This window comes from Verruconis gallopava (genome assembly GCF_000836295.1).
Source record: "Verruconis gallopava strain CBS 43764 unplaced genomic scaffold supercont1.9, whole genome shotgun sequence".
NCBI lineage: Eukaryota > Fungi > Ascomycota > Dothideomycetes > Venturiales > Sympoventuriaceae > Verruconis > Verruconis gallopava.
In genome coordinates, this window is record NW_015622145.1 from 781,232 (window position 1) to 905,162 (window position 123,931).

The 123,931-nt window shown below is 50.6% G+C and overlaps 38 protein-coding genes and 1 non-coding gene across 41 annotated transcripts in view; 21 read left to right on the top strand and 18 right to left on the bottom strand.

Annotated features, from left to right (window-relative positions):
- Nucleotides 1-1,114, top strand: part of PV09_03605 (uncharacterized protein) — a 4,491-nt gene extending 3,377 nt beyond the window's left edge. Inside the window, exon 1 of the mRNA XM_016356825.1 lies at nt 1-1,114. This exon is cut by the window's left edge and continues 3,377 nt beyond it. Coding sequence (XP_016215618.1) covers nt 1-1,087 — 1,087 coding nt within the window. The 3' untranslated portion in view covers nt 1,088-1,114.
- A 515-nt stretch (nt 1,115-1,629) lies between these two features.
- Nucleotides 1,630-4,040, bottom strand: PV09_03606 (uncharacterized protein). Its single transcript, XM_016356826.1, has 9 exons — nt 4,017-4,040; nt 2,952-3,956; nt 2,814-2,896; nt 2,638-2,761; nt 2,573-2,590; nt 2,480-2,521; nt 2,363-2,429; nt 1,822-2,307; nt 1,630-1,760 (listed from the first exon to the last, which is right to left on the bottom strand). Exons 2-9 carry the CDS (start codon nt 3,054-3,056, stop codon nt 1,720-1,722), a joined length of 966 nt encoding a protein of 321 aa, XP_016215619.1. The 5' UTR covers nt 3,057-3,956; nt 4,017-4,040; the 3' UTR covers nt 1,630-1,719.
- Nucleotides 4,041-4,172: 132 nt separating this feature from the next.
- On the top strand, nt 4,173-7,716 carry PV09_03607 (uncharacterized protein). Its single transcript, XM_016356827.1, has one exon. The coding sequence runs from the start codon at nt 4,230-4,232 to the stop codon at nt 7,572-7,574; it is 3,345 nt and encodes a 1,114-aa protein (XP_016215620.1). The 5' UTR covers nt 4,173-4,229; the 3' UTR covers nt 7,575-7,716.
- A 2,794-nt stretch (nt 7,717-10,510) lies between these two features.
- Nucleotides 10,511-12,561, bottom strand: PV09_03608 (uncharacterized protein). Its single transcript, XM_016356828.1, has one exon. It carries the CDS (start codon nt 12,520-12,522, stop codon nt 10,642-10,644), a length of 1,881 nt encoding a protein of 626 aa, XP_016215621.1. The 5' UTR covers nt 12,523-12,561; the 3' UTR covers nt 10,511-10,641.
- Nucleotides 12,562-13,240: 679 nt separating this feature from the next.
- PV09_03609 (uncharacterized protein) lies at nt 13,241-14,040 on the top strand (the record flags this gene model as incomplete). The annotated part of the gene is made up of 1 exon (XM_016356829.1): nt 13,241-14,040. Exon 1 carries the CDS (start codon nt 13,573-13,575, stop codon nt 14,038-14,040), a length of 468 nt encoding a protein of 155 aa, XP_016215622.1. The 5' UTR covers nt 13,241-13,572.
- A 408-nt stretch (nt 14,041-14,448) lies between these two features.
- Nucleotides 14,449-18,280, bottom strand: PV09_03610 (uncharacterized protein; the record flags this gene model as incomplete). The annotated part of the gene is made up of 7 exons (XM_016356830.1): nt 14,449-14,704; nt 14,759-15,542; nt 15,610-15,839; nt 16,310-16,560; nt 16,611-17,405; nt 17,459-18,143; nt 18,201-18,280. 7 exons carry the CDS (start codon nt 18,278-18,280, stop codon nt 14,449-14,451), a joined length of 3,081 nt encoding a protein of 1,026 aa, XP_016215623.1.
- Nucleotides 18,281-18,484: 204 nt separating this feature from the next.
- PV09_03611 (uncharacterized protein) lies at nt 18,485-20,703 on the top strand (the record flags this gene model as incomplete). Its single annotated transcript, XM_016356831.1, has 1 exon — nt 18,485-20,703. Exon 1 carries the CDS (start codon nt 18,709-18,711, stop codon nt 20,701-20,703), a length of 1,995 nt encoding a protein of 664 aa, XP_016215624.1. The 5' UTR covers nt 18,485-18,708.
- A 222-nt stretch (nt 20,704-20,925) lies between these two features.
- On the bottom strand, nt 20,926-21,718 carry PV09_03612 (uncharacterized protein). The gene has a single exon (XM_016356832.1). It carries the CDS (start codon nt 21,530-21,532, stop codon nt 21,203-21,205), a length of 330 nt encoding a protein of 109 aa, XP_016215625.1. The 5' UTR covers nt 21,533-21,718; the 3' UTR covers nt 20,926-21,202.
- Nucleotides 21,719-23,011: 1,293 nt separating this feature from the next.
- Nucleotides 23,012-31,552, top strand: PV09_03613. 2 transcript variants are annotated; one of them, XM_016356833.1, is made up of 4 exons: nt 23,012-23,782; nt 24,073-24,865; nt 25,328-30,694; nt 30,822-31,552. In XM_016356833.1, exons 1-4 carry the CDS (start codon nt 23,622-23,624, stop codon nt 30,984-30,986), a joined length of 6,486 nt encoding a protein of 2,161 aa, XP_016215626.1. In that variant the 5' UTR covers nt 23,012-23,621; the 3' UTR covers nt 30,987-31,552. The 2 variants fall into 2 exon arrangements, with proteins under 2 accessions (XP_016215626.1, XP_016215627.1); XM_016356834.1 differs by lacking the exons at nt 23,012-23,782; nt 24,073-24,865 and having other exon boundaries at nt 24,871-30,694.
- A 2,005-nt stretch (nt 31,553-33,557) lies between these two features.
- On the top strand, nt 33,558-35,204 carry PV09_03614 (uncharacterized protein; the record flags this gene model as incomplete). The annotated part of the gene is made up of 1 exon (XM_016356835.1): nt 33,558-35,204. The coding sequence occupies one exon, from the start codon at nt 33,558-33,560 to the stop codon at nt 35,202-35,204; it is 1,647 nt and encodes a 548-aa protein (XP_016215628.1).
- Nucleotides 35,205-35,981: 777 nt separating this feature from the next.
- On the bottom strand, nt 35,982-38,030 carry PV09_03615 (uncharacterized protein). Its single transcript, XM_016356836.1, has 4 exons — nt 37,677-38,030; nt 37,236-37,614; nt 37,105-37,182; nt 35,982-37,052 (listed from the first exon to the last, which is right to left on the bottom strand). The coding sequence occupies exons 1-4, from the start codon at nt 37,895-37,897 to the stop codon at nt 36,237-36,239; spliced, it is 1,494 nt and encodes a 497-aa protein (XP_016215629.1). The 5' UTR covers nt 37,898-38,030; the 3' UTR covers nt 35,982-36,236.
- PV09_03616 (uncharacterized protein) lies at nt 37,744-41,051 on the top strand. The gene is made up of 5 exons (XM_016356837.1): nt 37,744-38,394; nt 38,444-39,003; nt 39,059-39,090; nt 39,141-40,464; nt 40,516-41,051. The coding sequence occupies exons 1-5, from the start codon at nt 38,306-38,308 to the stop codon at nt 40,620-40,622; spliced, it is 2,112 nt and encodes a 703-aa protein (XP_016215630.1). The 5' UTR covers nt 37,744-38,305; the 3' UTR covers nt 40,623-41,051.
- Nucleotides 41,052-44,517: 3,466 nt separating this feature from the next.
- PV09_03617 (uncharacterized protein) lies at nt 44,518-46,000 on the bottom strand. Its single transcript, XM_016356838.1, has one exon. The coding sequence runs from the start codon at nt 45,938-45,940 to the stop codon at nt 44,552-44,554; it is 1,389 nt and encodes a 462-aa protein (XP_016215631.1). The 5' UTR covers nt 45,941-46,000; the 3' UTR covers nt 44,518-44,551.
- A 155-nt stretch (nt 46,001-46,155) lies between these two features.
- On the top strand, nt 46,156-47,935 carry PV09_03618 (uncharacterized protein). Its single transcript, XM_016356839.1, has 2 exons — nt 46,156-46,416; nt 46,473-47,935. Exons 1-2 carry the CDS (start codon nt 46,253-46,255, stop codon nt 47,359-47,361), a joined length of 1,053 nt encoding a protein of 350 aa, XP_016215632.1. The 5' UTR covers nt 46,156-46,252; the 3' UTR covers nt 47,362-47,935.
- A 186-nt stretch (nt 47,936-48,121) lies between these two features.
- On the top strand, nt 48,122-48,245 carry PV09_03619. Its single transcript has one exon. It is a non-coding gene; the product is annotated as a tRNA-Arg (tRNA).
- A 346-nt stretch (nt 48,246-48,591) lies between these two features.
- Nucleotides 48,592-50,386, bottom strand: PV09_03620 (uncharacterized protein). Its single transcript, XM_016356840.1, has 2 exons — nt 49,575-50,386; nt 48,592-49,518 (listed from the first exon to the last, which is right to left on the bottom strand). The coding sequence occupies exons 1-2, from the start codon at nt 50,348-50,350 to the stop codon at nt 48,843-48,845; spliced, it is 1,452 nt and encodes a 483-aa protein (XP_016215633.1). The 5' UTR covers nt 50,351-50,386; the 3' UTR covers nt 48,592-48,842.
- Nucleotides 50,387-50,907: 521 nt separating this feature from the next.
- On the top strand, nt 50,908-52,190 carry PV09_03621 (uncharacterized protein). The gene is made up of 2 exons (XM_016356841.1): nt 50,908-51,015; nt 51,078-52,190. The coding sequence occupies exons 1-2, from the start codon at nt 50,976-50,978 to the stop codon at nt 51,989-51,991; spliced, it is 954 nt and encodes a 317-aa protein (XP_016215634.1). The 5' UTR covers nt 50,908-50,975; the 3' UTR covers nt 51,992-52,190.
- Nucleotides 52,191-52,203: 13 nt separating this feature from the next.
- Nucleotides 52,204-53,871, top strand: PV09_03622 (uncharacterized protein). The gene is made up of 2 exons (XM_016356842.1): nt 52,204-52,689; nt 52,747-53,871. Exons 1-2 carry the CDS (start codon nt 52,532-52,534, stop codon nt 53,756-53,758), a joined length of 1,170 nt encoding a protein of 389 aa, XP_016215635.1. The 5' UTR covers nt 52,204-52,531; the 3' UTR covers nt 53,759-53,871.
- A 3,768-nt stretch (nt 53,872-57,639) lies between these two features.
- Nucleotides 57,640-59,529, bottom strand: PV09_03623 (uncharacterized protein). Its single transcript, XM_016356843.1, has 2 exons — nt 59,475-59,529; nt 57,640-59,416 (listed from the first exon to the last, which is right to left on the bottom strand). The coding sequence occupies exons 1-2, from the start codon at nt 59,475-59,477 to the stop codon at nt 58,082-58,084; spliced, it is 1,338 nt and encodes a 445-aa protein (XP_016215636.1). The 5' UTR covers nt 59,478-59,529; the 3' UTR covers nt 57,640-58,081.
- Nucleotides 59,530-60,407: 878 nt separating this feature from the next.
- Nucleotides 60,408-61,862, top strand: PV09_03624 (uncharacterized protein; the record flags this gene model as incomplete). Its single annotated transcript, XM_016356844.1, has 2 exons — nt 60,408-60,493; nt 60,553-61,862. The coding sequence occupies 2 exons, from the start codon at nt 60,408-60,410 to the stop codon at nt 61,757-61,759; spliced, it is 1,293 nt and encodes a 430-aa protein (XP_016215637.1). The 3' UTR covers nt 61,760-61,862.
- Nucleotides 61,863-62,198: 336 nt separating this feature from the next.
- PV09_03625 (uncharacterized protein) lies at nt 62,199-64,396 on the top strand. The gene has a single exon (XM_016356845.1). The coding sequence runs from the start codon at nt 62,358-62,360 to the stop codon at nt 64,176-64,178; it is 1,821 nt and encodes a 606-aa protein (XP_016215638.1). The 5' UTR covers nt 62,199-62,357; the 3' UTR covers nt 64,179-64,396.
- PV09_03626 (uncharacterized protein) lies at nt 64,121-66,918 on the bottom strand. The gene is made up of 2 exons (XM_016356846.1): nt 64,561-66,918; nt 64,121-64,501 (listed from the first exon to the last, which is right to left on the bottom strand). Exons 1-2 carry the CDS (start codon nt 66,828-66,830, stop codon nt 64,357-64,359), a joined length of 2,415 nt encoding a protein of 804 aa, XP_016215639.1. The 5' UTR covers nt 66,831-66,918; the 3' UTR covers nt 64,121-64,356.
- A 340-nt stretch (nt 66,919-67,258) lies between these two features.
- On the bottom strand, nt 67,259-68,433 carry PV09_03627 (uncharacterized protein; the record flags this gene model as incomplete). The annotated part of the gene is made up of 2 exons (XM_016356847.1): nt 67,259-68,010; nt 68,061-68,433. 2 exons carry the CDS (start codon nt 68,431-68,433, stop codon nt 67,259-67,261), a joined length of 1,125 nt encoding a protein of 374 aa, XP_016215640.1.
- A 4,406-nt stretch (nt 68,434-72,839) lies between these two features.
- On the bottom strand, nt 72,840-74,682 carry PV09_03628 (uncharacterized protein; the record flags this gene model as incomplete). The annotated part of the gene is made up of 3 exons (XM_016356848.1): nt 74,028-74,682; nt 73,423-73,976; nt 72,840-73,373 (listed from the first exon to the last, which is right to left on the bottom strand). The coding sequence occupies exons 1-3, from the start codon at nt 74,572-74,574 to the stop codon at nt 72,840-72,842; spliced, it is 1,635 nt and encodes a 544-aa protein (XP_016215641.1). The 5' UTR covers nt 74,575-74,682.
- Nucleotides 74,683-79,559: 4,877 nt separating this feature from the next.
- PV09_03629 (uncharacterized protein) lies at nt 79,560-80,845 on the bottom strand (the record flags this gene model as incomplete). The annotated part of the gene is made up of 1 exon (XM_016356849.1): nt 79,560-80,845. The coding sequence occupies one exon, from the start codon at nt 80,843-80,845 to the stop codon at nt 79,805-79,807; it is 1,041 nt and encodes a 346-aa protein (XP_016215642.1). The 3' UTR covers nt 79,560-79,804.
- Nucleotides 80,846-81,362: 517 nt separating this feature from the next.
- On the bottom strand, nt 81,363-83,122 carry PV09_03630 (uncharacterized protein). Its single transcript, XM_016356850.1, has one exon. The coding sequence runs from the start codon at nt 82,923-82,925 to the stop codon at nt 81,567-81,569; it is 1,359 nt and encodes a 452-aa protein (XP_016215643.1). The 5' UTR covers nt 82,926-83,122; the 3' UTR covers nt 81,363-81,566.
- A 167-nt stretch (nt 83,123-83,289) lies between these two features.
- On the bottom strand, nt 83,290-85,056 carry PV09_03631 (uncharacterized protein). The gene is made up of 2 exons (XM_016356851.1): nt 84,591-85,056; nt 83,290-84,506 (listed from the first exon to the last, which is right to left on the bottom strand). The coding sequence occupies exons 1-2, from the start codon at nt 84,862-84,864 to the stop codon at nt 83,500-83,502; spliced, it is 1,281 nt and encodes a 426-aa protein (XP_016215644.1). The 5' UTR covers nt 84,865-85,056; the 3' UTR covers nt 83,290-83,499.
- PV09_03632 (60S ribosomal protein L27-A) lies at nt 85,003-86,423 on the top strand (the record flags this gene model as incomplete). The annotated part of the gene is made up of 5 exons (XM_016356852.1): nt 85,003-85,102; nt 85,150-85,275; nt 85,331-85,369; nt 85,429-85,445; nt 85,754-86,423. 5 exons carry the CDS (start codon nt 85,003-85,005, stop codon nt 86,096-86,098), a joined length of 627 nt encoding a protein of 208 aa, XP_016215645.1. The 3' UTR covers nt 86,099-86,423.
- Nucleotides 86,424-86,908: 485 nt separating this feature from the next.
- On the bottom strand, nt 86,909-90,044 carry PV09_03633. 2 transcript variants are annotated; one of them, XM_016356854.1, is made up of 6 exons: nt 89,609-90,044; nt 89,234-89,425; nt 89,065-89,134; nt 88,758-88,838; nt 88,345-88,695; nt 86,909-88,263 (listed from the first exon to the last, which is right to left on the bottom strand). In XM_016356854.1, the coding sequence occupies exons 2-6, from the start codon at nt 89,317-89,319 to the stop codon at nt 87,226-87,228; spliced, it is 1,626 nt and encodes a 541-aa protein (XP_016215647.1). In that variant the 5' UTR covers nt 89,320-89,425; nt 89,609-90,044; the 3' UTR covers nt 86,909-87,225. The 2 variants fall into 2 exon arrangements, with proteins under 2 accessions (XP_016215647.1, XP_016215646.1); XM_016356853.1 differs by having other exon boundaries at nt 89,234-90,044.
- A 2,829-nt stretch (nt 90,045-92,873) lies between these two features.
- Nucleotides 92,874-95,644, top strand: PV09_03634 (uncharacterized protein). The gene is made up of 5 exons (XM_016356855.1): nt 92,874-93,635; nt 93,742-93,809; nt 93,878-93,883; nt 93,984-94,609; nt 94,674-95,644. Exons 1-5 carry the CDS (start codon nt 93,496-93,498, stop codon nt 95,043-95,045), a joined length of 1,212 nt encoding a protein of 403 aa, XP_016215648.1. The 5' UTR covers nt 92,874-93,495; the 3' UTR covers nt 95,046-95,644.
- A 371-nt stretch (nt 95,645-96,015) lies between these two features.
- PV09_03635 (uncharacterized protein) lies at nt 96,016-97,348 on the bottom strand. Its single transcript, XM_016356856.1, has 2 exons — nt 96,929-97,348; nt 96,016-96,866 (listed from the first exon to the last, which is right to left on the bottom strand). Exons 1-2 carry the CDS (start codon nt 97,045-97,047, stop codon nt 96,410-96,412), a joined length of 576 nt encoding a protein of 191 aa, XP_016215649.1. The 5' UTR covers nt 97,048-97,348; the 3' UTR covers nt 96,016-96,409.
- Nucleotides 97,349-97,698: 350 nt separating this feature from the next.
- PV09_03636 (uncharacterized protein) lies at nt 97,699-98,685 on the top strand (the record flags this gene model as incomplete). Its single annotated transcript, XM_016356857.1, has 1 exon — nt 97,699-98,685. The coding sequence occupies one exon, from the start codon at nt 97,699-97,701 to the stop codon at nt 98,683-98,685; it is 987 nt and encodes a 328-aa protein (XP_016215650.1).
- A 439-nt stretch (nt 98,686-99,124) lies between these two features.
- Nucleotides 99,125-100,636, top strand: PV09_03637 (uncharacterized protein; the record flags this gene model as incomplete). Its single annotated transcript, XM_016356858.1, has 2 exons — nt 99,125-100,150; nt 100,208-100,636. 2 exons carry the CDS (start codon nt 99,125-99,127, stop codon nt 100,634-100,636), a joined length of 1,455 nt encoding a protein of 484 aa, XP_016215651.1.
- Nucleotides 100,637-101,853: 1,217 nt separating this feature from the next.
- Nucleotides 101,854-105,393, top strand: PV09_03638 (uncharacterized protein). The gene is made up of 2 exons (XM_016356859.1): nt 101,854-104,666; nt 104,725-105,393. Exons 1-2 carry the CDS (start codon nt 102,824-102,826, stop codon nt 105,042-105,044), a joined length of 2,163 nt encoding a protein of 720 aa, XP_016215652.1. The 5' UTR covers nt 101,854-102,823; the 3' UTR covers nt 105,045-105,393.
- A 1,118-nt stretch (nt 105,394-106,511) lies between these two features.
- Nucleotides 106,512-107,738, top strand: PV09_03639 (uncharacterized protein; the record flags this gene model as incomplete). The annotated part of the gene is made up of 2 exons (XM_016356860.1): nt 106,512-107,188; nt 107,242-107,738. 2 exons carry the CDS (start codon nt 106,512-106,514, stop codon nt 107,465-107,467), a joined length of 903 nt encoding a protein of 300 aa, XP_016215653.1. The 3' UTR covers nt 107,468-107,738.
- A 91-nt stretch (nt 107,739-107,829) lies between these two features.
- On the bottom strand, nt 107,830-110,882 carry PV09_03640 (uncharacterized protein). The gene is made up of 2 exons (XM_016356861.1): nt 109,650-110,882; nt 107,830-109,601 (listed from the first exon to the last, which is right to left on the bottom strand). The coding sequence occupies exons 1-2, from the start codon at nt 110,728-110,730 to the stop codon at nt 107,995-107,997; spliced, it is 2,688 nt and encodes an 895-aa protein (XP_016215654.1). The 5' UTR covers nt 110,731-110,882; the 3' UTR covers nt 107,830-107,994.
- Nucleotides 110,883-112,315: 1,433 nt separating this feature from the next.
- PV09_03641 (uncharacterized protein) lies at nt 112,316-113,531 on the top strand. Its single transcript, XM_016356862.1, has 3 exons — nt 112,316-112,973; nt 113,026-113,301; nt 113,351-113,531. The coding sequence occupies exons 1-3, from the start codon at nt 112,357-112,359 to the stop codon at nt 113,457-113,459; spliced, it is 1,002 nt and encodes a 333-aa protein (XP_016215655.1). The 5' UTR covers nt 112,316-112,356; the 3' UTR covers nt 113,460-113,531.
- On the bottom strand, nt 113,472-117,146 carry PV09_03642 (uncharacterized protein). The gene is made up of 3 exons (XM_016356863.1): nt 115,174-117,146; nt 113,940-115,120; nt 113,472-113,857 (listed from the first exon to the last, which is right to left on the bottom strand). The coding sequence occupies exons 1-3, from the start codon at nt 116,951-116,953 to the stop codon at nt 113,783-113,785; spliced, it is 3,036 nt and encodes a 1,011-aa protein (XP_016215656.1). The 5' UTR covers nt 116,954-117,146; the 3' UTR covers nt 113,472-113,782.
- Nucleotides 117,147-118,785: 1,639 nt separating this feature from the next.
- On the top strand, nt 118,786-120,939 carry PV09_03643 (uncharacterized protein; the record flags this gene model as incomplete). The annotated part of the gene is made up of 2 exons (XM_016356864.1): nt 118,786-119,344; nt 119,933-120,939. 2 exons carry the CDS (start codon nt 118,786-118,788, stop codon nt 120,937-120,939), a joined length of 1,566 nt encoding a protein of 521 aa, XP_016215657.1.
- Nucleotides 120,940-123,931: the final 2,992 nt, after the last annotated feature.

Consider the following 123,931-nt stretch of genomic DNA (forward strand, 5'->3'; position numbering starts at 1 on the left):
TGTCATGCGCGTCAAAATCTGTGGACTTGGACAAATTGAGGAGACTCTTGCGCAAGCTCTTGACCCTCCCATGGCCAGAAATGTCCGGCGGGCCATTGATGCGCTTATTGAAGTTGGTGCTTTGACCTCAAATGAAAACCTGACAACATTGGGTTCCCAACTGGCCAAACTGCCACTGGATGCGAATCTCGGGAAACTGTGCTTGTTTTCGGCAATTTTTGGCTGTCTTGATGTTGGTCTCACCATATCGTCAATATTGTCATCAAAATCACCATTTGTTACACCTTTTGGCGATCGACAGCGAGCAGATAATGCGCGCTTAGGTTTTGCGAAAGGCGATTCGGATCTATTGACGGCTTACAATGCCTATTCAACATGGAGACGTATCTGCCAAACACCCAACCAGTCTGTGCATGCATTCTGCCGTAAAATGTACCTCAGCCACCAAAACCTCAGCAATATCGAAGAGTTAAAGGGTCAGCTTTTGACCTCGCTTGCGGATACAGGCCTTGTCAGTCTATCCAGATCGCAGCTGCCGCGCTTATCTCGCGGTCGCCAAGCTTTTGTTCAAGTACCTATAGAACTTGATATCAACAGCAACAACGAAACGATCGTATCTTCAGTCATTGCGTGGTCGTTCTACCCGAAGCTGTTGATTCGTGACGGTAGAGGGTACCGTAACATAGCAAACTCACAGCAGGTCTCTCTTCATCCTGCAAGTGTCAACAAAGGCAAAAATGATCTAAAATTTCTGAGCTACTATTCAATGATGGCCTCGTCCTCAGGTAATAAGAATTACAACGCACTCAGCACATCTGCGGTGGCAGATGTACCCGTCATGCTGCTCGCAGGTGATGCAGAATGGAGGCTTCACGCAGGATTTGTAGTAATAGATGGGAATAGATTAAGGTTCAAAGTAGATCAGTGGAAGGAAGCCATCACGATGAAATATCTGCGAATAAAAATTGAGGAGCTCGTTGAGAGCCGATTAAAGGAGCCACTGAAGGAAATATCGGGGAGGGCGAAGAAGTGGTTCGAACTGTGGGACGCCATGTGCAAGAGTTACAATGAAAGAACAAAACAGTGAACTAGAGACATGATTTTAATTAACGACGAACACAGTTCTCAAAGTATATTCGAATAGAACACGCTCCTAGTACTGTGTTCTAGCTTAGCAGCTCATTGACCGGATTTTTTGCTCTTCAAGAAGTACCTACACTGTTTACGTTTGAATTTGTCACATAATTTGGGACCCAACAAAATTGCTTAAGTGAAGAGCACTACCAAGCAGATGTTATTGCATTATGTGAAGCAGCCTTTATACTCGCTTCACTGTATCACTGAGAAAAATAACCGCCAAAAAAGTGATCCACAACCGCCTCCGTACGCGTCTACTGTAAAATGTGCCCAAACTCCAGCCTTTGCTGAATGCGTATGTTGTTCAGCCTAACAGTGTTTGCACAAATTTGAATCGCTTTGAAGTCCTCTGGGAAAGAATTTGCATAAGCGAGGACTTGAAAGGGCAGAGTAAGTAAACGAAGTCTCATCAGATATGATATATGGACTCTGGAAATCAGCGGAAGTGTTAAGAAATTCGACGGTACGGATTAAATGAAAAGGGCAACGCAGTGCAAAAGACCCGGGTATCACTGTTTCACTACAGCTGAGATATAGAAAGGAAAGACGCATTGCCTGACTATATCGAATTCATTGATCAGACTAGAAGATAGCCATTGCATTGGGCCAGCTGCCCACACCGCCTAGATTACCGCGGACATTAGTATAATGTGCATGGTGTATATCATGCCAAAGACGACATACCAGGAACGTTTGCAGGACTGCTGACGAAGAAGAACTCATAACGTCCATATTTCTTGCATGCTTCAGCCAAAGCCTCGACGTCGAACATTTCTCCAATGGGCGAACCCCACCGAGGAAGGAGATAGGAATGGAGGGTCAAAGCTGGGAAGGGCCATGTCTCGAAGGACGGTTGATCTCCAGCAACGGCCGCAAAATAGTTATCGTGTAGAAAATCGAGCATCTCTTCGCTTTGTTCAACACCGACATACTTGTGCTCGCTCCACTCGCCGGCAACGAGCGCTTCTCGACCAGCCCTGTCAAGGCTCATGTACCTGTCTATGAAACCTGTCCGAGTTATGAAAATGTCACCGTACTTGAATTCCACGCCTTGTTCCTTGGCGCAGGCCAGGATTTCGGAGACCGAGATCTGATGAGACGACATAGGATCGTACGACTTTCCATGCTTCTGGGCGTAGCTCCAATAATCGATGAGAACGCCTCTACCCACTATGTAACATTTCAATTTCGTCTCGATAGGTTAAAAAAAGAAGACGTGGTTTACCTATTCCGGCTTTGGCCCAGGCGCCGACGCCACAACGTGTAGAAGTCGTGACCTCCTCCTTGGTAAGCTATGAACTTGTTAGAGAGAGGATAACACCATGTCGTTGTAGGCACTTGCGTTGTTATAGAATAAGGGTTTATCGTTGTGGATAAGTCCGACCTACTTGTCCATGAGCATATGCGCGGTAGTATGACCTTATTCTTGTCATACATGTCTAAATCCGTCCCACTATTTTTCGTTAGAAACTATGTTTAAATTAAAATTTCAAACCTTGCCTGAGATCCTGATTGCGTATTTAATTCGTACAAGTCATCGTGTCCTGCCACCCCCAGAGGCTTGATCGTGTGTTTGAATGGCTCACGCTTGAAGGTTGGCGGATCCGGGAGTCCATACTGCCAACTGACTATGTATTAGGGACAATCTCATTCATAGTAGAGTTTAATCAGTGTACTCGAGATTGATAGTCTCGCCAGTGGTAATGAGCTTAGCAGCGGCCAGTCTTCGTTCGTTGGTAAGCAAGTTCAATCTCCCGAGCTAGAAATCCAATGTCAGAAGATTAAACGCTTACGTCCCTAAGAAATTAACATACCTCGTCATCATCACCCCAAAACCACGCTACTCCTTTCGGAGCGCCCGGTATGTCGGGTAGCTCCGATCGTTTTGGCAAGCTGTTAGAATTAGGATCGAACTTCATTTGTGCTTAAATCTCAGAAAGTTCGATTATTTTCTCTTCTTTGATTCCTGAAGTAAAAATACTCGACTTTGTTCGTTCTCAATTCACCACCGCATCATCTGTGACCTCGGTCGATGCTCCTTGGTCACTTTTAGTAGGTCTCGAGTGGGGTATTCCCGGTACTGCTCGGCACTTCACAGACACAACTCCGATTAATTGTTTGGAATAGAAGCCGGACAGAGGATGGTCCTTGACCACAGTGCGCTTTACGTGCGCATATCTAACAAGGAATTGCATCCTTGGTCTCTGAGCAGCGACTAGTTTGATCCCAATCTGCCTTGCGATCCCTGCTTTCTCTATAGATAGGCGCTCTAATGTCACAGCCAAGGTGCTAGAATTACACTCTCACGTTCCATGGACTGTCAAACAAGAGCTACAAAATACTTTTAGTAACATTCTGATTCCAGATATGCGGACTTTGGGTACTTCGAGATCCAAGCAGGAGTCGGAGAGCAATGGTGGCTATGCTCATCTCGCCGGTCTCGGACTAGAACTAAAGATCATCTCCCGTCGAGGACAAACTCGTTTGACATCTCCAGGAAAGCTGATGCCTGAAACCCCTTCTAATCTAGCAATGCATTTGATCGAGGGGGAAATGCGCTGTGCGTATTTCAATTAGCAATAATGAGATTTTGGTTTCGTGAACAGACTAGCCACCGGTCTGCGTTTAAAGACATCACAGTTCCTGCGTTCGTCTGTACTGCCAGCGAGTAAATAGGGAGAACGATTGTAAAGAGATTTAGTTCAGAACATGTGCTTGAGCTGTATTGCCAATTGATAAACGTCTCTCGACAAGCGTTAAGGGTTGGAAAGAGCGGATTTAGTCTCAAGACAGATTATGTGCCGAGTGTATGAGTGACTCTTCTCAACTGTTAGTTTCCGAAAACTTTACTTTAGGTCAACATTTTGTTGCATGCTTACTGTGCATGCTGCGCCGGAGTTTTCTAGGAATATGTTCTTCGAATTAACTCGCATGATCAGCCTACTTATCAGCCTTGCTTGCGGGGCCGAGCCGAGATCGGACACCGCAGTGACAATGACGCACTTTTCCAGACATACTGGCGGCTACAAATTTCACAGCCTTTGACTGCCTGCAGCACTACCTCGACAAGAGATTATAAACGGGAACTTGAAATGAAGCAAAGATTCTCTTCGTTAGATGTGAAAGTCATATCTCACGAGCTTAACGTCGCTCTATCGACCCTTCGTGTGTCTAACATCTATGATCTCTCCAGCCGTATTTTCCTCTTCAAATTTGCAAAGCCCGGCCGCAAGGAGCAGCTTGTAGTCGACTCCGGTTTCCGATGTCACCTCACGGACTTCAATCGTAGTACCGCTTCTGCTCCCTCGCACTTCGTGCAGCGACTTCGGAAGTACCTCAAGACGAGACGAGTCACGAAAGTGGCACAAATCGGAACTGATAGGATCATAGAGCTCGAGTTCTCAGATGGATTGTACCGGCTATACCTGGAATTCTATGCGGGTGGCAATATAGTGCTAACTGATGGCGAGGGCACTGTCCTCTCATTGTTGCGTACTGTCACGGAGGGTGCGGAGGATGAAAAGCTAAGAGTAGGGGCAAAATATAACCTCGCCGGCCGGCAGAATATCAATGGCGTTCCAGAACTTACGAAAGAGAGAATCAAGGATGGACTGGAAAGAGCTATTCACAGACAGCAGGCTTTTGCTGAAGAGGATAACGTTGCGCCAAAGAAGGACAAGAAGAAATCGACGAAGGATGTGCTGCGCAAAAGTCTTGCCGTGTCCATTAATGAGTTTCCGCCAATGCTTGTGGATCACGCCATGAAAATTCGCGGATTTGATTCGACCATAAAGCCTGAAGAAGTTCTATCTAGTGAAGAGCAGCTAGACAAACTGCTAGGGGTGCTGCAAGAGGCGCAAAAATTGGTTGCCGAGATTACACGTTCAGATGTGGTGAAGGGGTACATCGTTGCAAAGAAAAATCCGAAGGCAGGAACAGCGGAAGATGAGAAAAGCCCGGCACAGGAGAAAGTTCTATATGAAGACTTTCACCCATTCAAGCCCGCGCAGTTTGAGGATGATCCCCAAGTGTCCTTCCTTGAATTCGAAGGATTCAACAAGACCGTTGATGAATTCTTTTCCTCTATAGAAGGCCAAAAGCTAGAATCGCGACTTCATGAGAGGGAAGAGGCAGCGAGGAAAAGGCTGCAACAAGCGAGATTAGAGCACGAGAAGAGAATAAGCGGGCTTCAACAGGCACAAGAGCTCAATGTACGCAAGGCAGAGGCAATACTTGCAAACATTGAGAGGGTGGAGGAAGCCCAGGCCGCTGTCAATGGACTGATTGCACAGGGCATGGACTGGGTTGACATTTCGCGTCTCATCGAAGCAGAACAACGACGAGGAAATCCAGTTGCAGCTATGATAAAGCTACCACTGAAGCTATACGAGAATACGGTCACCCTGTTACTGGGCGAAGCTGAGGCAGAGATGGAAAACGACTCAGATTATGCCGAGTCGGACACGAACAGCGAGATCTCAATGAGCGACGACGAATCTGACAGTGAGCAGGCTCAAGAGAGGAAGCAAAAACATAAAGAGGGCAAGTACGAACGTCTAGCTATTGATATTGATCTTGCTCTTACTCCTTGGGCAAATGCTTCGCAATACTACGATCAGAAGAAAACGGCTGCTGTAAAAGAAAGCAAGACTGTTCAAGCATCTGCGCAAGCACTGAAGTCAACAGAGCGCAAAATTGCCGCTGATCTGAAGAAAGGATTGGATCAAGAGAAAGAAGTGCTCAGACCCGTACGGAAACAATTCTGGTTTGAGAAGTTCTACTATTTCATCTCGAGTGATGGGTATCTCGTTCTTGGTGGGAGAGATGCTCAGCAGAATGAACTGTTGTACAAACGACATCTGAGAAAGGGCGATGTGTATGTGCATGCGGACTTGCATGGCGCCGCATCAGTCGTAATCAAGAACAATGCCGCAACACCTGATGCACCGATTCCTCCATCTACTCTGTCGCAAGCCGGAACATTTTCCGTAGCTGCGAGTAGTGCCTGGGATTCTAAAGCAGTGATGAGCGCCTACTGGGTCAATGCGGATCAAGTTAGCAAAACTGCACCAACAGGCGAGTACCTAAGTACTGGTGGATTTATGATCCGAGGGAAGAAGAATTACCTCCCCCCAGCACAACTACTTCTTGGCTTTGCTGTGATTTGGCAGATCAGCGAGGAGAGTAAAGCCAATCACCAGAAGCACAGGTTCAGTGAGCAAGAGGTAAAAAGCATGGAGGATAGTATGGCCTCGACAACTATTGGGGATACTGAGATGGTTTCGACAAAAAGGAATGCAGAGAACGCTGATCATGAGACGGATAGCGATGAAGGATTTCCAGACGCAACCATTACTGCAAAAATTGAGAGCGACGACGAGGACTTCCCGGACGCAAAGTTAGAGGGACCTACACATTCTGATTCTGATGATCAGTATAACGAAGAAAATGTGGCACATCATGCAAATCCTCTCCAGCCTAAGGCGTCTTTGAATGTTCAGAGCGATGACGACGACGATGATGAGTCCAGTGAAGTTGATTCGAATCAAGAGGGTCGTTCAGCTCCTCAGCCAAAGGATCACGCTGCGCAAAGACATCTCACAGCTCAAGAACGACAACAGCTAAGAACCGGAAAGACGCTAACAGCTGTTGAGAATGATGCCGCTTCCAACACGTCAAAGTCGACTTCTCAAACGAAGCCGAAAAATTTACCTTTACCCCGAGGAAAACGAGGCAAAATGAAGAAAGCAGCAATGAAATATGCCGATCAAGACGAAGAAGACCGTGAACTTGCTATGCGCATCTTAGGCTCGCGGACGGGACAAGATGCTGCCGCAGAGGCGGCAGCTGCGCGGAGTGCAAAGAAGGAGGAGGAGGAGAGACAAAAGCAGAGGAGAAGAGAGCAACACCTACGTGCACAGGAGGAGGGGAAAGCGGCGGAAGCGAGGAGACTGGCAAAACTCGAAGGTGCAACTTCAGGAGAAGATGACGTAGAGAGAATCGTGGAAGAGTTTGGCATTGACTGCTTTACGGGTCGACCATTGCCAGGCGATGAGATTCTCGCTGCAATACCTGTCTGCGCGCCATGGAGTGCACTTGCGACATATAAGTACAAAGTCAAACTTCAACCAGGTAATATCAAGAAGGGAAAAGCGGTGACGCAGATTTTGGACACCTGGAACAGAGATGGCAAAGACGTCAAGAAGGTTGATCGGGCAAGTCAAGACACTGAGAAGCTGTGGCCAAGAGAGGTAGAACTTATCAAAGGCATGAAGCAAGTTGAAGTTGTGGGTACATTGCCTGTGAAAGGCGTTAGGCTCGTCATCGCAGGAGGGGGTGACAGCAAGGGTGGCGGCAGCGGGTCAAAGAACTCTGGCGGGAAGGGCGGAGCGAAAGCCGGAGGCAAAGGTGGGGGGAAGGGGAAAAATAAAAAATAGCAATTTTGAGTCTTAATCAAGAAGCTCGCGGCAAAGCATTATGCGACAAAGATTTTTGTCCATGTGCAAGTCTCGATCATGCTCATCTCAAGCGGCTGTTGTTCTCTGCTGTGCTCAATAAAGCTAACGCGCATCGACAGATGGAGCTTAGGGTGTTGATGCCAGAGTTTAACTTTTTGTACTGTGGTAATTCAAGCATTGAAAGATTTAGCAGGGGTGCTTGAATAGACCGCTGAACATTGCTCAGATAGAGCACGAATTGATCTGAGGAATGCTTAAAAGATCCATCACTTTTTTCGCCAGATGCTTGGCACAACAGAAAATTTGTTCAACTCCACTGCTGACCTGTCTTGCACGACCATAAATGGGGGAGTATGTCGGCTAACCATAAACTAGTGGTGAGCACACCACACTAAGCGGGGGTTAGTAGCGCCACAAATCTACTATAAAAAGCTGAGGATCTTGGTCAGGTCATCTTAACTCTTGCATCTACAAAAAACTAAGCTATTAAGAAGTTAATAAATACCACTAGTTTAAGGTCAGCCGACCTACACCCTCTAAATGGGTCCTTCTTGTTCTGCTGAGCATAGGCTCCGAGCTAAGAGGACATCCACCATCCCAGAAATGGTATGGAGATGTTGTCTGATCATAGCACAATGATCTGTTGTCCAGATGCGGTGGAGCGAATCGTCGGGGCTGTTGCAAGAGAGACTTTTTACATGTTTGATTCATCTCCAGAAAACTCAGCGTTGAGATTTTTTTTTTTTTTTTGGGATACTGAGCTGATATTGAAAGAACTAATTACATCTGTACATCGAGAGAATCTCATATTTTAGGGCACGGTTTCTAAGACTGGTAATTAGCGCCTTGCTCAGGAACGATGCCTCTGATCAGGTAGTCGTCCATCGCCCTCGCAGTGTCGCCACCGAGCTGATAGCTCGAATGTCCAACACCGTCCCTAATGATCAAGGTAGAACTAGGAAGCTGTAACCTGATGTTATTGGCCCATTCGATCGAGGTGGCGGGATCTTGAAGCGAGTGAACTAATAGCACGGGCGGAAGCTTCGAAACTTTGCTCTGATCCAGAAGGTGATTTGGGTTCGTGACTTTCGCGGGCCAGCGAACGCAAGCAGCCATGAGCATTGAAATGGGTGTAAAGCCAAGGGAGTGCGGCGCCAGCGTAGCAGACATCTGCTCCCTGAGAACAAGATCGACGCTGCTGTTTCCTGTGTTCGTCCAGTCCTGACACGAGATCGCAACGGTGGAAAAGATGCTGTCTGTTTCGCTCGTGGCTATCGGCATGGAAAGCAATGTTGCGTTGCCCTCCGCAGCGAGAGCAATCGCCGCTGAGACGGCCGGCCAGCCGGGGCCGAACAAGGGATTCGCATCAAGCGAATGCATCGATGACTTTGTCATGAATATGATCTCTTCTGCGGTTGCATTCGATCTGCAGGCGCCAGACTGAACGCACCCGGGCGCGGGAATAGGCGTTCTCTCCGCTTCACAAATCAAATCGTCCCATATACCCGCGATATCTTTCCCGTAAAGAGCGCAGTCCTCGGTCGTGTTACACCACTGAAAGAATGTCTCGAGTGTGATCTCAAATGTGTCGGCTGCCTCGGTAATGAATCCAAGTTCGCTAGTCGTGTGGTCCGTAATGCCATCGAGTGCCATGCGACCAACGTTCTCCGGATAGAGTTCGGCATATGTTGTACCAAGGTGACTTCCGTATGATTGGCCAAGATAATTCATCTTGTTCTCACCGATTGCTTGTCGGACAAGCTCAAAGTCTTTTGCAACATGCACGGTGTCTAGATGGTCGAGCAGGGCTCCAGTCTTCTCTTTGCAGCTTGCCCCAAGGGCCTTGTTGTGTGCGATCATGGCTTCGAACTCGGACTCGTTTTGAGGTCTGTATGAAACACGTTGATTCCAAAAAGCTGGATCGCACTGAACTGGCTGGCTCGACCCCGTCCCTCGTGGGTCAATGCCGACGATGTCATAATGTTCAAGAAGGTCTCTACTGAAAAGATATTCGCCCTGTGCAACAGCTAAGATGTCGGCGCTTCCAGGTTGCCCAGGGCCTCCAGGATTATAAAATAAGGTACCTAGTCGAGAAGTGCCATTGGTTTTCAGTCTAGCCATGGCCAATGTCAGTGTATCACCGCTGGGTTTGCTGTAATCGATGGGGACGGTGATCTGGCCGCAGTCCAAATTCGGAGCCGTTATATTGGGACAGTTGGACCATAGAATCTCTTGAAAGGCCCTACGCTCTATTGAAGGTAGTGCATTGGCGCTTGAAGCCAGCAGGTAGGAACATCCCAGAACCCGAAAGGAACGCATCGTTATGGATAAGGTTGTGGTAGAGACGAAGATCGAAAAAGATTGTGCTTGTATGTGTATTCCACATTCCCACAGCTCCGAGGCCAATATATATACCATTCAAAAGACCACTCGTTGAATATCGTACAACGTATTTTAATCTGTGCAGCAACGCTGGACTGTCGGCCTTATACTATCCTTTCCTGTTCAGTATGTTCTGTCGAGCAGACCAATCACCATTAAGGGAAAAAACTCGAGCCAGCCAATCACGGTCTTGCGCACTGGGTAGGCAGTGCAAACTTGTCTGCCTGCCAAGAAGGTATGATAATGGATGATACTCTGCAACGATAGTGCTTACTGCTTGCAAATTTGAGTCAATGCAGAATAACTACCAATCTCACTGCCCATGATGTGATTTTGCGTAGACTGTGGCAGTCCAGTTAACCCCCCCCACTTGCCACATTTTGCCAGGAGAGTCAGGTTGCCTCCCCAGGTCATCCGCTACCTGTGCAAAGCACTCTGGCATCATGCCAAATGAAAAAAGGTCTGGGCCACTCGGGATTAAAGGACATACCTTTGCACACACACAAAAAGCATTTTCAAAGTTGGACTCGATAATGACTTATTAGGCATTCGATCAATGGCAGTGGGAAGAGTCTCTAGCTCATGTCAAAAATGGACTTAGAGATCCGCAAAGTGTTTCCAGAAATCAGATCCATAGCTCAAGTTAAGATGGCCACGCAAATCGTCAATAAATTTTGATCCAACCTTTGAACTTGGTTGCATCCTTACCAACCAACTCTTCCTGCACGTCATAGTCTCTGAACTTTGACAACTTTGTCAAACCGATGCGCATATACGTTTTGCTACTGGGCTCACACTCAATCTTCATGAGAAGCAAGCAAATCAGGTATCTTGATGACCTTTCGACTGTTCTTTCACCGTATGCTACCGGCATGCAAAAAAGCTCTGCATTCGGTTTAAAAACATCAAGATCCGTGACAGGAGCATCCAAATACATGTTGGACAGCTTTCGTTTCTTGTTTCCTTTCAGATTCCAACAGTAAGGTACGCGATGCGGAGGTTGCAATTTCTCCACCTCGATCGAATGTAGATATGTGGGTGTAATCATGAGGAACCCGTATCCGTCCTGAAGCATTCCAAATTGGTTTTTTGGATCGTAAAGGTCGCGGTTGTATTCATCTACCCTAATGAAAAGCTCGTCGTCCTTGTAATCCGTCGCCTCTCCGTATGTAATGCCGCATGGTGCATCAATAGACGCCCAAGAAAACGACGGTGCTCTTCGTGGGACCCGTTTGGCAGAGACTTCAAAATTGCCGTCTCGAAAGACTTCATTGACATGCCAAAGAAGCTGACTTTCCAAAAATGTTCTCCACATTCCCGCAACATATTCGCAATTTGTCCATTGCTGGAAGTGTTTAGCAAGACCCGCGAGAGCTAGGAGTTTGTCGTCAGAGATCGTTAGCAAAGTTTTGGAGTACATTTCTACTACGCGCTTCCATAACTCATACGCGCCTAGATTCTCAATGTGCTTATCGGGATCGTTGAAGCCGTTCAATCTCAATTCACGCAATTTTAGCCCTGTCTCAGGTACTAAGCATTTGATTCTTATGTCTTCAAAGATGTCTCCATGTCGCAAAGTTAAAGGAGGCAATGATTTGGGATAGGCCTCAGCATCTTGAAAAGTAGAGCATTCCCAAGCGATCTGATTACGGCAAAAATGCAATACCCTAGGTGCCATCAGTCGTTCTTGAAGAACCCATGCTCTTCTGTTCACAGGCGCGTCTTCAATGAGACACGCCCAGAAGGTGACGTCAATGATAACACATCTCAATATACAGTCATCTGCAGAATTTGTTTTGCCCCTGGGAAAGCTGAAAATGCTTTCCGTAGCTGACCATTGAATCTCTTTGGACGTGATGAGGTCTGTGACATTGAGGCTGACTTCATCCTCCCATAGTTCTTCAGGGTTTCGTTGATAAAATAGACCTTGGTCTGAATCAATCGCAATGGTAGCAGAAATGTTCAGATATGCATAACGATATATTCGATCCATTTCTCGAGACTGCTCCAGCCAGTCTCTCTCCGATGCTTTATTGTCGGATGTACCATCAGTCGGGCGTTGCTTAATGCATAGAGAATCGATCCATAGGTATTCAACTCCTTCTAAGCGACTTGCGACCAATACCGCATCACGAAATGTCTTTGGCAGTTCCCGGAGTTCGATTCCTGCATCCTTGAATCTCGCTTCATTCTCTTCAGTAAGCTTGAGCTGACCCTTCACGCTATGTGGTTTGCCCCAACAGTGACTCAGCGTTGCATAGCGAACATCATTCTTATTAACGGTAGCATTAGTTCTCGGTTCAATTAACTTAATCCTCTCACGCGCAACATTTGAAATTTGAGATTGGAAAGTCAGAGATCCAATCCGCTGTACTCCATTTATGTTCCGAAGCCGTCGTAGATCAAGTAGCCGCTTCGGTAGCCACCATCCTTCTGCTTGAAACTGGTTCCTTTTTGGTGACATGGACAGGTTTGCACACTGGCATTTCTCGTTGCATTCATTTATCCATCGATTAGCGAGTTCGAAAATTTCGTCTGATAACATATCATTCGATTTTGGAGTCCGCAGCCAACGGTAGCCTTGTAGCACCGCTTTAAGACCAGAGCGATCCATCACTCCCTTTGCATTTTCTGCAGTGCATGAGTTAGCATAAACCTAGATAACACAATCATGACTGATAAAATGCACAGTTGCATTCGTATATCATTGAGTGTTCGGATGAGAATCTTCGAAGCTAGAGTTCGAGACTCACCGGTACTAATCAAAACAAAAGTGCGGATCAAGTTGTGAGGTAACAAGAACTCGAGCCGAAATGCATCATGAGCCGACTTGAGTGTGTCTATTTTTGAAAGACGGGCGTCGATAGATATGTTTTGATCCTGGAGCAAATTCATCTCATTTTGGAGGTCATTGGCGATAGCGGTGCAAATGGAGCATCCAACTTGCTTGGACATTCGCAACGTCTCAGTACGTGAGTGGTGTTGGAAGGTCAAGTCATGAGTACCAGTCCATTTTTGACCTATTCCCCCTCGCAAGAGGCGCGTGCAAATCATACATATCATAATACGAGGCTGGGGTTGAAGGGTGTCTAACGGAGTTGGATCTATGCATTGCTGTGTTCATAGATTTGGCTAGAACTATGCACTCTGCCCCGCAGTATTCAGTTACAGTAACGTGATTCACAAGCTAGTGCGACACCCAAGCTAGTGCGACACATTAGTCGCTGTCGTTGGTGGGATTAACGTCAGCAAAAGGTTCCAGTGTTTAAAGCGTTTGCAAATTGATACAGAACATCGGTGGAGAATCTTGATGTTCAGAATGTATCGGATCACCCGCTCAATTCAGATCCGTGGATGCTCCTGGAGATCAGAGTCCACACGGTCACCAGATTTCGTCCAGCACACATACGCTTCATGAACGTCGAGGCGATCTTGCAATGGGACCCTTGGTCCCTAGAGCGAAAGGATATGCCAACTCAAATCGACCGTTTTGTCTTCCTGCGCGAAGGTAGCGTAGCTGTGCTGATAATCTTGCGGCCCAAAGAAGCAAGGCACGAGCTCTACGTCCTGATGACCGAACAGCCGAGAATGCGGGATGAGGTTTCTCGAAATTCCGGCAGGCATGATGGACGACAACGACGACGTCGTGCTAGCCGCAATGAAAGAGATCAAAGAGGAGACCAAGTTCGAGATCCACCGCGAGGAGCTCATTGACATGACTGCGCTCGCCCTCGGCCAGCGCAAGAGCCGGGACGTGCTGCAGCCGGTGATGTACCCCAGCCCAGCAAACCTGGACGAGCACATATCGCTCCTATTGTGGGAGAAAGAACTCGATCGGAAAGAGATTGAAGACCTGAAGGGCCAATTGACGGGCGTGAAGTCGCAAGATGAGACGATCACGCTTCGACTCTTCCCGTACGAGGTGCTGTGGAAGGAGGGTGCCAGGGACGCGAAGACGTTGGGCGCCTGGGCTCTCTACGAGGGCTTGAACCGCACTGGTCAGATCCAGCGGAAGCTGGATGAGATTCGCATGGGGGAATTCCAAAAGGAACGTGCCAGATGATTGGCGCTTCGTGCTCTGCCTTGTGCGGCCTCTGATGCGGATGATACGTGCTTTTCTTGGTCGGAAGGTGAGGAGGCTGGATAAAGGGTATGTTAACCATCTTTCGCTTCTTACAGGCTCTGACAAGAGCGAGATGTCTTTTTTCGGAGACGCAAGAAGCAATTACGAGTCGACCCTTTTTTGGGGTATTTTCTTAACACTTCACATACATCAACGCGATTCCTGGATTCTTGTTGATACCTGAACACAATTATCCATAGCTGGACTTTGAGTTGGCATGCGCTGCCTGAGTAATGTAAAGGTCACTTGCTTATCACGATAATTTTCATAGTCTATGTTCGATTGAGAAATTCTTATGAGTTTCTTGCGGGCGCTGTCAACCTCGTTCTATTTGGCAAGTACACGTGATCAATATGGATATTGATGATATTCATCCTCCTTGTCTGGCTCGAGACCATTCGCCAACTGCTCCTCGTGCTTCTTGTCAAGATACTCCAGAAGCACTTCTTGGAATTGTTCCTTCCCGCGATATCTTGAAACGTCATCGGCCCAGCTCCTCACTGCAGATGCTAGTCGACCGGGCACGTACGGCTCCTCGCAAATCTCTGTGATAGGATGGAAATACGTTCGGATCGTGAACACAACGCCACCTGTGCGCGGCAGCCTAGTCGCGTGTTAGGAGTGGAATGTAACCTGACAGTGAATGAATACAACAAACCTTCTCAGACTCTGCCTCTCACTCCTAAAGTGATGATGTTCCACAGCTCGATTCTTCTCCGCCGTGTTCCAATTCACGCCAGCTCCGTCCTCGTCACCAATGCTGTAGCTCCACGCGAGGTCATCATCAACTTGGATGAAGTAGTTGTTCCTCAGCATCGGAGACTCGGGTTTGATCCGGCGGAAGAAATTCATCATGCCCTTCTCCAGCTTCTCTTTGAACTGCGGCACGTCTCCCGAAGTATGAATCTCGGAAAGCGGCATTCCGAATTTGTCTTCGAGACGCCAGAAGCCAGCGAGCAGGATGGCACCGGCGAGCAGGTAGTATTGACCATCTTCTTTCTCAATCATGATGGCTAGATCGTCCTGCAGAAACCGCGACGCCATCTGCATCGGATCTTCCTTCAAGGGACGCTCGACTATATTGAAGCTCTCGCCCGTGAAGAGATTATCCATTCCGACCTCGGTTTTTTTGAACATGCTGGGGTATCGTTCAGGGAGGTACTCGCACAACTCCTCGAGCAACTCGATAGCGGCGTCAAAAGCTTCCGGAGCTGTCTTGCAACATCTCTCACCCCGCGCTGCTATCCGCTTCTCCTTGATCTCGTGGAATTTGGGCCATTGGTTGTCAATCTCGATCCACTCGTCCCACTTCATATTGCGCAGGCCCAGAGTGACAAAATACTTTGGCCTGAATGGTCTGTATGGGAGCGGCTTGGTGTCTTGCAGCGACCAGTTAGGGTACGGAGATGCTTTAGGGCGCCTAAAAGATGAAGGGATCCAAACTTGCGTTCCGCATGTCAGTACTATTTTTTTGAGACAAGGAGAATACGTTTCCGTGGTTGCACAAACCTCCAGGCGTTTTCATTGCATATTGGCTAGGGCGGGAAATCTCATGCGAAGCATATTGCGGCTTCTTCTCTGGATCGGGAGTCGGAGGACGGGACTTGGAGGGCAAAGCTTTTCTTCTTAGCGAGCGTACCGCGGCCACAAAGGCCCATACGGACGCGAACACAAAAATACTGCCATAAATGAAAGACTTGGGATTCGACCTTGCATTTTGCGAAAGCTCAGCAGCATAGCTCTGGACATTTTGGACGTGGCCCGCGTGGCAGGCTCTTCGAAAGAACAAATTCAACTGATCCATTTTCTTTCGACAGATCTGGTCTTGACATGGCAAAGATATGAAATGTATTGCGAAGATGAAGGTGAATTAAAGAACAACGCCGAGCCAGCCCTCGCGCCTATCAAGAGGCGTGACATGCGGTCCTTTTGACCAGATTCGTGATTTTGGATGCAGGAATGACGCGCGATAAGGCCTCTCGGATTATGCAGCGCGGGATTCCAGCCACTGAGGTGGGGTGTTGGGGGGATCTTTGGTGATCGGGGTAGGAAACAGTTACCGCTTTAGGCAAGCTAGTTCAACCCTGAGCGATCCGACTTCGAACACCGTACGGACGCACCGTTCGTTGTTCCTCGCCAGCGAACCAAACATGATCCTGAAGCCAATAACTTGGTGGGCATCTGGGGCTGGAGACAGGGTACCATGGACTACCTGTGCAGAGCTTTGCGCTTCAGAAGGCAGTATTCCCCCCAATGCCTGCGCAAACCAGCTGGAATTATGGGGTGATCGGAAACCCAGAGCGTGCGTCCCACGACGCCTGTCCGGCCTGCGTCTAGGAATGGCACACATTTGATCGCTTCCCAGGTTTCAGTATCGAGGATAAAGTCTGGTTCCTGTGCAGATGAGGCGGAGTGCGGAAAGTACGAGTCGACCAAGAACGAGCACTGTCCGATGTCCGTCTAAGAATCTTAGCATTCGAGCTGATTGTGCATCGACGATTGTAACTTACGTATTTGCCCGGGTCTTCCAGATTCTCGTCGTTCATCCCCGATGGCTCAAGATACGCTCCTGGGAAAGATCCAAAGCTTGTTTTTGTCTCGTTGAACTCACCAGGAAGCAGTCCTTTGAAATCGCTGCGAATGAATTTCGCCCTCACCCCTTCTGGCAAGAAGTATGACGATGGAAATCGATACCACTCCTTCCCCAGACAGACTGTATCGCCAGGCTGCGTAACATTGGGTGCGTGCAAAGGTGCATACACCTTAAGTGGAGCTGAGTACGCCGTCAACATGCCGACAATTCTCAAAAGGCCCAAATTAATCGCTAGAACGACTGCGAAGACTACGACGCCGAGTCGTAAAACCAGCGGGATCTTGGAGATCAGATCGTTGGGCCCTGTGCTGCCAAGATAATTAAGTATGACATGCATTGAGACGGCAGCATTCAGGGCGAGAAGAGGATATGCAGGATACATAAACCGCTCTTCCTTGTGCGGCTGAATCGTGAAAATGGCAAGCCAGAGATACAAAGGCGCCGTGACCGTCACTGTTCGCAGTATGCTCTGTCTTGTGGGAGCATGACCTCTTACTAGGTACTGCAGTACCGAGAGCGGCATGGCCATCAGGGCTAAGATGAACCAGATGTTGAAGTTCAACATGAGATTACGAATGTAGAAATGCCATGGCTCAGTGCCGTAGATGTTGGGACCTTTCCCAGAACCACCAAAAACATTGTACAAAACAATGTTCAAAGGTACAATAGCGAGCTTCCTGTAGAACAAGATGTCAGTGGCAGTTTGGAAAGCCTGTTATTCCGTTAGAATCACATGCTTTTACATGAGACGATGGCCAGACCAACCAGAACAAGGATCGACCGAGCTGTTCCATCAACAAATCGCACCAATGTTGACCCGAATTCGCCTGAAATTGCAGCAAAGAAAACATCCTCAGCAACGAATGGGAGAACAAGAGCGGCAGAGAAGGGCCAGCCGAGGGTGGCTCCAATCCCGAACCACATGATGCCTTGTGCTGTGTGCTTGCCTCCTTTCCAATTTAGAAAGGCGGCAGTCCCAAGCATGGTCGTATACATGGCAAAAGTTGATGGCAGATATGCCGTGGACGCATGGAACATGCCTGGAGTAGTGACAGAGATGACCAAGAATATGATGGCGATCCTTGGATTCATGGAGCGAGAGACTACAGAGAAGAGTTTGGTCTGGCACGAAGCGCATACGAGCGCAAATATGGCACGCAAAAAATAGAACTCAAATGGCTTAGTCGAAGAGTCGGGCAAGAGAGTACCGACTGCGATGATGACGGAATGGATGGCAGCGTAGGCCCAGCTACGGATAGCGTAGACAGGCGAGTACTCCCATGTTTGCAAGCCGTACCCATGGTTGAGATAGTGCGACGGTTCCCAGTAGTTGAAGACTTCATCACAGTCCTGGATTGGGGACAGCAGTGCAGCAAAGACGTTCGACACGAGAAAGACGTAGAATGCTAAGCTCGGCCGCAAGTTTCCGGCCTTGTGGGCGGACACGCTCCTGAAACCTGTCAGCTTCCGCGTAGTGCTTTGCGTCATCGTAGCCACTGCAGCCTACTCTCGTTTTGTATCTGACCTTCTCTGATGCGACCGAGAGCCGTAGAACTCGCCCGCCGTCTTCGTTTTCTTAGAAGCCATCTCGCTGTGGGCAGATGGAACGTGTCTGAATCCAACATGCACTATAAAAATGCCAGGCCAGATCCGCGTGCAGGAGGGAAATACGCTAAAACGAATTAGGCTAGTTTCCGCAGCGACCATTGCGTTTAAGGCAGAGATCGTCATCATCAACTTTTTTCGAGCCGCCATGTGTCGCTTCTGTTGGACTTTGTTCTGATCAAAATTGACTATTCGAAAGCGCGTATAGTGGCAATCGAGAAGTAGTGCTGCATCTATAGTCATCGCTAACTCACAAATATCGTCGAACACAAGAGCTTGGAAACAGAGTGAAACTGCCGCTGCCGACTTCTTTGTCTCAATTGTCACGCTGCCTGGTACGTCTACGCTGAGGAGGTTTTTAGATAAACGCTCCACAGTGGTTGGGCTGCCACGACGTCAGATTGCAAAGTATGGAGAGCCACGACTTGAAGCTGGAGGTCGACGACGACCCAGAATTTGACGACAGTGACCTCTACGACACCAACGAGACTGTTAGTGGAGGTGAACCTCAATCTCAACAAAGCACCAAAAATGAAAAGTTATCCAGTCACCCCGAGGCCCTGGATCGGTCTGACATGATGTCACAGTCAGAGCCAATGAACGGTATCCAAGGGGCATCGGAAGCAACGACGAGCAGCATCCGGAACGAGTTAAACATTGCTAAGGTTGAGGAGTCCTCAACTCACCAGTCGGCAATCGACTTCAGCCAAGGAAAGGAGCGCGGCGGGGAATCAAATAATTCAACAGAAGAAGTGGTCATGAGCGATACACACGATTCAGAGCGACCATCGACTGCACTAGGAGATGGCGCCGCGGGTTCCTCAAACACCAATGGACATACCTTGACATTCGACCGAGACTTCATCGAAGCAGCACGTGCGAATCGCGGAGATCCCGAGGCGGAATTTGAAGAGGACTCAGATCCCGAAATCTCAGATGACTCAACAGACAGCGACTCGGATGATTCCAGCAGCGACGACGACAGCAGCGATGACGACGATGACAGCTTGATCCTTGATCCTGCGGAGGCGGCGCGCATGCTCATGCGCGCCTCGTCGCCGGACGAAGGCGGCGCGGGTGGCGGTCCTCCTCGGACGGCGAACGAACAGCAAGAGAAACCGCTTGACATTCCCGTCATCGCGAATATCAACGAGATCGGGCTCGTGGAGCTCGGCCACATCAGCCACAGGATCAACGACGAGAACTGTGCCGTCATCAAGGCGACAGTGCATGCAAATCACAACGTCCTGCAACCAGGCTCTGCACTGTGCCTAGCTGACCGCACACTCATACGGCCCATATCGGACACGATTGCGCAGGTGCAGGAGCCATACTACGTGGTGTACTTTGAGTCGGCGGAGGAGATGGACAGGCTAGGCGTGCAGGACAGCGTCAAGGTCTTCTATTTGGATCACCCGGACCACCGCGCGTTCGTGTTCTACGAGGAGCTTCGCAAGCAGAAGTTCACGGACGCGTCCAACATCAACGACGAAGAGGTCGACGAACGCGAGATCGAATTCTCGGACGACGAGCAGGAGGCTGCTTACAGGAATCGGAAGAAGGAGGAGAAGAAGAAGCAGCAGAAGCAGCAACAGCGGAAGAACGCGGAGGACGGTGGCCAGAGCGTACCTTCGGACCAGGCCTCGCAGCACTCGGCGCACAGAGGTCGTGGCGGCGGCGGCCCTAAAAGTGGCCGCGGACGTGGTCCACGCGGTCGAGGCCGTGGCGGAAGGGGAGGCTGGCAGGACTACGACTCCAGCGGCGCCCCCCAGCAAGGGTATGCTCCTCTACCGGCAACGCAGCCAAGCGGAGCTCTCGACTACGGCGACGACGGAAGCGACGGGTACTACCGCAAGCTGCGCCGACCGAACGACTACGGCACGTGGCAGAACACCCCGCAGCCGCAGCCGCAGCCTCAGTCAGAGCCTCAGGCGCCGGTCTCGTACGGCGGCGCGTACAACGCCCCCCCCCAGCAAGGCGGCTTCCCCAGCTACGGGCCCCAGACCCCGAGCCAGCCGTATCAGCCTGCCGTCGGCAGCTGGGCGACGGGCGGAGCGGCCCCGCTCCCTCCGCACCTGCAGTCCTTCCTGTCGAGCATAGTGTCCACGCAGAGCAACCACGGACCCGGAGTGGGCGGCCAAGCCAACGCCGCCAGCTTCACCGCGCCACCACCACCACCACCGCCGCCGCCACAGAGCGGCCTCGCCACTCAGCCCGGAGCGTACCAGGGCCTGCCGTACGCCGGATATCCGGCGGGACCCGGCAGCAGCGGCGCGGGAGCCGGCGCCCCGCCCGCGCAGCCCTTCGGCTTCGGCAACCCCTACTTCAGCTTCCCGGGCGCGCAGCCGGCCCCGTTCGGCGGCCACGGGTCTCAGGGCGGGCGCGGAAACGGCAACGGCGCGTAGGCGCGTGGGCGCGCGCTGGCTTGATTGTACGCACATTTATACGTATACACGTACACGTTCACTCACATACCATGTACACACTGGCACGGTCAAACCCGTGCATTCGTAGCAAGGAGACTACGTTTCGCGGCGAACGCGGCATGGCCGGAAGGAAGGCCGTCCAGACGGCCATCCTGAATTCAAACATAGACATGGTCGTACTTTGTTGGCCCTTTTGGTATACTTGCGTACGGTTCATTTTTGTTTTCTAATTTTTATGCTTGTTGTATTTCTACCTTCTTACGTCGGCGTCGGCGAGGCGCCGGATGTGCTTTGCAGAACGCGAGAGCACGATGGCGGCCTTTGTACCACGGATGCGCAAGCTAGGCGTGCTTCAGACCCTCGCTGCGCATGCAGCAATGCGCCGCTTGGATCGTGGGCACCGCGCTGAGCGTACCGCGAGGCCGCATCGAAGGCTTTTCCACCGCCTCGAAAGGACTGTAGATGGCCGTGGCACTCTTCACACGCGTGCACTCGTGCGCCGTGGGGTTTCTATGTAGCCGGGGCGGTGGGCTAGGGCAGCAGCGATCTGTACCAGGGAAGGGGTCACATCCGCCGATCTTCCAGCACGGCGGGAGCGCACGCGAGCGAGACGTGCGCCGCCTGCAATGGCTCTACTGCTGGATAGTTGTAGGGAGAGCGGGCAGTAGTACTGGCGGACGTGTCGAGGACGGTCGGTGCAAAACGTGACGATCGCGATCCAGAGCGAAGCTTGCTGCAACTGAAACTCGTACGTCTTCCACGACTGGAGCAAAACGCGCTCGTCACTCTTGTTGCTCGTCGTCATCATCCGTCAGCATCAACGTCTGCTCCATCCGCCGTTCGCCCAGCTGTAGTCGCCGCCATCCTCATCCGTTCCGTCGCACAATCGATGACGAGCAGTTTACGAACACACTTGGGCACGATCTGCACGAGTAGTCAGCAAGACGTCACGGGCGACAGGCTATTGGTTCTATCTTCTCTCTTTGACGTGGAGTGTGGGGGGGGGGGGGGTGGCCTCCCCACCGCGAGCTAAGGGCAATTGGCGGTCCTCCCTCCGTCCCAAGGTGCGGCAGTTTGCATCGAGTGTGCTTCGCCACGCCTTCGCTCCGTCTCGGGCATCGTCTGGAGCCGAACCGGACATAAGGAAGATGGGAGGAATTCCCAGCGCGGAAAACGGCCTTTTGGTCAAAGAGGGTGGCACAAGAGATCGAATTCCACTACTGGCGGGTTAACTTTGCGGTTGCGTGCAGGCTTTGCGGCATCGGCAGGCAAGGCACGGTAGGACAGCAGACGCAAAGATGCCACCGCGGGTCTTGGACGTCTGGCCAAAGGGGAGTTTCGCCTCGAATCCAATATGGGTGTTTCCATCCTTTTTTCTGTTTCGGTTCTGGTTTTTTTTTCTCCTCATTTCTATTGTTGTCGTTTTCCCTCATTTTGTGTGCCCCTTCCGGCGGCCAGCGCGGTCGAGCGCGTCTCCCGCGCAGCGTGATATTGAAGGGGCAGTGCATGCAGAGCATGTTGTCGCAGACGGCTGCTAGGTGGGCGACGCAGAATGGGTTTCTAAGCAGCGTCGCTTGAACGCGGCAAGAGAGGAGAAGAGGGAGGGGGGTTGGTGGTGGGGGGGGGGGGCACCTGGTAGAGGAGGACGGCCCAAAGGATGCAAGACTCTTTGATCAGCGCAAAACAAGGTCGAGGGCGCGAGGGCGGGCAGAAACGCCCTGGGCGAGCTTGCGTGCGTTTTGCGTTTTGCGTTTTGCGTGGACGCGTGTGCGTGGATGCTGTTGTTCAGGTGAAGCGTGGGTGCTGGGGCGGGCGAGTGCGTGTCACGACTGAGCGTGTTATGTGAGCGAGTATGTGAATATTCTCCTACAGCCGACCTCTGCCATGGGCGGTGGGCCGAAGAGCTCGAAGCACGCAGACTGTGTGCGCGCGCGTGTGTGTACGTGCTGGACGTGTGTGTATCGTACGCGGGGCGTGTGTTGCGAGTGTGGTGAGTGTGTGGTGAGTGTGTGGTGAGTGTGTGTGTGTGTGTGTGTGTGTGTGGTGCGACGGCGAGTACGCGGTCACTGTCGCCGCCGTGCGTCCCCGGCGGCATGTAGAGGGCGACGTGCCCGTCGTCGTGCCGCCATCTTACACGTATATACACATACATTCATGCATGCATGAGTGCTCCGTCCATGCGGATGCCCACGAACAACGGCTGCGTCTGTGCAGTCCGTGTGCGCCGCAAGGTGAAGCTGCATGTGAATGCGCGCTCTGGGCCTTGGGCCGTCGCTGCGGTCGACGCCGTAGCACAGGCAGCGCCGGCGTTGCTCTGCGCAGGACGCCGCGCGTGGATGCGAGGGCGCCCGTCTGCGTCTGAACGCACAAGGACGTGGACGCGGGAGCATGTGCGACAGCGCCGGCAAGGTGTTTGTCCCCAGGCCAGCGCCGCTGCTCGCATTCCGCCCGCCCTGGCCGCTCCCGCGCTGCTCGCAAACCTCCACCGCACACGCTCCCGCTCGCAAAACACTCGCCCAACCCCAAGCGCTACACGTCAACGCAGCCTCCTCCAACCTCATCCGCCTTCGCATCAGCCCGCTGCTTCCGCCTCCTCCCTCTCCAACTCGTCCGTGTGGATCGTCTGTCCATCGCCTGCTTTCCCGCCGTCAACCATGTCCTGACCGCCGTCGTGTCCACACTCGCCTCGTACACCCTCCACTCCCCCTCCCCGCCCACGGCCAGAGACGGACATCCATCACAGCCACCCACACGCACCCAACGCCCACCTCCTCGATCACCGCCCACCGCCGCCCGTCCGTTCGACGTCCTGATCGCGACGCCCGTCCACTCCGGAGACGCGCGCCCGACACATGGCTTAGCCAGCGAATCTCACCCCGACTCCGACCCTGACCAGCATGACCAGACGAGACCTCGTCGCGGAGCGCCATGGATCCACGGCGAGCTCGGGCGCCGACAGCTTCAAGAGCACCGACACCGTCAGGAACATCTTTCACTCCGGAGCCTCGCAGCGGCGAAGAGGCACCCCCGTCAACGTCGACACCGCTCCCAACGAGAGGTACGTCCATGTGTGCGCCGCCAGCTCGACCTCGTCCACCACCACCACCCTCCTCGTGCGCCTCGGCCATTGTATCTTGCGGATCTGATGCCTCCGTGAATCAGCGGACGGATGCTTCCGGGTTGGCCAACTGTCCCCCGTTTTGCCTGACGTCTTCTTCTGCCGTGACGCGGAGCCGTTGAGGGCCGAGAAGCAAGATACGTGGTAGCCATCGGCTCGACGAGTAGCTGATTTCGTCCTTCATATGTTTGTTCTCGCCTTTAGTCCGCTCGCTGACCGTCACTTCGCAGAGCCGCGTCCGACAAGGACGCTGACCTGTCGCCCAGCTCCGCTGCTCCTCACGGCGCTGGTGCGATCGCCGGCTCGCACCGCGCCAACTCGCTTGCACGCATCCCTTCGGCTATTGCACCGTGGGAGAGCGATGCACCGGCCGGAAACCGTGGCGGCGTGGGCAACCACCGCAAGGAACTGGGGGTGCTCGACACGCCGGGCAGCAGCCGCGCCGGCAGCAGCCAGCGCATCCCGACCATCAGTCGCCAGCCTCCGACCGCCTCGACGCCCGTCAGCAACCCCTGGAGCCAGCCGAATAACGGCTCCAGCGGCGTCTCCATGCCGTCGAGCATCTTCGGCAGCTTCTACAACGATTCGAGCGAGGACCTCAACCAGCTCAGCCCGGGCTTGCGGCCGGGCAGCTCGCAGGAGGACATGAGCGCGTTCCCGGGCGACGACCGCCGGCCGTCCATCGCCAGCGCAACCACCGTCAGCAGCAGCAACTCCAAGTCGAGTGTCGGCCGTCAGTTCCAGAAGAAGCTTCATGGCTTCTTCGGCGACGATTTTCCCGGCCTCGAGAACGTCAACAAAGGCGCAGAGTCAAGCCCGTCCGGCGCCGCCACGCCGGGCATCACCGGCGCCGCCTCCCTCTTCGCCCAGAAAGCGCGCAACCGCAAGAACTCGGCCCAAAACAGCAACGCTCTAGACGTCAGCAGGCCCATCTCGCCCACGGGCTTCTCGAGGCCGCAGACGCCTTCGCACACAAGCGAGGTCACGCCTTGGGAGTTCCAAGATGTGAGAGGAGGCAAAAAGGTACTTTTTTTTTTTTTTTAAATCTGGTTTTCTTCTGTGTGCTTTTCACGTTCTTCCTTGGGGATTTTTCTCACTCTTGCCGCCTTTTTATTTCACAAGCGGTTATCCCCCACTCTTCCACTCGATTTGCTTTCGTGTATCATTTAGCCCTTTTTTTTTCCCCCTTACCCAGACCCCACCTTTTCATGTCCGGTTCGCAACGAAGAACTAAGGGCCTTGGGCTACCACGCAACCCGTGCAGACATCTGGGAGCGTGGCTCTTGCACGTCACACAAGAGTGGGAAGGGACCTCAGGTCCCCTTCCTACACCCTTCCGTCGCTCTTTACATGGCATTGTGCCTTGACGCTTGCCCAGTCGCTGCTCGTGTTGCGTGTTGGCGAGATGACACATTTCAGCCCTCCCACTTTCTCGTACGTCTCATAGTCAAGTCGCTTTGCTAATCGGCAATTCTCTGTCGACAGGAGCTCCCCGGCCCTTCGAACGAATCGTCATCATCGACGCCACGATCGCGAGGCAATCATCACCACCATCACCGTCTGCACCTTCCGGGCCACCGACACACGCGAAGCAAGGAGGAGCCCAAGACGCAGGACTTCTCCACTGACGTCCCGCTTCGCCCCGTCGTCAGCCGCGAGGAGAGTGGCTCCTCGGCCCGCCGAAATGACTTCACCTCTGCCTTCCCCTCCGCGATGAGCTCCATCTCCAACCTGTCCATCTCCAACCGACCGACGAGCCCGAGTCCTAGTACGACGAGCGCTATGAGCCAAAAGTCGCCGCAGTTTCCCCAGAGCGCTGGCGCCGGGGCCGGTGGCGGCAAGAGAAGCCTGCTCGACAAATTTCGAAGCCGGCACAAATCCGAAAAGGGCACCGGCGGCACGACGACGCCCACCTCGGACGCGCAGTCAGGCGTGGGCGTTGGAGCAAGCCTGAGGGACCAGCTAGGCTCGAACGTCAGCCTGCAGCAGCCCAAGTACAAGCCCGGCAAGCTTGAGCTGCCCGTTCAAAACGGCAAGAGAAAAGGCAGCGAGAGTGCCGGCACAACAAAGAAGGGCAGCATCATTCCGGGAGACCGGCTGACGGGTGGCAAGCATGCCAGGCTGCCGTTTATCAGCGCCAAGAAGGAGAGCGTTTCGCAGCCGTCGGGACCGCCGGGCAGGGACCCCAACGAGGTCGGCGGCAGCAGCGAGGAGAGCGGCGCCCTGTGGAACCTGGACACGGACCTCACATCGATGGAGGGCATCATCTCGACGCAGCGGCCGCCAATGACGCCTCCGGGAGGTGGCGTCATTGGCGACATCTACACCGGATGGGGCCAGGCCAAGGACAAGCAGCAAGATGACGGGAAGAATGACCACGACGCTGACACGGGCACCTGGGACGCCCCAGACTCGTGGGCGGTGAAAAAGGTAGCCGATGAGAATCTGAGCCGCATGAAGGAGCTCGACGAAAACGGCCAGCCTGTCAGCGAGGAGAACGTGGGCCCGCCGTATTGCGTGCGCATCTTCCGCGCCGACTCCACGTTCGCCGTCCTCTCCGTCGGCCTGAACACGACGGTGCAGGAGATCATCGGCCTGATCGGCAAGAAGACCTTTCTCCAGGACGATCTGGAGAACTACCAGATCGTCATGCGCAAGCACGACACGTCACGTCAACTCGGCCCCAACGAGCGCCCGCTCGTCCTGCAGAAGCGTCTGCTCGAGCAGGCCGGCTACCAGGAAAGCGATCGCATCGAGGACGTCGGACGTGAGGACAACAGTTACCTGTGCCGCTTTACGTTCCTGCCCTCTAAGATGACGGGCTACTCGTCGCTCGACCGCGACCCTGGTTTCAGCAAGCTGCAGAAGTTTTCCCACATCGATTTGCAGGGTCGCAACCTCATCACCATTCCCATCACGCTGTACCAGAAGGCGACAGAGATCATCTCGCTCAACCTGTCGCGCAACCTGTCTCTGGACGTGCCAAAGGACTTCATCCAGGCATGCACGAACTTGCGCGAGATCAAGTACACCAGCAACGAGGCGTGGCGCCTGCCGCCCAGCCTGAGCCTGGCCAGCCGACTCACCATGCTTGACGTGTCCAACAACCGGCTCGAGCAGCTCGAGCACGCGGAACTGCACAAGCTGCAGAGCCTGATCAGCCTGCGCCTAGCGAACAACAAGATCCAGTCGCTGCCGCGCAACTTCGGCCAGTACAAGGCTCTGCGGAGTCTGAATCTGTCCTCGAACATGCTCAGCAGCTTCCCGGACTACATGTGCGAGCTCGAGACTCTGGTCGACCTTGACATCAGCTTCAACGCCATTTCCGAGCTGCCGCAGATCGGGAAGCTGAAGAGCCTGGAGCGCCTGTGGGCCACCAACAACAAGCTGTCCGGCCCCTTCCCGTCGTCGGCCGCCAGCCTGTCGAACCTGAGGGAACTGGACGTGCGTTTCAACGCAATCGACAACATCGACATTCTCTCGCAGCTCCCCAAGCTCGAGTACCTCATGGTGGGCAACAACAACATCACCAGTTTCGAAGGCACGTTCAGCAAGATTCGCGTCTTTCACCTGAACAACAACCCCGTCACGCGCTTTGGGTTTGCGACGCCGGTGCCGACCCTTTCAAATCTTAACATTGAGCGCGCAAAGCTGGCCGCCCTGCCCGACGACCTGTTCGTCAAGATGCCAAACCTCACGAGGCTCACGCTGGACAAGAACCACTTCGTCAGCCTGAGCCCACAGATCGGCAAGCTGACAAAGCTGGAGTACTTCAGCATGGCGCAAAACATGCTGTCGAGCCTGCCTCCAGAGATTGGGCGGCTGACGGAGCTGCGCTACTTGGACCTGAGGGAAAACAATTTGAGCAGCATGCCCAGCCAGATCTGGTTCGCGAGGAAGCTCGAGACGCTCAACCTCTCGTCCAACGTGCTGAGCACGTTCCCTAAGCCAGGCGCGCCGATGCCCGCACTGCCGGAGAGCCAGCAGGGCACCCCAACGAGCACCCCGGGTCCGGCAGGGCCCCCTTTTGAAGGAGACGAGCTCGGCAGGCTCGAGGACTTCAACGCGAGGAGACCTAGCCATGCGAGCGCCACGAGCGGCGGCTACCTGAGCGCCAGTCCGAGCAACGGCTCGCGGAAGGGCTCCGTCAGCTCTTCGTACTCGCCGGCGACGAGCATCGTCGCAAACGGACGGCGACCAAGTGCGGCGACGACGGCCAAGGGCTCCGACGGCACCATCACACCCGTCTCGCGCAAGGATTCCAGCCTGAGCAGCCGCATGCTAACGACCTTTGCCGGATCGCTCACAAAACTGTATCTTGCGGACAACCGGCTGCAGGACGAAGTGTTCGACGAACTCGCACTGCTACCGGAGCTGAGGATCTTGAACCTTAGCTACAACCTGCTGTACGACATCCCGCCGCGCACGCTGCGGAGGTGGACCCAGCTCACCGAGCTGTATCTGTCCGGGAACGACTTCACAGCGTTGCCTGCCGAGGATCTCGAGGATGTGAGCGGCCTGCGGGTGCTCATGATCAACAACAACAAGTTCCAGGTGCTTCCCGCCGAACTAGCCAAGGTTCAGAAGCTGTCCGTCATGGACGTGGGCAGCAACATGCTCAAGTACAACGTTTCCAACTGGCCCTACGACTGGAACTGGAACTGGAACCACAATCTCAAATTCCTCAACATGTCCGGCAACAAGAGGCTCGAGATCAAACCGAGTGGTAACTACCAGCGTGGCCAAAAAGACCTCACCGATTTTACAAGCCTTCAAAAGCTCAGGGTTCTCGGTCTCATGGACGTGACGCTCATGGTGCAGAGCTGGCCAGACCAGACCGAAGACAGACGCGTGCGCACATCAGGCTCGACGGTTGGCCCGATGGCGTACGGCATGGCAGACTATCTCGGCCGCAACGACCATCTGTCCACGATCGACATGGTCGTCGATCGTTTTCGCAGCCACGACGACGAAGTCATCCTCGGCATGTTCGACGGTCAGCCGATCCCCACGGGAGGGTCGAAGATTGCCAAGTATCTGTACGAGAACTTCAAGAACAAGTTCCTTGGCGAGCTCGAGAAATTGAGGCCCGAGGAGACGCCGAGCGACGCCATGAGGCGAACCTATCTCGCGCTCAACAAGGACATTGCCGTCGCGGTCCAGGCCGCCGACGAGGCGCGCAACACGGGCCACAGAGGCTCGATTGCCGGTCTCGAGCTGGGCGTGGACGACCTACATTCGGGATGCGTGGCCACGGTCCTGTACCTCAAGGAGATGGAGCTGTACGTCTCCAACGTCGGCGACGCGACGGCGCTCCTGATCCAGTCCGAGGGCGGCCACCGGGTCATCACGCGCAAGCACGACCCGGCCGATCCGGCCGAGCGGCAGCGCATACGCGACGCCGGCGCATTCGTGTCGAGGCACGGCAAACTCAACGACGTGCTCGAAGTTTCGAGAGCGTTTGGCTACATTCACATGGCACCTGCCGTCATCGCCGCCCCACACGTGAGCCAGATCACGATTCGGGAATCGGACGAGATGGTCTTGATCGCGTCGAGGGAGCTGTGGAAGTTTCTCTCGCGCGACTTCGTCGTCGACATGGCTCGCTCGGAGCGGGGCGACCTCATGCGTGCCGCCCAAAAGATCCGTGACTTGGCCATTGCGTTTGGCGCGTCCGACAAGCTGATGGTCATGATCCTCGGCGTCAGCGATCTGAGAAGGAGGGAGCGTGCCAGATACAGGACGCACAGCATGAGCATGGGACCTTCTGGCGAGGTCAACGACTTCTTCACCACGAATCGCAAGCGTAGAGGCAGGGAGCAGGTCGGAGATTCGAAATTGGCGCGGCTCGATCAAGAGGTCGAGGCACCGACGGGCGAAGTCACCCTCGTGTTTACCGACATCAAGAGCTCCACCCTGCTGTGGGAGACTTATCCCATCGCCATGCGCTCGGCCATCAAGATGCACAACGACCTCATGAGACGGCACCTTCGAATCATTGGTGGCTACGAGGTCAAGACGGAAGGCGACGCCTTCATGGTCGCGTTCCCGACGGTGACGAGCGCGCTTCTGTGGTGCTTCACCATCCAGATGCAGCTACTAGAAGTGGCCTGGCCGCAGGAGATCCTCAACAGCGTCACCGGTCAGGAGGTCTGCGACGCCGACGGCAACGTCATCTTCAAGGGCTTGTCTGTACGGATGGGCATCCATTGGGGCACCCCCGTGTCGGAAGTCGACCCGGTCACCAAGCGCATGGATTACTTCGGCCCGATGGTCAATCGCGCCAGCAGAATCTCGTCCGTGGCCGACGGTGGGCAGATCACCGTCTCGTCGGACTTTATTGCTGAAGTTCAGCGCCTGCTCGAGACACACATGGAGTCCGACCGCACCCCAAGTACAGGTTCGGACGATGCCATGGAGCAAGACGTCATTTCTCAGGCAATCCGACGCGAGCTGCGAGCACTCATGTCGCAGGGGTTTGAGGTCAAAGATTTGGGCGAGCGTCGCCTCAAGGGCCTGGAAAATCCAGAATACATCTACCTCATGTATCCCCACGCTCTGGCATCGCGTATGACGGTGCAGCAACAACACGCTGAAGCGCAGGCGGCCCTCCAGCAGACTGGTGTCACGCAAGTGCGAGAATCACAACTCACCATCGATCTGGACAACGTGTGGGACCTTTGGAACGTGAGCCTGAGGCTTGAAATGCTTTGTTCGACACTGGAGTGCCCTGGCAGCACAAGTTTGAAACCGCCAGAGACGGCTCTCTTGGAGCGTATGAAAGAAAGGGGTGGGGAGGTGACGGACCGGTTCCTGATAAACTTTGTCGAGCATCAAGTTTCGAGAATCGAGGTAAGCTTGCTCACACAAGGATTTTTCCTTTTAACTTCTTTTCTTTTCCCCCAACTCGAACCAATCTACAAGACTGAGACTGTTGACCTCGACGAAAATTGACGACAAGGCTAACTTGCGAGTGCAGTCATGTATCACCACCCTTGCTCTGCGAAACATGGTGCGTCCCTTCAAGTACGGCATGTTGAGCCAGGCGTGCCCTATGGACGAGGTGCTTGGTGCTCTCGCCGATCAACTGAACGAGCTAAAGATTCTCAAGGAGAGTGTGGGCTTTGAAATGTCTCCTTCGTGATACATCAACCTTGTTTTTGGGACGGGAAGGACCTGTTTGGTTTTTTTTTTTTTAAAAAAAAAAAAAAAAATATGGTACCGCTTCAAGGCGGCCCCCGAAGCGGGCGCACGTGGCATATGATATTCCACCTGCCCAGCAGTCGCTTACCGTGCGATTACATCGACACCCTGCCTATCTAAGATACTTTGACGCCTTTTTGTATACATCTGTTGAAAGAGCCCGGGCATGACATGCAGAGAACTCCTGTGGGACCTGGGAAAAAAGTCCCTACGTGCTGATGATTGCGATCACGACCTCCTTTCTATTGTGGCGTTCCTGTTACGAAACCCCTCCCCATTTGTCAAGCGCGTGTGAGCGCGTGCATCTTGGTACCTTCACTTGGCAGAGAAGGAATTGGAAAGATACCTATTGTTTTATTAAAGGTAGCCACGGCATTGTATCGTGCTGCATGTGTATGTGTGTGTGCATAACACCTTTGGATGGCTCGGTCTTAGCTACACGTATAAACCTACACGTCGCTTTTGACGCCAGCAGAATCAAGATCACGTATATATATCTTTTTTCGACGCATGCGTTCCATTTCTTCTCCTACCTGTCCTTTGCATCCTTTGATATGCCTCTCAAGGGCGACGTCAGGCTCGAATCGTTCTGTGGCCTTCTTCCATGATAGCAGCTGCGAGGGCTTTGGAGTCTAACGAATTTGCCGTATGTGCTTAAGGCCTTGCTTTTTTTTGGCTTGCATCTTAGAAGGAAGGGAAGGGGGGGGGGGGGGGGGGAAGGACAGAAAGAAGTAAATTATCCGAGACGACAAAGACCTCGGAAAAGAAGGTTGGCTTGGTCTGCTGGAAACGGGGAGTAAGGGGAGAAAGGGGCTTTATGGCACTTTTTTTTGGGGGCACAAAATAGGTTTTTCTTGCCCTTATCGCGTTTATTCTATTTCTAGGGGCTAGGTGTATCTAGAGGACGTTCTTCTTCTTCTTCTTCTTCTTCTTCTTCTTCTTCTTCCTTTTGCCTTCGTCTGAACTTTCTTTCCTTCTTTGTCCGCTTCCCTGAAGGAGCACAAGAGATCTGGCAAAGTCGCATCCCGTTCCTCTCTCGACGGCACATTTTATCAGGTATATACCTGAACGCTTGGACTCTGGAAGGTCGAGCGCGGAAATAAGCTCGTCTGACGAGTTTTGTTTGGGCGGCGGCGCGGAAAGAAAGAGAAGGGACAAGGAGAAAAGTCGAGTTGAAATAAGAAGATTTAACAAGGGAAAAAGGAAAAAGGAAAAAAAAAAAAAAAAAAAAAAAAATAAAGATTAGACCAATGCCTTTCCTGCGGCCCGTCAACCTGCCGACGCCGCTCATCGTTCAGTCGGTCGTCCTGACGAGCGCGGCCGTGTACACGGCGTTCGCCCGGAGGCCGCTGGTGCGGGACCGCAAGCGCGGGTACACGCTGCTGGTGCCAGACGGCGCGGCGCCGCGCACGGCGGACACCATCTCCGCCTTCGGGGTGGCGTCGGCGGGCCTGCAGGCCTTCTACCTCGTCGCGTCGTACATGCCGCTGGAGCAGAACCAGTTCGTGCACGCCAGCGTGCCGGTGCGGCTCGCGCTGGCGGCGCTGATGCTGGCCATCTGCGCCGCGCGCTGGGACCGCATGAGCGCCGCCGGCCGCGTCGACTTCGTCTGCCTCGCCCTCTTCGACGCCGCCGCCGCCACCGCGCTCGGCCTCCACCTCGGCAGGTTCGACGGCATGGTCTCCGGCGCCGAGAGCTGGCTTTGAGTAACGTCCGTCTATCGGCCGGTTCGCGGCCTTTTTTTTTTTTTTTGAGTCCTTTGCCGGAAAAGGGGAGACCTGTGAGGAAAGAGAGAGTGAAGAATATACATATATATGTATATGTATATTTGTATATCATCCCGGTGCGCGGTCGGCGCAGAGACGTTGGATCTTTTTGGTACTTCGCGGTCCACGTGCGGTTTTGAGCAACGTCGAGAATGGATGGGGATGTTGAATGCTATTCATATTCTTTAGGGTTTTTTTTTTCTTGCTTCCCACGGGTGTGTTCTTTGGAGATAACATCAGGACCTGCTTCATCCCTTTCTGCCCCCCCTTTTTGGGTCATTTCCATTCTGCTCCTCGACTCCAAGACGCAAAGGTTTGGGGCAGTGCGAATAGCTTTATTTAGGCACCTATGTCGATCGGTGACGAACGGCGACTTCCATCTCTTTTTTCTTCCTTTTAAACTCGAGCCTGATTCTGCGTCCAAGACAAACCCCGCCACCTGGAGAGCCTGCTCGACTTCGACTTGCTGGAGGCGGTGCAACATCGAATCGACTGGCTCGCGAAGAGTCAGCCAAGCTGCGGATACGATCAACCAAGAATGATCACGACCCAGGAAAAACACCTTTTTTGGGGGCGACCATGGTTGTTTCTTGGGGAGAAGAGGGCATGTCAGCGGACGCGCACTCTACTCTTCGTTGCCTTCGGCTGGTCTCAACTCATCCTCGACGTATATTTCTCACCATGATCGCTATTTCGCCATCAGTCTGCCCTCCCATCCCGCTCTCCCTGACATGTGGAAGATAACCATGTCGAATATACGCTACTTCAGCATTCATCGTGCACCGACACCGTTTTCGCGCCTGCGGATTCCGTGGCTCTCCGTCGCTCTGCTCGGGCTATCGCTAAGTTGCATTGTCGCGGCGGCTTTGACTATTCGCTTGCTTCACAATAGGTCGACGTCTCACTGGTACTCTTCTCCCGCCGTCGTGCTCGCCGTGATAGCCTCCGTGTTCAACGTTGCCACCGGCACCCTCGTCTCGATTGGGGTCGCAACGCTGTGGTGGCGAGCAGCCTCCCGCGGGACGACGTTTCGAAGCCTGCATCTCATCTGGGACCGTGGATTAGGCCTCGGCTTCTTCTCTGCCCTGGCGAGCGACGGAAATACACGGCGAACCACGATCGCGGCCGCGATCGTGGCCATCGCGCGCTTCGCTGCCGGCCCACTTCTGCAGCAAGCCGTGGGACAAGCTTTTGTGCAAATCGTCCAGCCGTTGCCAATGAAGGTCTTCTTCAGCGAGAACTTTGTGCCCGACCGCGATCCCGTTGGGGTAGTCAGAATCGGCGACGTGCTCAGGCCTGTCATTAACTACAATGCCGCCGCTTACTTACGGCTCTTTGAACAGAACGATCTCGAAGTCTTCTTCAACGGCGTTGGTGCTGAGTCTGGCTTCCTCGAGGACTGCCCGGAGACGAGCACGGATACGTGTGGAGGTTACGCCTGCCCAAGGAATAGCACGTGCATCGTCAAAGCCAAAGGGCTGTCCATCTCGGCCAACTGCTCAAGCACCACGGAGACGTTCAAGTTGGACGATCCGCAGAGCCAAGGCAAAGTCGTATTCGGTCTAGACATGGCGTTGCTTACCTCGCCTATCGACATTGATGACACCTATCTCCGCCTCTCCACCGCCTATAACAACTACACGTCTAGAGATTGCGTTGGACATATGGTCTACGAGGACTGTGACATTCGAGGCGCGTGGGCACAGTACGAGATGGAGATGACGTGGTCAAACATATCTTTAGTGCAGGTCTCGAACACGGGCGCCTTGGATTATCCACTCGACAGCTTGCGGATCGAGAACAAGACCGAGGGCGAGGTATACCCTGCGGGTCCGCTGATGACGTTGATTGCCGTCTTCAGCGAGTATTATTCCGGCCAAGCTACGTTGCTCGAGCCCAAGGTGGTCAACGGCACGATGCAGGCAATGCGCTTCTGGGACATATCAAAAGCCGAGGACTCCAGCATCTGCGCAAACACGTATCGCCGACCTGCGCCGACCGTCATCACGAAAATGAGACAGTACCTGTTCATCAGCCTTCAAGTAGGCGGTCAGCAAGCCCAGATATCTCAAGACGTGGTCGCAGAGGAGCATCGCCCGGTCATCGTCCACCGTCTCGAGCGCGACTTCTTCATCGCCGCCTTGTGCACCATGGCTGCCGGGATCCTCGCCATCGTCGGTCTTCATTGGAAATTCTGGGAGCTGGATCGAGCGGTGTCTCTCAGCCCTGTGGAAACGGCAAAAGCGTTGGATGCCCCTTTGCTGAGGGGATCCAGCCTGTCGTGCGAGGCGGACGACATTCTCGACGAAGTTGGGTCGACAAAAGTCAGGTACGACGGGACGTCGTTTTCTCGATGCCAGAGCGACAGTGACGTCTTTCTGGACAATTGGTGATGCGCACGGATGTCGCGAAGCGCTTGAGTCATGCCTGTAAGATCGAAGAAATTTCTACACAGTACCTGAATTTAGATAGCTTTTCTCTCAAGATGGGATTCCCACGCGCGGCCCGCCGTCCAGTCGTATTTCGCGACCTTGTCTTCCGCTTGGGGTCATTACTAGATCATTTCTAAGCTTGAGATTTACCTTTGAAGCTGGGGGATGGCCTCGTGCAAAAGTGCATATTGCGGATCAGCAATTGCTAAAGTTCGCCAGTGGTGGCTCTCTCGTGTCCTGCTTGGATCGGATAAGTCTTGCTCAGGATTACAAGACGCCGCGACTCAGGCTGCTCATCTTAGTCTTGTCCTTTGTTGGGTCGTAATTTGGATCCTCGCCGTCCAACGAAAATGACCTCCCTTTCACAACTCTGTACTCTCGTCGTGTTTCGAAGCTGCCTCTTGGCAGATGGAGAAGGTCTGGAAGAAATTGGTTTCTGCATTCCCCTTAAGATTGAATGAAGCACGCGGCTTCTCGGATGATGATCCCCTTTAGATGATCGACACCGCGTGGGGATGTTGCGTCGTATCTCGAGAGGACGGTTGTGAAAAATGTTGACCATGACGCAGAGTTTGAAAGGTCGCCAGTCCAAGACATGGCTAAAGTTAGACTGCCTGCGGTGCGTGCGTATGCATGGATTATGGTTCCTACTTTAGTCGCAAAACAGACCTCGCTGATCGTCATGAAAGGGATGCGAAGGAAGCTACATTTGAAGGGTTCGTTCAATATCCGCGCTCCCGGCAAGCAAAGAAAGCGACAGTAGGCGAGAAAGACCGCGTTGGATGGTAGGATCTTCTTGGACGAGTTAGGGGCCACAGTATGCCGCTCGTGGTTAAAGGCTATGCGTCCCAAAGCAGACATTAAACGTACCGTTTATTCGTGGTTATGCATGAACATATTGAAATGGTAGAAAATTGTGGTAGACGTCCTGTCAAAATCCTCGCAATAAGTAAACCAAATTCAAGACACCTCCTCTACCTCAACATGAACATGCTACAGCTTGACATCGAAACGCTCCCTAAGCCACCCTCCGTAGCGAGAGAACAACATCGGCACTGGGAGAAACGCAACCCCTATAAACCCTAGGACGCTGTTTCCCCACCCAAGTCCTAGGTTTGCGTACAAAGACGGGCCTGCCAGTGGAATAAAGGCCGCAAATAGAAGTCTGAGAATCACATTTGCAGCTAACGCAGAGGCAGCTGCCTCTGGCCCAAATGCATCCACAATATAGAGTTGAGTTGGCATTATGACCCACAGAAAGCCGAATCCGAAAATGGAGGTGCCGATGATAGGGACGATCCAGTGGGTTTGCTTCTCAGCTGCCCATCCATACCAGAAGATGCCGATAGGCACGGCGGGCATCACCCACGCGATTGGCTTCAGACGTCCTTCGGGTTTGGGCGAGTCTTCGAGAGCATTTTGCAACTTGTCGCTTACCGTGGCGAAGGCTCCGAGCGACGCGACCATGCCAATTCCAACGCCGAGATATGATAAGCCGGAAACGCCGGCGGAGAAGCGGTATTGCCCTTCAAAGACCGCCGGGAACGTGGTAAACAGGATGAAGAGAAGGCCAAAGACAAATGCGCACATGAGTGAAAGGAGGAGCACGATTGGCGAAAGGATGAGAAGTTTTGTCGGCCGAGTAATGGCGCGAAAGAACAGCTGACGGGGATTCAGGCCTCGATCCATCTTCGAAACCAGATCAGCATTACCAGTTTCTTTCCGGAGGCGAGCCGTTTTCCATCCTAACAACACAGCGGCGTTGGTCTCACGGAGGAAGAAGATGGATACCGTAAACGATCCAGCTGCCTGGGTCCCAACATAAGCGACTTGAGAACAGTACTCGCAGTGTTCTACTAACTAGAATGATGATGATCCAAAAAGTCCACCGCCAGCCAGTCGATTCGGACACAAAGCCGCCAATTACCGGGCCCAAGACCTTGAAGGATTATCAGCGTCAAAGAGTTATATTCGTTGCGTGGCTCGACGTACTGGTCCCAGCAATGGCCCTACGAAGAACAGAGACATTACGCTCCCACGCTGAGCTGGCGGAACGACGTCCGCGACGGTTCCTCCGCCGACCGTCAAAGGGCCAGAAGAAGCACATCCGGCAAGGAATCGAAAAACGAGAAACATGCCGGTGTTTTTGCTCAGCGCACACCCGATGATGAACCCAATGTACATTACATTGCAGGTGTGGTATATCACAAGGCGTCCGTACAGTTCAGACAGCGGTGCAATCAACATTGGCCCCACGGCGAAACCGCAGAGATAAATGGACACGGTGAGACTAGTCACGGTTGGACTAGTGATGTGGAACTCCCGAGCAAGCGAGGCAGCTCCCGGTGCAAACATCGTCGCAGCCAGGTTGCTGTACATCTATCAGTCAGCACAGCATTTGCTTCGCCAAGTGAATGCCAGGAATTCTCTTACGCGGTGAGCAGGAACGCGCTGGCGAGGACAACTTGGGTCATTCGTTTCCATGCAGGCCAGTTCCGCGGGTTTTCAGGATCGTCCGGCCCATCCCAGTCGACGAAATTGCACTTTGTCTCTCGTTCAGTAGCTGTTTGCTCAGGCTCGCAAGATTCATGGTCATGGTGATCGTCTTCCGTCACGTTTGGCTTCTCGTTGGCGGTTATCAAGTCGGCCATCATCGTATGCTGTCCTGAGTGGTGGACCTTGCAATTGATACATCTTTGTTCACTGGAGCCGTGCTTCACTTGTTATTATATTTGAAGATAAGTCCGTTAAACACCGAGCAGAATTGGAGATTTGCTGAAAATATGTGCAGCTTGACCGAGCGGACGCGGAGGATCGGACGAGGACAAACATCATGGGCTGCGCACGGACTGTTGGTGCAAAGGATGGACACGGAGGATCGGACGGTCGGACGGTCGTTTCTCTCTTCGTTGCCACTCGGTCTTCCTCTCCGGATGTCTTCGATCTCTTCTCGAGCAGACAGTAAAACTGTTCTCGTCTGGATCACGAGACAGTTCCTCTCTGAGCCTCCCTAAGTTGTTGCCCTCTAGGTTAGGCTCTGCGAAGACGACAATCCACTCACCATGGCCGAGAATGCACAACGTCCACGTCCGCCGCCAAGTCGACGCAGAGACAAGATTCAACTTTCTTGTGACTTATGTAGACGTCGAAAGTACGTGCTCAAAGCCCACCGCAAGGTCGCTCTCGTTTAACTTTGTCAGGCTGAGGTGCGACCGACAACACCCATGTGGAACTTGCTCACGGCGGGGCCTCATCAACTCCTGTAACTATGTGACGCCATTTTCTTCTACTTCGAATTCCCAGCATTTTACTGCTACCCGACAGCCCATCAGCCTCCATGACAGAATCTCTGAACTGGAGAGCCTTGTTGTGACGCTAATGGAGAGCCAATCACTCCCATCTCCACTCGCACCCATATCTCGCAGAAAAAGCTCCTTTCCGTCTACAGACACGCTATCTGACATCCAGGGCCCCAAAAAATCTCAGAATGAAGGTGTATCCCCGGCGGATCCTGGCACCCTAAAGTTGCGCCAATGTGGAGCCAGCTATGTCCAAAGTGCCCACTGGGAGGCCATTCTTACTAAAATCAGAGGACTGAAAGAGGACTTTGTCACAAATAGTAAATCTCCATCAGGTTCACATCTATTCTATGGCCCGCACCGTCATGCAAGTCAAGATGAAATACTGGCTGCTGTTCCTCCTCGTCCGGTGGTTGACCGCCTAATGGCTCTTCATTTTGATTCCTACATTATCACTCCTTGTCTGTACATCCGAGCTTATTTTTTGCTCTTAGAAGAATTGACTGTATGTTGTAGATCTCATCCATGGGAAGAAATTTCTACGCGAGGTGGGTTCCCTCTAACTTGGCCAAATTGTGAGCGGTCTGACTTTGGCCAGTACGAAACCTTTTGGAAAGATCCGTACGCAACATCTATAGCTTGGGTCGGGCTCATGTTCTCCATGTTATACATTGCCGCCCAGTTGCAGACTTTCACTATGGACTTCATCAACGGCCGTACCGAATCGCTCAAGATGGATTATCTTAGCATGAAGGATGCCTTTCGAGAGAGGGCCGTCCAGTGTCTAATCCTGGCCAGGTACACGACGGGAGGACCATTTATCCTAGAGACCCTTATTACTGTGTTTACCGGAGAGTTTATACTCTCAAAAGATAGCGCTACCGACGGCTGGCTTTTCATTAGCATGATACTGCAAATTGCGATGCGCATGGGCTATCACCGTGACCCAGATCACTTTCCCGGCCTATCTGCATTTGAAAGTGAGATGCGTAGACGTGTATGGGCTACAATCCTTCAATTAGACCTCGCGCTCTCCTTGGAGACCGGTCTCCCGAGGCATGCGACAGACACGCATATCGATACGAAACAGCCTTATAATCTGCAAGATTGTGATTTCGAGGAAGACACCAAAGAGATGCCTCCACCGCGACCAGAATCAGAATGGACACCTGTGCTCCCTCTCATTGCAAAAGGGCGACTCATATTTGCTCTCGGCATGATTTGCGACCTCAACGCAAACGTTTCTCCCCCTTCCCATGACGAGATTGTCAAAGTCGACGCACTTCTTGAAGACTTACATAATCGTGCCATTCCACCTGTGCTGCGCTGGGAAACCACATCACACCCAATCACGGATAGTCCGAACCTTGTGATAGCACGGATAAGTGCAGAAACTACCTACTGTAAATCTCGCATTCTTCTCCACCGGAGAGCTTTGATCGGCTACTCGGTCCAACATTCTCAAGAGCGGGACAGGGAGTCGGCGCGAATTTGTTTAAAGTCAGCACTCAAGATATTATCCTTTCAACAGATGCTTCACGAAGAGGCTCAGCCACTTGGGCGATTGTATCGACTTAGATGGAAGGTCACCCATATTTTCAACCAGGATGTTCTCCTTGCAACGAGCGTGCTCTGTCTCTACCTTCAAGACGTCGATAAATTTCAATTGCCTCATACGGTGGAACAGACATCGTTGTTGCCCAAAGCTGAGGAGATTCGACAAAAATTAGCTACCTCGTACAAGATTTGGTCTCAATTGAGTACGGAATCTGCTGAAGCTGGAAAAGTAGCGAAAGCTCTGAGCATTGTCCTTGGAAACACAGATGCGTCTGTCGAGCACGGTAACAGTCCCGCTTCTTCCAACTTCCTGACGCACTTTGATGGCATACCAAATGAATTCGGCACAACGCCCAACAATCATTGTAAGCTACGTATCCAATCATTCTACCGCAACTAACGGAAAGGGTTGTTAGATTTTCCTTCTGGCTTCTATTCTCCTCTCACCTTCTTTGACAACGTATTGGAAACCCAGGGGGGAACTGAGGCATTTCTAGACGGCGTATTGCACCCTGTCCCCTGATCATGGACTTTGATTTGCTGTCGAATCATTACGCCTTAACGCATTTGTCGACATTGTATTGGCAGCAGGCTGTTGTTGTTTGGCATGACTTCCCAATTGAAATTGTGTAGATTTGTGGCCGCTCATCACGAGAGTAAAACCTCGAAGTGTCGGAGTTGTATCGTCTGTCTGGATAGACATAAGTGATGACATACATGCGCATGGTTGAGATCAGATATAGAGAAGCACCATTACACCACCTGTTGCGAGTGGCGGTGGGGACCAGATTATGGCACCTGAAACAAGATTCCACCGCAGTCGAGTATGGATATTTCCCCGTGGAAATTTACAGATGCTCTCGCCTCATTCTTTCGTAGTCAGGAATTTCGCTCATAAGCTAATACTTCAACGTAATACCTTGGAAAAATGAAGACGTCGATTGAGTTTGTTCACATTCTCGTCTTCATGTATCATGGCGAAAACTGTACTTGACTTGAACTTTCAAAGGCTTCGTAAGTGAGCTCGTTCGATTTTGTTGCCCCCTAATTGCCAGGTTATCCCATTAGGACATGAAAATGGTGCACTGTAGTTTTTTGCTTATTTTCTCACCCTTGAGCAAGAATTGTTTGAACGTAGGTGGGCACTTTTTCTGGTATTATTATCTTGAATGTTGCTAGAATTCAGAGTTCAGGAAATCGGATTCTGGCTTTGCGAGAGTGTTTGGATCCTTTCCACCAAAAAGAAAAAAAAATACACCGGAGAATGGTGTAGCTAGATCGATCTTGCCAGTGGCATATGTAGATTAAGCACGTTTGCGTTTGTCTTAAATCGGCGCTAGAACACTTGTATTCTCTTTTGCTCCCAGACGGGAGGGGACTCAAATTCGGACTGGCGCTTGCCATCGAGGGCGTTCCAGAATACACCTACGCGCTGGAACTCAGGCAATGCAGAAGAATCATCCGCGGGACGAGCGCGGAGGACGAGACCGTAATTTCTAAAAGCATCAGGGCCGCGAGGACAAGTTAGGACGAGCAACGCGACAAGGTCCTCAGAGCTATCCGTGCGAGCGTCATTGGTTGGCCTAGTACTTCGCGAGACTCGGAGTGACTGATGTGTCTGAGAAAACGAGTCGGGACAAAAGGTGAGCTCGTGGTCTTTTTCGTCCGAAAGTCGAAGTCTGTCCGGCTGGAGATCGCTCCAGGTTACGTTTGCAACGAGCCCAACTATCTCCAGGTATCCGCCGTCAATTTGGCTCGTTGCATCTGTGACTCGATATCCTTTATGTTCCACCATCACCTGCTCAGTTTTTGCACGAAACACGAACGGAATACTCGCATCTTCTACGAGATCGTTGATATTCTCCTGTGGGAGAAGATCTACTGGCCCATTCACGGTCGCCCACGACCAGGACGGGGCACAGTACAACTGCTCCGGTGATCTCGGCCGCTTTGTATACCATAGAAGACCGTACTCGAATGCAATTGAATCCCAGAGGCCGGCGACGTATGGCACTTTTACGCTGTTTTGGACAAGTCTAGCTATCCCTGCGAGTGCAATGAGGCGGTCGGTTGGGACGGTGATCTGTCGATTACAGTACGCACTGACAAGATCGTACCAACGGTTGTTAAATTCGATCCTTTCCCGAAGACTGAGTTTCCGCCCTTCACTCAGAGACTGAAGGATATCGAGAGCTCCTCGGATGCCTCGAGACGGGCGATGATCTCTGTAATTGTCCCTATTCAGAGCTTCGCGGACATTAAGAGGAAGCAGCGGAGATGACTCAGACTGGCGTGCAATGTGTTGCTGGACGGCAGTCTGTTCGTATATCTGACCGTCGAAAAGGATGTAAGGCTCCTTTTCATACCGTAAACCCTGGTCTTGGTCTTCCGATGCTTGCATGGTGTTGCATTCAAAGAGGATCATGTCAGAGCAGAAATGCAGCATTCTGGGCGACAGAAGTCTTTCCTGGAATGCCCAGGCTCTGTCTGTAAGAGGCGCGGCTTCAACTCTCGTTTCGAAAAGATTCTTTATTGGGGGAACTCTTGTCGGTATGAAGAGCCTCCTCTTCCTGGAAACAAGCAAATCGCATGTTCCCTTAGGTTGAAATCGTTCTCGAGCACAACCGCCGCTTGAAGATTCCGAAGCCGTCGCAGAAAATGTGCATAGTGCATTTGCATACACGTCTCCCATCGTCATGGACTCCTTCTGCCAGTCCTCAGTTGAGTCCTGGATAATGCAGAGCGAGTCGATCCAGACATAAGATATGCTCAACTGTCTCGCTATCGTGATTGCGTCTCGAAAATTGGCAGGAAATGTTGAGTCTTCAACAGCAATAGATTCTTTCATCAACGAGTAATTGGAAGAAAGCAACTTGAACTTGATATCGCCACCCCAACAATGACTTAAAGCGGCATACCTCAAATCTCTACCGGCAGACATGTCGTCAACTTCTACCAATCGAGGACTTTCGTCTGGAAATATAGGGACGTGAATGAGTCTAGTTGGCAAGAAGCCTGGATCTCTTGAAAGAGCCTGACAGGCCTTGTGATGCCTGCATTCTTTGATCCAATTCCGAGCTGTTGACAATGACTTCTCGGAAAGAGTAGAGTCTTTCTGCTCGCTGATTTCTCCATCTGGATGGCCATTAGATAAGCCGAAGCATAATGCCGAGGAGTTCTTACCTTCCCATACGCGCAATTCTACCGACCGAGTTCCATCTGAAGTGTAAAGCTGTAGACTCAAACCTATACCAAACTCATCATGGGGCAAGTATCCCTCAGAGAGCCATATTTTGATCATAGTCATGTTCAATTTAGGCATTGCAGGAACTGGGGTCGTGCTCTTTGGGTCTATGGTGCCGTAATTCGGATAGTCATGAGTGGTCGTAGAGATTCCGATCGGCTTCAGCTCATGGACTAGCAGTGCATCACACAAATGGCACGGAGTCCGATTGTTCTTCATCGCGTTTGTTGTAACATAAAACGGATGCCATTCCTCGGCACTAACGATGAGAGCCCACGACCCTGTCAGGAGTCTGGACTTTCGAAGAACACTGCGGCATGTTTCACAAAGCGTGCAATGTGAGAACGCATTCTTGTGACGAAATCGTGGCGGTTGAAGCGAGTAACCTGTTGCTATAGCTTGAAGCTGCAGCCTTTTCCAGACTACAATAATTATCCGTATAAACGCGCTAAAGGAAACGAGGCCGAATACGGTAGTGAGAAAGATAAAAACGAGCCACACCGGTGATGCCAGAATGATCAGAATGACTGTAATGCTTTTTGATCGCGAGGTCAAGGCATATATTACCGCAATTATGCTTGCGAACAAAACTTGGCTGCTGACGTTTCTACTGTTCTCGTAGACGTATTTGAGTGTTTGACTGAGAGGGAAGGGGATCAAAGATACCAGTGCGACGCGTCCAGCAACGCCGCAAACAGAGGGGAATATCGTTATGATGAGAGAAGTACAATAAATGACATTTAGGAGAAGCAAAAGCATGTAAGACATCTTTTCCCGGTTACACTGTCGTAGGAGGTTCTCGCCACGAAGGCGAAACATCATATGCAGTGATTATTTTTTCGACGGGGATTCTGACATAGAAACAGGGAATTTGCTATTGATTGAAAGGATTGTGTCCTCAAGAAGTAATCTTCTGTTGGGTCCCAGAAGTCTAGACTGCTTCTAATCAAAGGACTATGCGCCAAGTTCGCCGTGAGCGAATGGCAAACAGGTTACAACGTCTGGCTTACTTGGCCGATTCTCGAGATATCAGCCACGCCATGAATAGCTCACGCCACAAGGTGAAGCAGAGATGAGTATGGTTCAAAGGCCATTTTTAACGCTATTTAGTTACTTCAGAGGTTGAATACGTTTGCGACTGGATGTATCTTCAATGAAAACTCACTCGATACACAGCGGCTAGCACGTAGTACGTCACAGATTTATCTTTATGTAGAATTAGTTACGGTTGTGGTACCACTTCGTTCAACATTGGCATTCCCCTTGTAGTTTTTATCCCACGGAGGTCTCCCATCTTCATCAAACTCCGCCCACTGGAAGAAACTACAACCCTGCTGTCCTTCCGTGTAGCCGGCGTAACACATCCACATGTAGCGACCGCGGTTTTCTTTTTTGCGCTGGACGCATCGCAAAACGCATGGTATGTTACACTTGCAGCGCGGTGTGAATCTAGGATGCAGGTTCGCTTTGTAGCACCGATATGTAATGTTAAGGCGCTTATTTTTGGCTAAGGGGTGGGGATCTATGACCTGTGCGGGTGCTATGGAGTGCTTCCATTCTTCTTGCATGTTGGCATGCATGACGAGAAGGCTGTTGTGGGGAAGGTGGATGGAGATCTGTCCCTCGGCATCGGCGCGACTTTCACTCTTGTCTTTTATCCAGGACTTCGGGGGAAGGCCGTTAGGATCTTTCAGGCTATCTTCATCCCGCGCAACAATTTTCCGGACCCGAAACTCGCGTGCTACTCCTAGACTCAGGCTTCCAATGATAGCCCGAGGTCCAAGATATGTAAGATGATCTGAATGATAGCCAACACTCTCCTGGCCGCCGTCATAGCAGTTCACAAAGGCGGCGTTTGGCTCCCAAGGTTCTGGATCTTGAAACAGTAATTTCTTGCCACCAGGATTGAGTTTCATGCGCTTCTGGATCTCATCGTTTACCGCACTCTGGACCTTTGAACGCACCTTTAGCATCTCTGGAAGCGACGGCCGTATATCTGACACGCGGCCACCATTGTAGTAGTACTCAGTCCTTCGCTTCTCCGCTTCATTCCACGAGTCGGCATAGAAGCAAAAAGTGTGCGGGCTCTCCACTACGCGATCAAAAAGTTTGAACTTATCTCGTGAGTACGTTGGTGCTTCCTTAAGCAGTTCCAACAGCAAGGCATCGGCCTCGTCCGACGGTAGAAAGTTGTGGATGATAGAGCATGGTGTGTGTTTGGAAATGTCTTCCGGCGAGAATAGATGCAATGTTTTGCCCTTCTTAGTAAGCGACTTTGTAGCTACAGATGCTCCAGTCGACGTGATATTGAAGGCCGTAAGAGAACTCTGATAACCCATAACTCCGCTTGGATTGAATTTCTTTCGTGGGGCCGGCGACTCCACACCTGAGCCCAAAATATCTGATGCGAGCTCGACGGATCCTTCAGAGGCCAGCAATGCCTCAAAAATAACGGTCTGATCTAAGTCCGGATGCAAAGATGCTAATGTGGCAAGCTTAGTTTCTGTGTCGTCTTCATCCATCAACGTAGATGGAGGGCGACGCTCTTCGGGTTCTTGTGACAAGCGCCGCCTCTTCCTGGATACAAAGCCGTCCATGTTGGAGGATTCGATGCCTGAGAGACATGATTTCAATGTCCACTGCAAGTAGAATCCTACTACGAGTCGAAATCATTGCTTTGGATATTGACTGCCTGCAGCGGGCGCTAATCCTAGCGAGGTTGGTGCTTAGGCAGTCAGTGAGGGTGCAGCCAAGATGGGCAGAGCCTTAACACGGACCTCGGCAGACAAGGTTAATCGATACGATGTGAGCAGCCGGACCTCACGCTGCTTGCGTCGTTAGAACTTATTACACATGTGCACCTGAGAGTGAGCAACACTTTCGACAGTCGTGTGTTATATGCCTTCAACATGCTTGAGTTTCGGACACAAGGCTACCAAGGCTATAGTGTCAAGTACTCGCCCTTCTTCGACTCGAGAATTGCCGTGGCTGGAGCTGCGAACTTCGGCTTGGTGGGAAATGGCAGACTGTACATACTTGGATTGACGGCCAACGGAATTGTTACAGAGAAGTGGTCAGTCAAGGGCGTCGGAACAGATGGCGACGTTGAGAAATACTAAGCGCTACTAGGTTCGACACCCAAGATTCCCTATTCGATACCACATGGTCCGAGGCGCATGAGAATCAGATCCTAACTGCTTGTGGCGACGGAAGCGTAAAGCTATTTGACATATCGCTTGACCGGTTCCCCATACAATCGTGGCAGGAGCACGGGCGGGAGGTTTTCGCCGTGCATTGGAACTTGGTCACCAAGGAAACGTTTCTCTCGAGCTCGTGGGATGGAACCATCCGGATATGGAATCCGAACATGCCAGCGAGCATTCTGACATTGCCGACGCACTCATGTACATATAGCGCACAGTTCTCGCCTCATTCGCCAAGTATATTGTCCGGCGTCAGCGCCGACAGCCACCTTCGAATATTCGATCTTCGAACGCCGGCCTCGGCAGCAAATCACCTTATCCAATCGATACCGATACACACTCCTCCAAAAGCACGGCCCGGAATGGCCCCTGCCATGGCCATTCCGCCATCCGAGTGTCTAACGCACGACTGGAACAAATACAGGGACACAGTTATAGCGACCGCAGGGGTTGACAGAATGATACGGACATTCGACATGCGTATGCCTGGCCAGGGTCCTCTTGCAGTGCTTCCGGGACACGACTACGCCATCAGACGCATCGCGTGGAGTCCCCATCTGTCCGACGTTTTGCTTAGCGCCAGCTATGATATGACTTGCAGGGTGTGGACGGACGGCACTGCGCTCGGTGCCAAGGCGGAGTTGGGCAATCCCATGGCGTTCGGAGGTGGTCGAGAGATTGGACGGATGGGGCGACATACTGAGTTCGCGACTGGCGTTGATTGGTGCCTCTTCGGTGCCGAGGGCTGGTGCGCAAGCTGTGGGTGGGATGAAAGAGTGCTCATCTGGGACGTGAGAGCGGTTATGGGATCATGAAAATTTAAAACACATAATCGACAAAAAATAGACGGTGGGATCGCGAGGTACATTTCCATGCGTGACCTGCGTCGCCCCGGAAAAAAGCACTTGAATGCTCGAAATAGTAATTAAAGGGACAGGCTGAGCACTGGTGGGGATCACAGGCACTCTGCTGACCATATTTCAGCGTAAGCTGGAATCTAAATGCAGGCCACATTGGCTCTAGGCGACATGTCGACCTACGTGATATCTTCTCAGGCTCAGGAGCTGGGATGGCTCACTGTTCGATAGGAAGGCTCTCCATCTTGCTCTTTGATAAGGTAGACAAGAGCTACGTCTAAAATGTGCAGCCAGGCGCGGTACGACGGAGAATAATTCCCGCCCAACCATGCCGAAACCTTTGATGGCAAAAGGCCCGGCTTTTTGGTGTCCTTCGACTCGATTCGGGACGTATGTAATATCAAGTCTTTAATTCGACGACAAACCGGGGCTCTTCAAATGCTTGCAATCGGCTTCTACTGGAGCGTGTGATTCCTGATTGAAATATGTTGTCTACGTCTAGGCTAGCGTGCTAGGAACTTTTGTACTGAGCTTAAAGTGTTCTGTTCTTATCGTTCAAAGATGCCACAATGCATGTTTAAAATGCTCAGAAAGCCTACGAAAGGGCAGAGGAACTTGAATTGGAATCTAGTCTAACGCCATGACTCCAAACTTGTTCTCTAAATAGTGTTGATAATTGATCTGCAACAATCGTTGGACCTTCAAGAACCTCTCTTCAGCACTGGTGGTTTAGTGGTAAAATCCATCGTTGCGTAAGTGAACTTTCGCTCTAAGCAAGTCTAATAGGCATACTGACATTACCTAGCATCGATGGGCCCCGCGTTCGATTCGCGGTCAGTGCAAGTTTTTTTTGACAATTTATCACACTTCTTTTTTTTTTCTTTGATTTTTTATTTTCTCAAGTTAAGCCTTTGGACACCAGCGCGTCCAATGTTGTTGTCCACAAACTGGCGTTGATTCTTTCGTCACCGCTCAGGCATGGTAGAAGTGCCCTATTGCAGGATACCCAAGGTAGTGTCCATTTACTCTTTTACATCTATCCTATTTCAACAGCTTGAACACGATCTCAAGGAGTCCCATGTCCGCAGCTCTGGCTGGAGACTAAGAATTGTATCAACGGCTTGGCACGAAAGTTTTGTTGCGCCACGGGATTTCCCAGCACGTGGAACACACAAGACGTGATTTCGGACTGTTCAATTTGCCGTATTTATAGAAAGCCATGATGAACTGAAAAAAGATTTGCCACTGAGGAATGATATTTCATCGGCACCATGTCCTGATAATAGGTCGGAAGTTGACTGGTGTGCTGCTACAGGCCAGCTGGAAAAGTATACTTCGGAAGAACGAAGGTGATTAACGTGAACAGTACATAATGTTTCTCACCCACAATAAACTGAGTGGTATCGCGTTGCACTTGCAGTCATTAAACTCTCGTATCATTAATACTCCATGGGCTCCGCATCCTCTCTTTCCCTCTTTACGCTCTTCATCTCGTCGTTGAGTAGATTGTTCACAAAGCGTCTAAAGTATTCCACGTACGGCTTTAGCCTCGTCTTCTCCCAGTCTTGCACCTTCTTTGCAGAAGAACTAGCGTCAGAGGCGTCTGTCGAGGCCATCTGACTGTCTCCTTCTGCATCAACATTTGAATTCTTTGCGTCCCACTCATCAATCTCGCTAAGTAGCTCTGTCACGGTAGGGACATCGAATGGATCAAAATTCTCCACGTTATTGTCGCGTGTGTCGATCGGCACGCAAACTCGGCCTGTACCTGGGTGCACGCAGAATGGAGACTTCAACAAATGGTTCAATTTTTTAGAGACCTCTGCGTCAAGTCGCGGATATGTGTATTCTAAAATAATATCCTGTCTCGCGTCATTGAGCGCGTCTTGATCGAGTTTCGCCGAGACGCCGGACTCGGCCTCAGTCTTGATGTCGTTCCATTTTTGAGTTGAGGAGCGGCCGGGCGAGGATTCCCATTTGGAGGCGAGGGCTGCGTTTAGAGTCGAGTCAGGAAGAAGAGCGAGAAGATCGGGATATTTCTCGGCAGACTCCCATGGATCTTGGGATTGCAAAATATCAGTCTTAAAGTGTTCGCGAAGAAGGTCGAGGCTTCGTCTGCAGTACCGAGTTAGCTTGTCTGCATGATCGAGCAGGTCGGAACTTTGGCATACTCGACATGCGGGTGGAGCGGCCGTCTCAAGTTAACCTTCTTTCCACCCTTGTCGCCGCCCTTCAGCAGCTCGAGGTATCCCGCAATGGCTTTCCTCCGATCATCGCTCATCTCCCTGGCTTTCTTGTCGCAAACCCAAGCGTGTGCACCTCTTCGACCGGAGTACACCCATAGAATGTGCTTGAAGCCAAAGTCGTCTCGCAATGCAGCTTCGACAACCTTGATAGCCATTGGTATCCACTGCCAACACCTGCTGCAGATTTTCGCACCCGTACAGCATGTTCGAATACCGTCGTAGTCCGTAAGATCGATATCGAAGACGAGCTCCTTGCTTAGAGGACGAAACATGGATGCTTTTCGCAAGGTCTTTCGCTCTCGTGGGTTGGTTGAATAGACGGGACCAATTTCAAAGCGCGAAGGGATCATTTGCATGCACTGTTTGCGTAGCTCATCTGCATTTCTGAAGGACTGGTATCGCAGATATGCATCGTTCGGGAGAGTAAATGCGAATTCGCGATGCATGAAGTCATTCGTCGGCGCCGCCGAATGGTTCAGCCATTGAAAAAGGTACCTGAATGGTAGCAATCGCTGATAGAAGGCACGCATCACTTCGCTGTCTGTGAACGCGGCCTGGACAGGTCCCGCAGACGGTGCCGTCGCCGCCGGCGCAGAAGATGTGAATTCGTCCGAGGAGTCGTCATCGTCAAATATGGCCTCGAGATTCTGCTGAGAAGTCGAATCGGCCTCCATGGCCTCTGGAGACTCTGCATGAGGCATCGTCAGCACAACTTGCAGGTAATTGACTATGTGAAGGTCTGGAGTGAACGGCGCTGCAAGCGGAACCGTAATGGAGACGGATAGACGCGTGCGCGAAGTCGCGAAACGCGTCGGTGCAGGGATCAGGACCCAGCCTTAGATCAGTGGGGGCAGATCTCTCTCAACTTCTTACGCCACCATTTGCTATGAGATCGAATTTCGAACAATTCTCCAGGTCTATTTGGTTCCAAGAAAACCGAAAAGCTTGGTTCCAAATTCTGACTTCAACGTCGCCTAACGTTGAAGGTCAGCGTTCAATCATCCCGTAGAAGAGACGCCGTGTTGGGTTCCACATAGAGCAAATCGCAAAGGCAGATATCTACATGGCTATACTTAGCACAATCACAGCGTCAATTGCAACGAGGAAACACCAGATTCGCGGTCAAAAAACATCGAATATGCATGTATTTCGATAGACAATCACAAGCGCTGGTCTTCAGCTCCGCTCGAGTTTAGGCTGAAGTGGGTCCAAGCTTCAAGCCCATGCATCGTAGAGCTACTTCTACACTCAACGGCGGCAAATCCTCCGCTTGCTTGAGCATGTCTAACTGATCTAGCCGTTGTAGCTTCTCGAGAGAACCAGACAATGAGTGACGCTTACTTCTCTGACGATTCGAGCTTCTACGGTGCGAATGGATGCTGTCTCACCGGGGCAAGCCGTGCATACGATATTAACTAGTATTACAAGGAGACGCAAGCTATGTCGAGGCACTCGAGGAAAAAGTCGAAAACTTGGATATAGAACAGTATTGGGACAGCCATGGCCGCGATCTCAACGTTATTTTTGGCCCCGCCTCTCAGGAGGACCAGCCGGATATCCCGGATGGCAGCCTGCACAACCGTTACGAAGGCGAAGAATGTGCATGGCAGCTCCACGAAACGGTAGATGACTTTGTCACACGGCTCCCCGTTCTAGGAAGTACTCGAGTTGGTCCGTGGATCTGGGTTGCCAATCCATACGCAGAGCGGGAAGCTTCTGAACCTGAACATCGCCATGCGCTGTTCATGCAACGAGCTCCGCGTTTGCTCTCAGCCTATCTAGACGAGAAGCAACATCTCTTCAATGCAAACCCAGCCGCTGCTCCAGCAACTATCACAAGAAGATTGAAACCAGCCCGTGACAAGCTCAAAGACGATATTTTGACTATGGCCAAGGAAACTGGTATGACTTCAGGGAAGTGGATGCTCTTCCCAGCCGAGGAGGACGCCTCTGCAATGTGGAAGCGCGTTGTTGAGGGCGTTGTCAAGGGAAAACTGGGAACAGCGGCGAAGATCGCCACAGATGGGAGCACTCGCCTCATCTGTGTCTACACAAAGGACTTCAATGACGAAGAAGATGTGAAACGTGTTTTGCAGTCTATGGAGAAGATGGATTTACTGCAGAAGCACGAAAGGGGCATTTATTACAAGTGCGATGCCTATACCTACCTTGATATTGGCTCGGGCAATGAGTACGGGCTGCAGGCAAGCCTGTACTCGAGCAAAGACATGTTAGCTGGCAAAACAACACCAAAGAGTAGCACGAAACGTGAAGAAAACTTGAGAAAGACGGCCAGCGTTGGCGCAGGCGCGAAGGCAGCAGGCAAGAAGAAAAAGACCTGAATCGAGTAGATTACGAGGGAAATCGTCGGGATTCAGCTCGACGTGTGTACATTTATTTTCACGCCGTCCGAGTCATTTCGACCTATCGATACGCAAGGGTTCGCGTGCAGCGGTGGGTTTGATAGCACTTTAAGGCGATCGAATTTAAGATGAGGACGCATGATGACGGGAACGATGCGTGAATCTTCCTTCCACAGCCTGACTGACTTTGAGGCGGGGCACAAACGCCTTTCCTTGAATGGTCAAGTGCCGATGAATCATTCTGAGCCGACCTCGAACTACTCGGCGAAGCAATTCGTGAACGAATGGCTGCACGGCAATTCGGCGTCCGTACCAGCCTATCCTCAAATTATGATTCATCCCTAATGGCTGTGCCTGAAACCTTCATGTTAAGACACACTGCTTTGAAACAGGTTCACGTGTATATCAAGGCCAAGGGCGCATACTTCGTAGACCACAAACGAGCTCATCCACTATCGCTGCAAACGATTCACTTGATATTGGACTTTTCTGAATTTCCTCAAAGCTAGTACTCAGACAATGCCAGATACAACAGGAAACGAATTAAGTATTGATGTCGACAATGGATCTAAGCATTCTTTACCACGGGCCCCGTCGACCGCTTACTTGTGCAACTCGTGCCAGACCTCGTTTCGTGATGGGCAAGAGCAACGCGCGCATATGAAAGAACCATGGCAGTACGTGAGAGCTAGGTGTCCGGTGGTCTATACTTCAAGATAACTGACTCCCGAAAGCTTGTACAACATCAAGCGGCGCATCGCATCGTTGCCGCCCATTTCGTTCGACGAGTTTGACCAGAACAATGAAAAGAATACTGATAGCAGCAAAGGATCGATTAGAAAATCATCAAGCAGAAAGGCGTCAGCTAGAATCGCACCGGAAAGCAGCGCAAGTAGCAATGAGGAAAAAGAGATTTCCGAGAGAGATGGCTCCGACGAAATGAGCTCACCAAGCGAGGATGAGCAAAGCACGTCACCTTTCCAGTGCCTATTCTGTAACCTGAGCTTTTCAGGCGATGAAGTCGGCTTTGGAGAGAACCTCGAGCACATGTGTTTATCCCACGGCTTAACCATTCCAGATCCAGATTGTGTAGTAGACATCCAGAGCCTCGTTGAATACTTGGCCATTGAAGTGCGCGTGTGGCACGAATGTCTCTATTGCGGTGCTATGAAGTCGTCGACCCAGAGCATACAGAGTCACATGAGAGACAAGGGTCACTGTCTCTTGAACTTGGACCGGGAGCCGGAGCTTCTTGATTTCTGGGAATATGGAGACGACAGTGATGGCAGTGGTTTGGGCGTCGAACAAGAAGGCACGACACAACTGTCGGCGACCGAGATACGCTTTGCCTCTGGTAAGGTCATCGGCTCGAGACACGCCGCCACGACGAGGAGGGCGCCTAAGAAAGGTGCTCTGGTGACTTCCGCTTTGTCCCAAGCTCCCGAAGACGCGGCATCATCGTCGCTTGACGTTGGACCACGTCTCAAGCCACCGCAATTGACGCCAGAGTCGCAACACTCGCCAGGCCGGCAGCTGGTCCGTCGCGACGCAATGGGTATCATAGGCATTTCGGACCAACAGAAGCACGCGCTTGTTCTTGCCGAGAAAAAGGCACAAAGGAGCGAGGCCGTCGCACGCAGGGCGAGGGAATGGGCCTACGCGAAGGCTGCGAACTCGCAGAAGTTCGACCAGCTTGACAATCAGCACAAGTGGGGCAAACAGCAACATAAACTGCTGCCCCGGTAGTTGCTGAACGGCGCTGCTCTAACTCAAAGTTCGCATAGTTTTGCGCTGTAAAATGTACTGCCATGCGGTACGGCTGCCGTCGAATCTCGGTGTGTGATATTTTTAAAAGAAAAAATTAAATTAAATTAAATTAAATTAAGATTAAAAATATTCGCACCGAGTGGGTGAGAATTTGCTCACTGACTTCAAATTGCTGCGTAGCTTGAATCAAGAACACAAGACCAAAGCAAATACCCCTTTTTAGTGGGAAACGCTTCTCGAGAATGCCAATATCACATTTTCATCAGCATCAATGAAGCAGGATCGAAAGGGGAACAGATAGTAAGCTAACACAACGAATGCTGTGCACCTAATAGCATTCATTCCAGATCAAGATGATTTTTGTGCATCCTGTCGATCATGCTGATATCTTCCTCTTGCATTCTTACCGAGACATTGATGATGGCCACCCATTGTTATTTAAGAGGTATAGCGACGACTGAACAGTCGACATATCTTCGAAATTTTGAAACCCACCGCCCATTCTGATCCAACTGATTGGCTCTTACCTTGGGTTCAGCGCTCCATTTTCACCGAGTTCGAGCGAATTGACTTGTGGTGCATTCTGCTCCAAGTAGAATCTACATCTAGCTTGGGTGTATCATGAGAAGGACTTGCAGCACGATGAGCTTAATCTCCCGCATCCAGTTTTTGCTCAACAACTTTGCCTTCTATGGTTACATAGATGGGCTCCAATGAAAAACTGCCTATATTTCTTGCGATGTAGTAATCTCCTTTTCTTTCGACACAGCGTACAGGCACCTAGTCATAGTAGAAGGATTTTTTGCTTTTTTTTCAACATGGTTCGGCCCACCAAGAAGCAAGCCAGCGATCGAAGTCCTGTCAAATGTTTGGCTACATGCATTCACGCAGTTCGCCAACCCATCGTCTTTTCCCAGGCTTGAGTGTGAACAACGCATGTTCAGTTTTCAGTTGAAATGAAGCTGTAGAGATCGCTTGGATGGCTCTGAGGATCGGCATGAAACCAAACTGCGAAACCCTAGGTGCGATCACGGTTAATGTCTGGCCTCAATGCAACGCCGATGGTGGGTTCCAAAAGCATGTAGGGATCGACAGCTACTCTATGATGGACTGCTGCGTCAAGAGACGTCCTGATAGCCAGCTCCATTTTGCTTGCCGCGAAGAAACACCTCCCCCCGCGGACGTAGCATCCGAGACGAAGGGCAAATGTAATGTCTTGCTGGGATGTGTCAGCTGCACGCAGCAATCTTGGAGTGTGATCGACACTAACAGTGAAGGCCCCAGCCACGAAAACCTAAATCCAACCACCGTCAAAACAACCTTTCACTCTTCCATCCCATCGGCGTCTGTTTGTTCAAAGCTGCCTCGGCAGAACCGTGCTTAGTGCTGTGGCCTTGAAGTATCCCACTCGTGATTGATCTTGCGCAGATCCGGCCCGAATCCACGCGTGATCCGCCCGTCCGCCTTATCTGCACCGGTGAGGTTGCAGTTCAGGATTGTCGTCCCTACGATACCACCTTGCAGCTTGCACGCTTGTACGCATTGAGAACCAACCCAGGAACTATACTCAGTCCACCCACTTTCTTCACGTCTCCTCCATCTGGAGCGGGAACACACGTCCCACCGGCCCTGGAATCGTTGCTGAAATACGCTCCCATTGCAGCTGGGTCACACAAGGCAAGGATACACACTGGGATGGTATACCACATGAGCATCGCTTGAACGAGCTACACTGAATGCTCCAACACCTCAGTCTTTAATCAATGTTCCACTGCACTACAACTGAGTGAGTGGTAGCCAGCGCGGGAGGGAGTATCCAAACCCAGACTCTCCACACTGTATTTCTACCCCATCTCTTGATTGTGGTCCTTTGAATCCGGCTCTTTGCATCAAGAGTCGACAGTGTCGCTTTCAAAATGTCCATCTTTGTGCACCTGTTTTCGCCTCTTTTCCTTGCCACTTTCGTACTTGCAATATGGCCTGCCCCCGTCTCGTACACGTCGGGAAATGACACGCTGTGGATTGCCCAGAATGTGCAGATCGTCACGAACGGGATACCTTCAGTAGGCGCGCTCACTGTTCAAAGCTTGTTTGAAGGCGTTTCGAGGCTAGAAGCTGATTACATGAACACGCAGTACTATGGCGGACCAAACACCACTGACCCTACAGCTTTCGGAAGCGCGATTGTTTCCTTTGCCGTCCAGAAGACTCTTAATACCTTATTCCAGCAGAATTTTGTGCCGTGGAAGTTTCATCCCAGAAACTCGGACTTTGAACCTTCCACGGCTGATAAGACGTTCGTTTCCAGCATCAGGCTTACGCTGACCGGTGCCGATCCTGCGGGTATCGTGAAGCCTACCGCCGGCGAAGTTGACGAGTCCTATACCCTGGAACTACCAAGCTCTGGAGCCGCAACCATCACTGCCAAATCCTCAATTGGCCTTGCACGCGGCCTGACGACCTTCACGCAGCTTTTCTATCAACATTCCGAGGGCGGTGTGTATACGCCGTACGCGCCCGTCTCCATCACCGACGCACCGATGTTTGTGCACAGGGGAATCAATATGGACGTCTCGCGAAATTACTTCCCGGTGAAAGTTATCAAAAAGATGATCGACGCTGCGGCGTACAACAAGATGAATCGATTTCACTTGCACATCACGGATTCGCAGTCATGGCCTCTCGTGATACCCGCGCTTCCAGAGCTGTCCGCCAAGGGCGCGTATCGGAAGGACCTAGTATACACGCCCGCCGACGTTCGTGAGCTCCAGCAGTTCGGCGCCGTGCAGGGCGTTGAGGTGTACTTGGAGACGGATATGCCAGGTCACACGGCTTCTATCGCCTTTTCGCATCCAGAGCTCATCGCGGCTTTTAACGTGCAGCCAGACTGGGACCAGGTCTCACTAGAGCCGCCCTCTGGTACCCTTAAGCTCAACTCTTCCAACGTCACCTCCTTTGTGGAAACGATGTTCTCAGATTTGCTGCCCCGAGTCTCTCCCTTCACCGCCTACTTCCACACCGGAGGCGACGAAGTCAGCGTGAACGCGTACAACTTTGATGACACCGTGAGGTCAAACGACTCCGCCGTCCTGCAGCCTCTGATCCAGAAGTTTGTAGAACGAAATCACGAAGAGGTGCGCAAGTATGGACTCGCCCCCATCGTTTGGGAGGAAATGCTATTAACTTGGAACCTCACTCTCGGTTCCGACGTAGTGGTGCAAGCGTGGTCCACACCAAATGCCATCGAGCAGATTGTCAATGCGGGCCACAAGGTGCTTGCCGGTATCAATGACTATTGGGTACGTTTGCCAGAATGGAGATTTGGGCACGTGAAGCCTCAAGCTAACTCATTAACGCCATGTAGTACCTTGACTGCGGCCGCGGCGCGTGGATCAACTACATACCCGGCGCCTCGTCGGCCGCCGGCGCAGAAACCGCGTACGCGGACTACTGCTCGCCGACGAAGAACTGGCGCTGGATGTACTCGTACGACCCGCTGGACCAGATCCCCGCCGACAAGCAGCATCTCGTCCTCGGTGGCGAGACGCACATCTGGGCCGAGATGGCCGATCCCATCAACATCGACCGCTTGGTGTGGCCGCGCGCCGCCGCCGCCGCGGAGGTCCTGTGGAGCGGAGCAAAGGACGCGAGCGGCCAGAACAGGAGCCAGGTCGAGGCGGCGCCGCGGCTGAGCGAGATGAGAGAGCGGCTCGTGGCGAGGGGGGTCATGGCCGAGCCGATCCAGATGCCGTTCTGCCTGATGGAGAAGGACCAGTGCAGTCTGTAAACGTCAGCTGAGCTTTCCCAGATGGCGAAGAAGTGCTTGAGGGGAAGAAAAAAAAATTAGTAAAGAGCATAAGCCATGGAGTTCCACTCGTTATTTTCAGGGTCATGGTTGTCTGAGGCGAACGCGGTTTTACGATTGCATCATCGGAAGCGCGCTGTTTCCTCGAGCGATATACGCTCAATCGCCCGTCCTAAGGCGGGACGCGGCCACGTAGCTAGCTATGTAAAGTACATGGATCGTCGTCATAGTACAGCGAATTTAGATCCTTTGAGTCTTCTTCGGTTACAGGCGCTCTTATGCTATATGCCACATGGCCCAGCGTGGCGCTCCTCTCCTAGGTCACTGGAGAGTCCAGTGCAGCAACACTGACTCCGCCTAAACAAGTCTATGCTTGTTACCCAAAGCACGGCATTCGAAGCTGCCTATTGGACGTTTTGAGCCCTCCCTATGCATAAGTGCAACCTTTAGACAAGGCTGATGCTTCAACCAAGCTATCATTCCAGACAACAACCCAATCACTCTTCGATGCTCAATATCATCTTCTCTCTTTCGCTCCTTCTCTTTGTCTCTCCTTTCTTGGTATGTTTTCGTACGTTCTCCTCCCTCCTCTTTATAGCCGCCAGTTCCTCTCTCTTGATGCCAGCTGCCTTTTTGACCACCTTGGGGAGGTGTCTGTGCCGCGCTATGCGCCTTATCTCAGGCATATGTCCATACCGCTTCTTGAGGGCCTCGTCATACTCGAGTTTTTGGCGCTCCGCGAAGCTCTTAACACCCTGGCGCTGGCTGGCCTGCGCACGCCACAGACGGATGTTGCCGTCGTCTGACCCCGATAAGACGTAGTTGTTGTCCGGAGTCCAGACACACGAGAAGACGCGCTGCATCCGCTTCGTGTGGTAAATGTCCCTGCTATGGCCGCGGTCGCGATTCCAGAGACGGATAGACCGGTCGTACGAAGCGGTCACAAGCTCCTGGCCAGTAGGGGACCAGCAGACGTCCATGACAGCCGCGACATGGTCTTTAAGCACGTTGAGAGCGCGCTTCATATTTCTCATGTCAAAGATGTACACGTTGTGGTCTTCGCTCGCAGCTGCGAAATTCATCGCTTCCATGGGGTTCCAAGCCAAAGAATTGCACGCAAGTGTGAGAGTAGCTTTGGAGATTGGTCCGCCTGTGCGGAGATCGTACAGGACTATAGAGCGATCGCTGGCGCACGAGTTGAGGATCGAGGTTTCAGTCTGGTTGAAGGAAACGGCAGTGATCGTGTCAGTACTGGTAGGCCACTGGAGTTTTACAGAGGGTGGTGCAGATGGTCGTGTGCTGTCGTAGATCCCAATGCCGCTGCTGGAGGAAACAGCGAACGAGGTATCCGTGCGGTGGTGTGATATGGATGTGTACGTCTCTTTGCCTAGCCAAGTCGCTATAGGCGAACTTGTCTTGTCCCCTGTGTATGGATCAAACATCTTGATCGTCTGATCAGTGCCGCAGGAGAGCAATTTTTGATCATGGTTCCAACACAATCCTTTCACCATATTGCGGTGTGCTGGAGCATGCCATACTTCTTCTCTGTCCTCCAAGTTCCATACTTTGACCACGCCGTCTCCTGAACCGCTCGCTAGTCGCTGGAGTGCGACGGGATCGTTGGCAATCTTATATACGCCGTCGACATGGCCACGCCCCAAGTCGCCCAGTAGAGGCTGCGCGAACATACGCTCTAACTTGGTGGCATTTAGTGCGCGCGTATATTCCCGAGCACGCTCAAACGGGTGCAAGGTGAGATTCTTGGGTTGGCGGATAACATTGGAACCAGGAGCTTGGATCGACGATGCAGATCGCTCAAGAGCCTTTATTTTCTAGAATCAAGTGACGTTAGCACATCAGGGAGCCATTCAGAAGCGAGCAGTGGCGTACCATTGTCCTTGAGATGAGCGCATGGAAGATTTGGTTTCTGTCCGCTTTCGAGACTGAATGTGATGCCAGACTAAAAAAAAATATAGCGGGGCAAGCCACTGGAGAAAAGCCACAGTCAGCCGCCACAGGTTGGTTGCGCCACACCTCAGGTTACACCATCCAGGCCCTCTCACATGTCCGACGTCCTCATCTCTGTTAATTCACTTTATCATCTTCATTTGACCATGCACATTGATCTGACCAGAGCGCTTCAGCCTCGCAGTGTTCTGGCGAGCACAATTGAGCTCGCTGTGCTTGGCGCGAAGAAACCCCGTTCAGATGGGAGATGTTCTTCCCTGGAGGCTCCGTTTCATCGCGCCGTGTTTCATGTTGTCAGACCAACCACAGCTCTGATGGGCGCGTAACGAGTCCGAACTTGAGAGCGCATCGCCAGCCAACAGAGATTTCCATGACTGGCCTGCATTCGATCTAGGCATGTCTCGCTCGCTTTTACAACGTGATCCCGGGCCCACCGCTCAACTTTGGGTGAACTTAGATCTAACCATGAAACAACCCGCCCACAACCACATTGTTCTTCGTCCATCCATTTTGCCACTACTTTAAGGAGCTAGGGTTGCTGTTGAAACAGTCTTCATTTCGCATCATAGCATCCTGTTCATTCCTCTGGCCTTTAACCGTCGTTGGCCAGGCTTCAACAATGATTTCGTGATGCCTTTCACTATGCCCCATCGGCTCTTTGCCATCGGTTTGGCTTTCTCACCGCCGCAGTCACGTATATACGTCTACCTTTTCTTTGTTTGACCAAAAGCTACCATTTTCCTATTATTCTAATTGAGCATGTACTGACTGTGCACGTACGCGTCTTCTATGCCTTTGTTCTTCTTTCATTTGCATTCCTGTCTAATAATCCTCTGCACGGCTTGATCTGTGATCATGTATCTTTCGTATCACCTTATGCTGCTGGCAGCATCGCAAAGCGCATGCGCTATACCCATATATACGGGTAATCCGCTCTCCATGTAAGTTTAACATGCGTTGATGGAAAACAAGTTATAGCCCAGCATCTAAGAAATTTTAGCGCTTTGCGCTGGTATCAAGAGGGACGTCCTGTCTCGCTCATCCATAAGAGGAATCCGAATCCCCTTACTATCACCTTCGAGGATTCGAGTGGCAAGCCGTTTGCGACTGTTGACCAAACTGCAACACCTGCTCAACAAACAGTTGTTACAACTACGACGACTATAGCATTTTCCTCCGCAGCAGCAAATGGCACCTCTTCAGACACTACTTCTGTAGAGGCAACTTCTGTATCAAGTCAGGCATCTAGTAACGGAATTGCCGCTTCTCTAGCTGTCAGCTCAAATGTTGGAGGCATGGTCGGCTCGGTACCAGCGGTTGGAAACAATCCTGGATCGTCACCGTCTCCAACACAGTCACCAGAAATAACCTCATCGGGAGCCCAGAGCCTAATTTCCACGGCTACCTCGAATCAAGGCCCATTCTCCTCGTCTTTACCAGCTGCTAGCGACAATTCGGGTGCTTCGCAAGATGTGACTACGTTGTTTACCACAAGGTTGGTCACTATTACCGTCCCGAGGATCTTGAGTACTACTAGTGCAGCATCTTCAGCATCACAAGCTCCAACAATAGTGGTTCCTCAAATCTCTTCATCAGCTTTTGCCGCCATATCAAATGCCCCCGACGTACTTCAGCAGCCATCACCAGCAACGACATCGAATTCTGGTCCAAGTAATGGAGACACATTTCCCCTCGTGACTCCAACCAGTTCCACTGCACAAGCCCGCTCATCATCTACGCAACAAACTTTTTCTTCAATAGGGTCACAGGTCCCAAATTCACGAGTGTCATCAACGTTGACCTTTGTTATCGGCAGCGCATCTGCCGCGTCATCGTTGTCGACGGCACCAGATTCAGCATCGGCAACGGACTCAGAATCTGGGATACCTGTACCGACAGTGTTCACGATAACTCCTCCCGCAATCGTCACCACTATAACCATTGCGCCGCCAAATGCAACAAAGGTTTCTATTCCACCGGCTGCTGCATCTAACCTATCATCAGCCTCAGCATCTGCATCGGAAACGAAAAGCACGAGTCCATCTGGTCTTGACATCGTGCCAATTGGCTCTGCATCCGTTGTACAATCGACAGTGGGAGCTACAAACACTGACAGCAACGCTATTACTGTAACAACCACCGTATATAAGCATCATAGAACTTTCACGGTCATGGGGCACACAACGACGGTGACAAAAAGTTTATGAAATATTGACCCACGTGTGAAAAAGAAAGTCCTCATTGAGCTCTCCTTTTGCAGCCCGGAATATTTGTATACATTGGGGTCAGGAATGAGCTGAAGCTTAACAGTTGAAACTTATCAGATATAATAATCGTAATAATGGCGGATTCACGCATCTGCTTTCTATCATGAATTTTTCTTAGCTTCATGTGTGAATCAGGACCAGAGGTACAGACGTAGTATAAAGCAGATTGACGCCGTTGTGTCGAGCCGAGCCAAAAGGGATCCTCTTTGTTCAGTGAACTGTAACATGTTCTTTTGTCAACGTCTTTTCATCCATCCGTTGTGTCGCTCCGCATATAGTTATTAGCAGCAGAATTGCACCGTCGGATGTAGTGCGCCCCGGCTGCAGCGTCGCGCAGCTGAGAACACGAGAGCTGAGAGACGAAAAGCTGAGATCCACCCACTTTTCACAATGAGATTCCCAAGCCACGAACGAAAACTTCAATCCTGTCTACCAAACGTTCGAAACCCAATCTAAATAGTGCTTCGGACACTTTTTGGAAGCCGCCTGAATTTCCCATGAACAGCATTCCCGACTCTCACGGCGACGTCACTTCGGTATGGACCGCGCAAAGTCAGAACACTATCGCGCGATCGTGGATATGGGGAGCAATGGAATACGATTCTCCATCACCGATCTGTCTCCGGCCACGGCTCGCATCATGCCGACCGTCTATCAAGATCGCGCCGGCATATCGCTTTACGACGCCCAGTGGAGCTCCGGCCAGAAAGGCCCCATTCCGGACGACGTGATTGCGGACGTGATCCGAGCACTTGTTCGATTCAAGCGCACCTGCGCGGATTTTGGCGTCAAGGACGAGCACGTGCGCATCGTGGCTACGGAGGCCACGAGGCAGGCGATCAACTCCGAGGCGTATCGTGCGAAGATCAAGGAGGCTACGGGCTGGACGGTCGAAATGCTGGCGAAGGAAGAAGAGGGCCGCGTCGGCGCCATGGGCGTCGTGAGCAGCTTCTCTGCCGTCAGAGGATTGATGATGGACCTCGGCGGCGGAAGCACGCAGATCACCTGGCTCGTTGCTGAGAACGGTCATGTACGGATGAGCGACGCTGTCTCCGTCAGCATGCCTTACGGCGCGGCGGCGCTGATGAGACGCCTCACCGAGGCCAACAGGCTAGGCGGCAAATCTCTTGATGACCTCAGAGCCGAGATCACATCCAACCTCAAGGCTGCCGTGTTGACGATAGCCATACCACCAGAGATTCTGGACACGCAAGGAACGGAGGACGGCCTGACATTGTATCTATCCGGGGGCGGCTTCAGAGGATGGGGCTTTGTGCTCATGTCACAACATCCAGTTTCTCCCTACCCCATCCCAATCATAAATGGCTTCAAAGCCTCGATCGCCACCTTTCGAGACACGAGCCTGGTCAAGGCTGCAGCCGCAGCCGATGACGACATATTTCGAGTCTCAGAGCGTCGTGCCTCCCAGGTGCCCGCTGTGGCTCTCCTGGTGTCATGCATGGTCGACGCACTTCCGGACATCAAAACCGTTCGCTTCGCCCAGGGTGGTGTAAGGGAAGGTAGCCTGTTCAAAGACTTTGACGCGAAGACGAAAGAGGAACATCCACTCGTTACGGCGACCTCTCTCTTCACCAATGACTCAACGGGATCTTTACTTCATTTGCTTCAAGCCGCATCCCCCGGAGGACCCTCCCTTGCAAAAGACCTCATTATGGCTCTGGGACAAAGCTTGTACATCCACAACTCGCTTAACAAAGATCTCAAGTCTGCGGCGGCACTTCGGAGCACGACCACCGGTGCACTAGCTGGCGTTCACGGGGCTTCTCATGATGAACGCGCTGCTCTTGGCGTGATGCTGTGTGAACGATGGGGAGGGCTTAGCGACCTCCCACCTGGCGAGGCAAGTTTCTATCAAAGGCTTTTGCAGCTGCTTGGCCCTGAGTCTTCTTGGTGGTGCATTTACTACGGCCGTATTGCTGCTACTATTGGGGAGGTCTATCCTGCTGGCGTAGTTCCCCCTGGGCGCAAAAAATTACTCATCACATCGTCATGGGTGGATAAAGAAACGTCTAGGGCAGACCTCAGTAACGGAGAGATGAAATTGAAAGTGAAAGAAAAGTTGAAGGACAAAGTCAAAGATAAATGGAAGGACAAAAAGCATAAAGGCAAGAGCTCGGATGACGAGGAGGAGGACCTGAGAAAATCTCAGAAGTCTCTCAAGATAGTATTCGATTTCGGCCCGGATCTTGATTCAATTCTACTAACAGAAGGTGTCCAAAAGGCCCTACGTGCAGTAGAAAAGCTCGGTAAGAAGAAGAATTGGCCTGGTGATTGGGGTTGCAAAATTGATCTCAGGATCAAGAGTTTGAACTTGAACGACATGTCTATGAGTGAATAATGGTTTTCAAATCAGACACACAACTATTTCTTTTAACGATAGCGAAATGCTTGATATGCCGGGCATATAAGACGCCTGCAATGCTTCGTTGTATCTTCACTCCCCACAACACCTCCTGTGCATCTTAGCATGCTGTTCATACCTTGCGACTACATGCTTATGGAATCCTTAGTCCAGTCTACAGACGCCGGAAAAAATACACGTATGCAAATTTCTTCATTTCATCGATATCAACTGCCTTTGCCACCTTCTCGTCATTGAAGAGAACCCATGACGGCTTGTCCTCTCCTGGCACTGTCTTGCGAATGAATGCAACGTAGTGCCTATCCCATCAGATTAGTTAATTTCAGCTTCACAGAAGGATGCAAATAGGCTGACTTACCCAGCATGGATACTGTTCCCTTTGTGGCAGACTATGCTTTGAAGCTGAAACTCTGCCGGTAAAGAGTCACTTCCTGGAATTTTCTTTTCCTTGGGAGCTTCTGTTTCGGCATCATCAGCATTGCCTTCACCGAAATCGCCAGCGGCGTCGGGGTGACTGAACAACCACTCCACGGCACGCTCTACATCTCCACCGGTTTCTCTGAGAGCCTGTCTGGCTTGTGGAGCGTTGAAGCCCATGCCCTCAAGCATCTGCACTTTCTCCGGATCCGCTGAATTGCTAGACGCACCCCCACTACCCCCACTTAGATCAATCGGAGTGTCGATATCGGGATCGTCCATGTGCGCAAAGAGCCAGTTTGAAGCGGCTTCAGGATCTGCATTACCCGTTGCGTGCAAGGCTTTCTCGCAACGCACACGCGGAAAGCCCATCGCTTCGAGAACTCCCAGTGCTGATTCATTCGGCACAAACTTGTCTTTCGCGTTTGCAGAATCGGCGTCTTCAGGTAACTCTTCCTCGCCCTGCTGAAGGCCAGATGATTTATACGCATCGAAAGCGAAAGGAGCGTCGTCCACGATGACGGGGACATCCTGCTTCGTCGGCACCCAGTTGACTAGCTCGAAGCGGCGGGCATTTACAGCCAGGATTTTTGGGAACGTTTTGAAGGCGCTCCGTTTCTTGAAACCATCTTTACTGCCGCAAGATGGGCACGTGAGCTCGACGTGCTCGTCTGCTGTGAAGATGTCAAGACATTCCTTGAGTGTGACGGGTTCAAAATTATCCTTCTCCTTTTCCTTTTCTTTAACGCCTTTGCCATCCGATGTGCTCACATCTTCCATTCGCTCTTCTTTTGCTACACGCCGAATGGGGACTGGGATAGAAATGTTCTCCTGCTCGTCCTGCTTATAGCGTACTTTCTTGCAATTCAAACACTGTAGTCGCTGTTCCATGATAAAGCGGAACGCTTCCACGGGGTCCTGCAATGGTGCAGGATGCCGAGACCGAGTGACAAGCTTGAGCAAGTGGAGGAGAAATTCGAATGCATCTTGTTGGCGCATCGTGGAGAACTCCTCATGACCTCGACCGACGAGAAACTTGAGCATTGCTGGAGCAAGACCTTTTTGATGAGGCACCTCAGGGCTTGATTCCGTGCTGAAGATGTCTGCGTCCGGCTTTGAATAGCGTCCCGAGAGTAGGCCGTCTGCCATCTTGCGCATTTGTGTTTCCAAATCTTCTGCTGGCTTCGAAGATGCCGGTGGCGCCTCATTTGGGAAGAAGTATCTCTCTTTGAACTCAGAAAAGGCGAACAAAGATTGCAGCACACTATTCATATAGCAGCTGTTGCCCAAGTTCTTTAATCCCGTGAAGCCTGGGCCGAAAATTGGGCGCAGTTCTTTGCCGTCTTCAGTCGTCATTGAGAACTCCCATCGTAGATTCTGCTCAATTTGCATCTCATTCAAACTTTTCTCCGTCTTCTGTCGATCTTTTATGTTGATTCCCCAGTTGGCAAGGTGGGCTGGTAGCTCTGGATCTATCCTCTCTTCGTCGCACGCGTAGCAATAGATATCGGCTGTGCCGTCGGCGGTCAGAGAGCCTAACTTGACGGCCACCGGATGTGATGTTTCTTTTGTATGCTCCACACCGTGGCCATTCCCACCAAGGCCACCGTGCTGGGTACGCCCACATCCCAAGTTGCCACAGCTCAAACATAGCCATAAATTCTCCTTGAGGTCGCACTTTGAGCATTTACCAAGGGATTGGCTATCTATCTGTCTACCGGGGCCCTGTTCTAAGCAGAGAGTGTGCTCGCACGCCGTCAGCTCTTGTTCCCAAGCCTTAATCTCCTCCTGCCGCGCAAACGTGTTTGCCTTGAGCACGCCGTCAACAACTTCTGCAATCTTCCCTGAGCTCCTGGCAACATCTTCTACACCGCATTCGTAACATTTGACCACTGTCACTGTGTCGTACCGATCCTCCTCAGTCTCGGCGGCGATGGCAAGTTTCGTGATCTTCTGTGGCGGCTCTTCGCGCATGACCTTCTTCCGCGTGCGTTTGATGTTAAGAACAAGGGGATGGCCGCTGCTCTGAACGTGCAACAGCGAGTGGTTATGTTCGCTGTCTGGGCATCCCCCGTTGAAGCAGTACAGGCAAACGTCCAGGCCAGCCGGGTCGTCGATGCTATCGAAGCATTGTGTACAGTCTTCGCGGTATACTGACTGTGAAGGAGAGGGAGGGCGCAGCTCAGCATCGGCCACGTGTTTACAAGACATGTCGTAGGCTGTGGCTAGAGAAATTCAAAGTCGGAGAAGAGAAGGGTTGAAAGGCTGAAGCTAAGGGAAGCTGCACGACCGTATGGCCACTCTTGTTTGTGATCCTCCAGGCACAACTGCAAGTGGGGCACGCCCTTAGTACGTCATGTCCGGCAGCGGAAGCAGGTCCTTTGCACTGCGGACACAGAAATACGCAGGCTGCGCAAGTTTCAGTACAGCGCCTGATCCTCGACCAATTCATCAGGCTCCTCCAGACTCCAGAGACTGCCCGTCGCACAACAACAAATCCCATTACACAGCTTGCCTCGAGCGGGACAGCTTGCATCTGGGGGATGTAACGCTCACAAAGAACTGCCTTTGTGGACTCTGGGGTTCCACGATCATACTTCACTCAAGCTATCACACCATCTTGGCGCTCGTGCTGACTTTCACGGGCTGCTACTAAGCTTCCATTCTTCTAATAATTGCTCAACCCGATACCCGGTGGCCCAGCCGAGGTCTTTTTCGATATCCTGTATAAGAGTGATGACAATCTTCTGGTCTCTTGCATCAGTAAGGCATCTTCCAGCTATGTACAGTGGCTGCAGCATATGTATTCGCGCAGGATCATGAGGTCTACCAAGAGCAATAGAGCATATTTCAATAGCATGTGTGCGCAACTCGGTCTGCATCGACCGGTATACAGAGAGCAAGTCTTTCCTTTGTGCAACCATTCCTGGTTCATGCGACGAGGCCCATCCATACAGAATCTTGCTCGGACGGTGGATCAACAAGAGCATTCTGGCCATGTGGTACGACTGCATAGTTGAAGCGCACATACTGTTGCTATACCAGGTTTCCCACTTCAGGTTCGGCGATATTTGGTCATCGATCGGTATCCGCGCGGACGGCTGGAAGCTCGAAGGCAAACCTTCATACCAAACTTTGACCTCAAGATCTAAAGCCTGCCATACTGCTGTAGCTTGGGAGTCGTCGTCCGAGACAGTCGCAATGAAATTCGCGATCTTGGACAGCAGCCATACTAAGGCATTCGAGATCATGTCGTCTCCCATCGACTCTTCAGAAGGGTCGATTGAATTATTACTCGAGACGACTAGACCGCGATCATTCAACAAAAGACCCATTGCACGCCACATGTCGAGATCATCGGTATCTAAACGTGTTGGCTTACAAGCAATCACTACAGTCAGGGTCAGTGCATGCAATGTCGTAGCACGGGAGTGGACCAACGAGAGGCCAAGAAGTCCTGTCTAGCGAAATTCCAAAATACTGCCCTCAATGCCTTCGGCGGTTTTGGTACGGATGCAGCCGGTCGCGGCGATGGTTGGAACTGGAAGAGCCCCTCCTCATGATTGAGTTGAAGTAATGACTGTGTTCCGTCGAGATGCCTCGACCAGCCAGCTGTCGTAGCACTTAGAAACTCGTAATTGCAAAGTATCGTCGCCGCCGCGATTGTCTCATCATCGTATCTTCGGTTGTAACCATCGCGTTGGGCGTGATGACCTTCCGAGATGTGCTTCATCAGCAAGGAAATGCTCTTGTCATAATACTTCATACCAAGCCACATAAAATCGATTGCAGCATGCTCTGGCCAAGTTTCCATGTCCGACAGTCGGCTGGCCACTCCCCCTCGAACAGATTTCCGACCTTTAACGCGTCCCAACTGCTTGGCAGCAAATGCGCATGCTGCATATTTCAATAGCAGATTTCCTCGGGCACGGACCGGTACTTGACGGCTATAGAAGCATTCCAGATCGAACAAATCCATCCATTTCGCAGGTGTCTCTGCAAAGTGTCGAAGCAGAAAGCTAGTCTCTCGATTTTCGTCAATCAGTGAGTTTTGAAGCGAGTGATTCGCGACTACTGGGGGAGCATGCGTGTTCGGAGATAACGCTTGTTGGTGGTGCTCATCATGCGTCGGGTTAGTGTTCAGTTGATGGCGACGATCATCATCTAGCGATTCGAGGCTTTCTACCCAAATTTCATGCTCTGTGGGAAGTGCGTAAGGTTCTACAATACGCCCCTGGGGGTTTTGGGAAACTTCACTGCTGCTAGTGCCGACGGAGCACGGTGTGTATGATGTTGTTGGGGGCACGGGGGAAGGCTGATCTAGCGATTGAATATTAGAACTCTGATGTGACTGCGAATGTTGTTCCTGAGCATTTGGATTTGCAAAGACTCCTGTGACGTATTCCGTGAATATGATTAAAGATCCTGCCCTAGATCGGAAACCTTACTTTCTGATGATATGTGGACCCAAGCGTTTTCTGTTCTAGTTGATTCGACGGACTCCCCGGGAACTGATACGTTTTTCGAAGAGGATTTCGCTGATCGCTGTAAGACAAACGATGATTTATGCTGGCGAAATATGGGAGTGGTGCTATCGCATTGTCTCCCAGTCCTAACGCACTCGCCACATGAAGGATAATGCTCATCGCACTTTATCTTTCGGCGACGGCAGTATAGACTTCGAATGATTAGCGCAGTTCACGAACTATACACGCTGCATCGAAGGGCCCTACCACCCTGTCCGCGATCTTTGGACTCTAACTTTGTGTTGACGACTAGGGGCCGGCGTCCTTTGCGGCTCCTCATCCATAACACGTCCCCACGTCTTTTGCCTTACATTCGTAACTGTTCGCAATTTCCAATTTCTGAAGTGCACTTCAATACCTAGTACCACGGGTTTGGTGTGTGGATGTATTCGTTCTCTCGAAGTAGATCGAGAAAGAGGGGAAGACTGGATAATGGCGCAACTCCATTCAATGAGATCCTTGGCTAACTATAATTGTGTAGATGATTTATGATTGGTTGCGTCTGTCGACGAATTTTGTTTGACCCCGCTAGTTCTAGTGATTCCCCACGTTTGTGCGATCTTTATCATTTTGGTTTAGTTGATGCTTCTTCTGCTGAAGCCATGCACAGTAACAGGGTCATTTGTACGAACGAACAAGAAGAATTTCGAATGACCAGCCATCAGTATTTTGACTACAATGCTCACTGAAGCGAAGTTTGCAAGTCCGGCAACTAAATCAATTTGCATAAGCGAGCAATAAGAGCAGCATCAATGCAGCCGAGAGATGTTCCCTGCGTATTAAGCAAGCTGGTTTTGTGCGGCAAGTTCTATGCAAATCAGTAAATAAAAATTTAAATTGAAACGAACTATAGCACAGCAACATTGATATCGAAGCTCAATATGCTAAATTCTCCCGCATTCGTAGACGTTCATCCAACGAAAGTTTCATTTGAATGAGGATAAACATGCCAAGTTGTTCATACTTCCTCTTTAATGCAGCTATCTCACATATGATTGAGAGAATGATAGAACTGCCCTTAAGCACCTTTCTCTCATGCATTCCAATCCTGTACGCTCTACTGTTCTTTGGTTGCAATTGTCGAATCTAGTTTGTCTTGAATCTGATTATCATACTGGTGAGCAATCTCTTGATCTGCCTCGACATATTCTGCCGGACGTTCGAGCTGGGTAGCAATCTTGTTTCTAAATACGAAAATACCAGGGTTGTGCGCAAAAAATCTATCAATGTCCTCGAGTGATCGGTTAGCCGTCTCTGGATAAAAGAAATACGTTGTCGGAACAAACGAGGCACAGATTACAGCCCAAATGATCCAAAATTTGTAACCAAGGTTTTCGATGCCCGGAGGCGTGATTTGGGCAACCATGTAGTTCATAATCCAGTTGGTGGCCATAGCGAGACTGGATCCCTTGGCTCGAAATGCCAGTGCGTTGACCTCCGTTGGGTACAGCCATGGGACACCTAGGACACCCATGGCGAACGAGGCAAAAAAGACGAAGAAAAAGCTGACGGCAACAATTCCCAACTTGTATGAATCTCCTTTCCCAGTCTCTGAAAGCCCAATTGCGATGGAGATGACGATCCAACAGATCGAGCATGCGGTAGCAGAAGTCATCATGACCTTGCGACGCCCGTAACGTTCTATGACAAAGTAGGTAAGGAAGGAGAATATGAGGTAATCGACGGAGCCAGCGGCTGCTAGAATTCTAGCCATGAGCTCGCTCAAACCAATCGCATGAATAAAAACGTACTGTAATTCGGTCAATTGGAGTCAAGCAGACTGCGTTGACGAACTCACTGTCATGTAGTAAGAGGTAACATTGATGCCGCTGATCTGGTTCATCGCTTGCATCCAGGCGCCAAGTATCATTCTGCGAACCACGCCAGCGGGTCCTCTGCCAGTTATCAATTGCCACCATGTATAGTTGACAGAATATTCGGTGTCTAGAACATCTTTGATGATCGAGAACTGCGTTTTGACAGACGCCGAGTCTGCAGTAGCGCCGTTTCCTTCCAAAGCTGCAAGGACCTCACAAGCTTCCTCAAATTGGCCTTTGCGGATTAATAGACGTGGTGAGTCTGGTAGAAATGGACACATCAACAGGATAAGTGCAGAGAAAACTAGGATTTGTTAGAAATGGTTCATTCAAACACAGCTTGCAGCTCACTCACAGATCTGAAATGCGAGCGGAAATCGCCAGGAGACACTCCCAGGTGCAAAGGAGAATCCCAAGGTAAGCCAATTAGACAAACAAAAGCCAGTGATGCAATTTGCCATTTGAATGATGACCAACTTTCCGCGGCTCCTCATCTTTCCGGTCTCAGACTGCCAAACTCCAGCCGTGGCGGTATTCATTCCAGTTCCCAATCCGGCGACGACACGCCCAACGTACATTTGCGCCGGACCAAATGACGCGGCCTGGATTACTGCGCCAATTGCGATAATGGAGCTCCCGAGCATGAGTGTCTTCGGCCTACCGAGTTTGTCTCCAGTATACAACGTTGACAGAGCGCCACCGAAGCAACCGAGATTGTATACAGACGTCATGGTGCCTTGGTCCTTGGTGTTTGGATTGCCCATGGTGTCGAGGAAATCCTGTTTGACCAAAACATTTCCAAATACACCCTGTCTTGGTATTAGGAAAATCAATTTACGAATCTTGAGTTCTGTACCTGATCGTATCCATAGAAAACAAGAACGGTGCTGGCGGCTATGGATATCCACATGGTCAGGGCATTGCCCGAGCCTCCAAGGTATCTTGTCCTCCCACCCATTCTCGCGAAACCCATGATAGGTTAAAATTCTCGCAAAAGATGGCGCGAGGTTGGAAGTGTCTTGATTCAAGTGAGCAAAACTCGATTATGAGTCGAACATGTCGAAGAACTGGGTCCATTGTGGGCCTTCATATACAACTCTCATCCCGTCAAAGTGGGCACGGTGATCTTCGCGAGATTTGTACGTAGACCCACTACCCCGAGTTCCCCAGAAAACTTTCTCCGCAGATTGTCACTCGCAAACCAAGCTAAAACAGCGTGCCCAGCAAGACTTCTCCAAAGAAGGAAATATAAGCCTCGCTAGATGAGGAAATTTAGGAATTCAACCCCAGACAGCTGTGCACATGCTGAAACTTGCATGAGCAGAAGGCTGACGTCGTATCCACACTGATCGCAAGTTTCTTTCCCATGCATGGATTTTATGCTATGCCTCACAACCATTGGATCTTGTACCGAAGAACGGAACAGCGTATGACTTGGATTACAAAAATAATTCCACTAGAGCTTGAAGGATTCTGTCCGCAGAGGTTCCTTTGAACCGAGCCCATCGCTTAGCATGCGCTGCTAATGTACGCAATCCATCACAAGGCTCGGAAATATGTACAGCGAAATCATCTGTCTTCTCGTGTTGCAAAACTAGCATATCAATATGCAGGTCTTGACATAGGCTTATGGTTCGGTCGACGTATCAATTGAACCCCGTTGAGAGTGTATGGAAAGTTAATGATGATAGAATAACCAAAAATGAGGGTGAAATGCAAAAAGATGAACATTCAAGGAAAGCCGGGATGAAAGAGGGGGGCAAAGACGTGAAGACTTTCATTCCAGCTTAAATCCTGTAGACAGCATAAAGTTTGGCTACTACTTCTACGTTCTATTTGTGTGTCAAAATAAAGTACTCTGATTATTGTCATTGTTATCAAGGCTTTTTTGTTGTCACCCTCAGGACTGGTCCCAACAAGCTCGTCACCGCTGAAATCAACATCCACCAAAGCGAAACGTGAGAGAAAATCTGTTTCCCATCGTTTGAAGTGTACAGAACATCATCCCGGCGTATGAATATGCTCCGCAGCCAATAGTGCCATTGCCAATGAGGATACACCATGAGGTTCTTCCCTGTCTGTGGTTCCACGTACCAATTCGTACAACCCGATGACCAGACCAACTCTTTCGCTCTTCTCTGAATCCAGCTGTTCTCAGCCTTTTCTGCCTCTTGCTTAATTTCAACTGTTGCAATGTCTCTCCGACTTGGCCAAATCGACCACTTCTTATGGATCGAGTTGAGAACAGGGTCAAGCATACGTAAGGCGAAGTTGATTTGGCATTCGCTTGAGTATATGACAGATAAATGGCCATTAACGGTGTTCGGCCCCATCATTATGAAGAAGTTTGGGAAGCCGGAAATGCAAGTGCCGTAATATGCTTGTGGGAGACCTTCGTTATGCTTTTTCCACTTGAAATTGGGTCAGAATGCGTGTATAGAGCGACTTCAAAAGACTTACATGTTGATTGATGCTGATACCCTCACGTCCAATTATCTCGAGTGGAGCAAGAAGTGTAGTTGTCTCAAAGCCTGTTGCGAGAATAATTGCATCTACCCCGATCTCCCTTCCTGATTTGAAGACTGCCCCGTTTTTGGTTATCCGTTCGACGCCATCTTTCGATATCAGCTCAACGTTGTCTTGATGAAGACACTTTAAATAATCTGTGTCAAAGACACGTCGTTTACAGCCAACTTCGAATTTTGGGATCAGTGCATCCACGTACTTTGCTGGAGCATTTTTTCTGATGTACTCCTTGGATGCTTCCCCAAGTTTCTGTCTAGCTTTTGCGCCAGTATCTGTTTCAAACATTGTCCATTCCGCTTCTAGTTCAGCATATATTTTCGCCCTAAGCAGTCGCATGACTCCTGGAATGCGCATGCACATCTTGAATGTATTAGAGTATATAGGGTTTGGTCTCTCCAGAAGCCAATGTGGCTGGCGAGAAACTTGATAGACATATTTCGCTGTTTCAGATATGACCGGGACAAATTGTGTAGCACTGCACCCGTTTCCTATCTAGTGTCAACGTCTCTTCTCGTAGCTGAAGTCGCGTCTGACATTACCTAGAACAAGAACTTTTTTATTGGCATGATTGAATGAGTGATCCCATCTAGACGAGTGAAAGATCTTTCCTTCAAAGTTTTCCTTTCCAGGAATGTCACACTCTTTTGGCGTGCTGAGAGCACCAACAGCAGAAACCAGAGCCTTGCATCTTCTTTGGAATATTGTCTTAGAAGACGAATCATAGATTGACACTGTCCAGGAATTGGAGCTCTCTTCCCACTGCGCTTTTTGAATTGCGCATTTCAGTCTGATATGATTGTCAATGCCAAAGGTCTTTGCCACTCTCTTAAAGTAGGCGAGGATTTCTGGTTGCATCGGAAATTTTCTGGACCAGTCCGGGTTCAGAGCGAAAGAGTAAGAATAGAAGTGGCTAGGAACATCAACCCCACATCCTGGATACGTGTTGATAGCCCAAGTGCCGCCTATATCGTTCGATTTTTCATAGATCTCAAATGTGGCAGATTTGTAGCGGCGTTTGAGTTGTATGGCAAGCCCTATGCCGGACATACCGCCTCCTATAATAATGATATCAGTATCTGTAGCCATTATGAAGATGTCGAAGAAAGTTGAACGAGTAATAGGGTTAAGAAAAGATAAGACAGGATAGAGATCTCTTTGATTTTGATCACGAAGTATATGGAGTGCGACTTCTAGACTGATACTCTGGGCTTGTGAAGATTGAATATATTTCGTAACTACGAGTGTATCGTGATCTTCCTGGTTTCTTTCTCTACGGCAAGTTCTAACCGAGACTAGCGCGGTTCTCCTTAGTTCCTTGGAAATATTTTGCTTCGCAACTAGGAGAAAATTACGATCAGACTGTGATCATATTGTGAGGCGAGATTGGATGATAAGCTCCGAGCGTCGAACTGATCACACTTGTGAGCTGAGGATCTTCGAAGACGCTTAAATTTCCGTTTTTAGACTACGACTGCGTCAAGCCTGAATCCAGTAAGTTACGCACACTTTGTTCCCTGTCTAGCTTATTCTAGTGCAGGTCTTTTCCACTTCGAATATGTTACCCGCGCATCAACGGCAGCAAGGAACTCGATGTGGCCGTCAAGAAGAATGAAGGAGTAAGACGGCATTCTCATAAAGTGCTCTTGAGCTGAGTGGCTTTCATTGGAATGTATGAAACGGTCAAGCCCCTTTGCGGCGGAGGCAGCGAACGAAACGGCATCTTAATTACCTGATATGGGAATTTATTGGCCCCACGAAGGTTGTGACAATCTCTCCCACACTTCCTTTTCTCCTATTGCCGCAGCACTAACTGTATGTCCTGCACCGCTTGGTCCGGGGTCGTTGAGCACCTCTACTTTCCGCACCTGGCCTTTTCCAACCTCCAGCACGGTTCCGCCGACATGCTCTTTCCTCTGAATCAGATCGAGCATCACTTCGGCAACATCTTCGGCCGTGACCCATTCGTCCCGTTCTGGATCAATCCATTTCAACTTTTCGGCGTGGTCTGTCCAGAGCGGAGTTTTGATAACGCCAGGAGCTACACAATTGACCCTGATTGTTGGCAGCTGGGGATTTGGAGGTGTTTCAAGCAACGCCATCGAACGCACAAACCCGGAGATTGCAAATTTGGAGGCCACATACAATGGGCACTGTAAGATTGGTCTCTGTGCCGCAATGCTCGAAATGTGAACCACAACCCCCGGTCGATTGTGTTTTATGAAATGGGCAATGGCAAGCTGTGTGCATCGGATAGGATGCGTGACGTTGATGTCCATTGCAGCATACCTTCCTCCAGATCTATCGTCTTTTGTCGTGGCCGTTCCCGGCGGAATCCAGAAATTTGAGAACGGTGGCTCGTAGACGCCAGCGCCAGGACATACAATATCAGCACCGCCAAATACTTCCTCGGCAATGGCAAACATTGCCTCTAACTGTAGCCAATCCGTCACATCCGTCTTCTTGTATACCGCTCGCGGCTTTTTGTCATTCTTGTGATTGTATGATGCCACAACTTCTTCGGCTTCCGGACGAAGAGCGAGGTCTGCAAAGACAACATTGCAATCATTGTTCAGAAGCAGTTTCGCAAATGCGAGATTGATACCCGAGCCGGCACCAGTGACTATTGCAGTTTTGCCGGAGACATTGAGCGCCATTGTGGACAGAGGTGCGCAACTAAGTTTCGGGAACGGAGCGAGAACGCTGAATGTTAAGAATCGCAGAATGTGCTGACTTGAATGGACAATAGGCAATGATTGGTGATTTTATCGTAACTTTGGAAGGGAACCCACAGCCTTGCGTTCACATAGCTCAAGCAAAGAGCTGTTGACGCTACTCATTACAGCATTGATAAACAATGTCCAGACTACGAACGATGTGCCTAAATTTCCCATTCTGTCTAGCTTATCGCGGATAGAAAAGGGAATTCCAAAGACCGAGCTAGCCACAGTTCGCGTTTGCCCAGAGAGCCTTGTTCTGCTTGTTCTGGGTTCGGGTTAAGATCTAGCGAATGACACTAGACATCGGACCGAAGAACGTCATGTGCGACCCCGCCGAGAATGCGGTTCTTCCGGGAATAACTCTGGGGCTCTTGTGTGGAGCAAATAACCGAAAATGGAAATATAAAGCGTCCTGACAGTCCGCTCTCGCAATGTTTTGTGACACCATGATCGAATTATAGATCAACTTTGCGAGTAAGTCAAAGACTACCATATGCTTAATGCAAAAGCTAGAGAATCATGTTCGAACTAGATAGCCCAGGTAGCTCATGGGGCTGCATCCATGGCGCAATGAAGGGGAAAGACAAATACTGGAGCAACGGAAAGTAGTGAAGCGTGTAGACTGTTAAATTTGATGGCACTCTACGATCTTTAAATTTTCCCTCTTGCTCTCTCGTAATTCAATGGTACCGCGCAGATATGACCAATACGAAACACTTCGTGGAGGGCGACGACATCGTCCTCGATGCGCTACAAGGTCTCGTCACCGTTAGTCCACATCTGCTTATCGACTTAGAAAACAAAGGTATCAAGTATCTGAATCCCTCCTAAGCTCTCAGTCACTGAGCTTACATTAAGCTGTATTCGATGGCCGTTCTGACGGGGATAAAATTGTCACTCTTATTTCTGGAGACGGCGCCGGCCATGAACCTGCATTCGCAGCATACGTCGGGCAAGACCTCCTGCACGCTGCGGTCTCAGGACATGTATTTGCCTCTCCCAGCGCTCGTCAGGTCACCAACACCATCCTGCAGGCTGGAGGGAAGGCTGGTACGATCTTGATTATTATGAACTACACTGGCGATGTTCTCCATTTTCGCTTGGCCGCAGAGAAAGCTCGACTTGCTGGCCATAAGGTCGATATTACAACTGTTGGTGACGACGTTTCTGTTGGTCGGGCGCGTAGCGGTAAGGTTGGCCGTCGCGGTCTTGCCGGAACGGTCCTGGTTGAGAAAATCTTGGGCGCCGCTGCTCACATGGGTGTCCACTGGGAAGAATTGCTTCTTCTTGGATATGAAGTTGCGAACAACCTGGTGACTGTCGGCGTTGCCCTAGATCATGTGCACGTACCTGGACACGAGGTTTCCGAAAGCCAGTCAAATGCCTCATAGGTCGAGCTTGGAATGGGTATACACAATGAACCTGGCTTTAAGGTTTTGGAGCCAAAGCCGAGAATTGATGACCTTGTTGCCGCAATGTTGACCCAATTACTGGACCAAAAGGATTCCGTTCGAGCATTTGTCCGCTTCGACGACGCTGAAAGCATTGTGCTCTTGGTGAACAACCTTGGTGGCGTGTCACAGCTGGAACTCTATGCAATCGCAAACGAAGTCGTGAAGCAGCTGGTTGAGTAATCTTGAACAGATGATCAGTCCATCAAAAAGAAGTCGCTGAATCTTAGCTAGAGGCGAAAATTGGTAAGCCACCTCGTGTATTTGCTGGACCGTTCATGACCAGTCTGGATTGTAGAGGCTTCAGCATCACTCTTTTGAAAACAAGAAACAACGTTCTGTCATATTTGGATGCTCCGACAGACGCCCCAGGCTGGCCAGCAGCTATATTAACCTCAGACGCATGGCGAAAGAACTATCTGGGTAGGACTAAACACACTCAAGGTGGAGCTTCGAGAAAATATGTTGAAAGCTCATTATTGGGTATGCACGCTTTTAATCCTCTTTGAGCTATACTGAGTAAATCTGCAGTGGATTCTGATGCGTTTAAAAAGAGTCTCAAGGCTGCTTGTGATAATCTTATCTTGGCCGAGCCTCGCATCACAAAGTATGACAGCGTCGTTGGAGACGGTGACTGCGGCGTGACCCTTCGGAGAGCCGCCAACGCCGTTCTCAATGCCCTTACTTCCGGGACGATAACTACAGACGCCGTGCAAACTGTAGATGCTATTGCGAATGTGCTCGAAGAGAGCATGGACGGAACGTCAGGAGCCTTGTACGCCATTTTCGTATCAGCCTTAGCAGCCTCCCTGCGAGACATTTCAAGTCGTCTATCTCTACCTACACGTGTCAGAGAAGACATGTGGGCTTCTGCGTTGTCGGAAGCACTCCAGGCTTTGCAAAAGGCCACCCCTGCGTGCACAGGTGATCGCACACTGATGGACGCACTTGAACCTTTCATCTCCAGGCTTTGTGAAAGCAAAGAACTTGACTTAGCGGGCGCTCTCGAAGCTGCTGTTGCTGGTAGAGATAAGACGAAAAATATGAAAGCCGCATTCGGAAGGTCGGTATATGTACATGAAAGTGGGTGGAATCAAGTGCCCGATCCTGGTGCTGAAGGTTTGGTATGTGTGCTTCAGGGGCTGATCGGTTAGTTGCGCAATGCAATGTTGGTATGTTGTCGATCCAGCTCTGTAAAATCTCCATGCAATTTACAATCGTTTTGTACACAGGATGACTTACTGTTCGTATCTGAATAGCATCCTTAGTGCTTAAAGTTGCCATGATGCACGCACAATTTACTACACCACCTATTTTGACAAAATTCTCACAAGGCGTATAGTTAAACCAAGTACCTGAGGAGTTTTGCCTTTTGACGTGGACCTGTCGTATGGGTTGAATTAATTCTGTTCGCTGTTCCTGGTTCTGTATCTTACGATCCCAATGGCCATGCCATTCGATAATTGGATTCGTTCTTCCCTTTACGCCAGTTCCTTTCAGTTTGCTTTGATCGATTGAATCGAGGGGCGTATAACTCACAGAAAATCTACGCAAGTTATCTGCGAAGAGCTGTTGCGTGTGCTGAAGAATTAACTCGCGAAACACGGCTGGCGTAGTTCAGTACTTTCCGTAAGAGATAAGGGAGATAAATTGCGGATATGGTGACCCAGCACTGAGATAACATACTATAGCTAATGTATCTTGACACTTGTGATATATGAGTCGCGTGTTTAATAACCGAAAAGGGCTTGGCAAAGTCGAGGAAGAAACTGTACTTGAAGTTTGATTTATTACATAGTTCCATGAATCAGAGGTTTGTGCCGCTCCCAAATCTTGCCATTGAGACATGTAAAATTCAATAATGTATTAACATGCAAACAATATTATATTGCCATACAGAGTAATTCTATCAAACGAAGGAGGCAAAGTAGCAAAGCTCTGAAACTCTCTGTAGACTCGGGGATTGCGATATTGCTGACCAGTTGCCGAGAAAAGGAGAGAGTGGTCAGTTCATTTGCTGTAGGAACTCAGAGACGCGCATATGTTCCTCCGGAGAGAAGCACATCTCATGGTTTTATCCAATAGTTAAGTATTCGCTTCCGCGCTGGGTAGATTTAGGGAAGCGTTGAAAAAAAGTAGGCGACTCCTTCAACAGCATTCTTTATTCTCGGCCACCCTGATGACGATCTTTCCGCGCGCTCTTCCCGTCTTCATTCTCGCGTACGCCGCAGGGACGTCTTCAAAATCAAATACCTGTTCGACGACGCTCTTGACCTTGCCAGCACTCATCAGTCTCGTCAGTTCCTCATAGTCCTGGCGGTTCGTGCTCGTGAATCCAAATAAGAACTTGCGTTTCCCGCCTCCAAGCCAGGTGGGCAGGAAAAGTCTGAATGCGAGATCGTAGACGAAGGGAAGCGAGACTTGCGTGCCGATCTGAACGTACGGTGCCTCCAGCTTTGTGAAGTGCGGGCATTCCCAGTAGAGCTCGGGTGGGTGGCCAACGTTGTCCAGTATCATGTCGTACTGCTCCCCCGACTTCTTCAGCGTCAGAATGAGATTCTCTGCCTCGTAGTCGACGACGCGGTCTGCACCTAGGCTCCTGCATAGCTCAAGGTTAGAGCGTGAACACGTCGTGGTGACGTTGGCTCCCATCGCTTTCGCGATCTGTATAGCAAACGTCCCCGTGCCGCCGCTACCGCCATTGATCAACACGTTGTCGCCTCTCTTGATGTGTCTTGCAAGGCACTGGTACGTTACGAGACCGCACACGCCTGCACCAACGGCATCTTCCATTTCGATGCCGTCGGGGATGGGCACCGTGCCTTCGTATGATCCTATGACATAGTCTGCCAAGGTGCCACAAGGCTGCTTTGGCTCCAACTTGCCGTATACTGCCTGGCCGATTTCGAGCTGGACTTCCGATCCGCACTCAACAATTCTACCAGCGTAGTCCAGTCCCGGCGTAGCAGGCTTCGAGATGACGAGGCGACCTGCTATTGGAAGTTCCGGGAGCTTGTAGTCAACTGCATTAAGAGCTGCATAGTGTACACGCACTAGTACTTCCTTTGGACCTAGCGGCCTCTTCTCTGTAGGCAAGGCTGCTGATCTGTTCAAATACAGGGCTTGTTCTAGCCCATGAGCGACATTCGTATATTGCCAGGCCCTCATCGATCTAGTAGGCTGAGCCATTTTTGAGGCCGAGGATACCGGTTTTCGATGCGCCCGTTCCGGATTGGACAGGTTTCGTGACAGGCTGGGCTTTGGGGCGTATCTGGACGCAATGCGCGGATTGAAAATGATTTGGAATTGAAAGACTTGCAGCCTTCTGTCGATTTATCATGCAAAAGAGAGCTTGCGAGCTATCTCAAGGAGTTACACGCCCATGGGTGCGATCATCATCCCAGCGTTAGGTTCTACGGGTCCCCAATCGGCTTCAACAGGCTCAAAGGCTGAGGGTGAATCCGTGCACCAAACTATGTTTACAAAATTTAGGATTTACTGAACAGTTGAAGCTTAGAGACTTTTTTTTAAGCAAGAATCAGCATGCGTGAAATATGCATTCAGGCGTGTTCAGTGACTCACCATCAGCAACATTGCATTGTTTGGTGGTATATCCTTGCTCCGCCTCGTTACTCCTGCGGCCTCCAAGAATATGGAAGCGACCAAAGAACCTGGAAGCTCTAAACACCGTCCAAAGACGAATTTTTACGAGGCTGGGATTTTTTCTGTTCAAACACTGGTCCCAGAAACACGACACCGCGTATGCCTTGATTCCATTCTCGCTGTAGTTTTCCATCTGCCTTGCACAAGCCGAAGTAGCTTTACAAATCTGCAATATACCGTGACGTTGCTACATAACATTGTTGATCAAACTCTGATGCTCTCATGGACTAAACGAAGAGGTGTTTCATCATTTCTTCAAGCAACCTCCAATCCTATGGCCTACACCGGTCTTGTTGCACGTTGGACAGAGCAAATCCGCTTCGCCGTGAGCAAACGGGCATTTTTCCCCCTTGATGCAGTTGTTGATTCTACAAAGCTTCGTCTTCCTTACCTTCTTGGGCCCATAAGTCTTGAAATGGTCCCGCTCGGCATCTGTATGACCCAGTTTGCAGTATTTGCCCTTCTCGCAGTAGAAGCCCCACATACATCTCTTTGCGGCCTTATATTCCTTCTGGTCCAAGTACTTCTTACGTTTTTCCGACCAATGCTTTACTTCAATGTAGCCGTCATCACCGGCCGCGTTCAGCTTTCCAGGAGCCTCATGGCGTTGCGAATCCTGAGGGTTGATATCCTCCGGTCGAGGATACTCTTCGAAACGATTGGATAACTCGAGGACGAATTGAGACGGGTCCGTGTTTTTCAAGAAGCGCTGAACATATTCAAAGTACGTGATGACTTCCAGCCCCGACTTGCTCAGCGCGGACGCGGCAGCCTTGAACAAAAGCGTCTTGTCGTCGGGATCCATGAGCTGGGCCAGGGCTGGGATGATGACGAGGTCCTTGCTAGCGGCGCAGACGCGCTTCTGAGCATATTCGTATCGGTATACTGGGACGGTAAGGCTGCCGACGTATTGTTCGATGTCGTCAGCCTTGGGGAGAGGATCGAGCACGACGATGCTGCAAGGGTCGATCGTGTTCCGGTCGATGCGGAAAGACGTCTCGCAGAACCCGATTTCCTCCAGGTGATCGTCCAGATAATGAACCTTGACGTTTCTAAGCCGCTCGTCGCTCGAGTACGCACCCGTCATGCTGAGTTTCCACGACCAGACGTGGACGGGAAAACCTCTCTGGTCGATCCTCGACACGGAGGAAAGCATGTCCTTGTCGCCAGAGACTATCATGAATTCGCTCCTAACCTTGTTATAAGCGTCCTCCAGAGCTTGCTCAAAGGAGTCCAAGCTGAGTTCGCTGTCCACGAGCTTTTCGCGGCCGGTCCACGAGCTCCTCTCAAAGGTTCGAACCTTGACATTGTGTAATTTGATGGCCTGCCACACCGTATCAACGGGCGGAGGGGTAGAGCCGTACAAGTGAATATTGATCTCCGGATTCAGTCCTTCCAGATAAGGACCGGACTTTCTGGTCAAGACGTCCTTAAGACGCCCAATGTCGAAACGCCAGGTCGGGTCAAACGAGACGGACTGGTGGTTCTTTCGCGCGTACGTCTTCTGTCCCTCGATCCACAAGTTCGAGTTGTCGATGTAAATGTGCACTACGCCTTGCTTTGGAGCCTGTACTGCTCCACCGCGAGTTAAAATAGATGAAGACATGACGGCAATAGTTTGATCAACTGAATCGAAAGACTGGAAAGGTTCAGTGAGCTGTTCCTCTTCAACTGTGAGTCTGGGCCTCCCAGGACTAGGTCGGTTCTGACGTGGAAGCAATCATTATCTATAGAGCTTAGCTGGACTTTTGCCCCAGCGCATCGGGTATTGGGCAAGAAATACGTGGACAAGGTAAGTCATTCACAGCAATCGTTACAAGGCGGTGGTAGGGCTAATTTAGGGGGCTATGGCTAGACCCTTTCTGCCTCGCGCAGCTTCTTGTCTGCACATATCCAATGGGCGTTGAAGACTGTTTGAGGAAGGCGTCGGGTTCTATGACAAACGTTGTAACTGCACACCACCAATATTAGTCCTCACGCGCCCAGAGAAAGCACACGGAGAGTTTACATGTGATCTTGGAAGTCCAAATGTCAAAGGCGCAGTGCCTTCGCTTAAATGTCTACTAAAAAATATGCTGTGGCACGTTGGTCTCCTTTTATTTATCAGATCGCAACTCAAGGCTGGCGCCCGTTAAAGTTCCCTATGCAGTAAAGCATCAAATAGTCGGCTTGCCAATTCATCACTCCAACATGCTAGCTTGATTTGTGTACAGCACATCCACCACGTTGTGAAGCTTTTCAATTGTCTCCAGCGCTGCGTCATAGCCCCTGTCCCGCTCGCTTTCATCGTATATGATAAGACAGCCCGCACCCTGGTCGAGGACGCCAATAATGACTCTGTCTAAGATCATCTGGCTCAGTTTCCGTTCCACCTGCTGCGTGTCCAAGCCAACCATGCGGGCGATGTGTGCAATTTCGACCCGGCTGAAGGGCTCGATGACTTTAATCAGATTCTGCTCCAGCATAGCGTCATAGAGTCTTCGGAGGTGGTTTGCGATGAATCGGTCGCTTCCGAGTTCGTATCGATAGTCTCCTAAAGCTTTTTCGTACTCCTCCAAGCTTCTATGCGAGTGTGCCAGCGCGACGGCCTTCATCGCGTCGAGGCCTTTGCCAGCGTATCGGTCTGCGTGTTTGCTCTTGAGCAGATTCTCGACGTCGTCGCCTAAATTGAGCATGATTTTGCACAAAAGCATGTACATGAGCGCAGCGCGAGCCTTGTCCGTCTCTTCCTGGGCGTGATAGCCTTCAAGAGCCTCGATGAAGTAGGAGAACGCGGTCGAAAAGTCCTTGTCTTCAGCATGAAGCATACCAGACTGCATGTCCAGCCCTGCCTGAACCAAAGGTGGCGTATATACGCTTGCAGCAGATGTGCGTGCCGACGTGAGGGCTGCACGGCCTTTGGGAACGTTGCCCAAAGCATGATAGACGCGTGACTCCAACAGTTGGACCTCGACCAGGCGAAGCTTATCATCCAGCTTCCGCAGCTCCTTGACTAGGTTGTTGATGAGGGTAAGTGCGTCGTAGTAGGACTGCTTGGAGATGTAGATTGTCGCAAGGCGCGTTTCGAGTTCCTGACGCAAGAAACCACGCTTCTCGCTGATTGCCCATTCGATGCACGATTTCGTGACGGATATCTGGGTTTCTGTAGTGTTTGGAATGGTCGTGAATAGGTCGAGCAGTTCGCGCACTGTTAGTCGACCACGTTAGCAAACTGTGTCGGGACATTCGCAGCGGCAGCGACGTTCCGATGGACACGATGGGCGCAGCATACCAAGTTTTGCGGTCTTGCTCTTCGCAAACGACGATAGAGCGGACCGGGTCTGCCGTATCAAATCGGCAAGGTCGTTCGGCCTTTTCTGATCTCTGAACAGCACTCCCAGTCCTACAAGGGCCTTTTCAAAGTTCCGCAGCGCAGCATCCGTCGAGCCGGGTTCCTTGGTGAGAATATCTTTGTAGATTGCCTCCGCCTTGGCTGGTTCCGTCTTCGCCAGCTTCTGAGCTTCCTCTATGCGCTGCTCATCATCCTTACGCGGGGCGACAGCCATCTCTAGCACTGTGTTTGCGGTAGTGATCCGTTCAGGCGAAGAGGGAGGACGTGAGAAAGAGCCCGGCGGACGGAAAGAAAGAGGCTCTCTGCGCCGATATAATCTAAAAAGCCGAAGAGCAGCGGACAGGACAAGAATATGTTCGTAGCTGCTGAGGATGGCAGAGATGACGATGATGGGAGGAAGCTGCTTGTTGGTGTCCATGGTCGCGAGGCTGCCAGGCACAACGCGGCGTCTTGTAGTTTTACCATATGTGGACTAGTGCGCTAACATGGTTGGTCCAAGCGTTGAATTTGCTGCCAAGCCGCACACTCAACACCCAAATCTTTGACCCGCCAATTCGCGACACACAGCGACCACCTATTTTGGACCACCGCAGAAACTTCACGCACAACACCGCAGATATGAAGTGTATGCCGCAGGCTCCCGAGAGACTGATGGAGAATGTACTGACTGATATCTATAGTCCTGAAGAACGGCCGCGTGGCCATTATCACTCGAGGACGTACGTTTTGAAACTCGAAAAAATTTGTCAAGTCGTACACGTTGCTGACACACTTACAGGCCAAGCTGGCAAGAAGGTACGCTGCAATCACTCTACACACCCTGTCTCATACACGGAGCCGCTCTTGTGAAATTTATCGGGCACAATTTCGAAGGAAACGTTGGCAGGAACTGGGGATGATTTTACGTGCGTGTGGGTTATCCATTTCGGCCACTGAAGGCTGGGCACCACGTAGACACGCACGAACCTGGATCGAGCGGTGGTTTGAGAGAGGGCAATTGGCAACGGGGACAAATGATGGGCTCCTAGTGGCCGACCATATTCCGAGCAACGTTACGAGAGAGAGAGAAAGTCTTGACCGCTAACACTGAGTCTTCCTTCTAGGTCGTCATCATCCAGCCCCAGGACTCCGGCTCGAAAGCCTACCCATTCCCACATGCTCTCGTCGCCGGCATTGAGCGCTACCCGCTGAAGGTCACGAAGCGCATGGGCAAGAAGAAGGTTGAGAAGCGTTCCAAGGTCAAGCCCTTCATCAAGGTCGCAAACTACAACCACCTGATGCCGACACGCTACACGCTTGAGCTGGAGGGCCTCAAGAACGTTGTCAGCCACGACACGTTCAAGGAAGTGTCGCAGCGGGAAGAGGCCAAGAAGAACATCAAGAAGGCGCTGGAGGAGAGGTACATGAGCGGAAAGAACCGGTGGTTCTTCACTCCGCTGAGGTTCTAGACGGGTGTTTTGTTGTTCTGCTTCGGAGAGGCGCGAGGCGAGTCCCAAGGGGGTGGGGGCGCCTGGAGACAGGTAGAGGATGCGATGGTTCTTTCATGGTCATTTACCACGGCGATTATTCATTCGGGGATCAAATGGGTCAAGACATATTTTGATCATGGGGGCAAAATGCATATTTTGTGTGCGTGTGTGTGAATTACAAAGAGCGTCACTCTAGCTCCCAATGGCATAGCGAACAAGCAAAAACACTGAAGAGTCTAAAAATGAACCAACATCGCTCGTGCCCCGATCCGTCCTTGAATGTCATCGCGACAAAAGCACGCTCTCCGCGTGAAGAAAAGCAAACAAAAAAAAAGCCCCCAAAATGTCTTTTCCCATGGCTCCATTACGAAAAGAAGCACGCGCACCCAGGTCGACGGCTACGGACGAAGAAGGGGAAGGGGAAATGGGTGGAAAAAAAAATAGTAGCAAAAGCATAGGAACACGAGATAAGGCACGGGGGCATGTTTAGACGGCCCACGAACCATGCCATTTGATTGTGGGGGAGAAGAAGAAGAAGAAGAAGATACAGCAGCTCTATCTAATGGGGTGAGTATTTTTTTTTTTTATTTTCTTATGTGCGGGCATTCCGAGCAGACTCCTCTCTCCTCTCGCCTGCCTTCTCTTTCTTCTTCGAAGCAGAGTTGAAAATGGAGGCACGCCGTCTTCACGTCTATTTCTTTGCTTTCTTTCTTTCTTCTTCTTCTTCTTCTTCTTTGCTCGCTCGCTCGCTCTTGACACTCTTGCAACACTTCTTCTCTAGTCTTTGCCGGGTGGGGGGGGGGGATCACGTTTAAGCGGGAGAAGGGGAGAAGGGGATGGGGGGAGCCGGGGGAAGGAAAGGGGACGTGGGTATTTGTTTACTGTTTTCTGCCATCGTGGACGAAGGAGCAAAATTAACGACGAATCAAGGCAAACTCAAACGCACTTTTTTTCTTTTCTTGCCTCCCCCAAAATGCATCTAGCGCTCGCTTGCAGCGTGCAGTCGGTCATCTGCCTCCAATTTAACATTAACCCAGCAACGACGCCGCCTACGGAGGAACGTAGGGTGGAAGCACACATTGCTCGGCCGCGAAGGTGGCCTTTCTCTAGACCACATGGCCGTTCGCACTGGCCTTGTTCTTCATTTTCTGAAACTTCTGTAGGCCGTCGACCAACCTTCTCTCGACGTTGGCACGCGTGTTGACAAAGTCCGGATAGTTGAGGGTGAGTTCAACGCTGCCCTGCAGGATGGCGTCGACAGCCTCGACGCCCAGCATGAACGAGTGGTCCTGGTTGCCGACCTCGTATCGCCAGCTGCCGAAGCGGCCACGTGAGTAGATGTCCTTCTTCTGCAGCTCAGGAAGCAGCTCTCGGAGAACGCCCTCGCGCTCCAGCGATGGCGTGGGATAGCCGTGGTCAAAAGAGCGAACGTAGGTGCTGACAATCTCGTCGTCTGGGCGGAGCATCTCTGTGTTGATGAGGCCCTGGATCGAATCCTTGAGCAGCGTGTCGCGGTTGACGTGCTTCATCGTCGATTCCGACACCTCCAGCATGATGCTCCAGTAGGGGCCTGGCTGCGCCGCGTCCGAGTCGGGCTTGCTACCGTCGGCCTTATACATGGTCTTGAGCCGGACGTCCGCGGCCGGCTGGTTGTTGGGTGAGTAGTTGCTGAAGATGGTGGCGCGGTAGAAGTTGCAGTTATCCTCCGGGAAGTACAGCCAGCACTTGTCGCCGATACGCTCCGGGCGCTGGCCGCGAACGCCCACACCGATGACGTGTGTGGTGCTGTAGTACAAACCCTTGGCCAGATCCATTAGCTTCTTGTCGTTCATCTTCTCGACGAGCGAATCGACGGCCATGGTGGTGATGAGAGCATTGTACTTGATCGAGGTGCCGTCGGCCAGATACACGGTCTTCTTGTCCGCGTCAACCTTCTCGACGGCACCGGACTTTCCAAAGCGGGTCTTCTCCTGGGGGAGCGTTTTGGCGACGCTGATCCAGATGTTACCCGTGCCACCGTGGGCGGGGAATCGGAAGGTGGCATTGGGTCCCCAGTTGCCCGCCGTCTTGTTCTGGATGATGTTCTTGGTGACGGCCTTGAGGTTCGGCGCGGCGACGCGCTCGCCGAGCCACTGGCATTGCATCTGCATAGCACTCCTGTCAGCCCGCTGTCTGGGCTCGCGCGAGGGGAAAAGGCAGGACGGATAGGTGGCATGGATACATACCTTGCTTGGGGGCACAGCCCAAACCTTGTAGTTGTACGGTCTCATGAAGATGTCTGCGACGCCCTCGCCACAGTTGCGCAGGATCCACTCGTCGAAGTTGGCCGGCTTGTCGTTGCGTACGCGCGCCTCCAGTGCAGCATCGATCATGCCGTCCATGCACCTCACCTTGTCCTCTTCCGGCAGCATGGCGATGTTGTTCTGGAAGGGATACGGCACCCAGAGGCCCTTGTAACGCACGTACGAGATGCGCTGGTGCGTGTACCAGTCCGTCTCTTTCGGCAATGCCTCGTTGATGCAATCGTCAAAGTACTTGTAGTGCGAGAAGATGACGTGGCCGCCGACATCGTACAGCTGGCCGTGATTGTAAGCCTGGGGGTCATCCTCGCCTTTGGTTGAGCACGGGAAGCACCTACAAATCCTTCTGGCGTGACGTCTGTCGAGGCGAGACCGCCCGGGGTGGAATTGCAGTCCACGATCATCCATGATGCCTCGTTCTGCGACGGCTTTGTGTCAGTCCTCACATTCACTTCATCGCGGTTCCAGCGCACGGCATTGCCGCTTGGAGCCCGTCCAGTCCCCCCATGCGTCCTGCCGCGTCCGACGAACACTCCCACGTCCCTTGGGAAAGAACAGGTGGCCCATCGCAGTCCGCACTTGTAGGTGACGCGCTCCAACGACAACGACGACGACGACGCCGTGCGGGTAGGATGAGAGACATACAATCTGATTCAATCGTTTGGCGGCACCGAGACCTGTTGGTCCGGCGCCAATGACGAGGACATCAACCTCTCTGCATGTCCGCAGTATGTCAGCTGCCGTGTCCGGGGAGGCCCTCGCTTTGGAGGGAGAGCAAGGGGGGAGGGAGGGCAATTTTGCAGCGAGCACTCACATTTGCTGTCCTGGTGGTGAAGTCATGCTGATTGAGTCCTTCTTGCTTCGGATGGAGGTTTTCGAAGCGGTCCTGCTGTGGGCCATGATTTCTTTTCCTTTTGAATTTTATACAGCACCACGAAGGGAAAAGCTAGGGCCCCTTTTTTTTTATTTCTCTCGCGGAGGTGGGAAAAGTTTGAAGGAGTCTCAGCTACCAAGTGTCAAGTTCGTAGCTTATTGTGATGTGTACAGTTAAAAGAAAAAAAAAGGGAAGCGCAAGAAAGACCACGGGTCGCACTGCGAAGCGGTAACTACCCCTGTTGTTTCTTGCAGGTGTTCAGGTATGGAAAGGCGAAAAGAGGTAGCGGTACGGAGAAAGAGATGGAGTGCGTACGTATGGGTGTATGAGTGCGTCTATTTGTGTAGGCGCTGTGGGAGCATGTATTGGTCAGTGAGAGCGAACGTACAGGCGTATCGCAATCTCTTGTGTAGGAGCAGAGGTCTCGGGGCGTTTTTTCTTGTGTCGTTGCTCCTAGTAACAATCTACGCTACAGATACAAGTGTACACGTGCAGACGGACTGACGCTCGAAGCGATGGCGGACGCGCGCCCAAAGAGGTCATGATTGTTATTATTACTGGAGCCAAACCCTGAACTGCGCGCTTGTGCACGATCTTCCCCCGTCGTCGTCCAGCGCCGACGAACAAGACGACACCGACTTCTGACACCGACTGTCTGGCCGTCCATTATTACTTCGCAACCCATGGCGCCGCCGTGCCACCAAACCCTGCGGCAAATCGTGCTCCCCTTCGCACACGCCAGGGACCCGCTACCAAAGCGAGCAAAGCCAAACCGCCCGATGGCCTGCCCATGATGTCGTGCCGCAACGTGCGATTCGCCCGTCTGGCGGTCCCACGTAGCTTGATGCGGCAGCGGAAATGTTGGGGAGGGGCCACGTTCGCTATGCCGCTATGTTCAGGCAAGGGGGGAAAATGAAGAAAAAAAAAAAAAAAGACTGAAAGAAACGAGAAAGTGGTGAGCAGACTGGTGCTCTCCTATTTCACCCTAGCGCAGATCACGTTTGATGGACATCTGTCCTACCCATTTTGCGTGCTAGCCAAGGTTCGAGCCATAACATTGCCACGGTTGTGATGGTGACCATGAATTATGGGGAGAAGTGGGGAGGGGATGGGGCAGAACTCTCTCTCTCTCTCTCGCGAGCCTTGGATGAGCTTGAATTAGTCCGCTACGTTCTTTTCTTTTCTTTTGACTACCGCGTTCTGCTTGGCCTGGCGAAGCATCGTCGTTGCAGCACAGGAAACTCGAGGGTACAAGTGATGCTTGCTTGCTACGGGAAACCAGATCTGAGATCTCGCTCATTGCGATGGTGGCCGTGGAGCGTTTCCTCGTCCCCCGAGACACAGCTCTTGCACACGTTGATTCGACGGCGGGTGAAGTCGTGTTCGACCGAGACCAGCGATTGCCACACCAGTGGCAAACAGAGGAAACATGGGCGAATGTTCGGGTTGGGATGCAGTTCACCATCGTAACTTCGGCCAGCTGGCCTTTTTTTGTTGTCCATCGTTGGCTTTGCATGGACATGGGCAGCACACGGCTCAGTCGAGGCTGAGGACACGACCGCCTCATCTATGTGAACGGTTTCGCCCTACCCTTATACTGTATCAAAGTCAACGCCATCCCGTCTCGAGTAGACACAATGTAGCCTGTTGTTTCTCAGCCGTGCGGCACTGTTCTGTGCCGTTGTGTGCGACGCCTCGCGCAAGACAATGACAAGCAAGATCCGTGAAGGCGAAGGCAAAGCGATGCGCGTTGCAAGCCAAGCTATGCAGATCTGATGTTGCACTCCTCACTGTACAGAGTGCAACACTGTGCTCATAATACTAGCCCCGTCATGTGGAGTGCGAAAGTCTGTCCTGAAGCGCCTCGAGGTTTCCGTTTTGAATTTGCGTCCCACATGCTGCTCCTCCTCCCCGTCATCATCATCGTCATCACTGATTCCTAGTAAGATCATTTCTCAGCATCTTCATCATCATCATCATTTTGCGTCAGCCCACGCAAACCGGAAGCAAGCTGTTGCGTGTCGGTAGTTGCCCAAAGAGGACAGGCAAGCGAGGTTGAACCATGGCATTGCATTGCGTGGACGGTTCCCACACATCAAACGGCGGTGCTCCACCCAGCCAGAGCGGACAGGCCACGTACGGGAAGGGTTTGCATCACTACTGGGGAAAGGCAAGAAAAAAAAATTAGGGAAGAACAGAACAACGGACTTCACGGCGGGCAGAGTGGAACGTGCAAGGGCGAAGAGGCACAGAGAGCGTGGGCGGAAACAGGGTAGCGGCTCTGCCAACACAGGATCACTCTCTTTGTCGTTGTTATCACTGTTGGTGTTCATCGTCTTATCACTGTGGTAACTAGCATCATCATCATCATCATCATCATCATCATCATCCTCCTCCTCGTCGGCGTCGTCGTCGTAGTCCTGATTGGTGTAGAAGGGCGGCGGCAGGGGAGTCGACGATTGGTACTTCGTAATAAAGGCTTTTGATTGCTGGACATGCTCTCCAGAAGCCACTCATCTTCTGGCATGTCCACAAACACAGTAGCGCGCGCACCACAGACTGGCGCTAGGATCCCCGCTAAGAGGAACTGGCCGTTGTGGTGCAGCCATGGAAGCAATGGAGACGGTACAGGACGTACCGCAGAGCACCTCTGAATCGCGCAGTGGCACAGCAACGCAGCGGTTTTCGTGGTTGGCAGTGGTCCGGCTTCGCAGATGGTGACGCAAGAGCGTACGTGCAAGCATGCTTTGCTGAGTGCTGCTGCACTGCGCTACACCATGGCACTCTACGCTACGGCTCCTCTGTACCTTGCGCCACTTTGCAGCACGGCGCAGCGAAGAATGATTGGTGGGTCCGGTTGCGGCTTCCCGCCTGCGATCGAAGGGGGGATGGCAGATGGTGGAGGGGGAGGAAGAGGAGGGAAGGAGCCATCGAGCGAAGTCCCTAGTGGCGGGCCAGAACCAGCAAGAGCCAGCCAGACCACGCGCGAGGGTGGAGTGTGGCAGCCACGACCTGTGGACCGTCGTGCTCCTGCCCAGTCCAGACACGCAGCGCCGACCAGCGTGCGTGTACGGTTTGCGACGTTAATTACGGACCGAATCCAGCGCGTACTGTACGCGGTGCGGCGGCGTACTACCGGCTGTACTGTAATCTCGCTGCTGTTGCTGCGTTTGCCGCTGCTCCTGGGGCGTCTCTTTGATAACGGAACGTAACTTAACACTTAGAGCGGCTGGCCTGTGTACGCCCGCCCTCTGCGGCAACCGACGTTTACTCACGTCCACCGAGTTTGTTCAACTTACGTGGATTCGCCGGCCTGAGCTTGAGTCAAGTGAGCACGATCAAACCGTCCACATCCACACACGTCCTCTTCATCCACAGTCCTGCCGTGGGCGGCACGGCCACGTCTGCAACATCGCAATTCTTTACGTTAGCATGAACTTATAGATCTGGCCGCAACGAGCCCCAGTCTGGCGGGTTTGGGCGGGCTCCCCTTCGCTGGATCCTGCCGATACCCGCCTGTCGTCTACGTCTACGTCTGCGCTCCAGAGTCGTGCGCCTCCGTCTGCGTCGCCTTGTCCTTGTCCTTGTCCCTGTCCGTTGTGTTTATTTGGTCCTGGCCTTTGTGCTTGCACCACTTACTTTAATCGTCGAACAGTCCTTCTGCGCGTGCAACCTGCTTGTCTGCTCGCCGGCTCATTCTCGCGCCCTGCACTGTGTGTCTGGCGTCCTCGTCTTCCTCCCCGTCCTCCGCCCTCTTCGCTCGTCGCCAACCCGCGCGCGAAAGGCCGGCTCTCGAACTGAGCGGGCGTGCTTGCCGGCCGGAGCACACGGCCGCCTTTCTCGTTCTACGCGCTGAATCCGGCTCGGCTTGATCTTGATTCTGTGTTTGCTTCCCTCGTTTTACTCTTTTCCGCTCCGGTCGAGTCCCGCCTCTGTCGGGAGATCACCGTGCTTGGCGTGGGAGCGTCCGCCCTCGCCGCCCGTTCTGTCCCCGTCGCTTTTCTCCTGCGCAAGCTTGTCCCCGTTCCTCGCTTCCCCAACCGAAAAAGTCTACACACCTCCCTCCCTCACACACACACTCTCTCTCGCTCTCTCACTCGCTCTCCTTCTCTCTCTTCTCCCCTCACTTCTTCCCATCCCTCTCCCACGCAGCCGCCCTCGCTCCACCGTCACCCCATCTTCCCTGCGGAACGACGCCTGCCATGTCCGACGAGAAGGCCCGTGTCTCTGGCGAGCGCGAGCGTGAGCGCGAGTCGCCCGCCGACGTGTTGCCAACGGTCAACCCCGACGCTGTGAAACCAGAGCCTCCAAAGCAATCGGTGCCCGCTGCCGTGTACATTGCGTGAGTGCGCCTCAAGAAACTCCATCCCTTCGCCCCCCCTCCCCTCATCTCGTCGCCGTCGCAAATCCGCCTCGATTGCTGACCAGTGTCTCTTCTTGCCCTGCAGTGTCTGGATTGCTCTCAGCGGCGCTGTCATCATCTTCAACAAGTGGATCCTACACTCAAAAGAATTCAGTAAGCAAAGCCTCCCTCCGCCCACGAACGCTCAGCTTCGCAGCGCAGCAGCTAACTCGACTCCACAGGATACCGTACGTGATCTCACTCGGTCCCCTCCCAATCACTTCCTCCCTCTAGTCGTATCGGAGTCGCGCAATGCCTAACCACATGAGCTGACCTGCCTGCAAACAGCCGTTTTCTTGACAACATGGCATCTGATCTTCTCCACCTTCGTCACCCAGATGCTTGCCCGCTTCACCACCGTCTTGGACTCGCGGAAAAAGGTACCCATGACCGGCCGTGTGTACCTGCGCGCCATTGTCCCCATCGGCATGTTCTTCAGCTTGAGCTTGATGTTCAGTAACGCTGCCTACCTGTATCTGTCCGTCGCCTTTATCCAGATGCTCAAGGCCACCACGCCCGTCGCCGTCTTGCTCGTCACCTGGGGCTTGGGTATCACTCCTCCCAACATGAAGACGCTGGGCAACGTTTCCGTCATTGTCCTCGGTGTCATCATTGCCTCGTATGGCGAGATCCAGTTCGTCATGATTGGCTTCGTCGTGCAGATCGCAGGCATTCTCTGTGAGGCGACCAGATTGGCCATGGTCGAACGCCTTCTGAGCGGCGGCGAGTTCAAGATGGATCCGCTCGTGTCGCTGTACTACTTCGCCCCGGCTTGCGCTACCATGAACTTCATCATGTTCTGCTTCCTCGAGTTGCACAAGATTTCCCTCGAGAAGATATTCGACCTGGGCCTGTTCACCCTTGTGCTCAACGCTACCGTTGCATTCATGCTCAACGTTGCAGTTGTGTTCCTTGTAAGTAATGCGCGAAAACACCCCGACACTCGATGCAATGTGGCTAACAGGTCCAAAATAACAGATTGGAAAGACCTCGTCGCTCGTCCTCACTCTGTCCGGCGTTCTCAAGGACATTCTTCTCGTCGTTGCCTCAATGGTACTCTTCGGCGATCCAGTCTCCGGTCTCCAGGCGTTCGGCTACAGCATTGCTCTTGGAGGCCTTGTGTACTACAAGCTCGGCGGTGAGAAGATGAGGGGTTTTATCGCCGATGGCCAACGCTCCTGGTCAGAGTATGGCAACAAACATCCTGCAATGCGCAAGCTCATCATCATTGGATGCGCTTTCTTGGCCGTCCTGGTTCTCATGGGAGGTCTTGCGCCCGCCGTGCCTTCGGAGTACAGGGACGCGGCTGTCAGCAAGGTCAGCGGCCTGCTGGGCGAAAAGGGCGTCTAAGCACGAGCGTCCCACAAAGGAAAAGAAACAAACCCAACATTTTGCCAAAAGAGTGCTAATCCCAAGTGCGAAAACGATCCAACGAGCGACTGGTGCGCAAAGGGGGAGAGAAGTCACCAATTATGATTGTACTCGAAACCTTACCAGCTTTTTTCTACGAAGTCCTCTCCCTGGGTCAATGCAATCCTATGGCCAACACAGCAGGAGGGAGGCAATCCCTTTAATAATATTTTGATAGAGGGTGTGGGTACCTTTTACACGGGAGCCCACACCCAGTGCTCGTGTCTGTGTGCGTGTGCATGCGTGGGGAAACAGATGGCCCCGTGGATGGATAAAAATCTTGTGTTTTCGTGTATCTGCGTGCAGTGCAGCAAGAAACAAGCATGATAGAAGCGATATGTGTATTCTCTCTCATTATCCTACGGCGTTGTCGATCCATAAAGTGTGTGGTGCATGTGGTGTAACCCCCTTTGATACTTTTGTACTTGTAGAGAGCTAGCAACAACTGGGATTTGCATTGCGCATACTGTTCAACTCCTACTTTTCCTGCTCTCTCTTTACGATGAAAGTTGCCGACTGTGAAGATTAGCAAAGCTCTGGTTTGTATCTGAGAATTTTCGGGCCCTCCGTGGACGCTGGCCCCCTTTCTTTTCTTCGTGTCACGAATCCACTACATTCTTTACGGCCCGCACATAGGTTCAGGTCATATTCAGACTGGAGAACCTGAAATTTTCTCTCCAAAGCGCAAGCATCGAATGACAACTTTATGGCATCGGTTTCTCTTTTCTCTTTTTTTTTAATATTCCAATTGTATGTTGTGTCGTGGAAAAGCAATCACTTTTTTTTTTCTCAAAAAAAAAAAATTATTCGTAACTATTTTGTACTCCAGCGAAAGCAAATCGCGACAGGCACTTGGAGAATGGGACAGCATCGCTTTGCGTCTGGAGCGAAGAGCTTTGATCATGATAGCCAAAGGACCACACTGTTTGCAAGGGCTTTTTTTTTATTGTATTCGACTGTAAAGGCTACGCGAAGCAAACACCCGCAGCTCTTGTTCGTCCTTGGTCTTGGCCCTGATCTGATCTGGGCCTTCGAGTAGTTTCTCAGCTTGATCGCTCCCTGCTGTGGATGACAGACGTTACAGGAAGAAGGCATCTGTAGTGTCGTAACCGGTAACCGACGTACCGAGCAGAGCGACGCGACGGCAGACAGGTTAGTATGGCACACGGTTGAGCTTTCGACGTGAGCTGCGAAAGGGGTCTCTATTGGATGTCTACATGGATTATCGCGGAGTGGTCTTGCGTCTACGGTATTTGTACAAGAATGCTTGGAAAAATAAACGTTGCCCGGCGGATCCGGAGTCGTCAGTCGCATCTGCCGTCCTTCCACCCCGTCCGCCACCGCTCGTCGACCTTGGCGCAGTCGAACTCGGGCTTGCCCAACTTCCGGTTGACCTCGTTGTGCGCCTCGCAAAGCCATTGGGAGAACTCCTCTCTCGAGCTGACCCTCGGCGCGTTCTTCGCCTCCTTCATCCACCGCTGAAAGTCGGAGGCGCACCAGTGGCACGGGTACAGCCTCGACAGGGAGCTTACGAACGAGACGGCGTCGCGCTGCTGCTCGGCGTTCGGGCGTTCCGGGTACGTGGCCGCCATTGTGTGCAGCAGCGTCCACGAGGAGCGGCCGAGCTGTTCCACGTCTGCAGGACATTCGGACGACGAGTCTGCTGGCGCGGCCGCCTTGGACGTTTGCGCGGCCGCCGATGCGCCGGATGTCTTCTTGAGCATGGCTTTCCACGCCGCTCCCGACGTGCACGTTCGACACCTTTGACACAGATCAGTCCTACGCCGCGATACGTTTGCGTTCCACCGGGCCGGGGTACGTACGGCTTGCCATCCGGACCTAGCACTACGCCCTTTGGCAGGTCCTTCTCTTCATTCTTGTTGCTGTTGTTGCCGTCGCTGGGATCCTGCGGCGCAGCTCCAAACTCTCGCGGCAACGGCATGGCGGGCGGGCGTGCCTGTCGCTTTCTGAAGGTTGCAGAAGAAGAACGGACTCGAGATGGGATTGAAACGCTTCGTTTGCGGGCGTCATCGCCTGCTTAGCAATGAATTCGTTCAAGGCCGCGTTTGGTCCGATGTCAAGATGGTCCCTGCTCTGCGCCACCGCATTGCTATCGATTAAGTTTACGAGCGTCGAGCTAAGGTGAAAAGCGTCGACAAGGAGAGTCGTGAACAGAACAGAGCGTTGTAGATTTTTCGTTGTGAGCTACTTGTTGTCCGTCAGCAGACAGGGCTCGGTACGGGCTGACAAAGGACGACTTTCTGGCGCCTGCACGTCGTCTTAAGTTTATTTCTACCCTGCGGGACCTGCATGTGGGCGAAAGATTAGAGACCACACCTGGCCTTGCTGTGCGAAAATTGAATACAGTAAGCAAGCTGGGAAGTGCCACAAAATAACCTTTTTTTTTCACTCTCTTTTAATTGTTTCACGACCAGCCATTGGAGATCTTCCAGCCGCTTGTTTTGATGTTTACATGTTTCTATCGTGATCTTGACAGCGAGGATTCGAATTGTCCTCGCACGAAGCGAACCAGTCTGATCTTACCTTACTCCCCAGTATCTCAAGCACGTGGTTGTCAGGACAGAATCACAGCATGGCCCAACAGATACCAGTTCTTCTACTGAAGACGAAGTCCTCACCATCCGATAGCTACGAGGAGCGCCTTCGTGCCTTGGATAATGGGCGCTTCAGCCCAGAATTCGCTCCGGTGCTAGAACATCGATTTCGAAGACAGTCATTACAAGAAATAGCGGACGTCTATAAAAAAGGGGACCTTGGGCTTTCACCCAAGCACGATGGCTCATCTCCGAAGTACGGCGGGATCATCTTCACATCGCAACGCGCCGTGGAGGCTTTCTCGCAGGTCATCAATACTCTTCGACTGTACGGCGCGACCAACGCTCTCTTGCCAAACGACGTGCCTTTTTATGTGGTCGGACCGGCGACTTCTCGCGCTCTTGCGGCGCTCCAACTTGACAATGCCATCGTTGGAGAGGAGACAGGCAACGGAGAGGCGCTTGCCTCATTCATACTCCAGCATTACAACGCGTTGCTGCAGAAACAGAACTCCCTCCCCGTCAAGCCGGCTTTGCTGTTCCTTGTTGGCGAGCAGAGGCGCGACGTCGTTCCGAAAACTCTCCAGAGCGAACGGATCGACCCCGCGCTTCGGATCGCGGTGGACGAGATTGTGGTGTACGAGACGACCGAGATGAAGTCTTTCAAATCGGATTTTGCAGAGAAGTATCTCAAAGGCGTCGTCGATGGCTGCACGTACCAGTGGGTCGTTGTATTCTCTCCCACGGGATGCAAGGCCATGTTCGAGGCCCTCGGCTTGCTCGACCAGAATACGGGCAAGTACAAGGACAAGATAAAGAGACCATTCATAGCCACCATCGGCCCGACGACGCGGGACTACCTCGTCAGGGAGTTCTCGTTCGAACCTGACGTTTGTGCGGAGCAACCCAGCCCAGAAGGTGTTTGCGCAGGCATCTCCGCCTACATGGCGAAGCTGATGGCGCCCGTCGCAGATGGGATGGATGTCGACAGTGTGTCTTTGAGGAAGAGGCAAAGGACAGACTGAGCACACACAGAGAATTATGTTCATATTTTTCTTATTCTGTGAATCTCCAGCTGTGCAGGACTTATCGGATCGTGAAAATCCTGTGTCGGCTCAGCTACGCTTCGCAAGGCTGGGTCACGTGCTTCATCTAATAATGACGTATATGGCACCACCGAAAGACCGTATCGTTCTCTTGAAGACTGAAAGTCAAAGAGTGCCTACTAAATGACGAAACATAGCGATTTGCATTGACTTAGACCTGACAACTCACCCTTCCGTTGCTGGTGTGATTTACAAACTCCCACACAACAAACACCATTGCCAAGCGATTGGATGTTTGCACTGTGGAAAGAACGCTCCAAGCGCAAGTTGTAGTGAGTGAGTTCGTTCTCGCCAAAACATTAAATTGACAGAAACAGAAACATACAGACTATAGACTTCCATTGGAAGAATTTTAATCATGCCTGTGACACGTCGATCGGCACGTCTCGCTCATGCGAGTTCCAGTCCGGTCTCCTCTCCAGTCCCGACAGGTTCTAAGCGCAAGGCTACAGCATCTCCGGAGCAAAAAACCTCACGAAAGTCCAAAAAGTCCCAAAGGACTCTTGAAGAGACCATTTCTCCAGATGATAAACAACGAGATGTTGATATGGAGACGGAAGAAGCGGGAGACGCAGATGTTTCAAGCGAGAAAAAATCAAATGAAGATCAAGAAAAGCACGAAGACAATGTCTCGGAAACCAAACGCAGAAGTTCGAGTAACAAGAGGTCTGAAGGCCATGCTGATCTCGCGAAGGGTGCTGAGTTTCGAGATACTGAGAACAGAGACGCATCCGGAGACGAGACGAGCAGCGAGGCCTCAGTGTCCGAAGGAAATGAGACGAAGGCGGCATCCAAGAGCTCTAAAAACGGCGTTTCTGGTGGCTCAAGGGGCCCAAGCACGAAGGCATCCGCGAATGCGCATGGTCGCCAGTCAGGGGAGGAAGGGGAGAAAACCGGACCTGCGGAGAACAGAGGACCAGAAGTTGACCGGCCTGGTGATACTGGGTCTCTAGTGGAAGATAGCACGGCTCGTTCTAAAACGATCGCATCCAACATCATTGAAAAGGGAATCATCTACTTTTTCATTCGCGGTCGTGTCAATGTCGACGAGCCAGAAGGCGTACAGGACTTGCAGCGTACCTACTTTGTCCTCCGGCCCATACCCACTGGTGCAAAACTTGGCTCCGGTCCTATCGATGACCGGAGGTGCAATCGGCTGCTTGCACTGCCGAAGAAGGTGTTCCCCAGAGGCGGCAAGGATCGATACATGGTCTTTGTGGAGAAGGCAAAGGCGTCCATGAGTGAGCTCAAAGAGCAGTTCTTCCAGGGCTCGGATTACGAGACGAAAGCTGGCGAGAGTCGCCATACGCCCAACGTGGTTCCAGCGGGTGAAGGTGTTTATGCAATTACGGACAGCGGCCGTAGCAGTCACCTCGTATACGTGGTAAGCGCTTTCCTTTCGCCTTTGAAAAGGGGGGTATTCGGCTGACGTTTGGATTAGCTCACCGTTCCGACCAGTGCTGGACAGCTACAAGACGAACTGGGGATTCGCTCCCAAGGGTCCTTTGTGCTCTCTCTCAAGAATCCCAAGAACAAAGGATCAGCGAACGCACAGCTTCCCGAATCGCCGGACTTTCCTCAGTCCATCATGGATGATTTCAAGGGGTTGGCATGGATGCCAGTGCGCAAACCAGAATACTTGGACTATCCCAACGCACAACTGCTGCTTATAGGGGAGGGTCATGACAAGCTCGACAAGGCAGTCGAAGGGTCAGAAAGGGAAACAGGCAAGGAGAGCCTGGGACAGGAGCTGGAGAAGTTGGAGAATGAGGATCAAATTCGAGTCGATCGTTTGGACGGCGAAGACGCTGTGTTCAAAGATTTGCACGTGGGGAAGGAGCAGTATTCAGCGGTCAAAACGACGTGGTAGACGGGACAACGGTACCGGGGAAAAAGCAGCCCGCTAAGCGACGTGATTGTGTTTTTGATAATGCAACAGGCGGCGATACTGTGTAAGCTTTTTGAAGCCGCGACGCTTGGCCGTGGCAAGACGCTACGCCAAGCTCGTACTTCATCGAAGACGAAAGGGGCTAAACAAAGCATTCGTGAGCAAAATCCGTGCCGCCGCCGTGTAGGCCATCTGGCATGATACTTGGTAGACTACTGTTCAGGGCAGCTGATTCACGTCACGGGCCAAGAGGTTTGATTCAAGTACGTTCAGCGCTCTGGAGGAATTTCTTGTCTGACACTGTGGCGACATGTTAGATCTTTGATGTGCGAGATGAAAGAAAGCGACCCGTCTTCTTCTTCTTTTTTTTTTTTTTGTTTAAATTAAATACTTGTTTGTTTATTTTTTGCGCTTTTCAAGCGACGAGAGGCAGCTGCTTTTACCCACGAGCGTGTGCTTTGGCCAAGCGCGGTACAGTCCGAGAGCGAGCATTACGATCTTCAACAGAGCATTTCCGGGATGTCTCGTGCTTCAAGGCATAACCTCAGTAGCACTCGGCTCATCCACGGTGTTGTCGGTGCTTGGGCGACGTATCTGGCACGGGAGCGCTGAGCTGGGCTAACTTGGCTAAAAGCTGCAGGGCTCCTGGGCGTCCTATTTTTGGCCGTGTGTCTGCTGCTCAGCCTCGACGCATTGTGGCAAGGAGCGCACCGCGCAGATTTTGGATCTTCCAGCTTTCGTTTTCCGTTTGTTTCTCTCTCTCTCTCTCTCTCTTTCCCTCCGTCCTTGCTTCTCTTCGTGAATGGAGGTGGAGTGAGAGAGGAAAACGGTGGGCGTATTTGCGTCGTGTTTCAAAACCTGCAATCTGTTCGGCGAACGCTTCATCTCGGCTGGCAAACAGAAAACGTTTTGGACTGCTGCTCTGGGTCCAAGTAAAGACGTCATTGTGGTTGGACAGGCGTGGCCCATTCTTCTCTGCTGTGCCTTTTTCCAGCTGGGCAGGCAGTAGGAACTAGCAGTTCATGTGCTGCTGGGTTGTTGAACAACGATCGGCTGCCAACGGGCTTAGATGGTTAATGCACGCACTATCGGCTTGCGAGGCGCAGCCGTTGGCAAATCCAGCATCGTTCGTCGAGGAAATCCCGGACGCAGTGACGCGATGCGTTGCGCTGTGGGCGAACGACTCGCCGGGTTGGGGAGACACACCGACGCCATCTCTATTTTTCACCTGACAAGTGAATACGATGTAGCAGCAGGGAGCGCAGCCAGGAAAAGCAGCTCTGGCTGTGCGATCAGACAAATAGTAGTCATGCAATGGCGACTACAAGCAACGGGCTCAGCACGCGTACACATCCCGTATACGCCTCTCAGGCCTCGCTGCCGCTCCTCTCGCTCTCGCTCGCGCTCGCTGCTATAAACGACTATCGCTGCAATCCTCATCAAGCACTCCCCTTTTCGAAAAAGCCAAAACACCTCCCCGGATCGAGTCTCCTGGCGTCGAGACCACAGGATCGGCTGCAGACTAGTTACAGGAGACGCGCATCAGGACCCGCTTCCCGCTGCGACGACCAACAGCAGACCACGTTTGGGCCTGAGCGAAACAAGCCACCACCAGGAATCTGCTCCACTGCTGCTCCACCACGCCTTTTCTCTCAAGACTGGGCCGGACGCTTCCTGTGGCCGTTGCGTTTCACCATCGTTCTTCTCCTCCATCGTTACCACACTTCCACTTCAATCCAGTTTCTTCTTTCACGCTCGCTGTGCATCGCTCGCTTCTCACGTCCTACGCCCTCACAACACCGTTACCCCCTTTCTTCTTTCCCTCGAGCCTTTCTTCGCCTACCTCGCCTTTCCGCTTCTACCTTCCGTGACGACCCTTTCTAATCCCACCCAACCTTCATTCTTCCAGTACAAACGAATAGGGCACGGCGGAAGGTTGATCCTGCGGCCGTCTGCGATTTTAATACGATCTTTCCCACTCTTTCTTGGAATTCCTCTTCGCTTCGCGGGAAAGACCTCCTTTTGCTTTTTTGTTTCCCTACACGTCCGTCCACTTCGAGACAGGTCATTTGTGAAGCCAGAGTGACCAAGTATCCCTTGCAAAAGGGCCGATCCAATTGGACCCGTCTCCTCCCCGTATCTCAGCCGCGTCGCAGCTTCTGGACAACGATGAAGACCAGGTGGCACGTCCCGAACGTGCTCGCTGCTGCAGTCCTGCTCTTTGGTGCTCTGCCGGCCGGAGTACTCGGTGCACAGATCTTGCAAACCGATGGCTTTTCGTCGTGTGGCTCCAACTCGGATATCCAGGTGCAGAAGCTCAACATCTCTTATGACAATTCCAACAAGAAAGTCACGTTCGATGTCTCCGGCACCAGCACAAAGTCTCAGGAGGTTATGGCCAAGCTGACCGTATTCGCGTACGGCCAGCAGGTGTACCAGAACGAGTTCAACCCGTGCGACAGCTCGACCAAAGTTGACCAACTGTGTCCAATACCGCAAGGAACCTTTTCAGCGCAGGGTGAGCAGGATATCCCAACATCGTACGCAAACATGATTCCGTCTATCGCATTCTCAGTTCCTAATCTGGACGGTACCGCCAAACTCGAGCTCATGCCCGTCAATGGAGGCTCCGACATTGCGTGCTTCGAATCTGTAGTGAGCAATGGGAAGAGCATGAAGACCACGGCTGTTTCTGCCATTGCTGCGGGCATCGCTGCCGGTGCCTTGCTTGTGTCTGCCTTGGGTGCGTTGACGGGTGCAGGAAACGTCGGCGGTGCAACTCCAAGTCCTACCTTTGGCGAAGTTGTCGGTTGGTTCCAGAGCATGGCCATGAATGGCATGCTCAGTGTCAACTATCCCTCTGCGTACACTAGCTTCTCCCAGAACTTCGGCTTCTCAGGACTTCTAATTCCCTGGAGCGGGTTGGAAACTACGATCGACAATTTTCGGAAGTCGACAGGTGGAAATCTGACGGATGCCTCGTACAGCTTTTTGAAAAACGCCACCATTGTTGAAGGAACTAGCAACGGCACAATCACAAAGCGCGGCCTAGACTTCGTCGACCTCGTGGCACGCAGTCTCCAGCTTTCTCAAAGCAACAGCACTTCGGGAAATAGTTCCGAGTCGGAGAGCAAAGCTGTGCACTTCGTCCACGGCATTCAGGGCTATGTCGAACAGCTCTCGATCCCAGCTGAAAACACTTTCATGACCGTCCTTCTAATCTTTGCCATCGTCGTGGCCGCCATCATCGTTGGAATCTTGCTGTTCAAGGTCATTCTCGAAGCCTGGGCGCTCTTTGGTGAATTCCCCAAGCGTCTCACAAGCTTCCGCAAGAGATACTGGTGGATCATGGCCAAGACGATCACGAACTTGATTCTGTTGCTTTACGGAGTCTGGACCTTGTACTGTGTCTACCAGCTTGTACGTGGCGACTCCTGGGCGGCCAAAGCCCTTGCAGGCGTCACTCTCGCCTTGTTCACTGCAATCCTAGCCTTCTTCACCTGGAGGATTTGGTCTCTAGCCCGCAAATACAAGAAAGCAGAGGGCGATACAAGCGGCCTTTATGAGAACAAGGAGACGTGGGTTAAATACAGCCTTTTCTACGACTCCTTCAAGAAGGGCTACTGGTGGATGTTTATCCCCAGCATCATCTACATGTTTACCAAAGGCGTTATCATTGCGGCGGGCGACGGCCACGGCATGATCCAGACGGGTGGGCAGCTGATCGTTGAATCGCTCATGCTTATCTTGCTCCTATGGACACGCCCATACACTCTGAAATCGGGTCAATGGATCAACATCATTATCCAGGTTGTGAGAGTGCTCTCCGTGCTCTGCATCTTGGTCTTCGTTGAACAACTGGGAATCTCTCAGACGCCGAAGACTGTTGTCGGTGTCGTCTTGATCGTCATGCAGTCAGTATTGACCGGTGTGCTTGCCATCCTGATCGCCGTCAATGCGCTCATCACCTTCTTCCGCATGAATCCACACCGCAAAGCTCGCAAGGACGCAGGTACGACATATCTTTTGAAGTCTCAGCTCATGACATGGTTGCTAACGCCGTTTGACAGAAAAAATCAACCGCGACCTCGACAATCTCACCCCTCTTGATCCTCGCAATTCCCTTCTGCATCCACCTCCGTACAAGTCCGAGCGAGAGCCAACCTTGCCATCTTTGCAAAAGCCCGTCACCGCTGCTTACGCGGACGACGATACCGAATACCGTGGCTACAGCTATGGCCACAAGCCGACGGACTCACAAGAACGCCTTCTTCCCCCTGATCAACTAAGCATGGGTGGCAGGACGCTGCATTCTGAAAGCTCCAATCCCTCTCTTCGCGCACCTTTACTCCCAAGCGTGGATCCCAGGTGGCGATCACAGGGTTATTGAATAGCATAAGCGATACATAACGAATCTTCTTGCAAAAAGATTGAGTCTTTTTTTTTGTTCACCCAAACGCCAAGATCTGAGCCGTGTGCAATATGGGAAGGTGAAACTATGGCGGCTGCAAAACAATACTACTTGTCCTTTTTCTTGCACATTTGTATCACGGTTAAATATCCGCAGCGTTGCACATGCGTACACTCTTTAGGCCATGAGTTGCCAACAGCATTGGAACGGTGTTAATTGTTCTTCCTGTCTATTTGATCAAATCGAACTGTTCTTGAGGAAATAAGACTAGAATAGCAATTCAAGTTGGAGAGGACGGTTCTTCAATGCTTCAAATATTGTTTTTAAATTCTTAGCTTCCAAACCCGACTTTCACGTCACGGCCACGATTCGGTCGTGAACGCGATCCGAATTCGCCCCCGGTGAAATCGTGAGCGAGACCTGTGCCTTCTGAAATGATACCACAGCACTTCCAGGCGCTTCTAGAGCGAGTGCGGCGGTTGTAGGACGAAGGGGAGCAATGCTGCTCTTTTAGTCTAGCCACAAAGAGTGAGTCGAGCAGCCTATATAGAGAAGACTGCGACCCTTTTAGCATGGCACATTCATTGTATCGAAACCGGATCAGAGTTCCATGGTTTCGTATGATCCGTCAGCCAGACACGTTTTCCATCGGCCGCGAGGACCTTGCAAGATACGAATGAAGCACCGGTCGGTACTTCGCATACACCATCGAGTCTGCATCTTCAGCAGATCAAGCTGCTCCGTGAGCAGGAGCACTTGGCCTTAGCAGTCCGTCTACCCTTAGTGTACGGTTGGCTGTTGACGTTTTTGGTGGACGCAGAAAAAAGAAAGTCAATTTTTTTTTTCTCGCCAGCAGAAAGCGCACGTGCCATGTTTCTTCAGCAAAGTCAACTTCGTACGAAAGTTCACTTTACCGGATCAAAAACGCTCACGCAGCCCGTCAAGCCTCAGCGTAGGGCTTGCTGGTTTCGAGCCGAGTAGAAATTCTTCAGCAGGAACAAAAGCGCCTTTTCCTATGCAGATTACAGCCCCTCGAATCGAGTTGCGCGAGCGCTGAAGTCATGGAAGATGGCCCCCCCTAGCCAATCCGCAATCGATGGGTGCCGGGTGCCATTGACGTAGCTCTCGCTTGCGAGAGATGTCGATCTCGAACCATTTACATTGACCTCACTGGAATCGCGTGTCATCCAAGAAAGTGCCTATCTTCACGCCTTCTGTACCATGCAAACACAGCCTCCCATGCCTGCACAGTTCCTGGTCGACCATGTGCAGTAGTTGGATGTTGAGGTTCAGGTTCTTTTGAACATCCCCTGTCCTCAACTTCATCGATCATCGGCTTGACATCACCGGTGATTTGCTTTCCATCAAGTGTAGCTTCGTAGAAATGAGAAACGATCCAGTGGTCCAGCATTCTGTCCTCTTGCTTTCATCGAAGCGTTGAGCATAATGTGGGCAGCGTTGTTGTCACTGCTTCCTATCGTCACCGCCTCGTCGTCATCTAAACGTGGACTGGTGTTTATCAGCAGCACCAAGGACTCGACAACTGATGCGCCAGTATGGTTCACTAACACAGACCTCACCTGGTATTACAATTACGGCGCATATCCGTCGCAGCAGCTGCGGCAGTCTGCTTTGCATTTTGTACCGATGCTATGGGGTGCCCCTGATGACAAGAACGACACGTCTTTTCTCGACTCAGTCAGGTCAAGAAAACTGTCAGGCGAGAACATAACCCACGTGCTCGCCATGAACGAACCGGACATGAAGAAAGACGTAGGCGGCAGTGACATATCTCCCTCAGATGCAGCCAGCGTATGGCTGAAGCAAATCCAGCCGTTAAAGGCACTCGGAATAAAAGTCAGCGCACCAGTTGTTTCGGGGTCACCAAGTGGCTACAGCTGGTTGAAAAGCTGGCAAGACCAATGTGATGGCGAATGTAATCCAGACTTCATGCCCATCCATTGGTATGGTCCTTTTGCTGGCTTCGCGAGCTGGGTCGGGAACATGACAACCACATACCCTAATTTGGAGATATGGGTTACTGAGTTCGGTCTCCCAAATGCGGATCTGATTTCTACGCAAGTTTTCTACAACGAGAGCATTAACATGCTTGATGGATGGAGGTAATCTTTTGTACCCCGTGCATGCAGGTGAATTTTTATTAACAGACCCAAAGCAATGTGAGCCGTTACGCTTACTTCGGCTCCTTTCGAAGCGATTCATCAAACATCGGTCCCGCCGCAGCAATGCTTACAAATGAGGGTCAATTGACTGACATTGGTTCCTGGTATCTGGGGGGTAATGCGACTGGCGCAAAACCCGAAGGTAGTGGTTGCGTCAAGTCCCGTTCAACGGTCTTATTCTTCTTGGTGCTTTTGGCGCACTGCTTGCTGTCGATATAAGAGAAATGGACCTCGGCGGCAACGGACATCCCACTCCACCTCCCTTTATAAGCTATCGCAGATACGACCTCTTTCAAAGCATTGGTTGACCCTTTCTAGCACAGTTCGGTGATGGTCGACTCTTATTTCTTTGACCAAACTGTTTCCTGCAATGTCTTGGATAAATCAGCATATAGCAATGGCCTTCAACTATATCTGTTTTCTCGAAAGAAAACTAAGAAGATCGTTAAGTATTCGGGTAGTGGATGTAATATAAAACGGATAATGCAGGCTTTTCTACAGATCTTGCGCTTTTGTTAACCTGAACAACTGTTTTCTAGTTCAAAGGTCCCCTACCAAAATAAGATTGAATAGAGTGTGGACAGCTTCATCTTAGCACTTAATTGTAGCCTAAACTCTCATTAAAGAAGTAATCCCTACTTCATCTAGTAGCAAGAGTAGTATGAGCTATAACTATTTACCATGTAAATCTACAGTATCAAAAAGACTTAGAGCAGTTCCCGAAAAATAATAGGATATTTGCCAATTCAATAAGTAGGTTTAACCTGCGTGCCAGCTTTTTCAGGAGCGCGCTCAAAGCTTCTCTTCACAGTAAATGGCACATCTAACAGCCCGGACGATGCGTGGCTAGAATCACCCATCGTGCTCTTTTCAGCATGTGCAGATGTGCCCACCATTGCAGAAGGTTCAACATTAGCTGTGGTCATCTTTCCTTCGACTATGCTAGTTTTTGCACCAGTAATTTCCTCGTCGTTCTTTTCTTCCTCAATAACCATTGCACTGCCAGGGCTTGATATTCTGCACACCGATGATCGTGAACCACTGGAGCTTCGACTGCGCCTCGACAAAATCCGTTCCAACAGTGGTGGAGTAGAGGGCGGATCGCCTATACCTGGCCATGCTTCCGCCATGGCTATTGGCATTGAGGTTTGGAGAAGCTCGCGCACGGTGGAAAACTCGCCTTCGCCGTCCGTGCCGAGCTCTTCGTCCATGCCAATGCCGGAAGCAGCTTCGATGTCCGTAAGCCAATGCATCGCTACAGATCGCTTAATCCTTGCCCAAAGTCCGAGCTCGTCTATCTTGGTGTATGACTCCCGAGCAATTGTAGAGCTAGGATGGAACCAGCGTTTGATAAGGCTCCATTTCAATCTCACAATGATACCTGTGGGCTGGACAAACGTGCGAGGTCCAGCACGACTCCACAAACGCGGATGTGCTTCAGCAAACTCGTTGTAGATCTGCTCATAAACACCGCGCTGCATGGGTAAGTCGTGAGAAATGCTTGTAGAGATGGCGGACTTGATAAACATGTACAGCAGAATTATGATGATCATCAAGGGTATCGATGCTACAAAATACCATTTTAAACTGGGGAAATGGCCATTCCCCGGTTGGAAGACATCAACATTCATGCCGAAGAAACCGACCATGAAAGTGAGAGGGAGAAAGATGAAGGTGATCCAAGAAAGACGCCACATGGACGTTCCCAGCTGCAGCGAATGCCTGCTGTCGCGAATCCCAACGCTTTTGTACAGTAGGTCAGACAAATTAGTAGTGGGTTTGACCATCTCCTCGTCGAAAAGCGTCGCGACCCGGGTGAGATCAGATGGTGTATCTTTAAGCCAATCGTCCTTGACGAAGTCTTCGGATTCCGATAGATCACGCATCTGCTGCTGAAGATCGTTTATCGTGACTATATGGAGGCTGATTAGCTTCTCGAGTTTGAGCCATAGCGCACTATTGCTCCACAGTTCTGGAGCACGCGACTCGTCCGCCGGATTTTCGTATATCTTGTCCTCCAGGATGCTGACGTGAGCCTCGCACTTGTTTAAAGTCTTCTCCCAGCGTATGCGAAGGCCGGCAAAAATGTCACGCAGAACAAGATCCATGCATTCCATTGCCAATCTGTCTTCGGTTTGCTCCTCTTTGTTCAGATACAGCATGAGTCTACGCCAGCGGACCTCAATTTCTTCACGCGCCTGAATTAAAGTATCACCAAGGTTTCCTGTGTGGCTACTTTCAAAAACGATGATCGTGTTTCCGTTGTCAAGCTCAGTGAGTTTCTCAAAGACTTTGGCCTCCCAGTCATTCGGCACGTGCATGTTTGCCATTTTCGGAATTGCCGAGTCAAAGTCTAGATGGTGAATGAGCAAAGATCGAGGCTTTGTTCCTTTTTACATACCGTGATCAAAATCGCTCCGAGCGTTTATGTTTGTGCTGTCAACCATCTGGATGCTACGTTCCTTCCTCGCTCTCTGCTGCACGGTTTCAAAGGCTAGATCAATATACGGGTTCCGTAACTCGGTATCGAAAGGATGCAGGTCGATTTTCCCTTCATTTCTCTGAATGTAAACGCTCAGTCTTTGGACATACACATCATATCCATGCTCTATCGTGGTACCAGTTTCCTGATCCCAGTGGTTCAATCCCATAAGCTTGAAGCCCTGCGTTGCTGAATCCTTGATGACACCTGGCTTGAAGCTCTTTAGGTAGTCAACAACGAACCCCGTTCTGCTAACGCCGCGCCATGGGTCCTTGATACAACGAAAACTCTTCGCATTAAGCACGGGCTTGCCAGCTCGCAGCTGGGGTTTATCGAATTGCACCCATTTGCCAAATGAGGTGCCGACCACATCCTCGACCTTGGAGCTAATGTTGAATTTCTTAAGAAGAAAATCGCGGGCCCATATAGCATTTTGAACGTGAACAATGCGCAGGCATTGCCCGTCACCTTTCCCCTTTTTGCTACCGTAGAACTCTTTCAATTCGTTGATACTGGCAAGTTCATACGCCTCCGTCTTGCGCTTGCCATCGTCGCTGAATTCGCGACTGTAGCAATCTACAATGAGAACGCGTCCGTCGCGAAATGGATCATGGTGCATGTCCCATCTCTTCTTCCAGCCTACATTCGGACTCCGCTTGTGGTGCTTCCATGCCGACGAATGGCTTCTGCTGGGATTTACCGATTCACGACTAGGCTTACGATATTCATCTTGGCCGACAACCCTTCCCGCGCCTGACCATTCGTCTGTTACATGTCGAGTGGGTGGTTTGGAATGCGGGGGTGTGCCGGCGTGGGAAGATTCTGCATAGGTAAGAGGCTGGGTCACGTCTTCGATGGAGATGAGGGGGAGATTTAGCGGCGGGGCAGAGATAGAACGAAGTCTGGCATCTTTTGAGGCGACTTTTGAACTCGTCGGCTTCACAGGTCGCAGCGGTGGTGTGTTCTTAGACGCGCTGCCGCCCTTGGGAGTCGAGGACATGCTGGAGGGACAGGGTTCTAGCGTCGTTGCTCGCCACCAGTTTATTCGGGTAGCCTGGCACTTGTCCAGAAAGTCGGATTGTGTTGAATATAATATTGTCCACAGAACGTGGGGCAATGTCTTTTAAGACGATAGCTACGACATGATGTTTTCGTTTGGAGGCCTTCATGATGGGCGTAGCCGTTGCCTGTGCTGACCGAAAAGACGCCTCGTGAAGCACGAGGGTGGTTAGGCGACCACCGCGTAGATGTCGGCTGATCCTTCCCCGGCCTGTCTGCGTCGGCTTTTCTTTGTTGCCTGTTCGCGGTCAACATGCCATCGGCCTAGCAGAGACAGATGAACGATTGCCTCATCCGACACCGTCCATGAATCCATGAGACAAGTCCACACAAGGCTCGCCCTGCACATATCCGCATACTGTAGTTCTTGTCGCCGCATCTTGCGGTTGGGTAACGGGGGTGTCCACTCCAGACATCGAAACACTTCGACAGCTTCATCGTTGCTGTATATGAACTAAAACTGCAAAGAGGCATTCAATGCAAAATCTATTGAATAAACGCCATAATAGATACAAATAGACGTTTCCCCCCGTTGCATACTCGATATTTTCATGTTCGAGTTCTCCGTTGTGGGTTTAGGGATCACGCTACGTCTTCATCAGTTTCATCTGCGCTGAACAAAGACATTTACACGTCATGGGGTCGACGAAAAATGATATTGCGGTCTATCGCCGTCAATGTTGCAATTAAGTATTAAGTTGCCATACTACTGACAGGGAGCACTGTGCATACTCAGTCCGTAACTAGTTACAAGTCTCTAGAACATAAAATCATCGAGCGTTTTTGTTCAAGTTAGACCGAGAATCATGCAAAATGTCAAGTCTTTGGCTATGATTTTCGGGAACTCTACACGCCTATTTGTTACTTCAGATATCGTCTTCCGTTTTCGTCATTTCTCCGCGTCTTCATCATCTCCACCGACTGCGAAGAAATGTGCGTGTTGCCCGGCCATATTGCACCGGCCCTATTTGGACATGTGATAATCAGGCGATGAACTTATTGAAACAACTGCTGGGTGGTTTCTTCGTAAATTATACGCTGAGGGTCGAGCTCATAAAGACGATCATGATCTTTGAGCAGTCGAGGATCGCGATGTCTCTAAATATTCTGAGTCCTTTTTAGATCCATTATCAGAAACGATGCCACGCCGCCCATAGGCGACGTGCTTTGTTTGAGTCGTGAGTGGTCATTGATAAAGGACAAGCAATGAACAACAAAGCGGTGTCATTAATTATCCGCCGTCTGGATATACTTGCTCGTTATCTCCGACCTGTTTGTGGAAGAGAACCAAACTAGTCCGAAGTTGGAAAACAGTAATGGACCAATCAACTTCCTAGCTGAGTCTTGACACGAATTCAGCGCCTTGTGGGATGTAACGAATATTAATCGCTTCGGAATAGTGTTTGCTTAACTCCAGAATGTAATGGCGGAGTTAGCATGTGCAGATGGTAATTGTATAGGTGAAAATGTGGATATAAAAATTCGACACTCTTCTTCACAACTTGGTAATCGACACGAGCTTTCACTTTCTCACTGTGGTGTCGTTTGCCTTGCCTTCACTGAAAACATGTCTACATCGTTCAAACACGATTTTGTCCGCGATCAGAGAGTCGTACTTCCTACGGCAGATACTTATGCGGCAGCCATCAGAGGCGGCACGTTCATCGTCACCGGATCAAATACCGGGCTGGGTTTCGATGCGGCAAAATCTTTAGTCCAGACAGGTGCTTCGAAAGTCATTCTCGCCGTGCGTACACCATCCAAAGGAGAAGACGCAAGGTCCAAAATTGAAACTGCCACGGGGATTACGGGAGTTTTAGAAGTATGGCAACTTGAAATGGCCTCGTATGATTCTATCTTGGCATTTGCAAAACGAGTTGAGCTGCTTGAAAGAGTCGACGCAATTATCGAGAATGCTGCAATGGCATTGGATAAATGGCAGACTGGAGACAAGGGGATGGAGATGTCGCTCATCGTCAATGTGACGGGAACGATGTTACTTGCCGGGCTCGTAATGCCTAAACTGAAGGAGTGTGCGGAAAAGTTCAACATTAAACCTACGATCAGCATAGTTGGAAGTGGTGTAGCGCATCAAGATGATTGCAGGGATGAGCTGAATAGGGTCCCCGATGAGGAAGATATTATCGACTTCTTCAACGATCCAGTTCACGGAATCAATGCTCGGTATATTTGATGTCTCCTGACAAATTTTCCGTTAGCTAACACGATCGCGTAGGTACCCGCTTTCTAAGCTCCTCCTTCTCTATGCTGTTAGGGAATGGGCATTACGTAACCCAGTGTCCTTGACAGGTGTTGTGGTCAACTATGTGAATCCTGGACTGTGCTACACAGAACTCGCACGCCACGTGGACGAGAAGATCCGCAAGCATGTCGAAGCGTTGCGTGACCAGATTGGCAGGACTTCTGAGATGGGAAGCAGGACCCTGGTACACGGCGCTGTTGCGGGAGAGGAGTCGCACGGTAAATATCTCTCGGAATGTATGGTCAAGGAGTACGTGCCCCCAGCAAGTTGTTTTGTATCCGTGCTAACATAATGTTAGACATTATAATCCAGAATCGATCACTGGCGAGGAAGGCCAAAAAATGCAAAAGCGAGTGTGGAAAAGTTTAACAAATCACATCAATGCAATTTCACCTGGATGCCTCTGACCGATTTGGAAATAGTGGAATGTCAATAGACTTTCTCGGAATTCTGATGTCTGAAGCGCTATAGTAATTTACGCACTGATAATCTTTTGAAAGCCATGCAACGCGCCAGACGATTTTTCAAGTCCTTTTCTACCCATTGACTCTTAGCTAAAGGCGACATTTTCATGTCCACGGTTAGAGTACGCATTGGTGTTTATCTAACCTGAGTTACAGGGAGTTTGAAGCCTGGACATACTTGCTTGCTAATGATTTGCGCAAGTGTTTGCTGAAAAATTTCGTGATCGTCGTTCCGGCGTCTGCATAAGTTGCACAGCTACATGTCCCTACCCGAAATATTGGCCCCTCAGTCCCATGAACGTGGAGTGTTCGCTCTCTTCTTTCTTCCTTTGTCCACTCAGCTAGAACAGAAGAGTTAGTTCAGCTGCGAGTTTACATTTGAGAAGGATGAATGATAAGAAAAAGGCTTATGGTGAGACGTACCTCCATTTGTATTTGACGATGCAGGTGCACAAGCCAGTCAACATAGCTTTGAGCCTCATTGTTACGGTCCTCAACTAACAGCCTGGCAAACTCATACTCCGCGCCGTCAAGCCCTTGCCGAGCAAGTTGAATTGTCAGAGCCTTGCTGCCTCGTACAGTCTCTAGATACTGCAGAATATTTCGGACCTGAGCATTGAGGTGAGTTTCCAATACGGGAAGCTGATTCATGAATGGATCAAGATCTTTCAAATCCGTAATGCCAGGCCCAAAAAGGTCTTCAAGCAAATTCGGAGAGACATGAGCATGTAGCCATAACAGACAAATCTGCCCATTGTCAACAATGTACGCCCCGCCTTCCTCCATTTTCGAAAACGAAGCCCGCAGCGACAAAGGCATGCGGAGATGTCCATTTTCGTTTGGAAAACCATCCATGTCAGCCAGATTATGAATAGAATAAATGCGGGGGTACAGATAGAGGGATGTTTCAAGTGCCCCCATAGATCGTAGCAGTCGTAGGTCATGAACGCGTCGATCACTCGGTTCGCGACCGCCCTTGAAAGCACGTGTTTTGATAAGTGAAAGCATATACATGCCGAATTCTTTCAAATTTTCAGGTATAACAAGCTGACCAGACGGATGTGCGGACGAAAAGTGTTTGCGGTAATTAGCGAGTATATCGACAGTTTTCTCTGTAATGGCTCCACGGATATCCTTCAAAGTCCTCTCAGGTATCCTCGCGGCCGACTCTTTGGCAATTATGGTAGTAATCGCATCCTGGTCGACGTACTTCATGGCCTCGCCTCCTGTTTCAGCCACACTGGCGACGAGGTTTTGACATCGCACCCTTCTTTCACCATTCGCAGCCGTGTATAGAAGAGCACTTTGGAAATGGGCATCAAGTTTAGGATCAAGCTTGCCATCGTAGCTGAACATGACACCGATTGCTTTATCGGCGTCAATGACGCCAAATTCGAGGTCAGCGCCAAACGTATGATGGGTGAAGTTGCCATGATAAGCTGAAACCTGAAGCCCATTGGAGCAGCGGACCTTCATCAATGCTTGGAAGCCCGTCATCCTCGTGACTGTGTGCTTAATCTCCTTCGACAGCCGAAGTGTGTCTCGAGGGGAATGAAAGTTAGGATAATAGTACACCTCACCACCTGATTTTGATGACACATGCCCTAAACAATTGCTTTAGTGGAAAAAATAAACCCAAAACTAGTTGAATACGTACCAATGGTTGCGATGTCAAGATATCCACCACTTGGAGCAGCAAGAAAGAAATCTACGCCGACGCCATTGGAAACCATATCGTTAGCAAGTTTGGTGTAGCCGGGATGTTCCGTGGTCAAAAGTTTCTTCTCAGCGTCTGTCCCAGCAACAGCAGTATTGTCATCCCTTAAGAAGAGCCGTCCTCTTCCCCAAGTTGGCAAAGCGGCCAACGAACAAATAATTTTGCCACCTGTAGATTTCAAGGCTGATGCAGCGGCTTCGAGGGCTGGTAGAAGTGCTGGTTCAGGATTTTTGATGCCGGAATGCAGGTCCGGATTGAACATCTGAGGCAACTGGTTCAGAAGTTGCGTGATGGCCACTTTCGATTCGTGTGGATCCACAAAAAGTCCCTCGCTTAACGGCACAAAGGGATCTTCGATATCTGGCATTACCATCATTTGAGCTTGTTCAAGCTCTGAGCTCAAGTTAAAGAAATGCATTTGTTTGTCAAATGCGACGATGCCAACTTTTGCGCCTTTCGCTAGCCGTGGGGATGTTTCATCTGCAGGGTCGCCTCCGTATAACGCGTTCATTATGCCTTCACAAAAGCCTGTGAGAAATCCTTTGTTAACAGATTCTTCGGTGACATCGATCAGAAATAGCAGGTTCAGTGGCACTGGCTGTTTTGTCCAGTACTCCTTTGGTACTAGGAAATCTACGGTGCCAAGTGTCAGTTCAGGCCGTTGTTGTCGATCAACCCGGACACCAGTCGGATCTGTCGGCGCAAAATACTCCGGTGGTGTGTCATTCGGAAAGGTACACATGTTACAGATGAACTTGTTTCCACCAGAACGAAATGTCATAAAAGGGTTGATATAGGCTCTACATCTTCGACATCTTGGTGGCCCGAGGTCACCGAAATCAAGGACTGGTATCTCGCGTTCACCGTCCTGCAAGGGAGCAAGAGGCTGAAGAACAAGGCCAAGGGGAAGACCTAACGAGTTTAGGACTTCTTGGGAAACAGGAATATGTGTCATCGTAAGTCGAGCAAATTTAGGCGATGAGTTGCCTTGATCAAATGCGACGAAAGGGACCGTAGCTGGCGGAGCAATGTGATTGTCCATGGTAGCAAAAACATTCTCCAAATAGTACTGTGCTGGTACATCTCGCGAATTCGGCACGCTTGGTATCTGTTCCGGATCAACTCTGCCCTGAGCCGATGTCACCGCCGTTCCCCGTGCTGTATGGTCTTCGCGCACTGCCTGTTGATTTTGCAAGAACTGTGCGTTGACCAAATTGGGTAACTGGTTCGGATTCGGTGTGGGAGTTTGCGGTTGTCCGAAGGGTGTTTGTCCATACTGCGCTTGTCCAGTGGATGGCTGCAGCGCACCATTAAACGCTTGAGATGAAGCTGTCGTCTGCAACTCATGGTGCGCGTGCCTATCTCGCCTCTTCTTTCTTACTGTTCCACTTCCATCTGTCCCCAGTGTCATACTGCCCATATGATGCGCAAGACCACTAAAACCGTCTGTCGCTCCTGTACCAGAATGTTCTTGTACTCCATACTGGCTGTGCTCTTGATTCTGATACGGTATTTGCTGGTAGCCAGGTTGGGACGAGCTGCCATACGATTCGGCTGGGACGCTGCCATACACAGATCCAGCCTGTTGATATCCCGCAGGACCTGCCACAATTGGTGGCCGGGTACCTGCACTTCCGGGTTGCGAGTGAGGCGGTGGCTGTTGGTTAGGATCGTGAGGGATTTGGTTGCCCAGCGCGTGATACATGGAGTAGTCGGACATTGTGGCGGCGTGTAATGCTTTGCTATACCACTTTCTCGTTTTGTGGTGCGATGGAGGAAATGACAGCTGTCACCGTTGGAACATGTCACGGCCACGTCGAAATGCGCCTTAAAGACGTCAAAAGTTCAGCAACAAGCACTTGTTCGGAGAGTTTTTACAGTAACTGTGTGATTTTTGGAAAAGAGAATCAGCTACTGTATAATCATTTCGGCATTTTCGTGCATCTCAAGGTGCAGCCAGAAGGTTCACCCTGTGAGCCAATCATGTTTCAGCACTGCAAATGCCCTTATTCCGCAACGAACGAAACGAAAGCTTTGAAAGTTGCGGCATAAATAGAAGCACAAAGCATTAAGCTATGCCCAGCGTATTTGCTGCGATCACACATTCAGTATGTCTCTCGTTGAGTGCGGTGAAACGTTCACGGAGGTGGTATTCGATATACTCTCTGCGCTCCTGGTTTGTTTAGGTCTCCTCAGGCTAGCTGAAAGAGAAAGAATTAGCCTGAGTTGTCGATCTTACATTCTGCTTGGAGGCTTGCTACTCATGTTGCTAGAAAACACACTTGAATAGCATGTCAGGGTTGATTTCTGCAGGGGGTTCGATTTGCAACCAGTTCTGTGCTCGATGCTCAAATTTCTGCTCTGGCTATTCGAAAGCTGAGACTGTGAGCCTCTTCATCGAACGATTATTGGTGACCGAATATGTTGCGCAGTGCGCAATCAAGAGCTTAAGCAACTAGGGCTAAAGCAAACAACAGGCGAATACAACAACATCCTGCTTGCAGAATGTACAGCGAAATTGGTGATGCGGAGGTTAGCAGGAGATAAGTCTGAATAAGTTAGAGGCTCGAGCTGGATACGTATGTAGAAGGCTTGATTCTCCAATATTATCTTTCGACTATTTCACTGGCACATCTCAGACCATAAGTTGTTGGGCAAAAGTGCTTTTTTGGAGATCTCTTGGCAATCGAATCTACGCAACAGAGAGTTTGAAAGAGTCGACAACTCAAAGCAAAACTAAAGGCATCTGTACTCTTACCTACCTCTAAGTGAACAGATGTTACGCTTGGAATTATACGGGAAACATGTTCAGTCCATTTTGATAATATAACACTTAGATACATGAAAACATTATCTATGCAAAATATGATTCTCGAGCAATGACGTGTCGAAAGACGCGCAAATTACGGTTCAAATTTCCCCGGCCGAGTTGTCGCATAACAAGAAAGTGGCCACGTGCAAACCAAAATAGGTCAAGAAATCGGTCTCTGTCATGATTTTTCACAAATTTAACCAATCATATGTCCTGCTGCTGTAATGATTGAAACGCGTGCTATTGACATATAACCTTCCTTACGATTGAGATCCGACTACTCGCCGACTCATATGTTCCATGTCAGCTCAAGACGAGTTCTCCCCAAAAAAAAAAAAAAAAAAAATATCACCACATCTGATATTAGAAAGAACAACTGCTCAGCTCCTACGTGAATTTCCTGAGAAATCTTGATTTGCGATTCATACCTATGCTCACTTCTTGCTTTCTCAGGGCTCAACATCACTCCACTTCACACCCACGAATGAAGACACATCGAGACTATGGCTTATAGTCTGATCAGGAAGGTGCTGCTCAGTCAATCACAATGATTATACTAGTTCTAGCGTGTGAGAGCAGTCAGTTCTTAGGTTGTCGTAATTTTAACAGATGTTGGCTATAAATTTGCCTTCGATTGCCACTTCTTTTTCATTCATAACGAGCTTTTCATAAAGTACTATCTACCAAAATTCAAGCAAACCACCAACACTAGCATCATTCCAATTCAAATTTCCTCAATCATGAAACAACAATACTTGGTCGCCTATTTAGTCGCCTTTCTGAGATCTGCTGTCGCGACTCCCATCCCAGTCAATGGCCAAGATATCGTCGAAAGATCACCACAACATGGTCGGTATGGAGAAAGAGACCTTCCACAATATGGAGGTTTGTTGCGTACCTATCTTGATGACCAAATGCTAAGATTTGAAATAGACGGCGTTGATGACACACCGATTATAATCACTCCTATAGATATAAATCAGGAACAAAACGTCCAAGTTATTCAGAGCACGGTTGAAAAGCGGTCCCGCAAGCCTGATGCAATGCCAATTGGAATAACTCAGATTGAAACGGTCCAGGGCATCGAAAATTCCGTCGCGAAGAGATGGGGTCGTCCTAAGGGCGAACCAATTGATATTACACAAATCGAAACAGCCCAGGAAATTCAAAGCTCAGTCGAGAAGCGTGATTCACAACCTACCAATGTGAATCAAATTGAGTGTTCGCAGGTAATCAACAGTGTCGTTCAGAAGCGCGAATTGAACTCTCCCAAAAACGTATTCAAGTCGTTTCTCGAGCGTAGGAGATTGTGGAATTTCTAGGCGAATAGAAAGACATGTCAACAATGATTTTCAGGAAATAAAACCTTGAACTCAGCCGAGGTTGAAATAGATCAATTGCTAAATCCTGTAATACTTTGTCGACAATTGCAACTCAATGAAACCAATTGGAGCCGCTGTAACTAAGGACAAGTATAGAGCATAAGAAATCTCATTTGTAAGCGTGTCAAATGCTGGTTCATAGATATTTGCACTCGATAATGTGACTGATCTTAATTTATGACGCGAATTTATGTGAAAGGCTAGGGTTGTGGAGAGATGAATATTCAGCCTATGTGGCGTCTCTGAGCGCGATAGCTGGAAATAATTTCTTAAATAGGACAAGCTCCCTCATGAAATGTGCTTATCAGTTGTTTCCGATAATGACATTTGATAAATAAATTTCGCTCTCATGAACTTTTTCTCATATAAAATCATGCACTGCAGAATGTTTCTGCTGGATATTTATCTTTATGAGCGGTTTTTTAATTGAAACGTAAGGCTTACATGTCTCAACCCTAATCATTACCAAGCACTCACATGAAGATGAATGATCTGAGGCGTACAGAATCGTTGCGGACGGTGCCTCCTATCAACAAATTCATGACAAATCTCAAGAACCCAGAAGATCCAGCTCCCATCCGACGATGGCGTACGAATTCTGCTCCAATAAGCCCCACAAATATCAACTCCCAACCATTTGTTGGACGCGTCGGTGGAAATCAACTTCATGCTGTATCGGAATCCGACCCAGACTACGAAAAGCTCCAAATCACTAATCCTGATGCCGTTCAATCTCCCAAATGGAGAGCAATTCTAAGTCTTCGACCCTTTGGAGACATACATCTCTGGCGCAATGCGTGTCTTGAAGGCGTTGGGCTTTGTTGCTGGGTATTCATGGCAGGTCTTGTTTCACATGGAACTGCAGACCTCTCGACTGCAACAACTTTGGGTGCTGTTATTCCAGTTGGAATTGCTGCACTCGTTCAATTCCTTATAGTTACATTATTCATCTTTAGTTTAGGTCCTGTGACTGGTGCTCATTTGACTCCACTGATAACCTTTGCCACTTTTCTTGCTAAACTAACATCTCTACCCCGCATGATATTATATATTACTTTTCAGTGCATTGGAGCGCTAATAGGTGCATATATTCTTCGCTCTGCTCTTGGTGGAGATCCAAGCACCCTGATATATTCTCCTGGATGCTATGTTGACCCGAATTTGGTTTCTGCTGAACAAGTCTTCGCATTGGAAACAATGGGATCCTTATTTGTCTTATACCTTGCTTTTGGTCTAGGTCTTGATCCAAGAAACAAGAGCAATTTTAGCCCAGCTACTGGGCCATTCTTGGTTGGACTTTCTTCCGCAGTTGCTTTATTTGCCGGAGGCATATCGATGAGAGGTTACTATGGTCTATCTTGCAACCCTGCGCGATGTCTTGGCCTCATGTCGGCGGCACATCGATTCAATTATCATTGGGTTCATTGGCTAGGCGACTTTGTTGCATGTATAGTTCACGCCTTTTTATACTATGCAGTTCCGCCATTTTGTAATCAGAGAATTCAGGACTGAAATATAATGAGAATAATAAGTGAGAATATGGTCATATAAGCAGAAGTGTTTACTTTGGTCAGAGTAAGCAGAATAAATTCCATAAGCACATCAACAGTGAGCCCTACTTAACTGCTGTATTCTGCATCGCGTTGCGCTTTCAATTTTTACCTATATCCCTCTTAGTGACAGCTCCGAACTGTGTCGTATTTTCTCTTTTTACCCTACTACCCCTATATGAAGATCCTGAATCGCGGCACGCTTTAAACCCCTCACCTAGAAGCACTGGTGATAGAGTGTTAGGAATACTTTCCCTATACCGACTAGCTTCACTATCGTAAGCCACTTCGGAAGGGATGAGCTTCCTAGAGCAAAGGGAATAAGAGAGAACTAGGGCTTATTGAGAGTGGAGAGATAATAAGATAATTCAGTTTTATAACTTAGGGTAGCGTAAGGGATTGGTGATAGAAGTGCGAGATAGATAGTTTGATTTAAGAATGTCCGCTAGCTCCTGAGAGTCTCTCCTCTGAGCTGCCTTAAATATATATATATAAAGTAGTCATGTGTACTGTTAGGAACACTTTCCCAATACCGACTAGCTTCACTAATATGAGCCACTTCGGAAGGGATTAGCTTCCTAGAGCAAAGGGGTAATGTATAACTAGAGCTTATTATAGAAGGAAGTATACTAAGATAGTTATATTTATGACTCAGAGTAGTATGAGCTTTAAGAGTATAAGAAAGTATTCAATCTAACTACTACTAAAACTAGATAGTTAAATTATAGAGAACTATGATGAAGGTAGGGACAGGATATTTTTATAGATATAGGAAATCTGGCGCTCATCCCGCTCATCCATGAGCACTATAAGCGTGCTTATCCTGCTTATTCATGAACACTATGAGCATGCTTATGCCAAGAATCTATAAGTGCTGTTACCTATTCCATTATTTTTTTGCTTATGAACTAATAGGATTAGTTCTATATATTTATACTTATAATATCATTCCCCTCCTTAGTAAGCTTGTCCCAAGCTTTACTTAAAGAAGATATGGGTCCCTTTTATCTTTTAAGAGTGAAGATGGTGTTAGCGCAGTCGCTTTATCATAAAAATCTTATTACAGAAATAGATTCTTTTAAAAGTCCTGCTGACACCTCCTGCTTCTATTACCTTTCCTATAATTTAGATTATTTTATAATATCTTCCTTAAAAAGTAAGAAGTATTTCTATTATGCCAGTAAAGGTATGAAGTGTACAAGAGCTTTATAGAAGCCTTTAGATAAGATTAGAGAGAGTACTAAGGCTACTAGAGTAAAAGACTTAGAGGAGTTGGAGTAAGTTAGTGCCAAGCTTACTAAACTTCTTTCCTGAATAAACCAAAATCATAAACTTCTTAATTTTACTAAGAAAAGGGTAAAAGAGAAGGTAATTGTTATCAGCATAACACGTGGAACTAATCCTATTGGCTTGTAAGCGGATAACCAATGGAACAAGTAATAGCATCATATACATAAGCTGAATGGACATAAGATGTAAGGGGTGAATGTAAGCGTGATATCAGGATGGGGAGCAATAAGTATAGATTGGTATTAAAACTGATGACTAAGGAGTTAAATTAAGGTGGATACTATATATAGCTTAAATACTGCTTCCCCCTAGAGCATATAACCCGCAGCCTGAGCGCAGCCGTACCATATATATATTCCTACTCTATTCCTTATAACTCTTCCCCCCCTTCCATAGTCTGGTCCCCAGACTTACTAAGATTATATTCCTCTACTAGTATAATATTATATTAGGTGTATTCCATCTATTACTTCTACTATTTATTATTATTATTATATCTTAGTATTATGCTATATATATTATTATATTTATCTCTATTATATAGTAACAATATTATGATTTTAATACTTAATAAAGATATAAATTCTTTTATATTCTAAAATTTATTCTTCTACTATTTATATATACATATATGTATATACATATATATATATATAAATATATATATATATATATATATATATATATATATATATATATATATATAATAAAATAGTATCTTTACAGCAGTCAGCTATTTATTTATCAGGGGTGAGATAAGGTCTATCAATACCTTACTCCTCAGGTGTAGGTTATAGGCATTCTTCATCTCATTCCCTAACTCCTCCTTTACTAATACCCACGCCACCATCATTAAGTTCTCGGCGCGGTAAGGCAATGTTACGGCGTACTTGTCAGTACGGCCAGGGTAACATGGGTCATTGCCAAGCAATACCAAGTGGCAGTCTCAGTCTTGATATATGAGACTTTCTGCATTAGTCTTAACCTTAATAGATAAGACTATATATATAAGTCTTATTAGGAGTGATTAAGACTTGGTTATAAGGAGTAGGAAATAGATCTATATAAGGAGGGCTATGCCTAAGTCTATACTTACTATAATTTAACTATCTAGCATAGCTAGTAGTTAGTTTAAATATTTTCTTATATTCTTAAAGCTTAAACTATTCTAAGTTATAAATATAATAATCTTATTGTATTCCTTCCTTAATAAGCTTTTATTATATATTATTCCTTTACTTTAGGAAGCTAAACCCTTCTGAAGTAGCTTATATTAGTAAAGCTAATTAGTATTAGGAAAGTATTTCTAATAAAAGTTAAATTACTAGAATCTTAGATAAAGTAAAGAATAATATCTTATATCTACTATCTTTAAAAGAAGTAGTAGAAGTTAATAATAGTCTAATCCACTAAAAAAGAAGGTTAAGGTTACTTTAGGTACTAGTATGTTACGAAGTAACACGTGATCAGTCACATGAGTGATCATTTTGATCATTTTTGGGAAAATGATCAAAATGAGCGCATTAGCCAATGGTTGAGGGTTAGGATACTGTTGATTGGTCAGAGTGATCATTCTGATCATTTTGCCAAGAATGATCAGAATAAGCAAGGCAATAAGGATATCAGGAAAACGGTCTATATAAACGTCCTGTCTCTACAGATAT

What these genes read in the sequence shown, in the direction of transcription:
- PV09_03606 (XM_016356826.1), bottom strand. Translation starts at nt 3,056, where the DNA reads ATGAAGTTCGATCCTAATTCTAACAGCTTGCCAAAACGATCGGAGCTA. An exon ending in TTTGGGGTGATGATGACGAG is followed by an intron (nt 2,897 to 2,951) that starts GTATGTTAATTT and finishes TTGGATTTCTAG; the next exon opens with CTCGGGAGATTGAACTTGCT. An exon ending in CTGGGCCAAAGCCGGAATAG is followed by an intron (nt 2,308 to 2,362) that starts GTAAACCACGTC and finishes AATGTTACATAG; the next exon opens with TGGGTAGAGGCGTTCTCATC.
- PV09_03607 (XM_016356827.1), top strand. Translation starts at nt 4,230, where the DNA reads ATGAAGCAAAGATTCTCTTCGTTAGATGTGAAAGTCATATCTCACGAG.
- PV09_03608 (XM_016356828.1), bottom strand. Translation starts at nt 12,522, where the DNA reads ATGTTATCAGACGAAATTTTCGAACTCGCTAATCGATGGATAAATGAA.
- PV09_03612 (XM_016356832.1), bottom strand. Translation starts at nt 21,532, where the DNA reads ATGATGACGACGAGCAACAAGAGTGACGAGCGCGTTTTGCTCCAGTCG.
- PV09_03613 (XM_016356833.1), top strand. Translation starts at nt 23,622, where the DNA reads ATGACCAGACGAGACCTCGTCGCGGAGCGCCATGGATCCACGGCGAGC. An exon ending in GACACCGCTCCCAACGAGAG is followed by an intron (nt 23,783 to 24,072) that starts GTACGTCCATGT and finishes GTCACTTCGCAG; the next exon opens with AGCCGCGTCCGACAAGGACG. An exon ending in ATGTGAGAGGAGGCAAAAAG is followed by an intron (nt 24,866 to 25,327) that starts GTACTTTTTTTT and finishes CTCTGTCGACAG; the next exon opens with GAGCTCCCCGGCCCTTCGAA.
- PV09_03615 (XM_016356836.1), bottom strand. Translation starts at nt 37,897, where the DNA reads ATGATGGCCGACTTGATAACCGCCAACGAGAAGCCAAACGTGACGGAA. An exon ending in TAGGGCCATTGCTGGGACCA is followed by an intron (nt 37,183 to 37,235) that starts GTACGTCGAGCC and finishes TAATCCTTCAAG; the next exon opens with GTCTTGGGCCCGGTAATTGG. An exon ending in TTTGGATCATCATCATTCTA is followed by an intron (nt 37,053 to 37,104) that starts GTTAGTAGAACA and finishes GTTGGGACCCAG; the next exon opens with GCAGCTGGATCGTTTACGGT.
- PV09_03616 (XM_016356837.1), top strand. Translation starts at nt 38,306, where the DNA reads ATGGCCGAGAATGCACAACGTCCACGTCCGCCGCCAAGTCGACGCAGA. An exon ending in GACTTATGTAGACGTCGAAA is followed by an intron (nt 38,395 to 38,443) that starts GTACGTGCTCAA and finishes TAACTTTGTCAG; the next exon opens with GCTGAGGTGCGACCGACAAC. An exon ending in TTCCTACATTATCACTCCTT is followed by an intron (nt 39,004 to 39,058) that starts GTCTGTACATCC and finishes TGTATGTTGTAG; the next exon opens with ATCTCATCCATGGGAAGAAA.
- PV09_03617 (XM_016356838.1), bottom strand. Translation starts at nt 45,940, where the DNA reads ATGGACGGCTTTGTATCCAGGAAGAGGCGGCGCTTGTCACAAGAACCC.
- PV09_03618 (XM_016356839.1), top strand. Translation starts at nt 46,253, where the DNA reads ATGCTTGAGTTTCGGACACAAGGCTACCAAGGCTATAGTGTCAAGTAC. An exon ending in GGAATTGTTACAGAGAAGTG is followed by an intron (nt 46,417 to 46,472) that starts GTCAGTCAAGGG and finishes AAGCGCTACTAG; the next exon opens with GTTCGACACCCAAGATTCCC.
- PV09_03620 (XM_016356840.1), bottom strand. Translation starts at nt 50,350, where the DNA reads ATGCCTCATGCAGAGTCTCCAGAGGCCATGGAGGCCGATTCGACTTCT. An exon ending in CCGCTCCACCCGCATGTCGA is followed by an intron (nt 49,519 to 49,574) that starts GTATGCCAAAGT and finishes TCGGTACTGCAG; the next exon opens with ACGAAGCCTCGACCTTCTTC.
- PV09_03621 (XM_016356841.1), top strand. Translation starts at nt 50,976, where the DNA reads ATGAGTGACGCTTACTTCTCTGACGATTCGAGCTTCTACG. An exon ending in TGACGATTCGAGCTTCTACG is followed by an intron (nt 51,016 to 51,077) that starts GTGCGAATGGAT and finishes TAGTATTACAAG; the next exon opens with GAGACGCAAGCTATGTCGAG.
- PV09_03622 (XM_016356842.1), top strand. Translation starts at nt 52,532, where the DNA reads ATGCCAGATACAACAGGAAACGAATTAAGTATTGATGTCGACAATGGA. An exon ending in CATATGAAAGAACCATGGCA is followed by an intron (nt 52,690 to 52,746) that starts GTACGTGAGAGC and finishes GACTCCCGAAAG; the next exon opens with CTTGTACAACATCAAGCGGC.
- PV09_03625 (XM_016356845.1), top strand. Translation starts at nt 62,358, where the DNA reads ATGGACCGCGCAAAGTCAGAACACTATCGCGCGATCGTGGATATGGGG.
- PV09_03626 (XM_016356846.1), bottom strand. Translation starts at nt 66,830, where the DNA reads ATGTCTTGTAAACACGTGGCCGATGCTGAGCTGCGCCCTCCCTCTCCT. An exon ending in GGGAACAGTATCCATGCTGG is followed by an intron (nt 64,502 to 64,560) that starts GTAAGTCAGCCT and finishes CTGATGGGATAG; the next exon opens with GCACTACGTTGCATTCATTC.
- PV09_03630 (XM_016356850.1), bottom strand. Translation starts at nt 82,925, where the DNA reads ATGTCTTCATCTATTTTAACTCGCGGTGGAGCAGTACAGGCTCCAAAG.
- PV09_03631 (XM_016356851.1), bottom strand. Translation starts at nt 84,864, where the DNA reads ATGGCTGTCGCCCCGCGTAAGGATGATGAGCAGCGCATAGAGGAAGCT. An exon ending in GAGCAAGACCGCAAAACTTG is followed by an intron (nt 84,507 to 84,590) that starts GTATGCTGCGCC and finishes GTCGACTAACAG; the next exon opens with TGCGCGAACTGCTCGACCTA.
- PV09_03633 (XM_016356854.1), bottom strand. Translation starts at nt 89,319, where the DNA reads ATGGCCCACAGCAGGACCGCTTCGAAAACCTCCATCCGAAGCAAGAAG. An exon ending in TCACCACCAGGACAGCAAAT is followed by an intron (nt 89,135 to 89,233) that starts GTGAGTGCTCGC and finishes GCGGACATGCAG; the next exon opens with AGAGGTTGATGTCCTCGTCA. An exon ending in CCAAACGATTGAATCAGATT is followed by an intron (nt 88,839 to 89,064) that starts GTATGTCTCTCA and finishes AAGCCGTCGCAG; the next exon opens with AACGAGGCATCATGGATGAT.
- PV09_03634 (XM_016356855.1), top strand. Translation starts at nt 93,496, where the DNA reads ATGTCCGACGAGAAGGCCCGTGTCTCTGGCGAGCGCGAGCGTGAGCGC. An exon ending in CCCGCTGCCGTGTACATTGC is followed by an intron (nt 93,636 to 93,741) that starts GTGAGTGCGCCT and finishes CTTGCCCTGCAG; the next exon opens with TGTCTGGATTGCTCTCAGCG. An exon ending in ACGTTGCAGTTGTGTTCCTT is followed by an intron (nt 94,610 to 94,673) that starts GTAAGTAATGCG and finishes CCAAAATAACAG; the next exon opens with ATTGGAAAGACCTCGTCGCT.
- PV09_03635 (XM_016356856.1), bottom strand. Translation starts at nt 97,047, where the DNA reads ATGCCGTTGCCGCGAGAGTTTGGAGCTGCGCCGCAGGATCCCAGCGAC. An exon ending in CTAGGTCCGGATGGCAAGCC is followed by an intron (nt 96,867 to 96,928) that starts GTACGTACCCCG and finishes TCTGTGTCAAAG; the next exon opens with GTGTCGAACGTGCACGTCGG.
- PV09_03638 (XM_016356859.1), top strand. Translation starts at nt 102,824, where the DNA reads ATGAAGACCAGGTGGCACGTCCCGAACGTGCTCGCTGCTGCAGTCCTG. An exon ending in CAAAGCTCGCAAGGACGCAG is followed by an intron (nt 104,667 to 104,724) that starts GTACGACATATC and finishes GCCGTTTGACAG; the next exon opens with AAAAAATCAACCGCGACCTC.
- PV09_03640 (XM_016356861.1), bottom strand. Translation starts at nt 110,730, where the DNA reads ATGTCCTCGACTCCCAAGGGCGGCAGCGCGTCTAAGAACACACCACCG. An exon ending in TCGGAGCGATTTTGATCACG is followed by an intron (nt 109,602 to 109,649) that starts GTATGTAAAAAG and finishes TTCACCATCTAG; the next exon opens with ACTTTGACTCGGCAATTCCG.
- PV09_03641 (XM_016356862.1), top strand. Translation starts at nt 112,357, where the DNA reads ATGTCTACATCGTTCAAACACGATTTTGTCCGCGATCAGAGAGTCGTA. An exon ending in GTTCACGGAATCAATGCTCG is followed by an intron (nt 112,974 to 113,025) that starts GTATATTTGATG and finishes ACGATCGCGTAG; the next exon opens with GTACCCGCTTTCTAAGCTCC. An exon ending in TCGGAATGTATGGTCAAGGA is followed by an intron (nt 113,302 to 113,350) that starts GTACGTGCCCCC and finishes ACATAATGTTAG; the next exon opens with ACATTATAATCCAGAATCGA.
- PV09_03642 (XM_016356863.1), bottom strand. Translation starts at nt 116,953, where the DNA reads ATGTCCGACTACTCCATGTATCACGCGCTGGGCAACCAAATCCCTCAC. An exon ending in TCTTGACATCGCAACCATTG is followed by an intron (nt 115,121 to 115,173) that starts GTACGTATTCAA and finishes GCAATTGTTTAG; the next exon opens with GGCATGTGTCATCAAAATCA. An exon ending in ATCGTCAAATACAAATGGAG is followed by an intron (nt 113,858 to 113,939) that starts GTACGTCTCACC and finishes CTTCTGTTCTAG; the next exon opens with CTGAGTGGACAAAGGAAGAA.